Source organism: Pseudophryne corroboree, chromosome 1, assembly GCF_028390025.1.
Source record: "Pseudophryne corroboree isolate aPseCor3 chromosome 1, aPseCor3.hap2, whole genome shotgun sequence".
Lineage (NCBI taxonomy): Eukaryota > Metazoa > Chordata > Amphibia > Anura > Myobatrachidae > Pseudophryne > Pseudophryne corroboree.
The window spans coordinates 153182534-153326712 of NC_086444.1; the positions used below are offsets into that span (position 1 = coordinate 153182534).

A 144179-nucleotide genomic window follows, 5' to 3' on the forward strand; every position below is an offset into this window, starting at 1 on the left:
TATTGTCTGACTGCTCAGCTCACACAGCTTATAATTGTGGGGGAGACTGGGGAGCACTGCAGTGCCAGTTATAGGTTATAGCAGGAGCCAGGAGTACATAATATTATATTAAAATTAAACAGTGCACACTTTTGCTGCAGGAGTGCCACTGCCAGTGTGACTGACCAGTGACCTGACCACACTGACCACCAGTATAGTTAGTAGTATACTTATATTGTGATTGCCTGAAAAAGTTAAACACTCGTCGTGTGACTTCACTTGTGTGTTGTTTTTTTTTTTATTCTATAAAAATAAAACTCATTCTGCTGACAGACAGTGTCCAGCAGGTCCGTCATTATATAATATATAATATATACCTGTCCGGCTGCAGTAGTGATATATATATATTTTTTATATCATTTATCATCCAGTCGCAGCAGACACAGTACGGTAGTTCACGGCTGTGGCTACCTCTGTGTCTGCACTCGGCAGGCAGTCCGTCCATAATTGTATACCACCTAACCGTGGTTTTTTTTTCTTCTTTATACATACATACTACTACGACATCTCTTTATCAACCAGTCTATATTAGCAGCAGACACAGTACAGTACGGTAGTTCACGGCTGTGGCTACCTCTGTGTCTGCACTCGGCAGGCAGTCCGTCCATAATTGTATACCACCTAACCTTTTTCTTTGCATCATGTGCTGATTGGGGAGGGTTTTTTGGAAGGGACATCCTGCGTGACACTGCAGTGCCACTCCTAAATGGGCCCGGTGTTTGTGTCGGCCACTAGGGTCGCTAATCTTACTCACACAGTCAGCTACCTCATTGCGCCTCTTTTTTTCTTTGCGTCATGTGCTGTTTGGGGAGGGTTTTTTGGAAGGGACATCCTGCGTGACACTGCAGTGGCACTCCTAGATGGGCCCGGTGTTTGTGTCGGCCACTAGGGTCGCTAATCTTACTCACACAGCTACCTCATTGCGCCTCTTTTTTTCTTTGCGTCATGTGCTGTTTGGGGAGGGTTTTTTGGAAGGGACATCCTGCGTGACACTGCAGTGCCACTCCTAGATGGGCCCGGTGTTTGTGTCGGCCACTAGGGTCGCTAATCTTACTCACACAGCTACCTCATTGCGCCTCTTTTTTTCTTTGCGTCATGTGCTGTTTGGGGAGGGTTTTTTGGAAGGGCCATCCTGCGTGACACTGCAGTGCCACTCCTAGATGGGCCCGGTGTTTGTGTCGGCCACTAGGGTCGCTAATCTTACTCACACAGCTACCTCATTGCGCCTCTTTTTTTCTTTGCGTCATGTGCTGTTTGGGGAGGGTTTTTTGGAAGGGACATCCTGCGTGACACTGCAGTGCCACTCCTAGATGGGCCCGGTGTTTGTGTCGGCCACTAGGGTCGCTTATCTTACTCACACAGCGACCTCGGTGCAAATTTTAGGACTAAAAATAATATTGTGAGGTGTGAGGTATTCAGAATAGACTGAAAATGAGTGTAAATTATGGTTTTTGAAGTTAATAATACTTTGGGATCAAAATGACCCCCAAATTCTATGATTTAAGCTGTTTTTTAGTGTTTTTTGAAAAAAACACCCGAATCCAAAACACACCCGAATCCGACAAAAAAAATTCGGTGAGGTTTTGCCAAAACACGTTCGAACCCAAAACACGGCCGCGGAACCGAACCCAAAACCAAAACACAAAACCCGAAAAATTTCAGGCGCTCATCTCTAAAGACACCCACATACACACAAATACATACACATAAAACACATATGCACATATAGCAAAATATACAAACATACATATAAACGAATAGAACATATACACAAATACATATACACACAAACACACACACATATAGAACACAAACTGTGTGCACACTTACACTCACTGAAGCCTGCCCTGAGGAAAGGGGTGAGGATGCTGCAGGACATATTGCTGGGGAGGGAGCCAGGGGCACAGTTCACCATTCTGACGTGAATTGCGGCACACGGCCACGAGGGGGCGGGGCTCCGAATGCCGGCCGTAGGACCATGGCCATTGAAAAAAAAAACGTTGGACCACCCCCGACCCGATTCCCCCGCACGCACGCACACACACAAAGCAGCGGGGAGGAGAAAAGAGTCCCGGCTGCCGGGGAAGGCGGATTCCGCACTGCCAGCGGGCGTGCAGTGTCTCGCTCGCGACTGTGAGTGCGGCTCCCTCCTCACGGGCAGCACGGGTCAGGGACTGATACAGGCAACAATCTCTAGCCTCCGCTGCTGCCAGGAGAGCTGCTGCTGGCGGTGGAGGCTGGAGATTGCTGCCTGTATCAGAGCGGGACGGAGCAGCTTTGGTAGGGGGGCCCCTTATGACGGGGGGCCCGGGGCCCCTTAATCCGGCTCTGAACTCCGCCCAGTGTTGTGACTCCGCCCAGCGTTAGCAAATGAGTCACAAAGTCACAGATCTGGGCTATTATATAGGAGATGAGGGATATATGTACACAGGGACATTTTAAGATGCGGGCCCCCTCCTCTCTGGCAGCGCAGTAGACTCTGGCTTTGTGCCAGAGTCTACTGCGCATGCGCAGGTCTCCGGCAACATGATGCCTGCACCTCTTGCACAGAGACATCAAGGTGCAGGTGGGGGCGTGATGCAGCAATGGAGGCGTGGCGAGGATGGCGGATGATCTATAGGGGTGGGATTGGGGGTGTGGCTACACGTTCGCGTCATCTTGTCCCCACCCCTGCTATGCGGGCATTGCTAGGCAGGGAATAGAGCCAGGATGACGCGAATCACGTCATCTGACCCCCGGGCCGCCCACTTTGGACAGTGGTGTGGGGGGTTGCCAGGGGATGCAGAAAGGTAGTGGGCGGCTGGCGCTTGGCCGGGAAACTTGCTCACTCTTCCGGGGGGCTGGGAGCGCCACCCGATTTTCGGGAGCTTCCCGGTCATTCCGGGAGAGAAGTCAAGTATGGCTAAGTATAACTTTATGGGTGAAGGATGAGCGGTGTGAGCCCCCCCAGGGGCCTGTGTGCATCACGCATCCTGCACCCATTATAGATCTGACAATGTATATACAATCTATCTATCTATCTATCTATCTATCTATCTATCTATCTATCTATCTATCTATCTATCTATCTATCTATCTAAACCCCTACAACAAATTCTGCTTTTGACCCTAGACCATACATTGCCTACTCTCCAGGTACAGCCTGGAGGCTCACGAAAATTGTGTGGCATTCCCGGGCAACCGGTAATGTGGGCATTGTGTAGCGGGGGCGGGGCCGCGATGAAGCGATCGCATCTCCATGCCCTCGCCCTCCCTCCCTACATGCCAGAACCACCCCCCTGCAAGGGGGGGCAGAAAGTTGCATGTAGTCACTGGACTCTGCTATCTTCTCCACAGGTCCCATCTTCCTGAACATCGGCTAATGCTCCTGTGATATCGGTCTGGTCACTCAGCCGATATCTGGTGATTACCCTGCTAATTGCATAGGTGTATACCAAGCTTTTGTGAACATGCAATATACAGTGCAGATATTGGGGGTAATTCCAAGTTGATCGCAGCAGGATCTTTGTTAGCAATTGGGCAAAACCATGTGCACTGCAGGGGAGGCAGATATAACATGTGCAGAGAGAGTTAGATTTGGGTGGGTTATTTTGTTTCTGTGCAGGGTAAATACTGGCTGCTTTATTTTTACACTGCAATTTAGATTGCAGATTGAACACACCACACCCAAATCTAACTCTCTCTGCACGTTATATCTGCCTCCCCTGCAGTGCACATGGTTTTGCCCAACTGCTAAAAAAATTCCTGCTGCGATCAACTTGGAATTACCCCCATTGTACCATTAGTTGAATTACAAGCTGCAGATGGGCTTAAACCTTTTTGTTGTCAGTAAAAATCTATAGTTTTTTTGACTAAAAATGTGTAACGTTAAAATAAGAATTTACTTACCGATAATTCTATTTCTCGTAGTCCGTAGTGGATGCTGGGGACTCCGTCAGGACCATGGGGTTTAGCGGCTCCGCAGGAGACAGGGCACCATAATAAAAGCTTTAGGATCAGGTGGTGTGCACTGGCTCCTCCCCCTATGACCCTCCTCCAAGCCTCAGTTAGGATACTGTGCCCGGACGAGCGTGCATAATAAGGAAGGATATTGAATCCCGGGTAAGACTCATACCAGCCACACCAATCACACCGTACAACCTGTGATCTGAACCCAGTTAACAGTATGATAACAACGAAGGAGCCTCTGAAAAGATGGCTCACAACAAGAATAACCCGATTTTTGTAACAATAACTATGTACAAGTATTGCAGACAATCCGCACTTGGGATGGGCGCCCAGCATCCACTACGGACTACGAGAAATAGAATTATCGGTAAGTAAATTCTTATTTTCTCTAACGTCCTAAGTGGATGCTGGGGACTCTGTCAGGACCATGGGGATTATACCAAAGCTCCCAAACGGGCGGGAGAGTGCGGATGACTCTGCAGCACCGAATGAGAGAACTCCAGGTCCTCCTCAGTCAGGGTGTGCCCCTGACCAAGTAGCAGCTCGGCAAAGTTGTAAAGCCGAGACCCCTCGGGCAGCCGCCTAAGATGAGCCCACTTCCTTGTGGAATGGGCTTTTACTGATTTTGGCTGTGGCAAGCCTGCCACAGAATGTGCAAGCTGAATTGTACTACAAATCCAGCGAGCAATCGTCTGCTTAGAAGCAGGAACACCCATCTTGTTGGGTGCATACAGGCTAAACAGCGAGTCAGATTTTCTGACTCCAGTCGTCCTGGAAACATATATTTTCAGGGCCCTGACAACGTCAAGTAACTTGGAGTCCTCCAAGTCCCTAGTAGCCGCAGGTACCACAATAGGTTGGTTCATGTGAAAAACAGAAAACACCTTAAGGAGAAAATGAGGACGAGTCCTCAATTCTGCCCTGTCAGAATGAAAAATTAAGTAAGGGCTTTTATATGATAAAGCCGCCCATTCTGACACACGCCTGGCTGAAGCCAGGGCTAATAGAATCTTCACCTTCCATGTGAAATATTTTAATTCCACAGTGGTGAGTGGATCAAACCAATGTGACTTTAGGAAACTCAAAACAACATTGAGATCCCAAGGTGCCACTGGGGGCACAAAAGGAGGCTGTATATGCAGTACCCCTTTTACAAACGTCTGAACTTCAGGCACTGAAGCCAGTTCTTTCTGGAAGAAATTTGACAGGGTCGAAATTTGAACCTTAATGGACCCTAATTTTAGGCCCATAGACAGTCCTGTTTTCAGGAAATGTAGGAAACGACCCAGTTGGAATTCCTCTGTAGGGACCTTCTTGGCCTCACACCACGCAACATATTTTCGCCAAATGCGGTGAAAATGTTTTGCGGTTACATCCTTCCTGGCTTCGACCAGTGTAGGGATGACTTCATCTGGAATGCCCTTTCAGGATCCGGCGTTCAACTGCCATGACGTCAAACGCAGCCGCGGTAAGTCTTGGAACAGACAAGGCCCCTGCTGGAGCAGGTCCTTTCTTAAAGGTAGAGGCCACGGTTCTTCCGTGAGCATCTCTTGAAGTTCCGGGTACCAAGTCCTTCTTGACCCATCCGGAACCACGAGTATCGTTCTTACTCGTCTCCTTCTTATGATTCTTAGTACTTTTGGTATGAGATGCATAGGAGGGAACACATACCCTGACTGGTACACCCACAGTGTTACCAGAGCGTCCACCGCTATTGCCTGAGGGTCCCTTGACCTGGCGCAATATTTGTCTAGTTTTTTGTTCAGGCGGGACGCCATCATGTCCACCTTTGGTTTTTCCCAACGGTTTACAATCATGTGGAAGACTTCCCGCTGAAGTCCCCACTCTCCCGGGTGGAGGTTATGCCTGCTGAGGAAGTTTGCTTCCCAGTTTTCCACTCCCGGAATTAACACTGCTGAGAGTGTTATCACATGATTTTTCGCCCAGCGAAGAATCCTTGCAGTTTCTGCCATTTCCCTCCTGCTTCATGTGCCGCCCTGTCTGTTTACGTGGGCGACTGCCGTGATGTTGTCCCACTGGATCAATACCGGCTGACCTTGAAGCAGAGGTCTTGCTAAGCTTAGAGCCTTGTAAATTGCCCTTAGCTCCAGTATATTTATGTGGAGAGAAGTCTCCAGACTTGATCACACTCCCTGGAAATTTTTTCCTTGTGTGACTGCTCCCCAGCCACTCAGGCTTGCATCCGTGGTCACCAGGACCCAGTCCTGAATGTCGAATCTGCGGCCCTTTCATAGATGAGCACTCTGCAGCCACCGCAGAAGAAAACAGCCTTGTCCTTGGAGACAGGGTTGTCCGCTGATGCATCTGAAGATGCGATCCGGACCATTTTCCCAGCAGATTCCACTGAAAGGTTCTTGCGTGAAATCTACCGAATGGGATCGCTTTGTAAGAAACCACCATTTTTCACAGGACCCTTGTGCAATGATGCACTGATACTTTTCCTGGTTTTAGGAGGTTCCTGACTAGCTCGGATAACTCCCTGGTCTTCTTCTCCGGGAGAAAACATCCTTTTCTGGACTGTGTCCAGAATCATTCCTAGGAACATTAGACGTGTCGTCGGAAAAAGCTGCGATTTTGGAATATTTAGAATCCACTCGTGCTGTCGTAGAACTACTTGAGATAGTGCTACTCCGACCGCCAACTGTTCTCTGGACCTTGCCCTTATCAGGAAAGCGTCCATATTTCTTTTAGGAAGAATCATCATTTCGGCCATTACCATGGTAAAGACCCGGGGTGCCGTGGACAATCCAAACGGCAGCGTCTGAACTGATAGTGACAGTTCTGTACCATGAACCTGAGATACCCTTGGTGAGAAGGGCAAAATTTGGACATGTAGGTAAGCGTCCCTGATATCCAGTGACACCATATCGTCCTGGTTCGCTATCACTGCTCTAAGTGACTCCATCTTGATTTGAACCCTTGTATGTAATTGTTCAAATCTTTTAGATCTCACCGAGCCGTTTGGCTTCAGTACCACAATATAGTGTGGAAAAATACCCCTTCCCTTGTTGTAGGAGGGGTACTTTGATTATCACCTGCTGGGAATACAGCCTGTGAATTTTTTTCCAATACTGCCTCCCTGTCGGAGGGAGACGTTGGTAAAGCAGACTTCAGGAACTTGTGAGGGGAAGACGTCTCGAATTTCCAATGTACACCTGGGATACTACGTGTAGGATCCAGGAGTCCACTTGCGAGTGAGCCCACTGCGTGCTGAAACTCTTGAGATGACCCCCACCGCACCTGAGTCCGCTTGTATGGCCCCAGCGTCATGCTGCGGACTTGGCAGAAGCTGTGGAGGACTTCTGTTCCTGGGAATGGGCTGCCTGCTGCAGTCTTCTTCCCTTTCCTCTAACCCTGGGCAGATATGACTGGCCTTTTGCCCGCCTGCCTTTATGGGTACGAAAGGACTGAGACTGAAAAGACTGTGTCCTTTTCTGCTGAGATGTGACTTGGGGTAACAAAAGTGGATTTTCCAGCTGTTGCCATGGCCACCAGGTCCGATGGACCGCCCCTTTATACGGCAATACTTCCATGTGCCGTCTGGAATCTGCATCACCTGACCACTGTCGTGTCTATAAACATCGTCTGGCAGATATGGACATCACATCTACTCTTGATGCCAGAATGCAAATATCCCTCTGCGCATCTCGCATATATAGAAATGCATCCTTAAAATGCTCTATAGTCAATAAAATATTGTTCCTGTCAAGGGTATCAATATTTTCAGTCAGGAAATCCGACCAAGCCCCCCCAGCGCTGCACATCCAGGCTGAGGCGATTGCTGGTCGTAGTATAACACCAGTATGTGTGTATATACTTTTTAGGATATTTTTCAGCTTGCTATCAGCTGGCTCTTTGAGGGCGGCCGTATCTGGAGACGGTACGCCACTTGTTTTTATAAGCGTGTGAGCGCCTTATCCACCCTAAGGTGTGTTTCCCAACTCGCCCTCACTTCTGGCGGGAAAAGGTATACCTCCAATAATTTTCTATCGGAGGAAACCCACGTATCATCACACACTTTAATTTATCTGATTCAGGAAAAACTACAAGTAGATTATTCCCACCCTACATAATACCCTTATTTGTGGTACTTGTAGTATCAGAAATATGTAACACCTCCTTCATTGCCCTTAACATGTAACGTGTGGCCCTAAAGGAAAATACGTTTGTTTCTTCACCGTCGACACTGAAGTCAGTGTCCGTGTCTGTGTCGACCAACTGAGGTAAATGGGCGTTTTTACAAGCCCCTGACGGTGTCTGAGACGCCTGGACAGGTACTAATTTGTTTGCCGGCCGTCTCATGTCGTCAACCGACCTTGCATCGTGTTGACATTATCACGTAATTCCTAAATAAGCCATCCATTCCGGTGTCGACTCCCTAGAGAGTGACATCACCAATACAGGCAATTTGCTCCGCCTCCTCACCAACATCGTCCTCCTACATGTCGACACACACGTACCGACACACAGCACACACACAGGGAATGCTCTGATAGAGGACAGGACCCCACTAGCCCTTTGGGGAGACAGAGGGAGAGTTTGCCAGCACACACCAAAAACGCTATAATTATACATGGACAACCCCTTATACAAGTGTTTTCCCTTATAGCATTTTCACATATGTAATCATATCGCCAAATAAGTGCCCCCCCTCTCTGTTTTAACCCTGTTTCTGTAGTGCAGTGCAGGGGAGAGCCTGGGAGCCTTCCTCACAGCAGAGCTGAGCAGGAAAATGGCGCCGTGTGCTGAGGAGAATAGGCCCCGCCCCCTAAAACGGCGGGCTCTTCTCCCGGAGTTTGTGAGATCTGGCAGGGGTTAAATACATCCATATAGCCTCAAGGGCTATATGTGATGTATTTTAGCCATAAAAAAGGTATAATACATTGCTGCCCAGGGCGCCCCCCCCAGCGCCCTGCACCCTCAGTGACCGCTGGTATGAAGTGTGCTGACAACAATGGCGCACAGCTGCAGTGCTGTGCGCTACCTTATGAAGACTGAAAGTCTTCTGCCGCCTGTTTCTGGACCTCTGGACCTCTTCAACTTCGGCATCTGCAAGGGGGGTCGGCGGCACGGCTCCGGGACGAACCCCAGGGTGAGACCTGTGTTCCGACTCCCTCTGGAGCTAATGGTGTCCAGTAGCCTAAGAAGCAAATCCATCCTGCACGCAGGTGAGTTTACTTCTCTCCCCTAAGTCCCTCGTAGCAGTGAGCTTGTTGCCAGCAGGACTCACTGAAAATAAAAAACCTAACTTAAACTTTTATTCTAAGCAGCTCAGGAGAGCCACCTAGATTGCACCCTTCTCGGCCGGGCACAAAGATCTAACTGAGGCTTGGAGGAGGGTCATAGGGGGAGGAGCCAGTGCACACCACCTGATCCTAAAGCTTTTATTATTGTGCCCTGTCTCCTGCGGAGCCGCTAAACCCCATGGTCCTGACGGAGTCCCCAGCATCCACTTAGGACGTTAGAGAAAACTCAATTCCCCCTTGGAACATTGGTTTCCACAATTTCTGTACTTTTCAGTAAAGAAAAAACACCTAAAAAAACCCACAAAAACCTAGCACATGCCATCCATCATGTCCTTTTGAATAATACAAAATGCGTTGTTTGTCAAGAGCTATTTTGGCTGCAGCGGCTCCCCGTACTCGGTTGCTAGGTGACGGGCACTGGAGAATCGGGCCTGTGTGCTATCACTAGGCCTGTGTGGCAGTGTTATTTATTTATGGATTCATCATTCTAGTATATGACCGGACTTCTGTACTGCTGAGCCGGGGAATATCACACAGGCAGCCACCCGTCATGTTCCGATGGCTTCTGGGCAGCAGAGAGCCTCAGGGCGGCGGGGAGGTAATGGCTGCGGCGTGCAGAGTCATCTGTATAGTAAATAAACCTTGTTTTGTGACCGGAATCATTACGGGGACGTCTAGTGACATCCAGATAGAGCAGTGAGGCTGGCCGTGTATTGTGTGTACACTGCTTGCATCCCCCTTGTCTTATGGTACCGCAGATGTTAGTTGTATCAATTCATGTAATCAGTGCATTGCAATTGCAGTGGGCATACTGTATTATGCCTAGATGTATTGGGAAACGGAATGTGCTTGTCTTATTTATTTTCGTTTAGATGCTAAATGTATCATTGGATCTCATAGAGGGGGGTGAAGGTCATTTTTTTGCAGTTAAGTGATCCTGGCTCTCCCAGGGGATACCTACTGTACCTTATGTTGTCAACATACCATATATCGACTACATAATGTCAACATTTAAGCATAACGTTAATGTTGACATTTCCACATTTTGTCCATGTCGAATATTTTCCAGATGCTGACATGTTAGATGTCACCATTTTAACCATACATATGACATACTGTACAAGTGATTGTTGACTTTTTGGCTGCATTCCCCTTGCAGGGTACTGGTCACTCCTGCTCATTCTCTGAGGGTATATTTTAGATTCTTACAATGCAATTTGTCCCATAAATCATCATCATCCATTTCTGTACGGCACCACAAATGCTGCGCTAATCCTACACATAACAGATTCTACTGTAAGCTTGCGAGCAGGGCCCTCCTACCTCTATGACTATTTGTTGTTACCCAGTTTTGTCTTATCATTGTGGTCGATTAAATTCTCTGACAGTTGAATAGCGCCTCGAATTAGCTCCCGGTGCTATTCAATACAGTGCCAAGTGAAACGCAATTGTCGGGAATTCTACTCTCACCCCTGGGGGATGCGAGAGGAAATCCGACAAGTGCTGCCGCGCAGCCAGTGCAAGGCTGATTCTGTCTTTTATCAGCATCGCGGCGGGGAGCTAAGTTGGAGAATGCCTGTTCTCCCGACAAATCAACCTGTTAAGTCCGGGAGAACGGGCATGCGCCGACTTAACTTGAGCTGAATTGAATGGGAGCTAGTTCCCGGCGCTATTCAACTGTCGGAGAATTGAATCGACCCCATTGTGTCCAGTTGTAAAGCGCAATGGAATTTGCTGTGCTAAGAAACTGTTAATAAATAAATAAAAGGCATCTAGAAAGTTAAGTGTGCCCTGCTTGTGAGAGCTAAACTTTACATACTGCCTTTTAAATATTCAAAGGCCTTATTATGACTCATTTGCATATGGGATCTCAAACTCCTGCATCTTTTCTACCTATTCAGAGGGCGCCACATATGCAAATCTCAAGCTGCGACCCCCTCCCCTTGTCTGCGACCCCCTCCCCTTGTCTGCGACCTCCTCCTCTTGTCTGCGTCTCCCTCCTCTTGTTGTTCCTGGGAGAGATGAGCCTGTATTGCGACTGAAGTGGTTGGTTTAGCGAGTATTTTCGCAGCGCACAAAGGAAACCGATTATAGTTAATAACGGGATAGAGCAGATATTAAGGGGGGATTTCAAATGTTTTTGGGTGCTATAGCTCCCATCTAAAGTGACGAGACTTCGCGATTCATTTCTTTTTGGGCGCAAATTGCAGATTTCTTCTTGCAACCTACTCAGGTGCAAGCAGAAATCTGTCTTTGAGCGCCTTAACAGCAGCGCGCCCAGTAGTATGCACGAGTTTAGTTGCCTTACTTCGCTAATCCTGATGCAGTTGGGGAAGAGAATGCAGCACCCATGCCCGATGGCACACACAGCTGAACAGCTCTCGTCACTTTAGATGTGAGCTACGGGCGCAATAAAACAACATAAATGGGAGCGTTTCCAGCATTTGTACACAGTCCTTATCAACTAGGGCAGGGGTGGCCAACCAGTCAGAGAAAAAAAGAGCCAAAAAAATCTTGTTAGGTACGTCAAAGCCGAAGGCGCGTGTATAGAAATGGGGTGTGCCTTGTGCCTGCTAGGCCACACCCCTGGTATAAAATACAATGAAAATGCCAGATCCACATAAAATACATTGAAAAAGACACTTCCACATAAAATAATTAAAAAATCCAGATCCACATAAAATATATTGAAAAAGCCATATTCACATAATACACTTCAGCTCCTCCATGTGTCACTCCAGCCAGCCTATGTGTCACTGTGTCACTCCAGCCAGCACTCTCCTGTGTCACTCCAGCCAGCACTCTCCTGTGTCACTCCAGCCAGCACTCTCCTGTGTCACTCCAGCCAGCACTCTCCTGTGTCACTCCAGCCAACACTCTCCTGTGTCACTCCAGCCAGCACTCTCCTGTGTCACTCCAGCCAGCACTCTCCTGTGTCACTCCAGCCAGCACTCTCCTGTGTCACTCCAGCCAGCACTCTCCTGTGTCACTCCAGCCAGCACTCTCCTGTGTCACTCCAGCCAACACTCTCCTGTGTCACTCCAGCCAACACTCTCCTGTGTCACTCCAGCCAACACTCTCCTGTGTCACTCCAGCCAGCACTCTCCTGTGTCACTCCAGCCAGCACTCTCCTGTGTCACTCCAGCCAGCACTCTCCTGTGTCACTCCAGCCAACACTCTCCTGTGTCACTCCAGCCAGCACTCTCCTGTGTCACTCCAGCCAGCACTCTCCTGTGTCACTCCAGCCAGCACTCTCCTGTGTCACTCCAGCCAGCACTCTCCTGTGTCACTCCAGCCAACACTCTCCTGTGTCACTCCAGCCAACACTCTCCTGTGTCACTCCAGCCAGCACTCTCCTGTGTCACTCCAGCCAGCACTCTCCTGTGTCACTCCAGCCAACACTCTCCTGTGTCACTCCAGCCAGCACTCTCCTGTGTCACTCCAGCCAGCACTCTCCTGTGTCACTCCAGCCAACACTCTCCTGTGTCACTCCAGCCAGCACTCTCCTGTGTCACTCCAGCCAGCACTCTCCTGTGTCACTCCAGCCAGCACTCTCCTGTGTCACTCCAGCCAACACTCTCCTGTGTCACTCCAGCCAACACTCTCCTGTGTCACTCCAGCCAGCACTCTCCTGTGTCACTCCAGCCAGCACTCTCCTGTGTCACTCCAGCCAGCACTCTCCTGTGTCACTCCAGTCAGCTCCCCCATCATGTCTTTCCTGCCAGGATCCTTCTGTGTCACTCCAGCCCACCCTCATATTTCACTACAGCCCAGTATCTGGCTCCCTCAGTTTTCAGTTGCCGTAGTGCTTCTGTGTGTCTGGCTGGAGTGCACCAGTTTCCAGGATCTGTTGTGGTCACGTGACTTTGAGTATCGGGAGCTACATTTGAATAAAGAAAGAGCCGCATGCGGCTCAAGACCCATGTGTTGGCCACGGCTGAACTAGTGTCAGCGCACACGCATCTCCACTGTGGGAGGCAGCCATTTTAGTCACTCTGCAAATACATTGCCACGCCCTTACTGTCCTTTTGGTGTGATTGCACGCCCACTGCCAGAGTAGATGCTAGAATCAAGTGGGCTAAGGGACCTTTTCCGTCAAGGGGAGGAGCTACGACACAAGGGGGAGGAGCTAGGCCAGCTGGATAGTTCCTCTACTATCCACGCCACCAACTATTACCTTTAGTAATCAGGTGGCGAGCCACCGAGCCCAAAGCGAGCCCGCGAGGGTACTTTTCGGGTACCCTGTTCGCCCGTAGCTCCTCCCCCTGGTGACGTGTCTCCTCCCCTAACTACGTCAGAAGGTCCTTTCTCCCACTCCGATATAGAATCAACCCCACTGCCAGTGATTGCACCTCCACTTCCTGTGACTCATTGCCTTTTCCAAGACTCGGTCTCAGCCTCTTATTTACTGACAATCTCAAGTAACATTTAAGACTGAAAAAAATAAAAATACTGATTGTGAAGATTTGTGCATGCACAATGCGAAAAATTGCAATTTGAGAAACAATTGGGCAGATGTATTAAGCCTGGAGAAGTGATAAAGCAGTGATAAGGGGAAGGTAATAATGCAGCAGCCAATCAGCTCCTAACTGTCAGTTTACATATTGGAGCTGATTGGCTGGTGCGTTATCACCTTGCATTTATCACTGCTTTATCACTTCTCCAGGCTTAATACATCTGCCCCAATATTTGCAAATAGCATTTCAGACTGACCCTAAAATTACTTCTATAGAATACTGTCAGCATAAACCACAGGAGTTTACAGCTGGATGCATGACCATATCCTCTAACCCCCTCCATTTTTCATTGCTATTTTTCATTAAAAGTAGAGGGGAAAAAACTGATATAATACTGCAGCTGCCAGCACGTCATCCCAGTTTGGTGGGCATTTAATAATAGGGAAATATGCATCACATTTTTGACATCAGAGACCAATTTTTCCTCCATTGTGCTTGTTATTCTGAAACACCGTCTGATTTCTCTTTCCAGTGTATGCATTTCCGCTGCAGATCAAATATGCACAGTGCATCTGCTTGTATGGACAGCAAAATGTGGAATAGGGATGCCTCTGTCCATGAGTACTTCTAAAATATGTGCCCTGTACATACTTTAAAGCATTCTATTACACGCAAGGTACTGTCTGCATCGGGTGTAGTACGACTGACCGGCTGTCGGGATCCCGGCGCCCAGCATACCGTTGCTGGGATCCCGACCGCCGGAATGTCGACAGCGGGGCGAGCGCAAAAGAGCCCCTTGCGGGCTCGCCACTCTCCCTCCAGGGGTGTCATGGACACCCCAAGAGGGAAAATAGTTGTCAGTATCCCGGCGCTGGGACCCCGACAGTCGGTATATCGAGTACCTCCCGTCTGCATCACACAGATGTGAACTCTCTCCTCTGACACTCTGCTGCCTGTCTATTTAGACCTATCCCTTCACATAACATTTGATGGCTGTTTGTTGTGCTCTTTTTATTACATATCTGCATTCTCTCTCTATCCAGCGGTACCTTTCTATTCATTCTCAAGAATGCAGTTGTAGGAAACAAATACCTCTCAGATGCTCTATGATCATTATTCCATCTCTTATTGCCAATGCCCCTACAATCTTCCTTATAGGCTTAAATGATAAAATAAGGGTACTGATGTTCTATCCTAATGATTACTTTATTAATCATATATAATTAATTATATATTAAAAAAATTATATAAAATAGCCACCCACCTATTCTGTCTAAGAGAAGCAAATCACCGGTCCACTCATAGGGTGAAATGTAATGGAGTCCAAGTTCGCAGGACATATGGGATGCTGGCCAAACTCGGACTCTTTTTTTAAAAGTGCAGTCATTTACAAATGACATAACCATGCATTGTACATGATTGCCCCTTTAAAAAAGAAATCTGAGTTCAGCCGGCATCCCACTCGTCGGGCGAACTCGGACTCTATTGCATCCTGCCCATAGTATCAAGTCTAGAAAGCCATGTAACAGATTCCTAAACGCAGTTATCAAGGCACCCCAACAGTCCAGGTTTTAGTGATATCCATGCTTGGCCACAGGTGACTTAATTAGTACCTAAAGCAATTTGATTTAACCATCTGTGCTGAGCCATGGATATACTTAACACCTGGGCCTTTGGAGTGCCTTGAGGATTGCGTTTGGGAACCTCTGCCATATAGCCTAGTTTCTGTGGCCAAAATATCTACTCCTTATTCCATAATGTCACCTGTCAGGATGAGTGAAGCATTTATTACAATTCCACGAGCCACAATGTTAGACTGTTCTTATAATCATGCTATCCAGTAATGTAAGAACATCGAAGAACACTTAATCTTGTGTAGCTGCTCCAGAGAAGTTACCCCAGAATAACCGTTGCAAAAATGGCAGTATTTCAATAATAGAAAAACAAATCAGACTGTCATAAAGATGTCAATGAAGCGGGTTACTATATAAAAAAAAAAAACTTACTATAGCTCTCAACTGCTGGTAAATCCTTTTTTTACAGACAGACATTGAAGTCCAAAGATGGAAACTGCCATAAGAAGCAAGTATGGTATTGATAGTCCAAACCTATGTTCACTGCTAGCAGCATAGCCAGAAAACATCCATCAGAAACAAATGACGCTCTTTCCCACCTTGTTATCTTGGTGGTTTCATTAGCGGAATCACCTGTACGCTTGCTATAACAATATAAATGTAATAGCCAGTCTCACTTTCATTATGTCGGCTGATTACATAATTAAGACTCACCTGGCCAGTGCATGGTTATACATTCCAAATCTTGTTTTGATATCCACTATCTTTCATTGTGTAGTCAACTTGATGCTACACAATCACTTTCCAATGGCATCTGCTCAGACAGATCAGATGTTAAATCAGCATAGGCATATAATATCACTGAGGCATTCATTTCATTTACATTTTCTCTTATTTAACCCTAAGATACACAACACATGGCTACTGGGGTAATGTATTATATCCAAATATAATACCATGGGGTATGTGGGCGTGGCTCTGCTCCCGCAACATTTTACTGTATTTCCCAGCTTTGTGTCGCTGGCGCTATGGCCTTGGTGACTCAATTCTTAGTGAATCACATCATCACGCTGCAGATATCGTGTTGTGGGTGATTAGCCCACTTTCCAGGGACCCAGAAAGCTCTCCCAAAAAAATTTGTGAGTCTTCCAGTGGTTCCGGGAGAGTCGGCAAGTATGCCCTATCCTGATACTCCTACTTATTAATCTGCTCCTTCAATGTTCATTGCTCTGGAAGCATCTCTATCAGCTGCAGTACCTGCAAGTCTCTGCTCTTCTCTATTTATTCCTATTCTTTAAGAAAACGTAATACAGGTTGAGTATCCCATATCCAAATATTCCGAAATACAACATTTTTGAGTGAGACTGAGATAGTGAAACATTTGCTTTCTGATCGCTCAGTGTACACAAACTTTGTTTAATACACCAAGTTATTAAAAATATTGTATTAAATGACCTTCAGGCTGTGTGTATATGAAACATAAATGAATTGTGTGAATGTACACACACTTTGTTTAATACACAAAGTTATTAAAAGTATTGGCTAAAATTACCTTCAGGCTGTGTGTATAGGGTCTATATGAAACATAAATGCATTCTGTGCTTAGACTTAGGTCCCATCGCCATGATAGCTCATTATGCTTTGCAGTTATTCAAAAATACGGAAAAATCCGATCTCCAAAATATTTCTGGTCCCAAGCATTTTGGATAAGGGATACTCAACCTGTAGCTCCTTCGGTTCTAATGGGCCCTACTCACTGGCCGAGGTGCCCGACGGCCGATACGGCCGACGAGCGACCCGGCGGCGGGGGGGGCAGTGACGGGGGGAGTGAAGCTTCTTCACTCCCCCCGTCACCCGGCTCCATAGACGTGCAGGCAAATATGGACGAGATCGTCCATATTGGCCTGCATGCACAGCCGACAGGAGACCAGCGATGAACGAGCGCGGGGACGCGCATCGTTCATCGCTTAAGTCTCCACACTGAAAGATATGAACGAGATCTCGTTCATTTATGAACGAGATCGTTCATATCTTTCAAAATATAGGCCAGTGTGTAGGGCCCATAAGTACCACTCCTATGCAGATAACCTCCAAATGTATTTTCACTTTCATGATTTCCTGGCAGAAAATACAATAGTGGGATGCTTTCATTATATATTTATATTCACTAGAGTCTGTAATTCCATCTTTCTCTGACGTCCTAGTGGATGCTGGGGACTCCGTCAGGACCATGGGGAATAGCGGCTCCGCAGGAGACAGGGCACAAAAGTAAAAGCTTTAGGATCAGGTGGTGTGCACTGGCTCCTCCCCCTATGACCCTCCTCCAAGCCCCAGTTAGATTTTTGTGCCCGGCCGAGAAGGGTGCAATCTAGGTGGCTCTCCTAAAGAGCTGCTTAGAGTAAAAGTTTTGTTAGGTTTTTTATTTTCAGTGAGTCCTGCTGGCAACAGGCTCACTGCATCGAGGGACTTAGGGGAGAGAAGTGAACTCACCTGCGTGCAGGATGGATTGGCTTCTTAGGCTACTGGACACCATTAGCTCCAGAGGGAGTCGGAACACAGGTCTCACCCTGGGGTTCGTCCCGGAGCCGCGCCGCCGACCCCCTTGCAGATGCCGAAAAGTGAAGAGGTCCAGAAACCGGCGGCAGAAGACTTTTCAGTCTTCATAAGGTAGCGCACAGCACTGCAGCTGTGCGCCATTGTTGTCAGCACACTTCATAGCAGCGGTCACTGAGGGTGCAGGGCGCTGGGGGGGGCGCCCTGGGCAGCAATGATAGTACCTTATTCTGGCTAAAAATACATCACATATAGCCCCTGGGGGCTATATGGATGTATTTAACCCCTGCCAGGTCTCAGAAAAACGGGAGAAGAAGCCCGCCGAAAAGGGGGCGGGGCCTATTCTCCTCAGCACACAGCGCCATTTTCCCTCACAGAAATGCTGGTGGGAAGGCTCCCAGGCTCTCCCCTGCACTGCACTACAGAAACAGGGTTAAAACAGAGAGGGGGGGCACTTATTTGGCGATATGACTATATATATTAAAATGCTATAAGGGAAAAACACTTATATAAAGGTTGTCCCTGTATAATTATAGCGTTTTTGGTGTGTGCTGGCAAACTCTCCCTCTGTCTCCCCAAAGGGCTAGTGGGGTCCTGTCCTCTATCAGAGCATTCCCTGTGTGTGTGCTGTGTGTCGGTACGTGTGTGTCGACATGTATGAGGACGATGTTGGTGAGGAGGCGGAGCAATTGCCTGTAATGGTGATGTCACTCTCTAGGGAGTCGACACCGGAATGGATGGCTTATTTAAGGAATTACGTGATAATGTCAACACGCTGCAAGGTCGGTTGACGACATGAGACGGCCGGCAAACCAATTAGTACCTGTCCAGGCGTCTCAAACACCGTCAGGGGCGTTAAAACGTCCTTTTACCTCAGTCGGTCGACACAGACACGGACACTGACTCCAGTGTCGACGGTGAAGAAACAAACGTATTTTCCTTTAGGGCCACACGTTACTTGTTAAGGGCAATGAAGGAGGTGTTACATATTTCTGATACTACAAGTACCACAAAAAAGGGTATTATGTGGAGTGTGAAAAAACTACCTGTAGTTTTTCCTGAATCAGATAAATTAAATGAAGTGTGTGATGATGCGTGGGTTTCCCCCGATAGAAAATTATTGGCGGTATACCCTTTCCCGCCAGAAGTTAGGGCGCGTTGGGAAACACCCCTTAGGGTGGATAAGGCGCTCACACGCTTATCAAAACAAGTGGCGGTACCGTCTCCAGATAGGGCCGCCCTCAAGGAGCCAGCTGATAGGAGGCTGGAAAATATCCTAAAAAGTATATACACACATACTGGTGTTATACTGCGACCAGCGATCGCCTCAGCCTGGATGTGCAGCGCTGGGGTGGCTTGGTCGGATTCCCTGACTGAAAATATTGATACCCTTGACAGGGACAGTATTTTATTGACTATAGAGCATTAAAAGGATGCATTTCTATATATGCGAGATGCACAGAGGGATATTTGCACTCTGGCATCAAGAGTAAGTGCGATGTACATATCTGCCAGAAGTTGTTTATGGACACGACAGTGGTCAGGTGATGCAGATTCCAAACGGCACATGGAAGTATTGCCGTATAAAGGAGAAAAAGACAACGTCTTTTCAGCCTCAGTCCTTTCGTCCCCATAAGGGCAAGCGGGCAAAAGGCCAGTCATATCTGCCATGGGATAGAGGAAAGGGAAGAAGACTGCAGCAGGCAGCCCATTCCCAGAAACAGAAGCCCTCCACCGCTTCTGCCAAGTCCTCAGCATGACGCTGGGGCCGTACAAGCGGACTCGGGTGCGGTGGGGGGGGGTCGTCTCAAGAGTTTCAGCACGCAGTGGGCTCACTCGCAAGTGGACCCCTGGATCCTACAAGTAGTATCCCAGGGGTACAGATTGGAAATTCGAGACGTCTCCCCCTCGCAGGTTCTTGAAGTCTGCTTTACCAACGTCTCCCTCCGACAGGGAGGCAGTAGTGGAAACAATTCACAAGCTGTATTCCCAGCAGGTGATAATCAAAGTACCCCTCCTACAACAAGGAAAGGGGTATTATTCCACACTATATTGTGGTACTGAAGCCAGACGGCTCGGTGAGACCTATTCTAATACTGAAATAGTTGAACACTTACATACAAAGGTTCAAATCAAGATGGAGTCACTCAGAGCAGTGATAGCGAACCAGGAAGAAGGGGACTATATGGTGTCCCGGGACATCAGGGATGCTTACCTCCATGTCCCAATTTGCCCTTCTCACCAGGGGTACCTCAGGTTCGTGGTACAGAACTGTCACTATCAGTTTCAGACGCTGCCGGTTGGATTGTCCACGGCACCCCGGGTCCTTACCAAGGTAATGGCCGAAATGATGATTCTTCTTCAAAGAAAATGGACGATCTCCTGATAGGGGCAAGGTCCAGAGAACAGTTGGAGGTCGGAGTAGCACTATCTCAAGTAGTTCTACGACAGCACGGGTGGATTCTAAATATTCCAAAACCGCAGCTGTTTCCGACGACACGTCTGCTGTTCCTAGGGATGATTCTGGACACAGTCCAGAAAAAGGTGTTTCTCCCGGAGAAGAAAGCCAGGGAGTTATCCGAGCTAGTCAGGAACCTCCTAAAACCAGGAAAAGTGTCAGTGCATCATTGCACAAGGGTCCTGGGAAAAATGGTGGCTTCTTACGAAGCGATTCCATTCGGTAGATTTCACGCAAGAACTTTTCAGTGGGATCTGCTGGAAAAATGGTCCGGATCGCATCTTCAGATGCATCAGCGGATAACCCTGTCTCCGAGGACAAGGGTGTTTCTTCTGCGGTGGCTGCAGAGTGCTCATCTACTAAAGGGCCGCAGATTCGGCATTCAGGACTGGGTCCTGGTGACCACGGATGCCAGCCTGAGAGGCTGGGGAGCAGTCGCACAGGAAAAAAAAAAAATTTCCAGGGAGTGTGATCAAGTCTGGAGACTTCTCTCCACATAAATATACTGGAGCTAAGGGCAATTTACAATGTTCTAAGCTTAGCAAGACCTCTGCTTCAAGGTCAGCCGGTATTGATCCAGTGGGACAACATCACGGCAGTCGCCCACGTAAACAGACAGGGCGGCACAAGAAGCAGGAGGGCAATGGCAGAAACTGCAAGGATTCTTCGCTGGGCGAAAAATCATGTGATAGCACTGTCAGCAGTGTTCATTCCGGGAGTGGACAACTGGGAAGCAGACTTCCTCAGCAGGCACGACCTCCACCCGGGAGAGTGGGGACTTCATCGGGAAGTATTCCACATGATTGTGAACCGTTGGGAAAGACCAAAGATGGACATGATGGCGTCCCGCCTGAACAAAAAACTGGACAGGTATTGCGCCAGGTCAAGAGACCCTCAAGCAATATCTGTGGACGTTCTGGTAACACCGTGGGTGTACCAGTCGGTGTATGTGTTCCCTCCTCTGCTTCTCATAACCAAGGTACTGAGAATTATAAGACGTAGAGGAGTAAGAACTATACTCGTGGCTCCGGATTGGCCAAGAAGGACGTGGCACCCGGAACTTCAAGAAATGCTCACAGAGGACTCATGGCCTCTGCCGCTAAGAAGGGACTTGCTTCAGCAAGTACCAGGTCTGTTCCAAGACTTACCGCGGCTGCGTTTGACGGCATGGCGGTGGAACGCCAGATCCTAAGGGAAAAAGGCATTCCGGAAGAGGTCATTCCTACCCTGGTCAAAGCCAGGAAGGAGGTGACCGCAAAACATTATCACCACATGTGGCGAAAATATGTTGCGTGGTGTGAGGCCAGGAAGGCCCCACGAAGAAATTTCAACTCGGTCGATTCCTGCATTTCCTGCAAACAGGAGTGTCTATGGGCCTCAAATTGGGGTCCATTAAGGTTCAAATTTCGGCCCTGTCAATTTTCTTCCAGAAAGAATTGGCTTCAGTTCCTGAAGTCCAGAAGTTTGTCAAGGGAGTATTGCATATACAACCCCCTTTTTGTGCCTCCAGTGGCACTGTGGGATCTCAACGTAGTTCTGGGATTCCTCAAATCACATTTTAAACCGCTCAAATCTGTGGATTTGAAATATCTCACATGAAAAGTGACCATGCTGTTGGCCCTGGCCTCGGCCAGGCGAGTGTCAGAATTGGCGGCTTTGTCTCACAAAAGCCATATCTGATTGCCCATTCGGACAGGGCAGAGCTGCGGACTCGTCCCCAGTTTCTTCCTAAGGTGGTGTCAGCGTTTCACCTGAACCAGCTTATTGTGGTACCTGCGGCTACTAGGGACTTGGAGGACTCCAAGTTGCTAGATGTTGTCAGGGCCCTGAAAATATAGGTTTCCAGGACGGCTGGAGTCAGGAAAACTGACTCGCTGTTATCCTGTATGCACCCAACAAACTGGGTGCTCTTGCTTCTAAGCAGACGATTGCTCGTTGGATTTGTAGCACATTTCAACTTGCACATTCTGTGGCAGGCCTGCCACAGCCTAAATCTGTCAAGGCCCATTCCACAAGGAAGGTGGGCTCATCCTGGGCGGCTGCCCGAGGGGTCTCGGCATTACAACTCTGCCGAGCAGCTACGTGGTCGGGGGAGAACACGTTTGTAAAATTCTACAAATTTGATACCCTGGCTAAAGAGGACCTGGAGTTCTCTCATTCGGTGCTGCAGAGTCATCCGCACTCTCCCGCCCGTTTGGGAGCTTTGGTATAATCCCCATGGTCCTGACGGAGTCCCCAGCATCCACTAGGACGACAGAGAAAATAAGATTTTACTTACCGATAAATCTATTTCTCGTAGTCCGTAGTGGATGCTGGGCGCCCATCCCAAGTGCGGATTGTCTGCAATACTTGTACATAGTTATTGTTACAAAAATCGGGTTATTATTGTTGTGAGCCATCTTTTCAGAGGCTCCGCTGTTATCATGCTGTTAACTGGGTTCAGATCACAGGTTGTACAGTGTGATTGGTGTGGCTGGTATGAGTCTTACCCGGGATTCAAAATCCTTCCTTATTGTGTACGCTCGTCCGGGCACTGTATCCTAACTGAGGCTTGGAGGAGGGTCATAGGGGGAGGAGCCAGTGCACACCACCTGATCCTAAAGCTTTTACTTTTGTGCCCTGTCTCCTGCGGAGCCGCTATTCCCCATGGTCCTGACGGAGTCCCCAGCATCCACTACGGACTACTAGAAATAGATTTATCGGTAAGTAAAATCTTATTTTTAGGGGTTTATTAATTATTTTGTCAGAATTCAGAAACAAAAACAGAACTCAGATCCTTCTCTGATTTTTTTTTTTTTTGATTTGTGTTCTCCTAAATGTCTATGGACCTCTAAACTTATTATTATTATTATTATTATCATCCTTTATTTATATGGCGCCACAAGGGTTCCGCAGCGCCCAATTACAGAGTACATATGCACATAATCAAAACAGGAAAACAGTGACTTACAGTTGAAGACAATATAGGACAAGTACAGGGCAACTAAGCATAACTACACCAGTAAACATAGAGATAAGTTCCAGGTGGCCAAAAAACTGCGGGATCTGGGCAGTTGAGGATTATTAAAGTAAGAAAAGTATAAGCACATGAGGGAAGAGGGCCCTACTCGTGAGAGCTTACATTCTAAGGGGAGGGGTAGACAGACAGGGGTGACACAGATGGGGTACATAGAGAGTATGGAATAGAGGGTTAGGTTGAGATTTGGCTAGGTTTGGTAAAGAAATGGGTCTTAAGAGCCCATTTGAAGTTTTGTAGAGAGGTGGAGAGTCTGAGGGGGAGAGGTAAAGAATTCCAGAGAAAGGGAGCAGCACGTGAAAAATCTTGGAGATAGGAGTGGGAGGAAGTAATCAGAAGACAGGAGAGTCGGCGTGCATTAGCAGAGCGAAGAGGACGGGTGGGAGAGTAAAGGAAGATAAGGTCAGAGATGTAGAAGGGAGAGGAGTGGGTGAGAGCTTTGTAAGTGAGTGTGAGAAGTTTGACTTGGATTCTGAAAGGGAAGGGAAGCCAGTGGAGGGCCTGTAGGAGAGGGGAGGTAGACGTAGTGCGTTTGGTGAGGAAGATGAGCCGGGCAGCAGCATTGAGGATAGATTGGAGTGGAGAGAGGTAATTGTCAGGGAGGCCAGTTAGGAGGAGATTACAGTAGTCCAGTCTGGAAATAATCAGTGAGTGAATAATGATCTTAGTGGCATCCTGGGTGAGAAAAGGTCTGATTCTAGAAATGTTTTTGAGATGAAAATGACAGGTTTGTGAGAGGTGCTGAATGTGTGGTTTGAAGGAGAGGGAGGAGTCTTAACCTGTTCTATCTAAAATAGCAATCACCCCACCTTTATCCACTTGTTTGATCACAATATTATTTTCATTTAGTTTTCCGTTGGATCAATGAAAGCGATTAAAGATGAACCATGTGTTTCGCATCTAGCTTGTAGCTTCCTCAGTCTGACTGGAGATTGTCTGAGGTCTGCCTTGCCTGTACTCTCTAGCTGCTGTTCCAATTTGCCCAGGCTCTCAGACCAGAAGGTTTCAAACCTAAATTAATGACGACATAGGTTTCATGACTTTTTATCCTCAAACATATTTATGGAAAATGTTACCTTAATGTAGGTTTCATATTTATTTAATTTAATCTTTTTTTCTTCTTGTAGAAGTCCGCAATATTAAACATCGGAGAAGAACAGACACAGAACCCTTATACAGAGCTGACAGCTCTAAAAGCCCACCTTGATATTGTGCGATTCCTTGTTCAAGTAGATGACAACAGGTGAGTATCTAGAATGTAAGGCATGGATATTTACTAGCGTGCCATACCTCAGGCCTAGGTAATGAATAAAGAATAGTCCTTTTAAATATCAATAGCTATCTTGTACTATTTACCTTAGTTGCGATCTACAGACAGTTGTGTGTTTTAGGCCCAGCACTGCATATTCTTCCTGACTCCTTTTATTTAATCTTCTCCTCTTCAGTGCAAAGAATCTAAAATGCAGATCCACAACACTTTCACTAAGTAAAGACTATTTACTAAGTCATCACCGGTAATTAGTGAGATAGAACGTGACATTGTAATTATATCTCTGCACATGTTATATCTGCCCCCCCCCCCTGCAGTGCACATGGTTTTGCCCAACTGCTAACAAATTTGCTGCTGCCCTACTTACCTCAACTTATATAGTTGCTTTATTTCATTAATTTTCTTGCAATCTCAATAAAAATAGATTTTAGTAGATTTTATTTACATGCCAGCAGGATTAAGAACAATAATGGTATTTTCTGCAATTTTAAATTTAATTTAAAAAAACAAACAAAAAACCCAAGGTATAATTACTGATATTGGTGTTGAATTGTAAAGGTGGGTATACACTAGGCGACGTGCTCTATGAGCAACGTCGCCTAGTGTTTCCCCCTCCCGGGCCGGGCGGTCGGCGGCAGGGCGTACACAATGAGCGATGTGACGACCATATTGCTGAGTGACGTCACGCAGCGGCCGGGCCGTGCAGGTCGCTCTTGGACGTCAGTCCAAATTGAGCTGCGTGCACGACCGACAGTGAGGATTATTAACGACTCGCCGAGAAAGTGAATGACGTCGGTCAGGAAGGGTGAAAATGAGCAACGTTGCTCAATTTCTTGGCAAGTGTGTATGCACCTTTACTCCCAAATATACCCTCCCCCTCCCCCCCCCCCAAAAAAAAAACAACAACAAATATTAAAAGCTTTATTGTTATTGCAGAACTGAGCATTGTATTTATTAGCGAATGTTAGTTGTAAGTAGATCTGGGTATATAAAGCTGCCTGCATTTTAGGATTAGTGCTCTATTCATTTATGTACAGAGTGCTGTGCTATGTCCTTCTCCTGTGATGGAGTTGAGCCTGTTCAATATGTACACTACTCGTCAGCTTCTGTAAATGGTTTCATGCTTCAAGTGCTTTCATAATCTCTTATTGCGAGCTTTGAAAGGGATTTTCATGTTCTCATTGTAGATGGTTGGGAAACAAAAATCAGTGATTGGAACATTTACTTTGATTGGTTTTCAAGACACTAAACGAATCCTGTACAAAACTTTTTAAATTACATATTTTGTGTTATTTTCTTAACATTGGTCTATGCGAAGGTCACAATGTTTCTAAGCGAAGGGTTATGTGATTATATTGCAGAGATAGCCAATAGTATCCAATGCAATGAGTGGACATTGCAAAAATAGATACAAATGGTTCCAAAGCTACTTCCTTTTTCCTGATACTTGATAATTTGTATTATTTTAGTAGCTCTTTGGTTTCTAATATGCATTTACGTATGTCAATTTACTTTTGTACCTACCTGGATTCCTTTACCAAGGATTAATATCACTATTGAGTTTATTTGTCAAGCAAACTCTGTTGATCACCAGATATTTCCATCCATAAAGACAATTAAACTGACAGAAAAGAAACCGAAGTATAGCTATATTAGATAGATTAAATGAATTGCTCTTATCATTTCCTCCCACCACCATTGATTTTTTTTATTTATTTATTTATTTAGTTTTCATTACCTGCCTAGGCTTAAAGGTCTAGTGCACAGGGGCGTATAGAGAGAGGAGTCGGCCTGTGTGCAGTCTCCGCCCTGGTCTCCTCCTCTGTAGCCGACAGAGCAGTAATGAGTGCTAGTAGACTCTGGCACTGTATCAGAGTCTACTGGACATGCGCCTGTTTCTGATAAAATGGCGCGGCTGCCATTTTCCCTGTGATTTTCCTACTGCACAAATGCAATATTGACGCTGCTGATGTGGTAGTCTGGAGAGGTAAGTATTGGACAAATGCAATACACACCCTGCACCCATGATAGGTACGCCACTGCTAGTGCTGCTTATGAATTTGGGGGGAACCTCATTTCCTTTTTTTCTCATACGTCCTAGAGGATGCTGGGGTCACTTCAAGAACCATGGGGGTATAGATGGGATCCGCAGGAGACATGGGCACTTTAAGACTTTCTCAGGGTGTGACCTGGCTCCTCCCTTAATGCCCCTCCTCCAGACTCCAGTTTAGAATCTGTGCCCAGGCAGACTGGATGCACTCTGAGGAGCTCTACTGAGTTTCTCTAAAAAAGACTTATGTTAGGTTTTTTATTTTCAGGGAGAACTGCTGGCAACAGTCTCCCTGCTACGTGGGACTTAGGGGAGAGAAGTTAGACCTACTTCTAGTGAGTTTAAAGGCTCTGCTTCTTGGCTACAGGACACCATTAGCTCCTGAGGGTCTGATCGCTAGGTACGCCTAGATGCTCGTTCCCAGAGCCGGCCGTCACCCCCCTTGCAGAGCCAGAAGACAGGTGAGTAGAAGAAGCAAAGAAGACTTCAGTGAGGGCTTCTGAGGTACCGCATGGCGATCACACGCTGCGCGCCATGCTCCCACACACAGCGGCACTACAGGGTGCAGGGCGCGTGGGGGAAGGGGGGAGCGGGCGGGCGCCCTGGGCAGCATATAAATCCTCATTCTGACACTGGCATGAGGGGACATTTGTGCCAAGACACTGTCCTAACCCCCGCCAGTATAAATATTTGTTGAAAATTGCGGGAAGGAAGCGCGCCATTACGGGGCGGAGCTTCCTCACAGCTCACAAACACACTGCCGACAACTGTAGGGTGTAGGGCGCAGGGGGGGGGGGCGCCCTGGGCAGCATAAAACTTAGTTTATGGCAAAAGACACATTGTCCTACCCCCGCCAGTATAATTAACTATTTATTTATGAGCGAGTGAAGCGCGCCAGTACGGGGGCGGGGCTTCTTCCTCACTAAGCCTGCACACTAATCAGCGCCATTTTCTCCTCACAAGAGAAACGCTGGTCCTCCCTTCACTACTGACATGTATCGGGGTGCAAAAATGGAGGGGGGGTGGGGGAGATGTATAAGCTGCTTGTATTATAATAATAAAAGTGCTGCAGGTCTGTTTTCCAATGATGTTTCACAGATTGTGTGTGCTTGGCGCTGGGGTGTGAGCTGGTTTTTTCCTCTCTGTGTCCATCTGACACAGAGAGGTGTGTGTGGTACACGTGTGTGACATGTCTGGGGCAGGGAGTTCCTCCCAGGAGGAAGCCATTGTAGGGACACAGAGTTATAAGGTGGTGGCGATACCGGCACACCAAGAGCCTGCATGGGTGCATGAAATACGTGGTGGTATGCATCATATCAATAGGAGATTAGATAAGGCTGTATCTAATACTGCTGGCTGGATATGTGGAAGATGTGTTTTTTTTCAGGATTCTGTTCTTCCATCTGCAGGCGACCCTCCTTGGGTCACATAAAGTCCATTTACAAATGTTATGACTGTTGATACCGACACGGACTCTAAGTCCTGTGTCGACGATAGGGACTCCAGGGAAATAGATCTAATAAGAGTCCCTCCCACAAGCTTAATATATTCTTTCCCGGCAGTCACCCCCTGTGTTAGATAGTGCACTGTCCAAGGTGACAAAGAAAGTAATTCTCCCTGCACCGGGCACGGCGTTACTAAAAGAGCCGGCAGACCGAAAGGTGAAAACTACATTAAAATCCATTTATGTTGCAAATGGTACGCTGCTCAGACCCACTATTGTTTGCGCGTGGGTGATTCGCGCTATTGAAAAATGGTCAGAAAGCGTGTCATCAGAAATTGACACGTTTGATTAAGATGAGATACTTCTTAATTTAGGGAATATCAAAGACGCTACTGCATACATGCTAGAGGCGATAAACTGTTCAGCCAAGGTTGGATTCTGTCTGGCCTGGGTGTTGCAGATAGTGTCCCAGGGATACAAGCTGGAGTTTCAAGACGTTACCCCATGCCGATTTTTCAAATCGACCTTGCCAACTTCTTTTCCAGAAAGAGAAGCAGTAACAGCGGCAATCCAAAAATTATGTCAGGATCAGGTCATAGTCCTGGTACCTTTGTCTCAACAAGGGAAGGGGTTTTATTCAAGCCTTTTTGTAATTCCGAAGCCGGACGGCTCGGTCAGACCGAGCCTAAACCTAAAGAATCTGAATCTCTACTTGAAACGATTCAAGTTCAAAATGGAATCGCTGAGGGCAGTGATTTCCAGTCTGGAGGAGGGGGACTACATGATGTCTGTAGACATAAAGGATGCTTACCTGCATGTTCCCATTTATCCTGCTCACCAGGCTTGTCTGAGATTCGCGGTTCAGGATTGCCGTTACCAATTCCAGACGTTACCTTTCGGTCTCTCCACGGCGCCGAGGGTTTTCACCAAGGTGATGGCGGAGATGATGGTCCTCCTGCGTCAAGAAGGAGTCAATATAATTCCTTATCTAGACGATCTCCTGATAAAGGCGAGATCCAGGGAGCGGTTGGTACAAAACATCGCGCTCTCTCTGTCCATACTCCAACACCACGGTTGGATCATAAATTTTCCAGGAAAGATTATCTTTTCTTTCTGCTGCGGGGTACACTGGGCTCCACAAGGATAGACATTGGGGTGTAGAGTAGGATCTTGATCCGAAGCACCAACAGGCTCAAAAGCTTTGACCTTCTTCCCAAGATGCATAGCGCCGCCTCCTATAGCACCCCGCCTCTGTGCACAGGAGCTCAGTTTGTAGTTGGTGCTTGCAGTGCAAGCATGTAACAGGAATAGCTGCTCAAAGCAGCTCTATAAAAGCTTTTTCTGAGGAAAAAAGAAGACTACAAGGGCTGCAGCAGAGGCACAGATTGTGTCAGATGTCAGTAGACATTGCCTGCTGCAGCTCCATCTCTCCCCCAGCGGTGCTGTACACTCCCGAGCCCTGGTTGCCGGGTACCTACAGCGGAGGCTCAGTTTTTCTTCACGTTAGACACACACGGCTGGGGCTCTCCAGGATCGCGTGGCCGCGCTTCGGGAGGTGGTAAGTGGGTCCCGCTTGCGGGACCCGGTCTTTATCGCGATCCGGCGCGGTCAGTGGGAGGCGGGTCACACACGCTGGCGGTGGACACTGTGGCAGTACAGGCGATCCCACTAGATCACCAGGGCATGGGCGCAGGTCAGGTTTTCTCTCTAAACCGATTTTTATATCGCCCACAGTACCCGGTGGTTTTGCCAGCAGAGGGGATAAGGCTTAGACCTGAAGCCCCTCCTCCAGCCCCAGGGCGCCATTTCCAGCAAGTGTTCACGCCCTGGAGCTGCATTTCTGTCTTTTCCTCACTCCCTGTCAGTGTCTGCGGCGCCATTATTCCTCAGTTCACTGTTCCTGGGACTGCTTGGGCAAATCCTCCTATGTAAAGCCGCCTGGTTGTCAGCGCTGTGCCTTTACATCACACTTAAGTATTCTACCTGCCTTTTTAGACAGTGATAGTTAAGAAAGAGTGCGTTTAGTCAGGGTTTTATAGTACAATTACCCTGTGATATACATCCAGTTCTTACTGTGTGCTGTTATATCTATTGTTATATAGCTGTGTAAGCTAGTCCAGTGCAGTATTATTGTCAGTAATAACCTCTGCATTGTACAAACTGTGACTTTCTGTGTGTGCATTTGATAGCCGAGTGGTGTCCATTTCGTGTCTTTCACTCAACCTGCTATCCCTATATTCTATAACCTGAGGGGGTTTGGTGCGTCAGGTGTTATCTAATATAGGATTTTCACAAAGATATACTGTATTACGTATTTTTCTCTGTGATTTAGTCACCATATCTCTCCTTTATCTCTGCTAGTGCTGACTACACTACGCAGGGGTTTAGGTTTAGGGATATAGTGCTACTGATAATTGTACTGTGTTACCTCATACTGCAAGTTATATCATGTCTGCTTCTGAGGGTAACGGTTCTGGGGCGGAACACACTGCTGGTGTTGCTGAAGCCACAGGCACATATGAGGAGAATATAGCAGCTGTGGGTTCTGGTTCTGGGGGCTCCTTACCCCCCAGTGGGACTGTGGCAATGGAGGCACATACTGACCCACCGTGGACCGCTTTTTCCACGCTTCTGCATACGCTAGTTCATAAACTAACACCCCCTATGGGACCCCCAATGCCGGTACAACCGTATGTGGTCCCTGCAGCTAACCCGCCGTTGAACCAGTCCTTGACTACTAAAAAGTCTGACCAATGCTCGCTTAAATCCAAGAGATCCTCTAAGCGAGCGCTTGTTTCCTCACAATCCACTGCTGTCACTGACACCTCGTCTGATGAAGACGGCACTTACACTGACCCCACAGGTTCTGACTCAGATACGGCTGATGGGGAGGGTAGTTCACATGTGGATGTTCCTGATCTTTTGGAGGCTATTAAATTAATTCTGCAGATTACGGATGATCCCGAGCCATCCATCCCTCCTAAGAAACCAGATAGGTTCAAGCGTCAGAAGGTGGTTAAAAAAGTTTTACCTCACTCTGATCACCTAGTGGATATACGTCAGGAACCCTGGGAAAACCCGGGTACGATGTTTGTGCCTCAAAAGAAGATGCTGGCTCGCTATCCCCTTGCGCCAAGCTGTCTAAGAATTGGGAAACGCCTCCTCCAGTGGACTCACATGTGGCTAGGATCGTGGTTTCCTCAGCTCTACCTGTCACTACCGTCACGTCTCTAAAAGAGCCTACGGATAAACATGTGGAGGGTTGTCTGAAAGCGATTTACACCCTCATGGGTGCTGCACAAAGGCCCACTATTGCAGCTACATGGGCTGCAGAGGCTATTGAAGCATGGGCCTTGGAGTTAGAAGCTGAAATCTCTTCTGACCATGCTAGACAATGCTTGTCATATATTGTCACAGCTTCTCAATATATTAAAGAGGCGGCTTCTGATGCCGGTATCCTAGCAGCCAAGGCCTCTACTACGTCAGTCCTGGCTCGCCGGATATTGGGGCTGAGATCCTGGTCTGTGGATCTGGACTCTAGAAAAACCTTGGAGGTACTCCCTTTCAAGGGAGATATTCTGTTTGGGGAGGACTTAAATAAGATAGTGGCTGACTTTGCTACTGCCAAAACTGCCTGTCTGCCTAATACCGTTCCTTCTATGTCGAAGGCTAAAGGTACGTCCTTTCGCCCCTTTCGTCCTCCAGGTAAAGCAAAAGGTCAGGCGTACCATAAGCAGGCCCGCACTTTCAAACCTGGTAAGCCGAAGCCCAAAAGAGCCTGGGCTGCCCGTCAGCCAGCTGCCAAGACCGATAAGCCTGCCGCATGATGGGGCGGGCCTCCCCCTGGGGGATCCCAGGGTGGGGGGCCGGCTTCTAGGGTAAACCCAGGAATGGTTGAAGACCACTTCAGATGCCTGGGTACGGGAAGTAGTCACTCGAGGTTACGCCATAGCCTTCAAAAACCGACCCCCTCATCGATTTTGCCAGACAGACGTCCCTTTGGACCAGACAAAGGCAAAACTCTACACTCGATGGTACAGACCCTCCTGGATACAGGAGTCGTTAGTACGGGTGCCCCTTGCTCAGAGGGGCCGGGGGTACTATTCTCCGCTGTTTCTAGTCCCGAAACAGAATGGGTCCTCCCGGCCCATTCTCAACCTCAAGGCATTGAACAGGTTTGTGAAGATTTCCAAGTTTCAGAAGGAAACCCTTCGTTCTATAGTTCTGGCCTTGGAACCTGGGGACTACATGGTCTTCCTGGACATACAGGATGCTTACCTGCATATTCCTATAGCAGAGTCACATCAACAATACCTGAGGTTTACTATTGGCAACATCCATTACCAGTTTCGGGCATTACCTTTTGGTTTAACAACGGCTCCGCGAGTCTTCACCAAAGTTATGGCGGTGTTGATGGTGGTACTCCGCCGTCAAGGGGTCAGGATACTGCCGTATCTGGACGACTTATTAATCCTGGCAAATTCCCCAGATCTTCTCCTACGTCATCTGGATATGACGGTCCGGTTTCTACAGGCCCACGGGTGGCTCATCAACTGGAAGAAATCCTCCCTGGTCCCTGCTCAGAGCATGGTGCACCTGGGAGCGCTGTTGAACACTCACAACCAGAGGTTGTTCTTGTCTCAGGAGAAAGTCCTGAACCTTCAGGACAGGATTCGTTGCTTCCTTTCTCGTCCGCAATTGTCGATACATTCGGTAATGCAGGTGCTGCGCCTCATGGTATCAGCATTCGACATGGTGGAGTATGCTCAATTCCATTCTCGCCCCCTCCAGAGGCTAATTCTAGCCAAGTGGGATGGCCTGCCTCACCGAATCGGGTATCACATGATCTCATTGACTCCGGAGGTTCGTCTGTCGCTGCTCTGGTGGCTCCAGGACCAACAATTGTGTAGGGGCCGTCCCTTCTGAATATCCAACTGGGTCCTGTTGACGACAGATGCCAGTCTAAGAGGTTGGGGCGCGGTTCTGGAGCAGCACTCCCTTCAGGGTTGGTGGACTAAGGAGGAATCTCTCCTCTCGATCAACATTCTGGAATTGCGGGCGGTCTTCAATGCGTTGAACCTGGCCCAGCATTTAATTCAGAATCGTCCTGTTCAAGTACAGTCGGACAACGCCACCATAGTGGCTTACATAAATCATCAAGGCGGCACTCAAAGCCGTTTGGCAATGAAGGAAGTCTCACGGATTCTACGTTGGGCGGAACGCCATCTACCGGCAATATTCATTCTGGGAGTCCTGAATTGGGAAGCAGACTTTCTCAGTCGTCAGGACGTGCATGCCGGCGAGTGGGGCCTCCATCCAGAAGTGTTTCCACTCCTCGTGGAAAAGTGGGGTCTTGCAGATGTGGATCTGATGGCGTCTCGACACAAGCACAAGTTTCCGGTCTTCGGAGCAAGGACAAGGGATCCTCAAGCAGCATTCGTGGATGCGCTAGCGGTGCCGTGGAGGTTTCGGCTGCCGTACGTGTTCCCTCCGGTGTCACTCCTGCCCAGGGTAATTCAGAAGTTCAAGCAAGAAAAAGAAAATCTGCTTCTCATAGCTCCGGCGTGGCCCAGACGGCATTGGTTCTCAGACCTGCAGGGCCTATCGTCAGAGCGTCCAATTCTACTTCCACAATGCCCAGACCTCCTCGTACAGGGCCCCTGTGTCTACCAGGACCTAGCCTGGCTGTCTTTGACGGCGTGGCTCTTGAAGCTTCCGTCTTAAGGGCTAAGGGTTTTTCTGAAGAGGTCATTAAAACTATGTTGCGGGCCCGGAAACTGGCTTCTGCTCGGATTTACCATAGGGTCTGGCATTCCTACTTTGTTTGGTGCGCATCTAACAATTATGACGCTTCCAAGTTTAGTACAGCCAAGCTTTTGGCTTTTCTGCAGCAAGGTCTAGAGTTAGGCCTGCGTCTGGCCTCCCTCAAGGTTCATATTTCTGCCTTGTCGGTGTGGTTTCAGAGAAAAATTGCGACTTTACCTGATGTTCATACTTTGACTCAGGGTGTGTTGCATATCCAACCTCCCTATGTCCCGCCTGTGGCTCCTTGGGACTTGTCGGTGGTTTTGGAGGTGTTGCAAGAGCCTCCATTTGAACCCCTTGGTTCAGCTGACCTTAAGTGGCTTTCCTTTAAGGTGGTGTTCTTGCTGGCTATTGCCTCTGCTAGAAGAGTGTCGGATCTGGGTTCCTTGTCTTGTAGTTCCCCATATCTGATTTCTCACCGTGACCAGGCGGTTCTTAGGACTTGTCCCGGATATTTACCTAAGGTGGTTTCTTCATTCCACCTTAATCAGGAGATTGTGGTTCCTGCCTTTGTCTCTCCTGATTTGTCTCCCAAAGAGCGGTCTTTGGATGTGGTATGGGCTCTCTGTATCTATGTGAAGAGAACTGCTTCTGTTAGGAAATCTGATTCTCTCTTTATTCTGTTTGAATTTCACAAACTGGGCTGGCCTGCTCACAAGCAGACTTTGGCCAGATGGATTAGAATGGTGATTGCACATGCTTATGTGAGGGCTGGTCTGTCAGCTCCTGCTCACATTACGGCCCATTCTACTCGGTCTGTTGGACCTTCTTGGGCGGCCCGCCGTGGTGCGACCCTTGAACAACTGTGCATGGCGGCTACGTGGTCCTCATTAGGTTCTATGCCTTCAATACCGCCGCTTCCCAGGATGCTTTCTTTGGACACCGGGTTCTTGTGCCCGCTACAGTGCGTCCCCTCCTATAAGGAACTGCTTTAGGACATCCCCAATGTCTATCCTTGTGGAGACCAGTGTACCCCGCAGCAGAAAACGAGTTTTATGGTAAGAACTTACCTTTGTTAAAACTCTTTCTGCGAGGTACACTGGGCTCCACAAGGCGTCCACCCTGACGCACTTAGCTTCTTTGGGTTGGTATGGCATGAGCCACTGACACTTCTCCTGTCGGGAGAGTGTGGTGTTTGTGGCAACTGGCAGTTGTCGTCTCTTTTACTTGCTACTGCATTGGGCTGGTTAACAAAACTGAGCTCCTGTGCACGGAGGCGGGGTGATATAGGAGGCGGCGCTATGCATCGTGGAAAGAAGGTCAAAGCTTTTGAGCCTGTTGGTGCTTCGGATCAAGATCCTACTCTACACCCCAATGTCTATCCTTGTGGAGCCCAGTGTACCTCGCAGAAAGAGTTTTAACAAAGGTAAGTTCTTACCATAAAACTCGTTTTTCGGGATGATTCTGGACAGGGAAGTTCACAGAGTTTTTCTTCTGGTGGGAAAGGCTCTGGAAATCCAGAAAATGGTAAAACTAGTTTTGAAACCATCAAGAGTGTCGATCCATCAGTGCAAATATGGTGGCGGCCTGCGAGGTTATATAGTTTGGCAGGTTCCATGCCAGGGTATTCCAGTGGGACCTGTTGGAAGAGTGGATCCCACCTGCACATGCACCGGACGATAGTCCTGTCGTTGAAAGCCAGGATTTCACTCCTGCGGTGGCTCCACAGCTCGCACCTACTAGAGGGACGCAGGTTCGGGATTCAGGACTGGGTCCTGGTAACCACGGATGCAAGTCTCCGAGGATGGGGAGCTGTCACTCAAGGGAAAAGCTTCCAAGAAAAATGGTAGTCAGGAAGCCTGCCTTCACATGAACATGCTGGAATTGAGAGCCATTTACAATGGCCTTCAGCATACGGTACATCTTCTTCAAGATCACCCCGTGCAGGTCCAGTTGGACAATGTAACAGCAAGGCGGAACGAAAAGCAGAGCGGAAATGGCAGAGGTGACGAAGATCCTCCTCTGGGCAGAAAAACATGTAAGGGCTCTGTCGGCAATTTTCATTCCGGGAGTGGACTACTGGGAAACAGACTTCCTCAGCAGACACTATCTCCATCCGGGACAGTGGGACCTCCACCAAGAAGTCTTTGCAGAGGTGACAAGTCTTTGGGGAGTTCCTCAAGTAGACATGATGACTTCTCGTCTCAGCGAGAAGCTTCATAAATATTGTTCCAGACCCTCAGACAATAGCAGTCGATGCTCTGGTGACCCAGTGGCTATTCCGGTCAGTGTATGTATTCCTACCACTTCCACTGATCCCAAAAGTTCTCGGGATCATAAGAAGAACAAGGGTTCGGGCAATTTTCATTGCCCCAGACTGGCCAAGGAGGGCTTGGTGCCCAGATCTTCAGGAGTTGCTCATTAAAAGATACTGGGCCTCTTCCTCTTCGCGAGGACCTACTACGGTAGGTGCCGTGCGTGTACCTAGACTTACCGCGGCTACGTTTGACGGCATAACTGTTGAGCGCCGGATCCTAGCCCGAAAGGGTATTCCCAAGGAAGTCATCCCCACTCTTATTCAGGCCAGGAAAGGAGTAACGTCTAAACATTACCACCGTTTTTGGAGAAAATATGTGTCTTGGTGTGAATCCAAGAAAGTTTCAACGTAAGAGTTTCAGTTAGGGCGTTTTCTCCATTGCCTTCAGGCTGGAGGGAATGCAGACTGAAGTTGGACTCCATTAAGGTCCAGATTTCAGCATTGGCAATTTTCTTTCTGAAACTATTAGCTTCCTTTCCGGAAGTTCAGTCTTGCGTGAAAGGCGTGTTGCGCACCCAACCTTCATTTGTTCCTCCAGTGGCACCATGGGATCGTAATCTGGTGTTGCAGTTCCTTCAATCACGTGGGTTTGAACCTTTAAGAAGGTGAAGTTGCTCTTTTCACTTGAAAAGTGGCCATCCTGTTGGGTGGGTGTCTGAGTTAGGGGCCTTGTATCACAAGAGCTCTTATTTGATCTTCCATGAAGATAGAGCTGAATTGAGGACACGTCAGCGTTTTCTACCGAAGGTGGTTTCCTCTTTCTACAGGAACCGACCTATTGTGGCGCCTGTGGCTACTGACACCTTCGCTGAGTCAAAGTCTCTGGATGTGGTTGGAGCTTTGAAGATTATGTCGCCTGAATGGCTCTGTTTGTCCTGTATGCTCCCAACAAGGTTGGGTGTCCTGCTTCCAAGCATACCATTGCGCGCTGGATCTGTGTTGAGATTCTGCATGCTCATTCCACGGCTGGACAGCCGTTACCGAAATCGTTGAATGCCCGTTCCACTAGAGAGGTGGGCTCGTCCTGGGCGGCTGCCCGGGGAATCTCGGCATTACAACTTTGCTGAGCAGATGTTTGGTCGGGTTCAAACACTTTTGCAATGTTTTACAAGTTTGATACCCTGGCCGATGAGGACCTCATGTTTGGTCAATCGGTGCTGCAGAGTCATCCGCACTCTCCCGCCCGTTCTAGAGCTTTGGTATAGAACCATGGTTCTTGAAGTGACCCCAGCATCCTCTAGGACGTATGAGAAAATAGGATTTTAATACCTACCGGTAAATCCTTTTCTCTTAGTCTGTAGAAGATGCTGGGCGCCCGTCCCAGTGCGTACTGTATCTGCAGTTATTGGTTGTGGTTACACACAGGTAGTGTTACGGTTTTTGTCAGCATATTGCTGCAAATTTCTTCATGCCGTTGGCTTGTGTTCTGTTGAATGCCATGTTCTGCGGCATGCTTGCTGTGTGAGCTGGTAAGATGCCCACCGTGGTTTAACAATAAATCCTTTCCTCAAAATGTCCGTCTCCCTGGGCACAGTTCCTTAAACTGGAGTCTGGAGGAGGGGCATAGAGGGAGGAGCCAGGTCACACCCTTTGAAAGTCTTAAAGTGCCCATTTCTCCTGCGGATCCCATCTATACCCCCATGGTTCTTGAAGTGACCCCAGCATCCTCTACGTACTAAGAGAAAAGGATTTACCGGTAGGTATTAAAATCCTATTTGTCTTCATGCTAGGCTGTTTAAAGGGCAAAATGCGATCTGCCCCTTTAACAGTGCCCTGCCAAAACAGCCTGCCTGCTGCCGCATGAATAGATTCCGTGCGCACGAACACTCCATCTATTCACATAAAAGGGAGAGCTTGGGAGAAGCCCAGCACCTCTGTAGGTGCTGGACACCCCTCCTTCCGTGACAGCACAGCTGGAGCACGCCCACATTAGTGATGCCGAGGGGGCCGACCACCTCCAATAGTGATGCCGGCAGAACTGCAACCTCTTCCTGGCTGTCTGTGTCCTCTTTTTGTGCGCACTACCTACCATGGGAACTTGGCGCCCTGTTCTAATCCTGGGGGGGAACAATAGGCCCTCAAGGAAGGGTGAAGAAGTAGTGCTACACTACAAATTTATGTGATCCGCTGCTGGACACTATGGGGTATATGCAATTGCGGTCGAATTCCCGAAATTGTCGAATTTCGGGTCATTTTCGCCCAAAAAAAAATTTGCCTATGCAATTCAGTGCTTTCCGACCAAAAAACGGACTTTCAAAATTCGACTTTTTGAAATTCGAATTTTTGCAAATTCGACTTTTCTGCAATGATACAAGTGCTGCAATTCGACCAAAGCATATTCAATTCAAGTTTGAAAATTCGACAGCAGTGCTTTTAGACAGCAAATTCGTAATTTTCAATCCGCCACACTTTGGAGGGTGAAAACAATAAAAAAAATTTTAAACATGTTTTTTTTGGTGTTTTTTTTTTTTAGGAATAGCATATCTATTTATATTAGAAGGGATTAGGTACTTTTTTTTTTTTTTTTTTGGAGGCACAAATATTATTTATATATTTTTTAAAATATTATTTTTTTTAATTTTATTTTTTATTGCTGGAACGGTAAAATCCTAAAAAAAAATGGCGTGGGGTCCCCCCTCCAAAGCATAACCAGCCTCGGGCTCTTCGAGCTGGTCCTGGTTCTAAAAATGCGGGGAAAAAATTGACAGGGGATCCCCCGTATTTTTAAAACCAGCACCGGGCTCTGCGCCTGGTGCTGGTGCCAAAAATACGGGGGACAAAACGAGCAGGGGTCCCCCGTATTTTTAACACCAGCATCGGGCTCCACTAGCTGGACAGATAATGCCACAGCCGGGGGTCACTTTTATGCCGTGCCCTGCGGCCGTGGCATTAAATATCCAACTAGTCACCCCTGGCCGGGGTACCCTGGGGGAGTGGGGACCCCTTCAATCAAGGGGTCCCCCCCCCAGCCACCCAAGGGCCAGGGGTGAAGCCCGAGGCTGTCCCCCCCCCCCCCCCCCATCCAATGGGCTGCGGATGGGGGGGCTGATAGCCTTTTGTGATAATGAAAAGAATATTGTTTTTTCCAGCAGTACTACAAGTCCCAGCAAGCCTCCCCCGCAAGCTGGTACTTGGAGAACCACAAGTACCAGCATGCGGGAGAAAAGCGGGCCCGCTGGTACCTGTAGTACTACTGAAAAAAAAATACCCAAATAAAAACAGGACACACACACCGTCGACAGTAAAACTTTATTACACACTGCCGACACACACATACTTACCTATGTTCACACGCCGACATCGGTCCTCTTCTCCATGTAGAATCCAGGGGTACCTGAAAATAAAAGATCAATATACTCACCTCAGCCATGGTCCAGAGATAAATCCACGTACTTGTAGAAAAAAACAAACCGCAAATACCCGACCAAACGGACTGAAAGGGGTCCCATGCTGACACATGAGACCCCTTTCCACGAATGAGACCTGTCAGTGACAGCTGTCACAGAAAGGTCTCTAAAGCCAATCAGGAAGCGCAACTTCGTTGCGCTCATCTGATTGGCTCTGCGCGTCTGAGCAGACAGCGCATCGCACAGCCCCGTCCATTATATTCAATGGTGGGAACTTAGCGGCTAGCGGTGAGGTCACCCGCCGGTCAGCGGTTGACCGCGGGTTAACCCCACCGCTACCCGCAAAGTTCCCACCATTGAAAGTAATGGAGCGGCTTTGCGATGCGCTGTCTGACAGCTCAGACAGTGCACAGCCAATCAGGTGAGCGCCACGGAAGTAGCGCTTCCTGATTGGCTGAAGGGGCTTCAGTGACAGGAGTCACGTGATGTCCTGGCATTCGGGAGAAAGGGGTCTGATGTGAAAGCATGGGACCCCTTTCAGTCCGGTATGGAGCGGGTATTTGCGGTTTGTTTTTTTGCCAAGTACGTGGATTATCTCAGGACCTGGATTTACCTCTGGACGCTGGAAGGTGAGTAAAAATTTTTCACAGGTACCCTCGGATCGTCGGAGACCGTGGCAGTCGGCGTGTCAACATAGGTAAGTATGTGTGTGTCGGTAGTGTGTAATAAAGTTTTACTATCAAGGTGTCTGTGTACTGTTTTTATTTGGGTATTTTTTTTCCAGTAGTACTACAGGTACCAGCGGGCCCGTTTTTCTCCCGCATCCTGGTACTTGTGGTTCTCCAAGTACCAGCTTGCGGGGGAGGCTTGCTGGGACTTGTAGTACTGCTGGAAAAAACAATATTCTTTTCATTATCACAAAAGGCTATCAGCCCCCCCATCCGCAGCCCATTGGATGGGGGGGGGACAGCCTCGGGCTTCACCCCTGGCCCTTGGGTGGCTGGGGGGGGGGGACCCCTTGATTGAAGGGGTCCCCACTCCCCCAGGGTACCCCGGCCAGGGGTGACTAGTTGGATATTTAATGCCACGGCCGCAGGGCACGGCATAAAAGTGACCCCCGGCTGTGGCATTATCTGTCCAGCTAGTGGAGCCCGATGCTGGTGTTAAAAATACGGGGGACCCCTACTCTTTTTGTCCCCCGTATTTTTGGCACCAGCACCAGGCGCAGAGCCCGGTGCTGGTTTTAAAAATACGGGGGATCCCTGGCCAATTTTTCCCCGGATTTTTAGAACCAGGACCAGCTCGATGAGCCCGAGGCTGGTTATGCTTTGGAGGGTGGACCCCACGCCATTTTTTTTTCGGGTTTTTCCCGTTTTTCCCCGTTTTTTAAAATCGCGGCAAAATCCGCCAAATCGGCCGATTTTCGCCCGCGGTTCTGGCGAATCCGTTTTTCATTGAATATGGTGAATTCCGGCAGCCACCTTCCGGAATTCACCTGTCGAATTAAGTCGAATTAAAAAACGGCGAAAAATTGCCGCGATTCGCCGTGAATTGCATATACCCCTATATGTTGGACTTATTTTCTCAAATTAGTTTGTGCAAAAAGGATTTTCTACTGTATGATGAATTAAAAAAATCTATTGTATAATTAAAAAATATATATATAGGGCCTACCCTGTCATACGCCTGAGATTTTATATAAAACCTACTAGAATAATACAAAGAAGATATTTCTAACATAAACATCTACTTTGTTTATTGTAATCCTTTTTATAGTTAACACTCGCCAGCTTTGTGAAGATCAATGCAGCTCGCAGGGAGACGAGAGATGAGGCAGCAACAGCTCTGCCTCAGTTCTACAGTCAGACACTACTTTGCAGAGCTGGGGCGGGGCCTCACCATGCGCAATTAAGCTGCACAGGAAGGGAGCTTATAGAGGCATGTATGGGGGCGGGCCTTGTACACTTATGGATACTTGGATGTGTCATGTGACCAGGAAGTGCACTGCAGTCAGAGTTCAGTCAGCAGCAGCAGCAAGAGAAGACACTGGATGTAGGTAGCAGTATGGTGGTGGTGGGAGAAGTTATAGTGATTAGGGGCTGAGAAGGGCTCCCAGCATTCATACCCTCCCAAGTATGCCTACCCAGCCATTCACTTCACCACACTGTATATATAAATAATGCATAGCGCAAGTAGTATGCTTCTATATTGGGTACTGCTGACTCTCCGGTTCAGCAGAATCTGGTGCCTCATTAACAGTGAGGATGAGATGGCTTACAGATGCACAAATGTGCTGAAAGATTAATAAGTCTGAATCAACAGTGGGCTGATTGTCAAAAACACTGTATTTACTAAAGGCTGTCGCTGTCCAGCTGTTTCATGATTCTTGCCGCAAGAACAATGCAGTGCAGAAGTACTGTGCAAATCCCTAGGATATGTGCACCCCTCTCTATATTACTCTGTTAAAGACAAAACTAAATTGGAAAAAAGAGCCATCACACTAGGGACTGACAAAGTCCCAAGTGTGACGAAACGCATTTGAGGAAGATCTACAGGCGTAGGCTGAAGTGACACAGACGGCACCGATATCGAGGCTTGGACTCCATCTTCCAGATTGAGCTTGCGGGCTCAAAGATAGTGGCGCAAGTCATGCTAAGAGCCTGTTATATATGCAGACAAGTTTTTATTAATTTTAGTCTTTTAGTACCGTAAAATTTGACTTTGATTACTCTCACCATTGTGCACCTCGTATGTTCTTATTCTATCTATCTATCTATCTATCTATCTATCTATCTATCTATCTATCTATCTATCTATCTATCTATCTATCTATCTATCTATCTATCTATCTATCTATCGCCCTGACTAGCACCAGAGCCAGATTTACATGCAATATATGAGCCAAAACGTACATCTGGGCAGTATAAACTCCTGGAAATTTGGTGAGTTTTGATCAGAGATGTGCGGAAAAGTTAGCCAGGTGAGGCACTGCCTCACCTGCCATAGACTTTTTACTCCAGAGTTTTGGCTTTACAAATTATTACAATAATGCAAAGAAGATATTTCAAACATATTTTTGTATTTTACTTTAAGTTTACACAGTCAAAACTCTGGCACAAACGTTAGTATGACAGGAAAGGCTATGCCTCACCCCACCGCACGTCACTGATAGATATATATATATATATATATACATACATACATACATACATACATACATACAGTGCATCCGTAAAGTATTCACAGTGCTTCACTTTTTCCACATTTTGTTATGTTACAGCCTTATTCCAAAATGGAATAAATTTATTTTTTCCATCAAAACCCCATAATGACAACGTGAAAAAAGTTTTTGTTGAGATTTTTTCTAATTTATTAAACATAAAAAATCACATGTACATAAGTATTCACAGCCTTTGCCATGAAGCTCAAAATTGAGCCCAGGTGCATTCTGTTCCCACTGGTCATCCTTAAGATGTTGCTACAGCTTAATTAGAGTCCACCTGTGGTAAATTCAGTTGATTGGACATGATTTGGAAAAAATCAGAGATGTATACATTCAAATGGGATCCTCAGTGCCATTTCCCTGCATTGGTTATAAGACACAATGGGGCAGATGTATTAACCTGGAGAAGGCATAAGGAAGTGATAAACCAGTGATATGTGCAAGGTGATAAAGGCACCAGCCAATCAGCTCCAATATGTAAATTAACAGTTAGGATCTGATTGGCTGCTGCCTTTATCACCTTGCACATATCACTGGTTTATCACTTCCTTATGCCTTCTCCAGGTTAATACATCTGCCCCAATGATCCCTATGGCTACGTGCATTTTAAATAAAGTTTCTCGTGGCCACTTACAGTATATGGAACCTCTTGTAAAGCACAATACAACTAGTAGATCTAACTAACTTTGGGGCTCATTTACATGTGGATGTAATGGTGTGTACACATGATGAGATTTTTTCTTACGATTTTGACTATATAGTCAAAATCGTAAGAAAAGTTAGTGCAGATCGCAAGGTGAAAGTCACCTTGCGATCCCGATTCGATGCCGATGCGCAGTCCCGCGCGGTCGGCATCGCAGGAATAGGTAGACTGTGTAGGCAAGTCAATTTTGACTATCTATAGAAGAGTGTCAAAATTGACACTTAGCCAAAGTCGCACATGGGGGGCAATTCTGAGTTGATCGCAGCAGCAAGTTTGTTACCAATTGGGCAAAACCATGTGCACTGCAAGGGGGGCAGATATAACATTTGCAGAGAGAGTTAGAGTTGGGTGGGTTATTTTGTTTCTGTGCAGAGTAAATACTGGCTGCTTTATTTTTACACTGCAATTTAGATTTCAGTTTGAACACGCCCCACCCAGATCTAACTCTCTCTGCACATGTTATATCTGCCCCTCCTGCAGTGCACATGGTTTTGCCCAACTGCTAACAAATTTGATGCTGCGATCAACTCAGAATTAGGCCCATAGTCGGTATCGCAAGCACATAATGAGTGTACTTGCGATACTGACTATGTGCCGACCTAGCCCCTGTCGCATAGTGAGAATCGGGCATAGTCATTTTTATGACACACCTCTCAGATGTAGGAGTACACGTCCGCACTGATAGGTGTTACTTTCACATCTCCCTGACATGTTTTTTCAAAAGTAGGTAAGTATGGTTAGAGTTCTCTGCAGTGTATAGTTTTCTGAGTTTATAAGCCACATAAACAGTTACTATGAATGCATTATCAGTGCTCCCTATTTCAGGTCAATTTTACCTGACTGGTATTGGGTATGCTGGTTAAGGATACCTATGGCATTTCAATTGTCTTTTCATTCGAGCCCTAGCAGCCCTCAGGGAATGGGATTGCTTTTATTATATTCCCTTTCAGCACATATTAAAAGCAGAAAGGGTGCTGATGATATACATTGGTTGCTGTAACTACAGCTTCTAATGCCTTCTCTCTCGGTTATTGATTTCCTCGTTTGCTCCCAGACTGACAGGTGAGAGCCGAAAGAACACAAGTCTCAATATTTTGCACTGCCTTTTGGACAATGGCATCATTTCTATTGATCTTTTAAACCACGGTAATTGCTTTTTCTTTCAAAAATCAGCAATTCTCAACACTAAATCTGCAGTTTACACAGAACGAAAACAAAAAAAAAGGTAATTTTTGTTTGTCAAGTCCACATTTGTAGAGGTTACTGCAGTAACCCAGTGTAGAGAATTGACTCTTATTGGATTTGCTGCTTAGAAAGATGGATATGTTTCCTAAAATCCATTGCTAAGTATATGCTGTGGTCTAAAAATAAGTTACTGTGGTAGAACCCCGTGCATTCTCCCCTGACTATAGTATTGACCAGTTTCATGGAAAATACACTGAACACTGGAAAGACAAAGTTGTATTCATGACCCAGAGTGAGCGTCAAGGATGTAATGTATCCCACATAAATTTGTAGGTTGCAATCATACGTTGGAGCCAGAAGGATCTTTCTCAACCAGCTCCATTGCCTGACCCCCTACCCCTGCCTAATATGTTAGCTGTCATGAGCATCCCCATCTACTGTCCTCACCTCCTTATTTCATGTAATCACCATCTTCTTAGGTCTGATCTTGTATTGGGTTTTTACTGATACAATTATTTGTTTTCTTGTATGTACAAAATACTGGCGTACAATAGCTAAAGAACTTCAGCAAAAGATTCATTCACAGATCAAAAAACATGTACAATGTGTATTTGTAAAAGTGCTCAAAAGCACGTTTTACAAATAGTGCCTTACTGCACGCTCACTATAGTAGTTGCCAGCTCCCGGCTTGTGCAGTGCCTCCAATTCCCATTCTCAAGGGGGTGTAGTAGTGTATGCCGGCGGCCGGGATCCCGGCGGCCAGCATACCGACAGCTGGGCAAGCGCAAATGAGCGCCTTGCGGGCACGGCTATTTATTCTCCCTCCAGGGGGGTCGTGGACCCCCAAGAGGGAGAAAGTGTCGGTATGCCGGCTGTCGGGATTCCGGCGCCGGTATACTGTGCGCCGGGATCCCGACAGCTGGCAAACTGACGACCACCCTTCTCAAGGGACTCCAGTAGCTGAACTCTATCCAAGCCTAGTTTTGTGATTGGGGTACTGCACATGTGCCATTGGTCCTAGGCTGGGTACACACTAGGACGATGGGCAGGCAATCTACCTTCACCCCGCAACATCCCTGATTGCCTGAACACACAGGCCGATTAGAATGACGGAACGTACTCTTATTCCGTTCTTCATTAAACTGCACCATGTCACACGGGATATCTTCCGGATGGCTGTGTAGTACGACCATCCATAAAATGTCACCCATACAGTGAATTGATGCTAACAGAGGGAGACACACACTTAATTGGACTGAATTGAGTTTTACCTGGTCCTGTTTGCTCGGCATTGGGTCTCACCGATTTTTTTGCACATTGGGAGTATTTGATACATCCTCGTATTTAAATTGGTATTAAGGAATCCAGTTACATGAATCGGTTGAGAGACATCTGCCTAATTGTTCCAGTAAAAGTTAAAAGTACCACCTGACTTTTGAAAGCCATTTTAGGAGGCCTTCCTGATTAAGGGACAAAAAATAAACCTATATTATTGAGGGTGTATTCAGACCCAATCGCCACAATATAATGCATTATTAGAACCACCTGGCTTCTAAGAGCCATTTTTGGAACTTCTCCCTATTAAGGGACGGATAATAATCATATACATTATCACTGAGTGTTCGTTTTGACCAGTTCCACATCAGAGAGTGTTTACTCAGACCTGTTTAATTTTTTGTATTTACCCCTGATGAAGTCTTTTATGTGGACGAAACGCGAGAGTCATCTTTTTGAAAACCTGCACCTACCACATGAGAGGTCCACCTAAGAGCTCACTAACGTAAGGGTGTACATGGCAGATAACATCTACCCCTCTGTACTGGTGCAGGTTTACAAAAAAGTTGTTTTATTCTGTCAATGTATTGATTTGTATTGTAAATTGTTTTCTCTATCGTCCTTGTGGATGCTGGGGTTCCTGAAAGGACCATGGGGAATAGCGGCTCCGCAGGAGACAGGGCACAAAAAGTAAAGCTTTCCGATCAGGTGGTGTGCACTGGCTCCTCCCCCTATGACCCTCCTCCAGACTCCAGTTAGATTTTTGTGCCCGGCCGAGAAGGGTGCAATCTAGGTGGCTCTCCTAAAGAGCTGCTTAGAGAAAGTTTAGCTTAGGTTTTTTATTTTACAGTGAGTCCTGCTGGCAACAGGATCACTGCAACGAGGGACTTAGGGGAGAAGGAGTGAACTCACCTGCGTGCAGGATGGATTGGCTTCTTGGCTACTGGACATCAGCTCCAGAGGGACGATCACAGGTACAGCCTGGATGGTCACCGGAGCCGCGCCGCCGGCCCCCTTGCAGATGCTGAAGTAAGAAGAGGTCCAGAATCGGCGGCTGAAGACTCCTGCAGTCTTCTAAAGGTAGCGCACAGCACTGCAGCTGTGCGCCATTTTCCTCTCAGCACACTTCACACGGCAGTCACTGAGGGTGCAGGGCGCTGGGAGGGGGGCGCCCTGGGAGGCAAATGAAAACCTTTTTTGGCGAAAAATACCTCACATATAGCCCCCAGAGGCTATATGGAGATATTTAACCCCTGCCAAGATTCACTAAATAGCGGGAGACGAGCCCGCCGAAAAAGGGGCGGGGCCTATCTCCTCAGCACACAGCGCCATTTTCTCTCACAGAAAGCCTGGAGAGAAGGCTCCCAGGCTCTCCCCTGCACTGCACTACAGAAACAGGGTTAAAACAGAGAGGGGGGGCACTGATTTTGGCGATATTGAGATATATATAAAGATGCTATAAGGGAAAACACTTATATAAGGTTGTCCCTATATAATTATAGCGTTTTGGTGTGTGCTGGCAAACTCTCCCTCTGTCTCCCCAAAGGGCTAGTGTGGGTCCTGTCCTCTGTCAGAGCATTCCCGGTGTGTGTGCTGTGTGTCGGTACGTGTGTGTCGACATGTATGAGGACGATGTTGGTGAGGAGGCGGAGAAATTGCCTGTAATGGTGATGTCACTCTCTAGGGAGTCGACACCGGAATGGATGGCTTATTTAGGGAATTACGTGAGAATGTCAACACGCTGCAAGGTCGGTTGACGACGTGAGACGGCCGACAAACTATTAGTACCGGTCCAGGCGTCTCAGAAACACCGTCAGGGGCGTTAAAAACGCCCATTTACCTCAGTCGGTCGACACAGACACAGACACGGACACTGAATCCAGTGTCGACGGTGAATAAACAAACGTATTTCTCATTAGGGCCACACGTTAAGGGCAATGAAGGAGGTGTTGCATATTTCTGATACTACAAGTACCACAAAAAAGGGTATTATGTGGGAGTGAAAAAACTACCTGTAGTTTTTCCTGAATCAGATAAAATAAAATGAAGTGTGTGATGATGCGTGGGGTTACCCCGATAGCAAATATTGGCGTTATACCCTTTCCCGCCAGAAATTAGGGCGCGCTGGGAAACACCCCTTAGGGTGATAAGGCGCTCACACGCTTATCAAGTGGCGTTACCGTCTCCAGATACGGCCGCCCTCAAGGAGCCAGCTGATAGGAAGCTGGAAAGATATCCTAAAAAGTATATACACACATACGGTGGTTATACTGCGACCAGCGATCGCCATCAGCCTGGAGATGCAGTGCTGGGTTGGCTTGGTCGGATTCCCTGACTGAAAATATTTTATTCATATAGAGCATTTAATAGGATGCATTCTATATATATGTACGTGAGATGCACAGAGGGATATTTGCTCTCTGGCATCAAGATAAGTACGTTGTCCATATCACCCAGAAGATGTCATGGACACGACAGTGGTCAGGTGATACAGATCCCATACGGCACATGGAAGTATTGCCGTATAAAGGGAAGGAGTTAGTTGGGGTCGGTCCATCGGACCTGGGGACCACGGCAACAGCTGGGAAATCCAACCTTTTTACCCCAAGTTACATCTCAGCTGAAAAAGACACCGTCTTTTCAGCCTCAATCCTTCCTTTCCCATGAGGGCATGCAGGCAAAAGGCCAGTCATATCTGCCCAGACATAGAGGTAAGGGAAGTAGACTGCAGCAGGCAGCCCCTTCCCAGGAAAAGAAGCCCTCCACCGCGTCTGCCAAGTCCTCAGCATGACGCTGGGGCCATGCAAGCGGACTCAAGGTGGGGGGGTAGTCTCAAGAGTCTCAGCGCGCAGTGGGATCACTCGCAGGTTGACCCCTAGATAGTACAAGTATTATCCCAGGGGTACAGATTGGAGAGTCGAGACATCTTCTCCTCGCAGGTTTCTGAAGTCTGCTTTACCAACGGCTCCCTCCGACAGGGAGGCAGCATTGGAAACAATTCACAAGCTGTATATCCAGCAGGTGATAAATCAAAGTACCCCTCCTACAACAAGGAAAAGGGTATTATTTTTCCACACTATATTGTGGTACTGACGCCAGACGGCTTGGTGAGACATAGTCTAAACTGAAATCTTTGAACACTTACATAAAAGGTTCAAATCGAGATGGAGTCACTCAGAGCAGTGATAGCGAACCGGAAAAAAGGGGACTATATGGTGTCCCTGGACATTAAGGATTACTTCCATGTCCAAATTTGCCCTTCTCAACAAGGGTACCTCTGGTTCGTGGTACAGAACTGTCAATATCAGTTTCAGACGATGCCGTTTGAATTATCCACGGCACCCCGGGCCTTTTACCAAGGTAATGGCCGAAAAGATGTTTCTTCAAAGAAAAAAGGCATCTAAATTATCCCTTACTTGGACGATATCCTGAAAAGGGCAAGTTCCAGAGAACAGTTGGAGGTCGGAAGAGCACTATCTAAAGTAGTTCTACGACAGCACGACTGGATTCTAAATATTCCAAGAATCGCAGCTGTTTTCCGACGATACGTCTGCTGTTCCTAGGAATGATTCTGGGCATAGTCCAGAAAAAGGTGTTCCTCCGGGAGGAAAAAGCCAAGGAGTTATTCGACCTAGTCAGAAACCTCCTAAAACCAGGCCAAGTATCAGTGCATCAATGCACAGGAGTCCTGGGAAAAATGGTGGCTTCTTACGAAGCGATTCCATTCGGCAGATCTCAGGGGATTTGCTGGACGAATGGTCCGGATCGCATTTTCAGATGCATCAGCGGATAATCCTGTCTCCAAGGACAAGGGTGTCTCTTCTGTGGGGGCTGCAGAGTGCTCATCTTTTAGAGGGCAGCACACTCAGCATTCAGGACTGTGTTCTGGGGACCACGGATACCAGCCTGAGAGGCTGGGGAGTAGTCACACAGGGAAAAAATTTCCAAGGAAGTGTGGTCAAGTCTGGAGACTTCTCTCCACATGAATATACTGGAGCTAAGGGCAATTTACAATGCTCTGAGCCTAGGAAGACTCCTGCTTCAAAGTCAACCGGTGCTGATCCAGTAGGACATCATCATGGCGGTCGCCCACGTTATCAGACGGGGCGACACAAGAAGCAGGAGGGCAATGACAGCAAGGATTCTTCGCTGGGCGGAAAATCATGTGATAACACTGTCAGCAGTGTTCATTCCGGGAGTGGGCAACTGGGAAGATTTCCTCAGCATAAATGAATTCCACCCGGAAAAGTGGAAACTTAATCTGGAAGTTTCCACATGATTGTAAACCGTTGGGAAAGACCAAAGGTGGTTATGATGGCGTCCCACCTGAAGCGCCAGGTCAAGAGACACTCAGGCAATAGCTGGGACGCTCTGGTAACACCGTCGGTGTACCAGTCGGTGTATGTGTTCCATCCTCTGCTTTTCATACCCAATGTATTGAAAATGATAGGAAGGAGAGGAGTAAGAACTATACTCGTGGCTCCGGTTTGGCCAAGAAGGACTTGGTTCCCGGAACTTCAAGAGATACTAAGAAGGGTCTTGATTCGGCAAGAACCGTGTCTGTTCCGGGACTTACCGCAGCTGCGTTGACGCCAAGGCGGGTGAACGCCGGATCCTAAGGGAAAGAGGCATTCCGGAAGAGGTCATCCCTACCCTGGTCAGAGCCAGGAAGGAGGTGACCGCACAACATTATCACCACTTAGGTGAAAATATGTGCCAGGGTGTGAGTCCAGGAAGGCTCCACGGAAGAATTTCAACTAGGTTAATTTCTACATTTCCTGCAAACAGGAGTGTCTATGGGTCTCAAATTGGGTCCATTAAGGTTCAAATTTCGGCCTGTTGATTTTCTTCCAGAAAGAAATTGGCTTCAGTTCCTGAAGTCCAGAAGTTGTTAAGGGAGTACTGCATATACAGCCCCTTTGATGTCTCCAGTGGCACTGGGCGATCTCAACGTAGTTTTGGGATTCCTAAAAAATCACATTGGTTTAAACAACTCAAATCTGTGGATTTGATATATCTCACATGGAAAATGACCATGCTGTTGGTCCTGGCCTCGGCCAGGCGAGTGTCAGAATTGGCGGCTTTATCTCACAAAGCCATATCTGATTGTCCATTCGGACAGAGCAAAGCTGCGGACTCGTCCCCAGTTTCTCCTTAAGGTGGTGTCAGCGTTTCACCTGAACCAGCTTATTGTGGTACCTGCGGCTACTAGGGACTTGGAGGACTCCAAGTTGCTGGATGTTATCAGGGCCCTGAAAATATAGTTTCCAGGTTGGCTGGAGTCAGGAAATCTGACTTGCTGTTTATCCTGTATGCACCCAACAATGCTGGGTGCTTCTGCTTCTAAGCAGTCGATTGCTCGTGGGATTGGTAGCACAATTCAACTTGCACATTCTGTGGCAGGCCTGCCACAGTCTAAATCGGTTAAGGCCCATTCCACAAGGAAGGTGGGCTCATCTTGGGCGGCTGCCCGAGGGGTCTCGGCATTACAACTTTGCCGAGCAGCTACGTGGTCGGGGGAGAACACGTTTGTAAAATTCTACAAATTTGATACCCTGGCAAAAGAGGACCTGGAGTTCTCTCATTCGGTGCTGCAGAGTCATCCGCACTCTCCCGCCCGTTTGGGAGCTTTGGTATAATCCCCATGGTCCTTTCAGGAACCCCAGCATCCACAAGGACGATAGAGAAAATAAGAATTTACTTGCCGATAATTCTATTTCTCGGAGTCCGTGGTGGATGCTGGGCGCCCATCCCAAGTGCGGATTATCTGCAATACTTGTACATAGTTATTGCTAACTAAATCGGGTTATTGTTGTTGTGAGCCATCTTTTCAGAGGCTCCGCTGTTATCATACTGTTAACTGGGTTCAGATCACAGGTTGTACAGTGTGATTGGTGTGGCTGGTATGAGTCTTACCCGGGATTCAAAATTCCTCCCTTATTGTGTACGCTCGTCCGGGCACAGTACCTAACTGGAGTCTGGAGGAGGGTCATAGGGGGAGGAGCCAGTGCACACCACCTGATCGGAAAGCTTTACTTTTTGTGCCCTGTCTCCTGCGGAGCCGCTATTCCCCATGGTCCTTTCAGGAACCCCAGCATCCACCACGGACTCCGAGAAATAGAATTATCGGCAAGTAAATTCTTATTTTATGTATTTGTACCTCTGTTGATATACCAAGAAATAAATGTGTGTGTGTGTGTGTGTGTGTGTGTGTGTGTGTGTGTGTGTGTGTGTGTGTGTGTATGTGTATGTGTGTATGTATGTGTATCAACTTTTTGGACATAACTGTAACCCTGACTGAGGGCCGCATTATTACTAGCCTATATAGAAAACCTACAGACAGAAACACTCTGCTACTCTCCAGTAGCCAACACACACCGGCTTTAAAGAACAATCTCCCTGTGTCACAATTTCTCAGGGTGATGCGAAATAACTCAGAAATGGACACCATGGAGAATCAGCTATCCGAGATGACCACCCGATTTATACACAGAGGCTACAAGAAAGAGACAGTATCCAAGTGTCTAGTAAAAGCCAGGAAGAAGTTTTCCGAACCGACTATCAACACACAGAGCACACCAACTGTAGATCGGATGGTATTCACAACCACATATAGCAATCAATCGAACAAGATCGCAAGGTCCATTCGCAGACATTGGCCAATCCTCACAACTGATGACCAACTTAAATTAAAAAGAAGCAACCCTCCTATGATGGCTTACCGTAGAGCACCGAACCTGAAACAACCACTGATGAGACCCCTGATTGAACACAGTCCATCTACGACACACACTTGGCTGCATGAACAGCGCCCAGGCTGCTTCAAATGCACAGGCTGCACTACATGCAGAGGTATGCTCACAGGATCATCTTTTCCGCATCCCCATTCTGGACGACCAATAGCAATTAAATACAGACTACATTGTCTGATGGACCACCTTATTTACTTCCTAACCTGCCCGTGTGGACTCTACTATGTTGGGATGACCTCTAGGAGATTTAGAGACAGAATGACAAATCACAGAACTTCCATCGATCAAGCAATCACAACCGGCACAGCGACATTACCAGTAGCCCGTCATTTTTTGACATCACGACATCAGGTATCGGATCTCAGATCGAAACTTATAGACTGGATACCCCCACCGCCCAGAGGGGGGGACCGCATTTTGCTCCTTAAGAAGAAGGAAAGTTCATGGATCCACAGACTGGACACTATCGCCCCTAGGGGCATGAATGAAAATAACCCATTGTCTATTTTTTTGAAATAACTCTTAAATCCTTTGTTCATTCAATACTTTTGTACCGTATGCACAATTTGCTTGTTATGTTTCAATACTAACATTATCGTTCTAATATGTTTATTTTCCGATCTCACCAATACACGTCATGCTTTACTTGGAGTGACCTCATAGGCCTCCTATATACCCCATTGAGAGACCCCATATCCTGATTGATCATTCACCATTTATGTGTGTATATATATATATATGTATATGTGTGTATATATATATATATGTGTGTGTGTGTGTGTGTGTGTATGTGTGTATATGTATATATATATATACATATATCTCTTTTTACTGTTGCACCTATGTGACTTATGATAATTACCTTTGTATTTTATCTATTTATATGGAACGCTCAATCACCTCACTGGCATTTTTACTCACTTCCAGGTTAATACCGGAAGTGACGCATGCGTCTCGGCGTGCGTTCCACAGAATGCATTAATAGGCTCCGATGTGAGGGTTATTTCACTATTAGTCCCCCCATGTGGCCCCTTTTGCTACAACAGCCCTATATCAAAACGAGTATTTAGATACTAGTCAGTCGGGCCACAAGCGTGACTCACTTCCGGTTAACACCGGAAGTGACGTTTGCGTGTCAGGACCCGGCGCAAGTGTGCTCCTTATATTAGCTCCCTCCTGTGATGCTATACTAAGACTGAGCATCAACTAAACTACATTAGCCCCATCACATTAAAATCTCTACAAGCTTTATCCGGACACGCGACCCACTTCCGGCGGAACCGGAAGTGACGTTTGCGTGTCATGACCCGGCGCGAATGTGCACCTTATGGTTACTCCCTTCTGCGATGCTATACTATGATTGAGCACTCCACTTCACTACAACTACATTAGCCCCATTACATTAGGAATTCCACCAGCATTGTATTCTGGCCACGCGACCTACTTCCAGCGGAACCGGAAGTGAGGTCTTTTGCGTTCCACCATGCGTTCCAACACGCCCCCAGTCATCTGGAAGGCGGGAATAGCACCATTCCTGGGTATATAACAGGGGCCTGTGAGGCATATCCGGTGCTCCAGTTTCCCTACTCACTTTGATTTATGCTGCATTGCTGTCTGGTTGTATCTGATGCTGTATACCTTGAAAAAGGTCCTGGTGTGGACCGAAACGTTGGACATTTCCTGGAAAACTGTGAGACAAACTTTACAATAAATATTCACTTTTTGATTTTTTGAAAATCCATTTGGAGAGTGCTGTCTTTTCCACATAGTGGAAATACTGATATATATATATATATATATATATATATATATATATAGCCAGAAGAATAGGCGGCACTCCAGAGACTTTATTTCCAATGCTTTTATTGAAGGTTCATCCTACAATTGTTTCGGGCCGTTGCCCGTCATCAGGGATGTACAACACAATGCAAAAACCAAATATATACCCTCACCGAGACCTCCCCCCACCTGTAAAAAGTTTTAACTTACCACACCTGTGCAGGCTGTCTCCGTTCCGTTCACCCCGCTGACCGCCGCCAACACACACTGTGCGGCTGCTTCCGTACAGCGGGTGACGTCATCGAGAGGCGTCCACAGGGAGGAAAGTATCGTGCACACTTAGTTACCTAGGCAACTGACACAACGTAGCCATAAAACACACTTTAAGTATGCCGCATAGCAAACAGTTTCTCTTTTATATTGATACTAATCCATGCGGGCAAATATATACAAATCGTGACAGAAGACAATACATTAAGAACAGAATAAAAATGAGAAAAGTTAAAATATGGGACACTATTAGAACATTTGTTTATAGCTCCCTTTAGTGTAAAGGGAGAAACATATCAATAGATCATATTGGTGTGCTCTTTGGAAAAAGAAAGAGATATCATGCTGCACAAATAGATAAACAGTGATACTAATATATGCAGAACATGCTATATAATATATCAACCGCATATAGACACAAAGTTACAAAAAGCTATGTAAGCCGTGTTGTTCGTTCAATCCCCTAGGGGCCAATGTGTCCAACTTGAAAATCCATCGACTCTCAAGTTGGAGTAGTTTTTTGCCTCTGTCACCCCCTCGTATGGATGCTGGGACCTGATCAATTAATTTGCTTCTAATGCTCGCTATACTATGTGAAAGCTGGACACAGTGGCGAGCCATCGGCTGATCACTGGTGCCCGATTTCAGTGCTGCTCGTATAGACGATCTGTGATTGGCCATTCTTTCTTTGAACTGACATTCTGTCTTGCCCACGTAATATAAGCCACATGGGCAAGACAGAACGTAAATAACAAAACGTGAAGTGCACGTAAGTGGAAAGTTAATGGTATATTTTTTGCCAGATCTGGAATGGCAAATAGAATCGCCAATCAACATAGAGCGACATGTGGTACATCCAATGCACCTAAAGCAACCAGGTTTTCGTGATCGAAAATGTGCCTGGGATTTTGGTTTCATTAAATCTGTTATATCTAATTTTACCAACATGTCTTTAAGATTTTTCCCCCTAGCATATGCAGGCATGATTCGGGTATTGTGTAAACCAGGTAGGTCTTTATCTGTACTAATAATAGGCCAGATCTTTTTAATTTCTTTGCACGTGCTTCCACTTTTATTAGTATATCTGTTTACCCAAGGGATCTTATATTGGTCATTAGCTGTCGATATTTTTCCTTTTAACGCCTCCTCCCTTGAAATCTGGCTTACCCTAGATTTTGTGTCCATCAGTAATTTTGTGTTATATCCCCTCTGTTGAAACCTGGTCACCACACCCTCCAGAGCAGAATCAACCTTAGAGGGATCACTTGTAATGCGTCGTGCTCTGAGCATTTGGGAGTATGGTAACCCGTGTTTCAGGGAAGGGGGATGAAAACTGTCTCCCCTCAACATTGTATTGCGATCTGTATCTTTGACATAAATGCGTTAGCGTACGATGGGGCCACATTATGTGTTGGGTGGAGAAGCCCCTCCTATTGAACAGCCCGTACGGTCATCATGTCATCTTGTATGTTAGATACATAGATGACTTGTTGATTGTGTGGGGAGGTTCTAGGGAGGAGTTACAGCAACTATTGGACAATCACAACTCTTCTACTAGTGTTGTAAAGCTGACTTACAATCTAAGTACCATCAGTGTTAACTTTCTAGATGTAAGTATTACACATACTAATGGTCATTTGACTACATCATTGTATGTCAAAGATACAGATCGCAATACAATGTTGAGGGGAGACAGTTTTCATCCCCCTTCCCTGAAACACGGGTTACCATACTCCCAAATGCTCAGAGCACGACGCATTACCAGTGATCCCTCTAAGGTTGATTCTGCTCTGGAGGGTGTGGTGACCAGGTTTCAACAGAGGGGATATAACACAAAATTACTGATGGACACAAAATCTAGGGTAAGCCAGATTTCAAGGGAGGAGGCGTTAAAAGGAAAAATATCGACAGCTAATGACCAATATAAGATCCCTTGGGTAAACAGACATACTAATAAAAGTGGAAGCACGTGCAAAGAAATTAAAAAGATCTGGCCTATTATTAGTACAGATAAAGACCTACCTGGTTTACACAATACCCGAATCATGCCTGCATATGCTAGGGGGAAAAATCTTAAAGACATGTTGGTAAAATTAGATATAACAGATTTAATGAAACCAAAATCCCAGGCACATTTTCGATCACGAAAACCTGGTTGCTTTAGGTGCATTGGATGTACCACATGTCGCTCTATGTTGATTGGCGATTCTATTTGCCATTCCAGATCTGGCAAAAAATATACCATTAACTTTCCACTTACGTGCACTTCACGTTTTGTTATTTACGTTCTGTCTTGCCCATGTGGCTTATATTACGTGGGCAAGACAGAATGTCAGTTCAAAGAAAGAATGGCCAATCACAGATCGTCTATACGAGCAGCACTGAAATCGGGCACCAGTGATCAGCCGATGGCTCGCCACTGTGTCCAGCTTTCACATAGTATAGCGAGCATTAGAAGCAAATTAATTGATCAGGTCCCAGCATCCATACGAGGGGGTGACAGAGGCAAAAAACTACTCCAACTTGAGAGTCGATGGATTTTCAAGTTGGACACATTGGCCCCTAGGGGATTGAACGAACAACACGGCTTACATAGCTTTTTGTAACTTTGTGTCTATATGCGGTTGATATATTATATAGCATGTTCTGCATATATTAGTATCACTGTTTATCTATTTGTGCAGCATGATATCTCTTTCTTTTTCCAAAGAGCACACCAATATGATCTATTGATATGTTTCTCCCTTTACACTAAAGGGAGCTATAAACAAATGTTCTAATAGTGTCCCATATTTTAACTTTTCTCATTTTTATTCTGTTCTTAATGTATTGTCTTCTGTCACGATTTGTATATATTTGCCCGCATGGATTAGTATCAATATAAAAGAGAAACTGTTTGCTATGCGGCATACTTAAAGTGTGTTTTATGGCTACGTTGTGTCAGTTGCCTAGGTAACTAAGTGTGCACGATACTTTCCTCCCTGTGGACGCCTCTCGATGACGTCACCCGCTGTACGGAAGCAGCCGCACAGTGTGTGTTGGCGGCGGTCAGCGGGGTGAACGGAACGGAGACAGCCTGCACAGGTGTGGTAAGTTAAAACTTTTTACAGGTGGGGGGAGGTCTCGGTGAGGGTATATATTTGGTTTTTGCATTGTGTTGTACATCCCTGATGACGGGCAACGGCCCGAAACAATTGTAGGATGAACCTTCAATAAAAGCATTGGAAATAAAGTCTCTGGAGTGCCGCCTATTCTTCTGGCTGTTGATGGATTCCATATCCTAAGGAGGGCACCGGAGCAATTATCAAGGTAGCAAGGGGAGTGCCGGCTACATTGCTGCTTTATATATATATATATATATATATATATATATATATATATATATATATATAAATAATACAAAAATCCACAATCTGGCACACCTTTTGTAAGCCACAACAGATTGCCTGCCAGGGTGCCCTCCTAGGGGCCAGCAAACCCCATCCAATAGGCAAATCAACAGAGGCGGCACTCCTGGACTCGTTTTAAGATGAAGAATAAAGGGCTTTACTTCAATGTTTTGGGGCACTTCCTCCAATCCCCCCCCCCCCCCCCCCCCCCCAATCCCCAGGCCCTATATGTCTTTTGACATGAATATCCTGACTTGAAAATCCTCAGTAAACCTATTGTTTACGTTCTGCATTTCATGTGGTGGCTGCTTTGTTTTAGCTATTCTGGCTGACTATAATTTTAGATATCTAGGGGCCCATTTATCAACAAGTTCTTATTTGAATGATATTTAGCCTTATTGCTCTGTGCATTTTTCTTCCTAACTGGAATTCATCACTGACCTGCTCACCAGCGAGCGGTAGTGTATAGAAGCAAGCGGCATTGGTTTTCTTTGCCTGTCAGCTCTGACAAATTTATCTGGCAAGTTTTCTTCACAAAATCCGGCTCATGCGCCGGATATCAGACCTAATACAACTTCAGACAAGTTACAGCCTGTCTTCAGCCTGTTGCCAGGTTATGCAGCTGCTGAAATGCATTCTGGGTCTGGACCCAGATGCCTAGAGCTTGCCCGCCGGGGATGTACCGCTTCTGAGCACAATATAAGACCTCCAGCACCCAGGAGAATTCCAAACAAGACAACGAGAGGTAAGTAGAAAATACCGCTCCTTCATAAATTCACAAGCCAGTTATTTTATATGGGAACGTGAAAATAGAAAAACAGCTGTAACGTTAATGATAGATACCTGAAATTAACATACACAACAAGTGTTAAACCCCTAAAACGTGTTGATAAATAGGCCCCCAGTATTTATACATAAATTGCCAGAAGACATTTACAAGTTCCTCCATACACAGTCATCGTAAATTCATTCTGCAAATCCTCATTGCTGTTTTTCCCTCTTCCATTTGCACCAGGTTTGCATCCGCTTGTGACGATGGCTCAGTCTTGGTTTGGGATGTTCAGGTATGGTGTCTATAAAAGGATTATTAATTTACAATTTTAGAAGTACAGTCTGTTTTAGTTGTGGCTGTGATATATGGTAATGTCTTCTCTTAAAGGGCGATATCTCACAGCTGGTCTGAGCAGACAGGAGGACCTGACCTAGTTTGAATCTGTCTGCTATCCTGTTTGCTTATAACTCACATGGATTCGAAATCTGCAGTGTTTTGGAACACAACTTGAAATTGTATGAGTCTGTGCAGTCCATCAGCCCTAGTGTGACCGGAGCTTGATGGGGTATCCAGTCAGGATCCCTGCAGTCAGAATACCGACACCAGAATCCCAACACTATCCGGCATCCTAAATAGGTTCACCATCCTGGAGCTGAAATACCAACAGTAGCTGCAGAGCGAGGAGACACCAGGGGCGGGTGTTTAGGTTTAGACTGTGGGGGGAGAGTTAGGCAGCGCCCTGGGGTGGCTCGAGTTAGGCTGCAGGGACGGTGGGTTAGGTACCCCCCACGAAGGGTTAGGTTTAGGCTGCAGGGACGGGGGTAAGGTTTAAGTACCACCGAGGCGGTTAGGGGTAAACAAGGGCCCCCCCCTTGTTGTTGAGTATACTTACCGTTCCCATTCCCTGCCGAACATCGGGATGCCGCGGTTGGTATTCTGACTGCCATCATCCCGGCCGCCGGCAAAACAAACCCAAGCCCTTGATGGGTTCCATAGGATGGAAGCACCTCATGTGCCGCTAGCCTAATTCATGGAATCCTTCATCATTCTCCCTTGTAATCACATAATGTGTATTATTAAAAGGTGACATTTTGGAACCGTTTGTAAATGATCACACATCTTTTATGTTTTATATATTTGTTATTTTTCTAAAAATATATTTTTTATTGAAGTGCAAGAAAAAATATTGCAAGGAAAAATCAATATCTGATATACAGAGTAAAGGGTGAAGTGTGTAGAAAAATGTTGCTTTGTAGTTTGTATACCAAAGAAAGAAAACAATATCAAGGCGCTAATAGAAGCCGGAAGCAGAATTAAATATATTATCAAACCTGTAGCCGCTGTTTAAATAAATCTTCTTTGTGTGGTTTATAATAGAAAAGGGCTAATTGTATAGAAACAGTAACCAGAACATAAAGGTAAGATGATAACTAAAGCATTTATTACAAATAAGGAAATAACAAATGTTACAACAATGTCACAAAAAAAATGCCTGGTAACAGTCAGTACACGGTAAACAATGGAAACATTGTAATAAACATGATGGCATGCAATTGGTCCATAGTCCAGTGATTTGATATATGTGTAAATAAATGTATAATATTAAAGCAAAAAGTTGCTCTTTTGTGACCAAACAAAAATGCACCTTTAATAATACACTGGGGAACCGTAATATAATGAAAAGCAGGAGCCTGAAGAGAGAGATGAAATCCTTTGGTCTCACAATATACTGTACCTTCTGTGAGAGAGTCACCAGGTGTTTTTTTTTTTTTTATCATCTTACCTTTTAAACATTTAAGTATTTTCTCTATACTCATTTCTATTATAAACATGGATGGCTGTTTTAAACCAAATGGTTTAAAGAACAAAAAGAAACCCACTGTTTTTAAAAGAAAATGATGCTATGACTACAGGCAGGACACCGTGACATCTTAAAAAAAAAAAACCTATTATCCAAAAATCTAGTGTTTTTATTCAAAATGTTTAATGCTAGTGGCATGTCCAGTGCTAATGCCTAACCTTGTGTGTGTGTGTGTGTGTGTGTGTGTGTGTGTGTGTGTGTGTGTGTGTGTGTTTCTCTGAAAAGCGCTTTTGCACTTTCCTTTTTGTGTTACTAATTCAGGTTTATTTAATTATAAGTAATAAGTAAGACTGGGATATATTCAATTGCAGTCGAAAACTGCCGTCTGTCGAAAAGACGGCAGTTTTCGACTTTTTAAGGTCGAATCCTGATTCGACCTATTCAGAGCTTTTCGACAAGTCGAGGCATTCGACTTGTCGAGAAAAGCACGTGGGTCGGCGGAATAGCTGCTAATCCACGTGTTGATGTCGAAAACGGGGCCAAATCCAACCGGTTTTGGCCCTCTTTTCGACTATCTCAATCCGACATCAAAATGATGTCAGAATGAGATGGACCCGGAGGAGGCGAGGGGGGGGGAGCCGCAGGGACAGCCGGCGGGCATACAGGGAGATCATCGCTATAGTAGCGCTGCAGCTGGATGTCACTCACCCGCCCGACCTCACGGCAGTTTCCACCCGGCTCCAGCACGCTGTTGGAGCCGGGTGGAAGCTGCCGTGAGGTCGGCGGCTGAGTGACATCCTGCTGCAGCGCTACGGTAGCGCTGATCGTAGCACTGATGTCTCCTGTATGCCCGCCGGCTGTCCCCTCGCGGCTCGCCCCCCCTTCGCCTCCTCTGCGTCCCATCTTAATTCGACTTGAAAAAGTCAAATTAAGATGGGGATTGAATAGGGGTTGTCGGATCCATTCCGACAAATACATGTCGGAATGGATCCAACTTTAATTGAATATACCCCTAAGTGGGATATTCTATTAGCCCTGGTAAAACATTGGGTGTGAAAAATGTATATTTTTCCCAATGTTTCACCGATTATTTTTTTTTACAGGCTATCCAGATTGATCGCCTGTTAAAAAAATGCCCTTTCTCCCGAAAACACACAGGTTCAGTGAAACCTGTGTGTTTTTCGGTAGAAAAAGAATCCCCGATGACCGGTAAAACCTGCAGCGTCCCCGTCCTCCTGCTGATGAAGGGGATGCTGTGTGGCCGCTGACTGGGGGAAGCTGCCAGGTGACTGCTGCCGCTGGGGATCTGTGTGCGGCTGCGGTGTCCCGATGACGCGGGTCCTGTGTGGCCGCTGGCTGGGGGAAGCCGCCGGGTGACTGCTGCTGGGGGTCTGTGTTCGGCGCCGTGCCTGTGTGTCTCACAGGCAGTCGGCGGTGGCGTGCTGCAACGGGAGCTGTCAGGAGCCGGCATCCGGTGCAGTGTCAGGTAACCCGATAAGCCACTGCTTGTGCTGGCTTATCGGGGGTAATAGGGTAGCCCCTGGCGGGACAATTAGCCCCGGTAAATTACCGGGGCTAATTGGATATCCCCCTAATGCTTAACATTAACTTGTTATTCTTATTTTCAATTTCATCTATATCTGTGTGGACTTTGTATGTTTTTAATATGTTTAATCTATCTACAAAAATGCAGATATATAGTCAAACAACAAAGAGAAAGCAGGTGTTGGGGCATATTCAGACTGTAATAGGAATGATAAGTAGTTTTTTGAAAGCTGTAAATAAATCATATCAAAGCCTAATAACTTTAGATTGTTATTGTTAGAAAGCATTAAACATGGTTGATCAAGGTTTCTAATACAGAGCATTCTTTCACAGCATTAATATAATAAGTAGGATTCAATTATTTTTCATTAAAACGTTCATGCAAAAAAAAATTGTTTCAACAAAAAAAAACTGTTCAGACAAAAAAAAAATCCACAAACGTTTTGGTTTTTTTTGGTTTTTTTTTTCAATGTTATTTTTCCAACCTTGATTATAAACCACACAGCGATTTATTTAAACAGCGGCTATAGGTTTGATAATACAATTAATTATCCTGCCAGGTTCTATTAGCGCTTTGGATTTTTTCTTTTTTTGGTATACAAACTAAGAAGCAACATTTCTGTGACCGATAACTTCATTGGGATCCTTAGTAAATATTGTTTTTCTTGTGTTTTGAACGCATTATTTTTAATAGTGCAGTTGTCAGGTTTTTTCTTTTTGTTTTTGTCAATTTATAATTGTATTTCAGAATTTATGACAATGCTGTAGCTCCAACTTATCTTATGTATCCCTCCCAGACTGGAGAAGTGCTTTTTGAGCTCCTCGGGCACACTCAGAAGATCACCGCTATTGTTGTATTCCCAGGAAATGAACCAGATGGCGAAAGAGTTGACCTTATCCTGACTGCATCTTCTGATAAGACAGTCATTGTATCCTTAAGTTATGTCTTCATACACAATTGCCTATCATACATAGGTGCAGACAGGGCAGCTGCTATGGGGCCCAGAGCTGAGAGGGGCCCACCTTCCCAAGTTACAGTTACATGTGTTCTATACATTTACCCCATTGTGTGATACATAGGGGCCCATACAAACATTTTCCTTGGGGCCTCTCTATATCTAGTAACGCCTCTGGAGCTGCTCATTGTAATGTGGTATAAAATGAACTGGAAGGCATTATTATGTTATAGAATATGAACTGGGGCACTGTAATGTGGCACAATATGAAGTGGAGGCACTATAGTGTGCATAATATGAACTGGGGACACTGTTGTAATGTGAATTGTGGGTACAGTGTTTCATAATGTGTACTGGCAGCCCTACAATGTGACCTAATATGACAATGGCACTACTATGATTCCCAAAATAGACTAGGTCTCTACTATGTAGCCTAAAATGAACTGCTGCAGAGAGGTGTCTCTCGACGCAATTGGGACAGGGGCCCCTCCAAAAAGTTGCTATGGGGCTCTCAAAGTTCTCTCTACGCCACTGCTAATATCTAGTAATTACTTAACTCCCTTGTTTATTATAATAATTGTATGAATCTTTTTGGCTTGCTATCACTTAATACAGCGGTTTCCAGCCGGTGGTACGCGTACCCCCGGGGTACGCGCCAGACTTCACAGGGGTACTCTAACTCAAAACCGGTAATGGCGGCTGTCGTGGTCCTGCTTGGATGACACCGGACCCCGGGACACACCACCGTGGCTGGATGTAGGAGCCCCCGGCTCTCGTGCTCTGAGGATGCCGGGGACGCTCTGAGGGTGCCAGGGACGTGAGGGGACATATCAACCCTGCATACAGTACACAGCCAGTTTACTCCTCTGCTGTAAGTGCAGTACTGTGTATATTTTAACCGGACCCGGCAACGGGGTGTCAAATGGGACACCTGTACCAGGCCCCAAGGGTCAGAGGGGGCCGAGGATCTGGGGCATGAAAACATGAGGCTGCAGTGCGTAAGAATTCTTTTTAAACTGTGCGCTCTGGGCCGCCCCCAAAAATGTATTAAAAAAGCAATTAATATGCGCAACTTGTACTTGTAATGCTGTTTTTGTTTTAGAGTTAGGCTGCAAAAAAAATTTGTAAAATCAAAACTAAAAGCCTAAAAATGCCACTAAAGAGTTGTTTGATTACTTAGTTAACCAAAGAACATTACTGCCTAACAAAAACAAACTCTTCTGGCGAGGACAGATGGGTGGGGGGAATTATGAGACAAGGGGGTACTCAAAAATCAAAAACTTATCAAAGGGTAGGAGAGAGAAAAAAGGTTGGAACCGCTGACTTAATAAATAGTTTGATTCTCCCCTTTGTTTTGTTTTTTTGTGTATTTTTTTACCGCAGTCAACTTGCCTACAATACAATTTTAAATGCATTCCAATATTGATTTTTTATTTTTTTTTAATTTACATTCCTATATTGAAACAAAAACACCATGAGTAAAGTAGCAAGTCATATCTGTATGAGTCAAACATTTTGACCAGCATTCACAATGGAAAATAATATACAATAAACAATCTATAGCGTGTTTCCAAAGGCATACATTGTATAAACAAGATAAAAATAAAGATATAACTATAAAAGAAAAACAGAAAGTCAGAAAACAGTCGGATTTGAAGCAGTTTTATACTCTTTGTATTATGTGAAAAACTGATGAATAATTATTCCACCAGACCTAAGAATCCACATAAAGACTTCTTAACTTCTAAAATCAGGGCTGGGATTGTGAAAGTGGCCAGCAGTTGCAGAAGGCCTCAGACTTCCATTCTACAGTAAAGGTGATTACAGAATGGTGTGATGGTTCGGAACTACAGTACATATATATAAATGTCAAATGCTGCATGGTGGACACACAAATCTGTAAGCAGAATACAGAATGAATGTCGGTATAATGCCACCAGCAACAGAGGCATGGTACCGTGGAGCTATAGTGCCAGATATGAAGGCAGGCCAGCAATAAGCGGCATCCACAAAATACAAACCATAAAAAAGACCCATGAAGTAGGTTCAGGGTAAAAGCCGCTTGACCTCAGCAGCTGTTAAGAGGCTGCAATCCCCAGTAGTAACTACAGTAACACAAAGAACACACAACACAGTGCAAAAATATAACCTCATTTGCACAAATCTCACTTTGATAAAAATATACTTTTAATATTGTAAGACTGTGTACAGTATGTGAATCATCTTTCATTGAAATGATGAGTTTATTGTGTAATAACTATAGTATAAAAGATTATATATATCATACCTTTTATTTCAAATAAATTGAAAGGATCAAATACTGGAATAACATATATATTCCCCATCTGGGGAAAATCTGGAAGTAAAGTATGTTAAAAATTAATTTACCATGACTGGTACCAAGTTTCATAGGTCCTAACAAATCAAATGAGAAACATCTGTCCCAGTGTGCATAGCGCAGGTACAGTACACATCCTGTACAATAAATCTGGAGTTTACACTTAGCTACCAAGGCTTGTAGGGAAGGTGGTTCCTGTCCCATGCTTGATAATGCACATGGTAATTCCAATTAACTATACACTACTAAAATATTGAATGTATCCTTTATTTTATTTGTACAATACTATTTAAAACAGACTCTAATGGGACTTCAGAGCCTGGATGTGTGGCTGTCTGGTGGGAGTGAACTTCGTGTGTGGAATCGGGATTTTAAGCTCCTGGCTGAGTCTGACTTCTTTGCTGATGGAGGTCAGTCAAGCAATGTTGCTACTCTTTTTGATTGCCCTGTAGCAAAAATGTATAAAGTTTATACAGATGTATCCTCATACATATAGCCTCAATACTCAGCACTTTTATTTCTTCTTCCTCCACTAGGAGCCACAGAGATGAACTCTGGGTATAGCCTTGAAAGGAGAGTCTGGACGGGATCTGGTCTCTAGGTCGACACTATCTAGTTCGACCACTATTGGTCGACAGTAACTAGGTCGACAGGGTTTCTAGGTCGACAGGGTTTCTAGGTCGACATGTTCTAGGTCGACAGGTCAAAAGGTCGACATGAGTTTGTCACAAATTTTTTCTTTTTTTGAACCTTTTCATACCTAGCGATCCACGTGGACTACGATTGGAACTGTAATCTGTGCCGAGCGAAGCGAGCCATGCAAGGGGACGCGGTGCACTAATTGGGGTTCCTGGTCACTCTACGAAGAAAGCGACACCAAAAAAATATAAAAAACTCATGTCAACCTTTTGACCTGTCGACCTAGACCCTATCGACCTAGTTACTGTCGACCAATAGTGGTCGACCTAGACACTGTCGACCTAGTTACTATCTACCTTCCATACCACACCCGTCTGGACACCAAAAAGTTACTTATTTTTTCCCTAGCAGCTCACTACTCTCTCTCCAATACACCCCAGTCACCGGTTTGGTGTTGGCAGGGGCAGGCACTGTTTGTGGGGGAGGGGAGGGGGGGTTAAATGGTCCCACGGTACTTTTAATGTGTTTATTTCATTTTATTTTGCTTTTCAATAGAGCGGCCAGTGAAAGGCATCCTATAGGCCTTACTGCCGCTCCAGTGATCCCAGTTTACGGTGGTGGCATCACCAGCGACTGGGTCGGTGACTTCCGCTGCGGACTCCAGGAGCGACAAGCACAAATCTCCCGGACCCCTGAGACAGGACACAGACCAGGACAGGTAAGTGCGGCTCCCTGCACTAGGGGCTGCTAGGTAGCTGCACTAGAGGACGACTTCAGTTCTGTTACTCACAGGGGGGAGTTATTGTATCTAGTGGGGCACATTTAAGAGGCGTACTCCTACCTAAAATGGTGGGCATGCCATTGACACAAGTGTCTTAACCTCTTAGGTGCTGACCTCTGCCGTGGCTGCATTCCTAGCGCGCTGACATGAACTCTGAGAAAGTTTAGAGATTCTTCCTTATTGAAGGGAGGTCCTCATTTGTCCAGAGTTGGAACTAAGCGCATTGGTTCATTTCATCTGCTACCAGCTGCGGATCAGACCAGAGTGGGAGTCCCATCCTCCGGATGCCTAATTGCTGCTCTTAATGGTCACATTATAGTGAACTCCAGTTTGCTATTGTATGATTAATGCAAATAACTCCCATCAGTAAGGAACCTGCCTCTAAAGTAAAAGGTGATGAGGCCGTTCTGTGTCTTTAGTCACAGAGCAATTGCTTAGCAACAGTGTGACCAGAGTTTCACTCTCTCTAGCCCCACTTATTTCTCTATTTGTGGCACTTAACCATTCATAGCTACTTTTCTGTGGGAGATGCTCTTGGATTACTTTAAAATGTCTTCCAAGAGTAAGGCACCACGGGAGGTGGGTGCTCCTGTGTTACTTAGCTTTTGAACCTGTACTGACATACTTTCTCCTCAGGGACATTCGCACTGGTCTGCATAGAGCCACCGTGGATGCAGTCCATCACTTAGTACAGGCTTGGGCTCCGTTGTCTACATCTTTCAGCAGAGGTTTTGATAGAGATTGCACAGCTAAAACCGGACTTTCCAGCTCTACTCCCTGTCTGGTTATGCTTTGGAATAGAAAGCTAGTGTCTCAGTTCCCTCAGTATACAGAGGCTCTGAAAAGGATTAAATCTGCACTTTTAAGCAAGCATTCTGAGCAAATCCCCAGGTGTCCCTTCCTGCTTCTCCTCGGTAGTTCTTATAATAAGAATTTACTTACCGATAATTCTATTTCTCATAGTCCGTAGTGGATGCTGGGGACTCCGTCAGGACCATGGGGAATAGCGGGCTCCGCAGGAGACAGGGCACATCTAAAAAAGCTTTTAGGTCACATGGTGCGTACTGGCTCCTCCCCCTATGACCCTCCTCCAAGCCTCAGTTAGGTACTGTGCCCGGACGAGCGTACACAATAAGGAAGGATCTTGAATCCCGGGTAAGACTCATACCAGCCACACCAATCACACCATACAACTTGTGATCTGAACCCAGTTAACAGTATGATAACAAAACGAAGTAGCCTCTAAAAAGATGGCTCACAACAATAATAACCCGATTTTTGTAACAATAACTATGTACAAGTATTGCAGACAATCCGCACTTGGGATGGGCGCCCAGCATCCACTACGGACTATGAGAAATAGAATTATCGGTAAGTAAATTCTTATTTTCTCTAACGTCCTAGTGGATGCTGGGGACTCCGTCAGGACCATGGGGATTATACCAAAGCTCCCAAACGGGCGGGAGAGTGCGGATGACTCTGCAGCACCGAATGAGAAAACTCCAGGTCCTCTGTAGCCAGAGTATCAAATTTGTAAAATTTTACAAACGTGTTTTCCCCTGACCACGTAGCTGCTCGGCAAAGTTGTAATGCCGAGACTCCTCGGGCAGCCGCCCAAGATGAGCCCACCTTCCTTGTGGAGTGGGCCTTTACAGATTTAGGCTGTGGCACGCCTGCCACAGAATGTGCAAGTTGGATTGTGCTACAGATCCAACGTGCAATCGTCTGTTTAGACGCAGGAGCACCCATCTTGTTGGGTGCATACAATGTAAACAACGAGTCAGTTTTTCTGACTCCAGCTGTCCTTGAAATATATATTTTTAATGCTCTGACAACGTCCAGTAACTTGGAGTCCTCCAAGTCGCTAGTAGCCGCAGGCACCACAATAGGCTGGTTTAAGTGAAATGCCGAAACCACCTTAGGGAGAAATTGAGGACGCGTCCTCAATTCTGCCCTGTCCGAATGGAATATCAGATATGGGCTCTTGTATGACAAAGCTGCCAACTCTGAAACTCTCCTGGCAGAAGCCAGGGCCAACAGCATGGTTACCTTCCATGTAAGGTATTTTAATTCTACCGATTTTAACGGCTCAAACCAATGAGATTTGAGAAAATTTAGAACCACGTTCAAATCCCACGGTGCCACTGGAGGCACTATTGGGGGTTGTATATGTAGTACACCTTTGACAAAAGTTTGTACTTCAGGCACTGACGCCAATTCCTTCTGGAAGAAAATTGATAAGGCCGAAATTTGAACTTTAATAGACCCCAATTTTAGGCCCATAGACAATCCTGCTTGCAGGAAATGTAAGAATCGACCCAATTGAAATTCTTCCGTTGGAGCCTTCTTGGCCTCACACCACGCAACATATTTTCGCCAAATGCGGTGATAATGTTGTACAGTCACTTCCTTCCTAGCCTTAATCAAGGTAGGAATAACTTCCTCTGGAATACCCTTTTCTTTTAGAATCCGGCGTTCAACCGCCATGCCGTCAAACGCAGACGCGGTAAGTCTTGGAACATACAAGGTCCCTGCTGAAGCAGATCCCTTCTCAGAGGTAGAGGCCACGGATCCTCCGTGAGCATCTCTTGAAGTTCCGGATACCAAGTTCTCCTTGGCCAGTCCGGAGCCACCAGTATCGTTCTTACTCCTCTTTTCCGTATAATTCTCAGCACCTTTGGTATGAGAGGCAGAGGAGGGAACACATACACTGATTGGTACACCCACGGTGTTACCAGAGCGTCCACAGCTATTGCCTGAGGGTCTCTTGACCTGGCGCAATACCTGTCCAATTTTTTGTTGAGGCGAGACGCCATCATGTCTACCTTTGGTTTTTCCCAACGGTTCACAATCATGTGGAAAACTTCTGGATGAAGTCCCCACTCTCCCGGGTGAAGGTCGTGTCTGCTGAGGAAATCTGCTTCCCAGTTGTCCACTCCCGGGATGAACACTGCTGACAGTGCTATGACATGATTCTCCGCCCAGCGCAGAATCCTTGCCGCTTCTGCCATTGCACTCCTGCTTCTCGTGCCGCCTTGTCGGTTTACGTGGGCGACTGCCGTGATGTTGTCGGACTGGATCAACACCGGCTGACCCTGAAGCAGCGGTTTTGCCAGACTTAGAGCATTGTAGATCGCTCTTAGCTCCAGTATATTTATGTGAAGAGACGTCTCCAGGCTTGACCACACGCCCTGGAAATTTCTTCCCTTTGTGACTGCTCCCCAACCTCGTAGGCTGGCATCCGTAGTCACCAGGACCCAGTCCTGTATGCCGAATCTGCGGCCCACTAACAGATGGGCAGTCTGCAGCCACCACAGGAGAGACAACCTTGTTCTTGGTGACAGTGCTATCCGCTGATGCATGTGCAGATGCGATCCGGACCATTTGTCCAGCAGATCCCACTGAAATGTCCGTGCATGGAATCTGCCGAATGGAATCGCTTCGTACGAAGCCACCATCTTTCCCAGGACTCTTGTGCATTGATGTACTGACACCGTTCCTGGTTTTAGGAGGTTCCTGACAAGTTCGGATAACTCCCTTGCTTTTTCCTCCGGGAGAAACACCTTTTTCTGAACCGTGTCCAGAATCATTCCCAGGAACAGCAGACGAGTTGTCGGGGTCAATTGAGATTTTGGAAGATTCAGAATCCACCCGTGTTGCTGGAGCACTACCTGGGTTAGTGCTACACCGACTTCCAGCTGTTCTCTGGACTTTGCCCTTATCAGGAGATCGTCCAAGTAAGGGATAATTAATACGCCTTTTCTTCGTAGAAGAACCATCATTTCGGTCATTACCTTGGTAAAGACCCGAGGGGCCGTAGACAAACCAAACGGCATCGTTTGAAACTGATAATGACAGTCTTGTATCACGAACCTGAGATACCCTTGGTGTGAGGGGTAAATTGGGACATGCAGATAAGCATCCTTTATGTCCAGGGACACCATGAAGTCCCCGTCTTCCAGATTCGCTATCACTGCTCTGAGTGACTCCATTTTGAACTTGAATTTCTGTATGTACAGGTTCAAGGATTTCAGATTTAGAATAGGTCTTACCGAACCGTCCGGCTTCGGTACCACAAATAGTGTGGAATAATACCCCTTTCCCTGTTGTAGGAGGGGTACCTTGACTATCACCTGCTGAGAATACAGCTTGTGAATGGCTTCCAAAACCGACGTCCTTTCTGAGGGAGACGTTGGTAAAGCAGACTTTAGGAACCGGCGAGGGGGAAACCTTTCGAACTCCAGCATGTAACCCTGAGATATTATCTGCAGGACCCACGGGTCCACTTGTGAGTGAGCCCATTGATTGCTGAAAATCTTGAGTCGACCCCCCACCGTTCCTGGGTCCGCTTGTAAAGCCCCAGCGTCATGCTGATGGCTTTGTAGAAGCCGGGGCGGGCTTCTGTTCCTGGGCAGGGGCTGCGTGCTGCCCTTTCTTACCCTTTCCTCTGCCTCTCGGCAGATAAGACTGTCCTTTTGGTCGCTTTTTATAGGAGCGAAAGGACTGCGGCTGAAAAGACGGTGTCTTTTTCTGTTGTGAAGGGGTCTGAGGTAAAAAGGTGGATTTGCCGGCAGTTGCCGTGGTCACCTGGTCCGAAAGACCGACCCCAAACAATTCCTCTCCTTTATATGGCAATACTTCCATATGCCTCTTGGAATCCGCATCACCTGACCACTGTCGCGTCCATAAACTTCTTCTAGCAGATATGGACATCGCGCTTACTCTTGATGCTAGAGTACAAACATCCCTCTGAGCATCTCGCATATAAAGAAAAGCATCCTTTAATTGCTCTAGAGTCAATAAAATACTGTCCCTATCCAGGGTCTCAATATTTTCAGTCAGAGAATCCAACCACACTACCCCAGCACTGCACATCCAGGCTGAGGCTATTGCCGGTCGCAGTATAACACCCGTATGTGTGTATATACTCTTCAGTGTAGTTTTCAGCCTCCTATCTGCTGGATCCTTGAGGGCGGCCGTATCAGGAGACGGCAACGCCACTTGCTTTGATAAACGTGTGAGCGCCTTATCCACCTTAGGGGGTGATTCCCAGCGCGCCCTAACCTCTGGTGGGAAAGGGTATAATGCCAACAACTTCTTTGAAATTAGCATTTTTCTATCGGTGGTAACCCACGCTTCATCACACACATCATTCAATTCCTCTGATTCTGGGAAAAATACAGGTAGTTTTTTCACCCCCCACATAATACCCCTTTTTGAGGTACCAGTAGTATCAGAGAGCTGCAAAGCCTCCTTCATTGCCGTGATCATATAACGTGTGGCCCTATTGGAAAATACGTTTACTTCCTCACCGTCGACACTAGATTCATCTGTGTCGGTACCCGTGTCGACTGACTGAGGTAAGGGACGTTTTACAGCCCCTGACGGTGTCTGAGATGCCTGAACCGGTACTAACTGGTTTGCCGGGCGTCTCATTTCGTCAACTGACTTTTGTAATGTGCTGACATTATCACGTAATTCCATAACCAAAGCCATCCATTCCGGTGTCGACTCCCTAGGGGGTGACATTACCATCATCGGCAATTGCTCTGCCTCCACACCAACTTCGTCCTCATACATGTCGACACACACGTACCGACACACACAGCAGCCACACAGTGAATGCTCTATTGAAGACAGGACCCTCCTAGCCCTTTGGGGAGACAGAGGGAGAGTTTGCCAGCACACACCAAAAGCGCTATACAGTATATAACAACCCTAGAAGGTGTTGTTTTTATATATACGCTCTCAATATATAGTTATATCGCCAATTTATGCCCCCCCTCTCTTTGTTACCCTGTTTCTGTAGTGCAGTGCAGGGGAGAGTCGTGGGAGCCTTCCTCACCAGCGGAGCCGTGCAGGAAAATGGCGCCGAGTGCTGAGGAGAATAAGCTCCGCCCCTTTCCGGCGGGCTTTTCTCCCGGTTTTTCTAATAAACTGGCCTGGGTTAAATACATACATATAGCCTTAATGGCTATATGTGATGTATTTATTTGCCTCTAAGGTACTCTATATTGCTGCCCAGGGCGCCCCCAGCAGCGCCCTGCAACCTCCGTGACCGAGATCCGTGAGCCGTGTAGCAACAATGGCGCACAGCTGCAGTGCTGTGCGCTACCTCTATGAAGACTGAAGTCTTCTGCCGCCTGTTTCCGGACCTCCGTTCTGCCGTTCTTCAGCGTCTGTAAGGGGGATCGGCGGCGCGGCTCCGGGACGAACCCCAGGCTGACCTGTGTTCCGACTCCCTCTGGAGCTCAGTGTCCAGTAGCCTAAGACTTCAATCCTCCTGCAGGCAGGTGAGTTGCAAGTCTCTCCCCTAAGTCCCTCGTTGCAGTGCTCCTGTCGCCAGCAGGAGACACTGATTAGAAACCTAAAAAAAAACTTTTCTAACTAGCTCTTTAAGAGAGCCACCTAGATTGCACCCTCTCGGACGGGCACAAAAACCTAACTGAGGCTTGGAGGAGGGTCATAGGGGGAGGAGCCAGTACGCACCATGTGACCTAAAAGCTTTTTTAGATGTGCCCTGTCTCCTGCGGAGCCCGCTATTCCCCATGGTCCTGACGGAGTCCCCAGCATCCACTAGGACGTTAGAGAAATATTATTTAATTATTGTTTCTCTGACGTCCTAGTGGATGCTGGGGACTCCGTCAGGACCATGGGGAATAGCGGCTCCGCAGGAGACAGGGCACAAAATTTAAAAGTTTGACCACTAGGTGGTGTGTACTGGCTCCTCCCCCTATGACCCTCCTCCAAGCCTCAGTTAGGTTTTTGTGCCCGTCCGAGCAGGGTGCAATCTAGGTGGCTCTCATAAAGAGCTGCTTAGAGTAAAAGTTTTGATAGTTTTATTATTTTCAGTGAGTCCTGCTGGCAACAGGCTCACTGCAACGAGGGACCTAGGGGAGAAGAAGTGAACTCACCTGCGTGCAGGATGGATTTGCTTCTTAGGCTACTGGACACTAGCTCCAGAGGGACGATCACAGGTACAGCCTGGATGGGTCACCGGAGCCGCGCCGCCGACCCCCTTGCAGATGCCGAAGTAAGAAGAGGTCCAGAAACCGGCGGCTGAAGGCTTTTCAGTCTTCATGAGGTAGCGCACAGCACTGCAGCTGTGCGCCATTGCGCTCAGGCACACTTCACACCGGCGGTCACTGAGGGTGCAGGGCGCTGGGGGGGGCGCCCTGGGCAGCAATGTTAATACCTTTCTGGCTAAAAAGAATACATCACATATAGTCCATGAGGCTATATGGATGTATTTCACCCCTGCCAGGTCTCAGAAAAACCGGGAGAAGAGCCCGCCGGAATAGGGGGCGGGGCCTATCTCCTCAGCACACAGCGCCATTTTCCTACACAGCTCCGCTGCTAGGAAGGCTCCCAGGCTCTCCCCTGCACTGCACTACAGAAACAGGGTAAAAAACAGAGAGGGGGGGGCATTTTTTGGCGATATTATATATATTTAAGCAGCTATAAGAAACAACACTTATATAAGGTTGTTCCTATATAATTATAGCGCTTTGGTGTGTGCTGGCAAACTCTCCCTCTGTCTCCCCAAAGGGCTAGTGGGGTCCTGTCTTCTATCAGAGCATTCCCTGTGTGTCTGCTGTGTGTCGGTACGTGTGTGTCGACATGTATGAGGACGATGTTGGTGTGGAGGCGGAGCAATTGCCGGTAATGGTGATGTCACCCCCTAGGGAGTCGACACCGGAATGGATGGCTTTGTTTATGGAATTACGTGATAATGTCAGCACGCTGCAAAAGTCGGTTGACGACATGAGACGACCGGCAAACCAGTTAGTACCTGTACAGGCGTCTCAAACACCGTCAGGGGCTGTAAAACGCCCTTTGCCTCAGTCGGTCGACACAGACCCAGACACGGACACCGAATCTAGTGTCGACGGTGAAGAAACGAACGTATTTTCCAGTAGGGCCACACGTTATATGATCACGGCAATGAAGGAGACTTTGCATATCTCTGATACTGCAAGTACCACAAAAAGGGGTATTATGTGGGGTCTGAAAAAACTACCTGTAGTTTTTCCTGAATCAGAGGAATTGAATGACGTGTGTGATGAAGCGTGGGTTACCCCTGATAAAAAACTGCTAATTTCAAAGAAGTTATTGGCGTTATACCCTTTCCCGCCAGAGGTTAGGGCGCGCTGGGAAACACCCCCTAGGGTGGACAAGGCGCTCACACGTTTATCCAAACAAGTGGCGTTACCGTCTCCTGATACGGCCGCCCTCAAGGATCCAGCTGATAGGAGGCTGGAAAATACTCTAAAAAGTATATACACACATACTGGTGTTATACTGCGACCAGCAATCGCCTCAGCCTGGATGTGCAGTGCTGGGGTGGCTTGGTCGGATTCCCTGACTGAAAATATTGATACCCTGGATAGGGACAGTATTTTATTGACTATAGAGCAATTAAAGGATGCATTCCTTTATATGCGAGATGCACAGAGGGATATCTGCACTCTGGCATCAAGAGTAAGTGCGATGTCCATATCTGCCAGAAGAAGTCTATGGACACGACAGTGGTCAGGCGATGCGGATTCCAAACGGCATATGGAAGTATTGCCGTATAAAGGGGAGGAATTATTTGGGGTCGGTCTATCGGATTTGGTAGCCACAGCAACAGCCGGGAAGTCCACCTTTTTACCTCAAGTCCCCTCTCAGCAGAAAAAGACGCAGTCTTTTCAGCCGCAGTCCTTTCGTTCCTATAAGAACAAGCGAGCAAAAGGACATTCATATTTGCCCCGAGGCAAAGGAAAGGGTAAGAGACTGCAGCAAGCAGCCCCTTCCCAGGAGCAGAAGTCCTCCCCGGCTTCTGCAAAGGCCTCAGCATGACGCTGGGACCTTACAAGCGGACTCAGGGGCGGTGGGGGGTCGCCTCAAGAATTTCAGCGCACAGTGGGCTCACTCGCAGGTGGACCCCTGGATCCTGCAGGTAGTATCTCAGGGTTACAGGTTGGAATTCGAGAAGTCTCCCCCTCGCCGGTTCCTAAAATCTGCTTTGCCAACGTCTCCCTCAGACAGGGCGACGGTATTGGAAGCCATTCACAAGCTGTATTCTCAGCAGGTGATAATCAAGGTACCCCTTCTACAACAGGGAAAGGGGTATTACTCCACGCTATTTGTGGTACCGAAGCCGGACGGCTCGGTAAGACCTATTCTAGATCTGAAATCTCTGAACCTGTACATACAAAAATTCAAGTTCAAGATGGAGTCACTCAGAGCAGTGATAGCGAATCTGGAAGAAGGGGATTTTATGGTGTCCTTGGACATCAAGGATGCTTACCTTCATGTCCCAATTTGCCCTTCACACCAAGGGTACCTCAGGTTCGTGGTACAAAACTGTCATTATCAGTTTCAGACGCTGCCGTTTGGATTGTCCACGGCACCCAGGGTCTTTACCAAGGTAATGGCCGAAATGATGATCCTTCTTCGAAGAGAAGGCGTATTAATTATCCCTTACTTGGACGATCTCCTGATAAGGGCAAGATCCAGAGAACAGCTGGAGGTCGGAGTAGCACTAACTCAAGTAGTGCTCCAACAGCACGGGTGGATTCTGAATTTTCCAAAATCCCAACTGATCCCGACGACACGTCTGCTGTTCCTAGGGATGATTCTGGACACTGTTCAGAAAAAGGTATTTCTTCCGGAGGAGAAAGCCAGGGAGTTATCCGAACTCGTCAGGAACCTCCTAAAACCAGGGACAGTGTCTGTGCATCAATGCACAAGAGTCCTGGGAAAAATGGTGGCTTCTTACGATTCCATTCGGCAGATTCCATGCACGAATTTTTCAGTGGGATCTGCTAGACAAATGGTCCGGATCGCATCTGCAGATGCATCAGCGGATAAAATTGTCGACAAGGACAAGGGTCTCTCTGCTATGGTGGTTGCAGAGTGCTCATCTGTTAGAGGGCCGCAGATTCGGCATACAGAACTGGGTCCTAGTGACCACGGATGCCAGCCTGAGAGGCTGGGGAGCGGTCACACAAGGAAGAAACTTCCAGGGCGTGTGGTCAAGCCTGGAAACGTCTCTTCACATAAATATACTGGAACTAAGAGCAATCTACAATGCTCTAAGCCTGGCAAAACCTCTGCTTCAGGGTCAGCCGGTGTTGATCCAGTCGGACAACATCACGGCAGTCGCCCACGTAAACAGACAGGGCGGCACAAGAAGCAGGAGGGCAATGGCAGAAGCTGCAAGGATTCTTCGCTGGGCGGAAAATCATGTGTTAGCACTGTCAGCAGTGTTCATCCCGGGAGTGGACAACTGGGAAGCAGACTTCCTCAGCAGACACGATCTTCACCCGGGAGAGTGGGGACTTCATCCAGAAGTCTTCCACATGATTGTAGTCCATTGGGAAAGACCAATGGTGGACATGATGGCGTCCCGCCTCAACAAAAAACTGGACAGGTATTGCGCCAGGTCAAGAGACCCTCAGGCAATAGCTGTGGACGCTCTGGTAACACCATGGGTGTACCAGTCAGTGTATGTGTTCCCTCCTCTGCCTCTCATACCCAAGGTACTGAGAATTATACGGCAAAGGGGAGTAAGAACGATACTAGTGGCTCCGGACTGGCCAAGAAGGACTTGGTACCCGGAACTTCAGGAGATGCTCACGGACGATCCGTGGCCTCTACCTCTAAGAAGGGATCTGCTTCAGCAGGGACCGTGTCTATTCCAAGACTTACCGCGGCTGCGTTTGACGGCATGGCGGTTGAACGCCGGATCCTAAGGGAAAAAGGCATTCCGGAAGAGGTCATCCCTACCCTGGTCAAAGCCAGGAAGGAGGTGACTGCACAACATTATCACCGCATTTGGAGAAAATATGTTGCATGGTGTGAGGCCAGGAAGGCCCCGACAGAGGAATTTCAACTGGGTCGATTCCTACATTTCCTGCAAACAGGATTATCTATGGGCCTCAAATTAGGGTCCATTAAGGTTCAAACAAATCCCATTGGTTTGAGCCACTCAAATCGGTAGATTTGAAATATCTTACATGGAAAGTAACCATGCTACTGGCCCTGGCTTCAGCCAGGAGAGTGTCGGAATTGGCGGCTTTATCGTATAAAAGCCCATATCTGATTTTCCATTCGGACAGGGCAGAATTGAGGACGCGTCCTCATTTTCTGCCTAAGGTGGTATCAGCGTTTCACCTGAACCAGCCTATTGTGGTGCCTGCGGCTACTAGCGATTTGGAGGATTCCAAGTTGCTGGACGTTGTCAGAGCATTGAAAATATATATTTCAAGGACGGCTGGAGTCAGAAAATCTGACTCGCTGTTTATACTGTATGCACCCAACAAGCTGGGTGCTCCTGCTTCTAAGCAGACGATTGCTCGTTGGATTTGTAGCACAATTCAACTGGCACATTCTGTGGCAGGCCTGTCACAGCCTAAATCTGTCAATGCCCACTCCACAAGGAAGGTGGGCTCATCTTGGGCGGCTGCCCGAGGGGTCTCGGCATTACAACTCTGCCGAGCAGCTACGTGGTCAGGGGAGAACACGTTTGTAAAATTCTACAAATTTGATACCCTGGCTAAGGAGGACCTGGAGTTCTCTCATTCGGTGCTGCAGAGTCATCCGCACTCTCCCGCCCGTTTGGGAGCTTTGGTATAATCCCCATGGTCCTGACGGAGTCCCCAGCATCCACTAGGACGTCAGAGAAAATAAGAATTTACTCACCGGTAATTCTATTTCTCGTAGTCCGTAGTGGATGCTGGGCGCCCATCCCAAGTGCGGATTGTCTGCAATACTTGTACATAGTTATTGTTACAAAAAAATCGGGTTGTTTATTGTTGTGAGCCATCTTTTCAGAGGCTCCTACGTTATCATACTGTTAACTGGGTTCAGATCACAAGTTGTACGGTGTGATTGGTGTGGCTGGTATGAGTCTTACCCGGGATTCAAAATCCTTCCTTATTTTGTACGCTCGTCCGGGCACAGTATCCTAACTGAGGCTTGGAGGAGGGTCATAGGGGGAGGAGCCAGTACACACCACCTAGTGGTCAAACTTTTAAATTTTGTGCCCTGTCTCCTGCGGAGCCGCTATTCCCCATGGTCCTGACGGAGTCCCCAGCATCCACTACGGACTACGAGAAATAGAATTACCGGTGAGTAAATTCTTATTTTCTCTTACGTCCTAGAGGATGCTGGGGACTCCAAAAGGACCATGGGGTATAGACGGGATCCGCAGGAGCTTAGGCACACTAAAAAGACTTAAAACTGGGTGTGAACTGGCTCCTCCCTCTATGCCCCTCCTCCAGACCTCAGTTAGACTTTGTGCCCAGGAGTGACTGGATACACACTAGGGGAGCTCTACTGAGTTTTTCTAGAAAAAGACTTTTGTTAGGTTTTTTATTTTCAGGGAGCCCTGCTGGCTACAGGCTCCCTGCAGCGTGGGAGTGAGGGGAGAGAAGCAGGTCCTGAAGGCTCTGCTTCTCGGCTACTGGACACCATTAGCTCCAGAGGGTTCGATCACTTGGTGCGCCTAGCTGCTTGTTCCCGGAGCCACGCCGTCACCCCTTCACAGAAGGCAGAAGTCGGGTGAGTATGAGAAGATCAGAAGACTTCAGGACAGCAGAAGACTTCAGTGACGGAAGGTAAAGCACAGCGGTAACGCTGTGCTCCATGCTCCCACACACACATCACCAACGGTTGTCACTGGGTGCAGGGCGCTGGGGGGGGGGGGGGGTCCCTGGGAGGCATGTTACTGAAGTTTTATAAGGGCGGCATATGATTGTGGGTGCCGAGGCACCTTTTACAGACCCCCGCCGGCATTTTACATGAGTTTGAATTTGGCGAAGCCGCCGGGAAGGGGGCGGAGCTTCGGTCCGCGGCTCACACGCTTCATTTTCTCCCTGCACCAGACGGAGGGAGAGACGCTGCCGGGACCTCCACGCTGATTTCAAGTAAAGGGGGCATCTCGAGAGGGGAGCCGCAGTGGGGTACCAGTCTTTTTGATAATAAGGCATCCCTGGGTACATATATTCGTGTACCAATATACAGGCGCTGGGGTGTGAGCTGGCATACTCCCTCTGTCTCCTCTTCTGGGCTGCATTGTGGGCCTGTCACCTTGCTGGGACGGTTCTGTGTGGGTTGTGTGTCGGTACTACGTGTCGACATGTCGGAGCCTGAATGTTATTCACCAGAGGAGGTTATGGGAGGTGGGGATGCGGGGCTAGATGTTGCACTGTCGACGCAGCCGACTCCTGATTTACTAGCACTCCTTAATACAATAAATTCCAATGTAGCTTCTTTATCTAAGAGGTTAGATAAGTCTGAGTCACAGACGCAGGTGTGGAAAAAGTCCATGGAGGAGGCTTTATCTCAGGTACAGACCCCATCCGGGTCCCATAAGAGGCCTTTTACTCAGGTGGGGGATACGGATACCGACACGGACTCTGATTCCGAGGTCGATTTCACTGAGGCTGCGTTACATCCACGATTAGTTAAGAGTATTCAGTACATGATTGTGGCTATAAAGGATGTTTTGCAAATTTCTGATGAACCTGCGGTACAGGAAACAAGGATTTGCTTGTTCAAGGGAAAGAAACCTGAGGTGAAGTTTCCCCCCTCTCATGAAATGAATACTCTTTGTGAAAAGGCTTGGGAGTCGCCGGATAAGAAATGGCAGATTCCCAAGAGGATTTATATGGCGTATCCTTTCCCCTCTGATGACAGGGAAAAATGGGAGACGCCTCCAACTGTTGATAAAGCTCTATCCCGTTTGTCTAAGAAGGTGGCGCTTCCGTCTCCTGACACGGCAGCTCTCAAGGATCCGGCGGATCGCAAGTTGGAGACGTGTCTGAAGTCCATTTTCGCTAATACGGGTGCATTGCTCAGACCTGCAGTGGCGTCGGTATGGGTGAGTAGTGCTATTGCTAAATGGGCTGAGAATTTAGCTAGTGACATGGATACTCTTGATAAAGATAATGTCCTTCTAACTCTCGGTTATATTAAGGCCGCTGCGGATTACCTAAAGGACGCGGCAAGGGACGTCTGTCTGTTGGGATCAAGGACCAATGCCATGTCGATATCTGCCAGGAGGGACTTGTGGATCCATCAATGGAATGCTGATGCCGACTCCAAGAGGTCTATGGAAGCTCTACCCTTTAAAGGTACTGTCTTGTTTGGGGACGGCCTGGCGGACCTAGTCTCGACCGCGACTGCGGGTAAGTCCTCTTTTCTTCCTTATGTTCCCACACAACAGAAAAAGGCACCACATCAACAAATGCAGTCCTTTCGTCACAACAAATACAGGCGTAGGAAAGGTTCATCTTTCCTCGCCTCAAAGGGTAGAGGACAGGGAAGAAAACTTCCTGCAGCCTCAGGCGCACAGGGCCAGAAGTCCTCCCCGGCTGCTACCAAGTCCACCGCATGACGCTGGGGCTTCCCTGGGGGGGTCCGGACCGGTGGGGGGCCGTCTTCAGGTATTCAGCCAGGTCTGGATTCAATCAGACCTGGATCCTTGGGTGTTAGAAATCGTGTCTCAAGGATACAAACTGGAGTTTCAGGAGATGCCCCCTTACCGGTTCTTCATTTCGGCATTACCAGTGGTTCTTCCGGACAGGGAGGTGGTCCGGGCGGCGATTCAAAAATTGTGTCTACAGAAGGTCATTGTTCCCGTCCCTCCGTCCCAGCGGGGGGAGGGGTTCTACTCGAGCCTCTTTGTGGTACCGAAACCGGACGGTTCGGTCAGACCAATTCTAAATCTAAAATCCCTCAATCCATACTTGAAAGTCTTCAAGTTCAAGATGGAATCCCTTCGAGCGGTGATTGCCAGCCTGGAGGGGGGGGATTTTATGGCGTCAGTCGACATAAAGGATGCCTACTTACATGTGCCGATATATCCTCCACATCAGGCTTTCCTCAGGTTTGCGATACAGGATTCTCATTACCAATTTCAGACGTTGCCGTTTGGGCTTTCCACGGCTCCGAGGATTTTCACCAAGGTCATGGCAGAAATGATGGTTCTTCTTCGCAAACTAGGGGTTTCAATTATCCCGTACTTGGACGATCTCCTGATAAAGGCGAGGTCCAAGGAACGGTTGCTGAGAAGTGTAGAGTTGTCACTATCGGTTCTGCGACAGCACGGTTGGGTGCTCAATTTGCCGAAATCCCAGTTGATTCCGACCACTCTGCTTCCTTTTCTGGGCATGATTCTGGACACTGAGTTACAGAAGGTATTCCTTCCAGAAGAAAAGGCTCGGGAACTGCAGACGATGGTCAGAGAACTTCTGAAGCCGACGAGCGTGTCGATCCATTATTGTATTCGGGTTCTGGGGAAGATGGTTGCGGCGTACAAAGCCATTCCATTTGGCAGATTTCACGCCCGCGTGTTTCAGTGGGACTTGCTGAGCAAATGGTCCGGATCTCATCTACACATTCACCGGAAGATAAGTCTATCTCCCAGAGCCAGAATTTCTCTCCTGTGGTGGCTACAAGCTCATCATCTCCTGGGGGGACGCCGATTCGGTATCCAGGATTGGGTACTTCTGACGACAGATGCAAGTCTCTGGGGCTGGGGCGCAGTCACCCAAGGAAGAAATTTCCAGGGAAAATGGTTGCTCCAGGAAGCCTGTCTCCACATAAATATTCTCGAGTTAAGAGCCATTTACAACGGCCTGCTCCAAGCAAGAAGTCTTCTTCACGATCGACCGGTCCTGGTACAGTCAGACAACATCACAGCGGTGGCCCATATAAACCGGCAAGGTGGACAACTGGGAAGCGGATTTCCTCAGCAGACACGACCTCCATCCGGGAGAGTGGGCTCTGCACCAAGAGGTATTTGCAGAAGTGACAAGACGCTGGGGAATTCCGTTGATAGACATGATGGCGTCTCGGCTCAACAAGAAGCTCCCGAGGTATTGTTCCAGGTCAAGGGACCCACAAGCCCTGCAGTGGACGCCCTGGTGTCTCCGTGGGTCTTCCAGTCGGTGTATGTGTTCCCTTACACTTCCTCTCATTCCAAAGGTCCTGGGGATCATTCGTCGAGCAAGGGTTCAGGCGATTCTCGTCGTTCCAGACTGGCCAAGAAGGGCCTGGTACCCGGATCTTCAGGCCTTGCTGGTGGAAGATACTTGGCCGCTTCCTCTAAGAGAGGATCTGTTGTTGCAGGGTCCATGCGTGTTTCCAGACTTACCGCGGCTGCGTTTGACGGCATGGAGGTTGAGCGCCAGATCTTAGCTCGTAAGGGTATTCCCAGGGAAGTCATTCCAACTCTTATTAAGGCTAGGAAAGAGGTTACGGCGAAACACTATCACCGTATCTGGAGGAAGTATGTTTCCTGGTGTGAGCTTAAAAAGGCTCCTGCGGAGGACTTTCACTTGGGTCGTTTTCTCCACTTTTTACAGGCGGGCGTAGATGCAGGCCTGAAATTGGGTTCCATCAAAGTGCAAATTGCGGCTTTGTCTATTTTCTTTCAAAAAGAGTTAGCTGCCCTCCCAGAGGTTCAGACCTTTGTGAAGGGTGTGATGCATATCAATCCGTCGTTTGTACCTCCTGTTGCTCCATGGGACCTCGATGTCGTCTTACGGTTTCTCATGTCTTCCTGGTTTGAACCTTTGCATAAGGTTGAGTTGAAATTTCTCACTTGGAAGGTCGTTATGCTTTCGGCACTGGCATCTGCCAGGCGAGTGTCGGAATTGGCAGCTTTATCGCATAAGAGCCCGTACTTGATTTTTCATTCGGATAGGGCGGAATTGAGGACTCGTCAACAATTTCTACCGAAGGTGGTTTCTTCATTTCACATTAACCAACCTATTGTGGTTCCGGTAGCTACGGAAGAGGTGGTGATTCCAAAATCTCTGGATGTTGTAAGAGCGTTAAAAGTATATGTTTCTAGGACAGCTGTTACTAGGAAAACTGAAGCGTTGTTTGTTTTGTATGCGGCCAACAAGATTGGTCATCCCGCTTCAAAACAGACTATTGCACGCTGGATTTGTAGTACGATCCAGCAGGCTCATTTTTCGGTAGGACTGCCGGTGCCGAAATTGGTTAAAGCCCATTCTACCAGGAAAGTGGGCTCATTTTGGGTGGCTGCCCGAGGTGTCTCGGCGCTACAGCTTTGCCGAGCAGCTACTTGGTCGGGTTCGAACACTTTTGCTAAGTTCTATAAGTTTGATACCCTGGCCGACGAGGACCTGGCGTTTGCTCAGTCGGTGCTGCAGAGTCGTCCGCACTCTCCCGCCCGTTCTGGAGCTTTGGTATAATCCCCATGGTCCTTTTGGAGTCCCCAGCATCCTCTAGGACGTAAGAGAAAACAGGATTTTGGTACTCGCCGTTAAATCCTTTTCTCCTAGTCCGTAGAGGATGCAGGGCGCCCGTCCCAGTGCGGACTATTACTTGCAGTGTGTTTTCTTACTGGTTAAGTGAGTTTGTACACGAGTTGTGTATTGGTTTGTTGCAGCTGGTTGCTGGAGTTTTATGCATACTGTTATCTGGTTTGGCGTTATTCCGGTTGTACGGTATGTTTATGGTGTGGGCTGGTAGTTTGGTAGCCCTTAGTTAAAACAAAAATCTTTCCTTGTACTGTCCGTCTCTCCTGGGCACAGTTCCTATAACTGAGGTCTGGAGGAGGGGCATAGAGGGAGGAGCCAGTTCACACCCAGTTTTAAGTCTTTTTAGTGTGCCCAAGCTCCTGCGGATCCCGTCTATACCCCATGGTCCTTTTGGAGTCCCCAGCATCCTCTACGAACTAGGAGAAAAGGATTTAACGGTGAGGACCAAAATCCTGTTTTCTTATATAGCACAGCAAATTCCGTTGTGCTTTACAATTGGAAATAGTGATAACCTAAAACAAAACATTTGGAATAACAGTGAAAAAAACAAGACTGGGTAATAACAGACAGCCATAGAGGTAGGACAACCCTGCTCGCCAGCTGACACTCTATAGGGAGGTAGGAATTGATACACAAGGATAGGTGTTCTCTATTGCATAAAGGGCCACCAGATTGCAAAGGTTCTTGGTGGGCTGTATGATATGGTCACACAGCAATGTTGTCCTGGAGTCAAGAGGATGGGAAAGTGAAGAATGGAAAAATATGTGAATATAGGAGTGGACTCCACATTAAGGAAGTAAAGGTTATGTGGGCAGTTCCGGAATGTGATAAGCTAGCCTGAAGAGGTGAGTTTTCAGGGAACACTTGAAGGTTTGGAGACTAGAGGAGAGTCTTATTGTGCGTGGGAGGGCATTCCATAGAGTGGGTGCAGCCCAAAGAAAGTCTTGCAGTTGTGAATGACATCGAATAATGAGTGTGGATAAGAGACGTAGATCTTGTGAAGCGCAAAGAGGTTGGGTTGGGAGATATTTTGAGATAAGCAAAGAGATGTACATTGGTGTAGTATGGTTAATGGCCTTGTGTGTGAGAAAGTATGTTATATTGAATACGATAGAATACAGGATTCTTATGACACCGGTTCTCTGCACACCTTTCCTCTGTGTATGTGTTTCTGAGTGTGTGCTGGTCTTCCTTCTCCCTCTCATTCTCCTCGCTCCTTGCCGTGGGCTTGCTAACTTAACTGGCTGGGGGGCAGGTTATAGTGCAGACGGAGGCCTGGAATGCTGGGAAAAAAAGAAGTCACTATTTGGTGCCCATACTCTTCTCTCCAGGCCATACCCAGAGATCATTCCTGTGCCCCTATGAAGTCGAAGAATAGGAATTAACCAGGTAAGAACATGAATCCTCTTATCTTTGTACAGCTAAGATGCATTTTCAGGTAAAAAGATGTGAAAAGTAGCGGAGTCTCACGGGACGTGGGGCGCCAAGAGGGGCTGTTTGGCACGACTGCAGCAACAGGTTAAATATCATTAGATCAGAATGTATAACATTTCTAGAATCAAAATATGACTTATTGCTGAGTATGTGTATATAGTTACATGTGTGTTTTGCTTAAAAAAAACTGAAAACTGGAAGTTGTGTATATTTTTCCATTCTCATTAGGTATTGTCACAATGATTGAACTTGCCAAGAACTGTATCGCTACAGCAATTGGAAGAGATCTGAGTGAGTTTTAATATTTTTATACTTAAGTTTTAAGGCAAAACACCTACATATGTGTCCTCATAAACCTAGCCTCAATACGCCATTCAGCGCAAGAGAGTCCGTGTCTAACGATGTGTCAGCTTTTTCTCGTGAGTGTGCGTCTCTGTCGCAAACAAACTTAACTGATTAATTTGATATGTGATACTTGTACTGTATATCTGTGATGCAAGATGCAAATTAGAGTGAAAAAGATGCTTGGCACAATGGATGTTTGGTGCGACTGCAGCAATAAAGTATGAGGACTGACAGCGGTCTTTGTGGACTCAACTAACCTCTTCCTAAAACTGCATTACCACCTAGAGAAGGAACCTCCGTCTGTCTCTCACCATAGCCCATGGCTTCCATGATTAGTCCCTGAGCCCTGCTGAAAACTGGGGCTTAGTGGCATTTTGCAGGAGGGAGTGGGAGACCACAGTCACTGACATTTCTGCTTCTCTTTGGATCTACTGCTCACACCCCTGTTCTGTAGCCATTTTCTAACAGTGAACCAAAATATTGGTATCAGGGGCGTAGCCAGAACTTTGTGGGCCCCATAGCAACATTTTGAAGGGGCCCCCGTCCCAATGCTTCTAGAGAGACACTTCTCTGCAGCAGTTGTTAATTTTATGCCCTATAATAGTGCCCTAGTTCATTTTCAGAAATATAGTAGAGCCTTATTCAATGTTATGCCCCGTAGTAGTGCCCTAGTTTCTTTTATGAATTGCAGTAGTGCTTAAGTTCACCCTATGTCACATTTCAGAGCTTCCAGTACACATTATGCCGCACAGTATCCCCAATTCACATTATGATATATAGTGCTCCCCATTCATATTGTGCCTCATTACAGTGCCCCGGTTCATATTATATAACCTTAAAATGCCGTCCAGTTCATTTTATACCACACTACAATGAGCAAGTCCAGGGGCATACCTAGATATATTTCAGGCCCCAATGAAAAAAACTGAAAGGATCCCTACGCAAAAAAATGTATATAACACATGTAACTGTGACAGGGAAGGTGGGCCCCTCGCAGCTCTGGGCCGCATAGCAGCTGCACTGCCTGCACCTATGGTAGCTACGCCCTTGATTGGTATTTAACCCTCAAGTAATATAAAAAAATCCACTATAATAGTTAACTGAAAACAAGTTACAGTAAATGAAAGCTCACAGGACACTGTTTGTTAGGCAAGTGCTTAAACATAGAGTTGCAGTTGCTGCTATGAAAATGCGCTTAAGATACAACAGATAATTGTGCTGCATAATCTGGTCAAGGAACTAGGCAATGGGCTAGATGCATCATCGCATGGAGAGTGATAAAAAGGAGAGGGATAAAGTACCAGCCAACCAGCTCCTATCATTTTTCAAACAGGGCCTGTCACATGGCAGTTAGGAGCTGATTGGCTGGTACCTTTTCTCTCCGTTTTATCACTCTCCAAGCGATGATGCATCTAGTCCAATGTCTTTATCTTGGGTACCACTTCTCAGTAGGTAGTGTAGAAACTACTTTTATTTTACATTGTCCTAGATTGTTTTTCATTTTATTTTTATGTTCTTTACCAAGCACCTGGATTGTAGAATTGCAAGTTTAACTTTTATAAATTTTTTATTGACAGATGGTTACAGAATATAGTAACAGATAACAGATCACAAATGTATCCAGTGCAAAACAGCTTGACAATACATATAAATTATGGTGTTTCGCCATATTTTAACATCCTTAGATATGTATTTAGAACAATCAATTATGCAAAGATGAACGTGATATTATAAAGTCATATCATATTCTATGGAAGTTATGTGAAGACAGGTATATAGATGAAGATCAGAGTCAGAAAGGAGCAGTAGAGTTAAGCGTCTCTAGTAGGTACCATCTGGTATCTTGAAAACATTGTCGTAAAGCGGCCCTTACCAGTGGAGATAAGGTTATAACATACGGTAGCCAAGTTTGGAAGTATTTTTCTGTTAGTTTGTCTTTCTGTAGTGAGGTGTTGGTCCAATCCAGGTGGAAGAGATGGGAGATTCTGGGATGTAACAATGTGATGGGGATTGGATCAGTGGCGATCCATTGAGAGAGGATTGTTTTCTTTGTTGCAGCGGCCAGTTTGATTAATAGGATGCGATTACCTTTGGTTAGCGTGTTGTGTGAAGAAGGTGGGTAAATGCCCCAAAACGCCCAGGTCTTATTTATGGTAAATTGTATTTTCAGCTCTGTGGTTATATATGATTGGAGTGCCTGCCATAAGACCTGTACTTTAGGGCATGACCAGAGGCAATGGACTATACCCGCTTCTAAAGCGGTGCATTTGTAACAGCGTGATGTAGGGGCAGCTCCTATAAGAAACCTCAACCTGGGGGTGACATATGCTATGTGTAATATTTTCTGGTGCATCTCTGTGTATGTGACTGAGCCCAGTGTCTTATCTAGGTAGCTGTTGGCGTCTAAAATATTTCTTAGTGTCAGGTCCGGGAAGTCCCTTGTCCATTTCAGTAAGCCCACTGTGCCAGAATCTAAATTTAGTAATGGGCGAGAGTGTGTGTGTATGAATGCTATTGAGAAATGATCTTTTGGATTAAGTCGAGCCGATCTATCTAAGGCGTTGGAAATGTCTTGGGAGGATAGACTGGATAATAATTTTCTTACAAAGCTGCTTGCTTGAAGGAAGGGGAACAATGGTATGGATAGGTTCGGGAAACGTTCTATGATCTGCGAGTGTGTGAGTAGTGTTAAATTTTGGGTGTCTAAGAAGTGATGTGCATATTTTAGTCCCCCTTCGTGCCAATTACGGAATATCGGAGAGGTGACATGTGGTTTAAAATCAGGATTGCCCCAGAGGGGTGTGAAGAGTGACGTCTGGTTTGAGAGTTTTAATTGAGAGCGGATCTTTTGCCATGCAGCACAAGTAGAAGAGATGAGCACATTGTCTTTTATGTGGTTGGGCATGTTATTCGGGGAGGTGTGTAGTAGGGATGTCAAGTTCCAGGTGGGACTGAAGGATTGTTCTAGTTGTGCATTGGTGTATTTGTTTTGTCCACCAATCCAGTCCAGGGCAATCCTGTAATTTGCTGCCAATGCGTATGCTCGAAGGCATGGTAGGTTTAAACCCCCGAGTGACCTTGGTTGTCGCAATTTGAATAGGGAGAAACGTGGGCGTTTACCCGCCCAGATAAATTTAGTCAGTGCTTTGTCTAGTTGTGTAAATGTGCCTTTATTTGGGATCATCGGAAGCATTTGTAACACGTATAAGAGGCGTGGGAAGCTGATCATCTTATACAAGTGACCTCTGCCTGTGTATGTCAGCGGAAGGTGAGCCCATCTGATGAAATCTGCGTGAGTTCTGGCGAGGAGTGGGAGAATATTGAGGGAGTATAATTTGGAAGGATGATCTGGGATTATGATGCCCAGATAGGTGAGACGGTTATTCTTTGCCCATTGGAATGGAAAGGTGTCACCCCACCCCAATTTAGCTGCAGGAAAGAAGGCTAATGCTTCTGTCTTTGAGTAATTAATTTTGAATCCTGATACTGTTTCAAAGGAATTAAGTATATTAAGCAAATGTGGCATGGCCTCATGAGGATTGCTAACGTAAAGTAGTATGTCATCTGCAAATGCTGAAAATTTAAGTTCCTGATTGGCTAGTTTAATACCTCTCCATTTTTTTTCCTTTAAGAAGTGTCTGAGGAGGGGGTCCATAGCTAGGTTAAATAAGAGAGGGGATAAAGGACAACCTTGTCTGGTCCCACGTTGTAGTATAAAACGTTTAGAGTTATGGGCGTTGATTGTTAAGAATGCTTGGGGGTTTTGGTATAGTGTTTGAAAAACATGTGTAAAGGCTGGATCAAAGTTCTGGTGTTTAAATATCCTATTAATATGGGCCCAAGATACCCTGTCGAAGGCCTTGTCTGCGTCGCAGCTGAGGATTATATTTCCCATCTCCCGTGATTCGTGGGATTTGATCATGGCCGCTAGTAAAGATCGAACATTGATCACAGAGTGCTTATTACGTAGAAATCCTGTCTGTGCAGGGTGTAGAAGTGTGGGCAGTATCAATTGGAGGCGGGAGGCAAGGATTTTTGTAAAAATTTTGAAGTCTTGGTTCAGTAGCGAGATGGGTCTATAGGATGAGACCAAAGTATGATCTTTGTTTGGTTTAGGTAAAACAATAATTCTGGCTGTGTTGAAGTCGAGCGGAGCCGGACCTCCAGTCAGAATTGAGTTATAGAGGGCCCTTAAGTGTTTTTTGATGTGTGGAAGGAGTGTTTTATAGTAGGCTGCTGACAGACCGTCTGGGCCTGGAGATTTCCCATTGGGAAGGGATTTTATGGTTAGTTCTAGTTCTTCTTCTGTGACGGGGGCGGTGAGACTCATTTTATCAGTGTCACTAAGAGTAGGAAGGTCAGCTTGTAGTAAGAAGTTCTCTCCCATCTCAGGTTGGTCATGGGGTGCTGTGTATAAATTTTCAAAGAATTTCAGGAAAGTGTTACTAACTGCTTCTTGAGTCAGTGAAGGTTTAGTGTGACTGTCTCGAATCAAGGAGATATGCTTGGGAGTGTCTCGGGTTCTTACCATGTTAGCTAATAATTTTCCTGGCCTATTGCTCCAGCGAAAGTATTTGTTAGTTTGAAAAGAGAGGAATAGCTTGGCCTGTTCTGTGCATAAAGTGTCGTGAACTAATTTAGCGTCCTTGTATTGTAGTCTATTATTTTCAGTGGGGTCGGCCAATAACCTTGAATATGTGGTGGTCACCTGTTGAGAGGCTGTGGACATCCTTTCCTTAAGGTGTTTTTTCTTTGTGGCTACATAAGATATTATTTGGCCTCTGAGAACAGGCTTGGAAGCTTGCCAAAAAAGGTTCATATCGTTTGTGTGTGTTGCATTGTCTTGTGTATAGTTTAAGAAGGACTGAGACAGATAGAGCTTAAAGTCTTCTGAGGTGGCTAAATATTCTGGGAAGCGCCAATTATAAGAGATTGTGCGAGGTGTGGTCAACGTGATTGTTAATGAGATAGGAGCGTGATCAGATAGTAGGATACTGGCTATGGTGGAATCTTCTACTCTGTGAATTAAAGAGGCCGACACCAGCCAATAGTCCAGTCTAGAGAATGTTTTGTGCGGGTGGGAGAAGAAGGAGTATTCCCTGTCATCTGGGTGTATGAATCTCCAGGGATCGAGAAGTTGTAGGGAGTCTAGCATCAAGGAGAGTGTGGGTGGTATTGACCTATTGGAGCCTGATTGTTTAGGACTTCCTGATACATCTAACTGAGGGTCTAGGACTACATTAAGATCACCTCCCAAAATCAATGAGCCCTCGATCCAACCCTGTAGGTTAACAAATATGCTTGAGAAGAAAGGTGCGTTTGATCCTGTGGGTGCATAGATGCATGCTAAGGTAAATCATTCACCCTCAATATCCATCTTCAATAATAAGAATCGTCCTTCTGGGTCTATCCACTCTTCCCTTATTTTATAGTGCAATGATTTACGAAAGAGTATTAAGACCCCTCGTGTCTTTGTGCTATATGAGGCGCTTCTAAAATCACCCACCCAAGCATCTCTCAATGTATTTGGGTCTGAAATACGCCAGTGTGTTTCCTGTAGAAACACCACATCTGGATGAAATTTTTTAAGGTGGTTTAGAATTTTCTTCCTCTTAATCGGTGTGTTCAAGCCCTCCACGTTCCATGAGACTAATTTGAGCGATGACTTTGTGCCATCTATAGATGTTTCAGCTGCTCGTGGGTCTATCATTATCCAATACCCAGTCTGATGGAACTTGGAGAGAGAAGCCACAAGCAAAGGCCCAACCCCCCGTCCCAGCGAGCGGGGGTAGACCCAAAGGAGTGTGATATGGCAGCGCGCAGGGTAGTATTTAGGTAACCATGATGCACTGTCATACATATAAACTGTGACAACAAAAACAGTATAAGCCATCGGTCAAAACATTTTTTAAATATCTGAACCCAAGAGGATGGTTCTAGGAACCATTTGTGTTTAACTGAAACTGTGAAAAGATTAGACAAAGGGAAAAAGGTAGGCATAGACAGAGAGGATGGGCAACCACATTCCCCCCTCCCCTGTCCCAACATCATATGTGAAAACAACAGAGTTATCTGTAACCAGGCTAATCGACTGTCTAAAGTTAGTAGTGAATTAGCCATTAGAAAAATATTGAAGATTATTTATAACAAAAGGATACTTGCTATTCTAGGGCACTCAGTCCGCATCATCCATACAGGAGTTTGATCCATGGGTGTCAAGTGATTTGAGAAAGTTTCGTGCTGTTTCAGGGGAATCAAAATAATTTGGTTTTCCTGCGTGGAAGATTCTTAATTTTGCGGGGTATAAGAGTGCGAATCTAATGTTCCGAGTGAATAGTTCCTTGCATACTGGGGAGAATTCCCTTCGTTGTGAGGAGACTTGGAAGGAGAAATCCTGGAAGAGGAGGATCTTGGAGCCCTCATAACAGAGACCGGAACTCTTGCGGTACAGTTCCATAATTTTCACCTTGTCCAGGTAGTTTAGCAGTTTGAAAATTACCGGTCTGGGGCGTGAATGAGCAGATTGGGAGGGTTGTCTTTCGGGGCCGATGCGGTGAACTCGTTCTACTAGGTATGAGGTCGGCGAGGAAGATAGGTCTAAAGTTGAGGGTAACCAGCGGGTGACTAAGTCCATCAAATCTTTTTGTCTGATCGTCTCCGGAAGCCCAACGAGTCGTAGATTGTTTCGACGATTGCGATTTTCCAAATCTTCGATTTTATCGTTCATGGCTGCTAGTGTGCTGTCGTGAGCTTTTAATTGAGATTGGGTCGCATGTTGGTCATCTTCCAATGTGGAGATGCGATCCTCAGCCTCTGTTAATCGTTGAGTGTGCTGTGATATTTGGGCCGCAGCTGAGTTGATGGCCTCTAATAGGGGTGCCAGTTTCGCGTCAAACAAGGGTGAAATGATTTCCGTTATCTCCCTGGCCCTCTGTACTGCGGACGGGCTGGCCCTGAGGTCAGTCGATGATGAGTCGTCTGCATCTCTTTCGCCCGGTGAGGAGGGTGACCGCTGTTGAAGTGGGCTTTGTTCTTTGGGTGCCGGCTTGTTTTTATTTTGAGAATTTTTATTTGCCCGGAGTGTTTTAGCCACGTATTTTTCCATGATGATAAGTTTGTCTTCAGGTTAGGTGTAGTGTGGTTTAAAGGTTGTGATGCTGTGTGAACGCGACTTAAACTTTGCTGCTGGTATAGGACGGTCAGGGAAATCTCAGGATACCTGGAAGGGGTCAGCAAGGCCCTATTTGTAGGTTGATTTTGTCAGACTTGTTTGGGCTCAAAACACAAGGCTCGCCTGTCGTTGTCGTGGGTTACAGGCAGCGACCAGCGCGGTACCTGTGGGACCCACAGCGTGTGATGGCGGTTCACTGCCTTGTAGTATCGGGTTGGGGGGAAGTGTGACCGCACCGCTCACCTGTCGTTTGCCAGGAGTTGCCGGGGGTGTGGTATAGTAGGTCTCAGGTAACCAAGGTGCTGCGGGCTCGCATGAATATGGAGGAAAATGCCGTCTGTTAGACCCTCCTGTGACTGCAGTGCTGGTCGGCTGTGAAGTCTCCTTCAGCTATTCCAGGAATGATGCTGGTGGGTTGTGGGGCTGGTCTGGAGTATTCCCAGGAGGGGGATCGCGGGCCTCGTCCGAGGTCCGCGGCGCAGTGTGGGAGACCGGAGCTCGAGCGGCAATTACCGCGAGGGGTGGTGATTGGGGACGTCCCCCGTCCGTCTCCCCGAGTCACTTGCCGGCTGTGTTGGGTGTCGGGCAGGTCGGACTCGGTTGTTCGCGAGTTCTAAGATGGCCGCCGCTGTGCCCAGGAGGGAGATCTCAGGCCTCCGCCGGGGTCCGCGGTGCGTTGCGGGAGACCGGAGTTCGAGCGGTGATTGCCACGATAGGTGGTGAGTGGGGGCGTCCCTCGTCCGTCTCTCTGGGGCACTTGCTGGCTGTGCTGTGTGTCAGGCAGGCCGGACTCGGATGGTCGCGAGTCCCAAGATGGCCGCCGCTGTGCCGGGCACTTCACGTGTGCCTCTTTCGGTGGGCTCAAAGGAGGAGGGGGAGCGAGCCGGGGAGAGCACCTCTTTGCTCCCTATTATCTCCGCGCCCCGTGGTCGTGTAATTGGGGCCCCCGGGCCAGATATAGCCGATGATAAGGGCTATACTGGCGAGGTGCACGGAGAGCTCTCTAAAAGCAGCCGATCCGTTCGGCCCGCCCACCGGAAGTCTTAGAATTGCAAGTTTATTAAATATTTGTCAAGACCGAATCGACCCTAATACACAGTGTAGAACAAAGAAAAAAGAGTGATGTTTTTTTGTTTCCTAATTAAAGAGCATAACCATTACATATTTACATTATTAGACTAAACTATAAACAGTGTTTATTTTAGTTGTGATGCATTGATTTATTTTAAGGTTTTACAGCCATGATAAAAAATAAATATAGGTCTGTTTTTAAGTAAATCTATATGTATTTTTATTTGATATAATTGCCAATATTCTTTGGAAATAATCCTAATCTGTGGTGTTGTTCTTATAGTAATCTTCAAACTAGGTGCTGCAGCCACAGGATCTGATAAATGGGATATTTCTCAAGTTAAATGCATTTCCGTACACCAAGATATTATTCGAACATTGATAAATGTTAACGGTAAGCACGTTACCTTTTAGACCTTTGCATAATTCATGTTACTATGTTGTTGTTATTCAGTATATTAATACCATTTTGGCTGTGGTCAATGCTGCCACCAGTCTTGCAGTTTGTTGTTTTAGACTTTACGCACAGTTAAAGCACCATCCTCTGACAATCTTGGTGTATAATTTTTTTTTTCTCTGACGTCCTAGTGGATGCTGGGAACTCCGTAAGGACCATGGGGAATAGACGGGCTCCGCAGGAGACTGGGCACTCGAAAGAAAAGATTAGGTACTATCTGGTGTGCACTGGCTCCTTCCTCTATGCCCCTCCTCCAGACCTCAGTTAGAATCTGTGCCCGGCCAGAGCTGGGTGCTCCTAGTGGGCTCTCCTGAGCTTACTAGTAAAGAAAGTATTTATTAGGTTTTTTATTTTCAGTGAGCTTCTGCTGGCAACAGACTCACTGCTACGTGGGACTAAGGGGAGAGAAGCAAACCTACCTGCTTGCAGCTAGCTTGTGCTTCTTAGGCTACTGGACACCATTAGCTCCAGAGGGTTCGAACACCGGCACCTGTCCTCGATCGTCCGTTCCCGGAGCCGCGCCGCCGTCCCCCTCGCAGAGCCAGAAGAACAGAAGCTTGAAGACGACGAAATCGGTGGTAGAAGACTCCTGTCTTCATTTAAGGTAGCGCACAGCACCGCAGCTGTGCGCCATTGCTCCCAGCACACTTACACACTCCGGTCACTGTAGGGTGCAGGGCGCTGGCGGGGGGCGCCCTGGGCAGCAATTGAAGTACCTTTTGGCAATAAAAATACATATATACAGTCTGGCACTGTATATATGTAAAAAAAAAACGCCATTTTTTTTACACAGAAAGCGGGACAGAAGCCCGCCACTGAGGGGGCGGGGCCTTCTTCCTCAGCACACCAGCGCCATTTTCTCTTCACAGCTCCGCTGGAAGCAGCTCCCCAGGCTCTCCCCTGCAGTATCCAGGTACAAGAAGGGTAAAAAAGAGAGGGGGGGCACATCAATTTAGGCGCAAATAAAACATATAAAGCAGCTATTGGGTAATCACTTATTATAAGTGAAAATCCCTGTGTTATATAGCGCTGTGGTGTGTGCTGGCATACTCTCTCTCTGTCTCCCCAAAGGACTTTGTGGGGTCCTGTCCTCAGTCTGAGCATTCCCTGTGTGTGTGCGGTGTGTCGGTACGGTTGTGTCGACATGTTTGATGGGGAGGGTTACGTGGAGGCGGAGCAAGGGCAGATAAGTGTGGGGTCGCCCCCGTCAGGGCCGACACCTGATTGGATGGATATGTGGAAGGTCTTAAACGACAATGTAAGCTCCTTACATAAAAGGTTTGATGACGCTGCAGCCTTGGGACAGCCGGGGTCTCAGCCCGCGCCTGCCCAGGCGACTCAGAAACCGTCAGGGGCTCATAAACGCCCTCTATCTCAGATGGTTGACACAGATGTCGACACGGAGTCCGACTCCAGTGTCGACGATGATGAGGCACATTTACAGTCTAAAATGACCAAGGCCATCCGATACATGATTATTGCAATGAAAGATGTATTACACATTTCTGAGATTAACCCTGTTAATACCAAGAGGGTTTATATGTTTGGGGAGAAAAAGCAGCCAGTGACTTTTCCCCCATCTGATGAATTAAATGAATTATGTGAAGAAGCGTGGAGTTCCCCTGATAAGAAACTAGTGATTTCTAAGAGGTTACTGATGGCGTACCCTTTCCCGCCAACGGACAGGTTACGTTGGGAAACATTCCCTAGTGGACAAGGCGCTGACACGCTTATCTAAAAAGGTGGCCCTGCCGTCTCAGGATACGGCCGCCCTAAAGGAGCCTGCGGATAGAAAGCAGGAAGCTATCCTGAAGTCAGTGTATACACACTCTGGTACTCTACTGAGACCTACCATTGCTTCAGCCTGGATGTGTAGTGCTGTAGCAGCATGGACAGATACTCTGTCAGACGACATAGATTCCCTCGACAGGGATACTGTTTTGCTAACCCTGGGCCATATAAAAGACGTCGTCTTATATATGCGGGATGCTCAGAGGGACATTTGCCTGCTGGGCTCTAGAATTAATGCTATGTCCATTTCTGCCAGGAGGGTCTTATGGACTCGGCAATGGACAGGAGATGCTGATTCTAAAAAACACATGGAGGTTTTGCCTTATAAGGGTGAGGAATTGTTTGGGATCGGACCTCGTGTCCACAGCGACAGCTGGAAAGTCGACTTTCTTGCCTCAGGTTTCCTCACAGCCTAAGAAAGCACCGTATTATCAAATGCAGTCCTTTCGTTCTCAGAAAGGCAAGAGGGTCAGGGGCGCATCCTTTCTTGCCAGAGGCAGGGGTAGAGGTAAGAAGCTGCACCATGCAGCCAGTTCCCAGGAACAAAAGTCCTCCCCTGCTTCCACTAAGTCCACCGCATGACGTTGGGGCTCCACAGGCGGAGCCAGGTGCGGTGGGGGCGCGTCTCCGAAACTTCAGCAACTAGTGGGTTCGCTCACAGGTGGATCTCTGGGCTGTACAAATTGTATCTCAGGGATACAAGTTGGAATTCGAAGCGACTCCCCCCCGCCGTTACCTCAAATCAGCCTTGCCAGCTTCCCCCATGGAAAGGGAGGTAGTACTGGCGGCAATTCACAAGCTGTACTTCCAGCAAGTGATTATCAGGGTCCCCCTCCTTCAACAGGGAAGGGGTTACTATTCCACAATGTTTGTGGTACCGAAACCGGACGGTTCGGTGAGACCCATTCTGAATTTAAAATCCTTGAACACTTATATAAAGAAATTCAAGTTCAAAATGGAATCGCTCAGAGCGGTTATTGCAAGCCTGGAAGAGGGGGATTTTATGGTGTCGCTGGACATCAAGGATGCTTACTTGCATTTCCCCATTTACCCACTTCACCAGGAGTACCTCAGGTTTGTGGTACAGGACTGTCATTACCAGTTCCAGACGTTGCCGTTTGGCCTGTCCACGGCACTGAGGATATTTACCAAGGTAATGGCCGAAATGATGATACTCCTTCGGAAGAAGGGAGTTATAGTTATCCCGTACTTGGACGATCTCCTCATAAAGGCGAGGTCCAGAGAGCAGTTGTTGATCAGCGTAGCACTCTCTCATGAAGTGTTGCAACAGCACGGCTGGATTCTGAATGTTCCAAAGTCGCAGCTGATTCCTACGACGCGTCTGCTTTTCCTGGGCATGATTCTGGACACAGAACAGAAGAAGGTGTTTCTCCCGGTGGAGAAGGCCCAGGAATTAGCATCTCTGGTCAGGGAACTCCTGAAACCAAAACAGGTATCGGTGCATCACTGCACGCGAGTCCTGGGAAAGATGGTGGCTTCATACGAAGCCATTCCCTTCGGCAGGTTCCATGCAAGGATCTTTCAGTGGGATCTGTTGGACAAGTGGTCCGGATCGCATCTTCAGATGCATCGGCTGATCACCCTGTCCCCAAGGGCCAGGGTGTCTCTTCTGTGGTGGCTGCAGAGTGCTCACCTTCTCGAGGGCCACAGGTTCGGCATACAGGACTGGGTCCTGGTGACCACGGATGCAAGCCTCCGAGGATGGGGGGCAGTCACTCAGGGAAGAAACTTCCAAGGGCTGTGGTCAAGTCTGGAGACTTCTCTACACATAAATATACTGGAACTAAGGGCCATTTACAACGCCCTGAGTCAAGCAGAGCCCCTGCTTCGAAACCGGCCAGTGCTGATTCAGTCAGACAACATCACGGCGGTCGCCCCTGTAAACCGCCAGGGCGGCACAAGAAGCAGGATGGCAATGGCGGAAGCCACAAAGATTCTTCGGTGGGCGGAGAATCACGTGCAAGCACTGTCAGCAGTGTTCATTCCGGGAGTGGACAACTGGGAAGCAGACTTCCTCATCAGACACGACCTCCACCCGGGAGAGTGGGGACTTCATCAAGAAGTCTTCACACAGATTGCAAAGCGATGGGAACTGCCACAGGTGGACATGATGGCGTCCCGCCTCAACAAAAAGCTAAAAAGATATTGCGCCAGGTCAAGGGACCCTCAGGCGATAGCTGTGGACGCCCTAGTGACACCGTGGGTGTACCAGTCGGTTTATGTGTTTCCTCCTCTTCCTCTCATACCCAAGGTACTGAGAATAGTAAGAAAGAGAGGAATAAGAACAATACTCATTGTTCCGGATTGGCCAAGAAGGACTTGGTACCCGGAACTGCAAGAAATGCGCACAGAGGACCCATGGCCTCTGCCTCTCAGACAGGACCTGCTGCAACAAGGGCCCTGTCTGTTCCAAGACTTACCGCGGCTGCGTTTGACGGCATGGCGGTTGAACGCCGGATCCTAGCGGAAAAAGGCATTCCGGATGAAGTTATTCCTACGCTGATAAAGGCTAGGAAGGACGTGACAGCAAAGCATTATCACCGTATATGGCGAAAATATGTTGCTTGGTGTGAGGCCAGGACGGCCCCTACAGAGGAATTCCAGCTGGGTTGATTCCTGCACTTCTACAGTCAGGGGTGACTATGGGCCTAAAATTGGGGTCCATAAAGGTCCAGATTTCGGCCCTATCCATTTTCTTTCAAAAAGAACTGGCTTCACTGCCTGAGGTTCAGACGTTTGTTAAGGGAGTGCTGCATATTCAGCCCCCTTTTGTGCCACCAGTGGCACCCTGGGATCTTAACGTTGTGTTGGATTTCCTGAAATCCCACTGGTTTGAGCCACTAAAGACCGTGGAACTAAAGTATCTCACGTGGAAAGTGGTCATGCTGTTGGCCTTAGCATCGGCTAGGCGTGTGTCGGAATTGGCGGCTTTGTCATGTAAAAGCCCATATCTGATCTTCCATATGGACAGGGCAGAATTGAGGACTCGTCCCCAATTTCTCCCAAAGGTGGTATCATCGTTTCATTTGAACCAACCTATTGTGGTGCCTGCGGCTACTCGGACTTGGAGGACTCCAAGTTGCTGGACGTAGTCAGGGCTTTGAAAATATATGTTTCCAGAACGGCTGGAGTCAGGAAGACTGACTCGCTGTTTATCCTGCATGCACCCAACAAGCTGGGTGCTCCTGCTTCAAAGCAAACTATTGCTCGCTGGATCTGTAGCACGATTCAGCTGGCTCATTCTGCGGCTGGATTGCCGCATCCAAAATCAGTAAAAGCCCATTCCACAAGGAAGGTGGGCTCTTCTTGGGCGGCTGCCCGAGGGGTCTCGGCTTTACAGCTTTGCCGAGCGGCTACTTGGTCGGGTTCAAACACCTTTGCAAAGTTCTACAAGTTTGATACCCTGGCTGAGGAGGACCTTGTGTTTGCTCATTCGGTGCTGCAGAGTCATCTGCACTCTCCCGCCCGTTTGGGAGCTTTGGTATAATCCCCATGGTCCTTACGGAGTTCCCAGCATCCACTAGGACGTCAGAGAAAATAAGAATTTACTCACCGGTAATTCTATTTCTCGTAGTCCGTAGTGGATGCTGGGCGCCCGTCCCAAGTGCGGACTTTCTGCAATACGTGTATATAGTTATTGCTTAAATAAGGGTTATTGTTATGAGCCATCCGTTGAGTGAGGCTCAGTTGTTGTTCATACTGTTAACTGGGTAAGGTTATCACAAGTTGTACGGTGTGCTTGGTGTGGCTGGTATGAGTCTTACCCTGGATTCCAAAAATCCTTTCCTTGTAATGTCAGCTCTTCCAGGCACAGTTTCCCTAACTGAGGTCTGGAGGAGGGGCATAGAGGGAGGAGCCAGTGCACACCAGATAGTACCTAATCTTTTCTTTAGAGTGCCCAGTCTCCTGCGGAGCCCGTCTATTCCCCATGGTCCTTACGGAGTTCCCAGCATCCACTACGGACTACGAGAAATAGAATTACCGGTGAGTAAATTCTTATTTTCGCAGATTTGTGTGTTTACACTGGGGTGTGAGTTGGCTAATCCTTTTTGTGTCCCTCTGACAGAGGTCTGTCCCCTATCAGTCCCAGTGTGTCTGTAGGTGTGTGTGATACACGTGGGTGACATATCTGAGGCATGGAGTTCCTTCATGGAGGAAACCGCTTGGGGACACAGAGTTGTAAGGTGGTGACGCTACCGGCACACCAAGACAAGAGCCTGCATGGGTGCATGAAATACATGGTGGTATGCATCATATCAATAAGAGATTAGATAAAGCTGTATCTAATGCTGAATATGTAGAAGATATGTTGGTCAGCATTCCGTTCTTCCATCTGCAGGCGACCCTCTCTGGGTCACATGAAGTCCATTTAAATGTTATGGCTACTGCTACCGACACAGACTCTGAGTCCTGTGTCGACGATGGGGACTCCAGGGAAATAGATCAACTCCCTCCCACGTGCGTAATATATTCTTTCCCGGCAGTCACCCCCTGTGTTAGACAGTGCACGGTCCAGGTTGACAAAGAAGGTAATTCTCCCTGCACCTGGCACGGCTTCACTAAAAGAGCCGGCAGACCGTAAGATAAAAACTACATTAAAATCCATTTATGTTGCTAATGGTACACTGCTCAGACCCACTATTGCCTGCGCGTGGGTGACTTGCGCTATTGAAAAATGGTCAGAATGTGTGTCCTCAGAATTTGACACGATTGATAAAGATGAGATGCTCCTTAAGTTAGGGAATATCAAAGACGCTGCCGCCTATATGCTAGAAACAATGAAAGATATTGGACTCTTGAGTTCACAAGCCGCTACCATAGCAGTATCGGCTCTGTGGCCGTTGGGGATTCGCCAGTGGAACGCGGATGCAGATTCCAAAGAGAAATATCGAGGCTCTCCCATATAAGGGGACGCCTTATTTGGCGATGGACTGGATGCATTAGTCTCGGCGGCTACCGAAGGTATGTCGACATTTTTGCCCTCTGCACCTGCACCGGCAAAAAAGATCACCCTCACATGCAATCCTTTTTAGGCCCAGTAAGTACAGAGAGACGTTTCCCCTTATTCGCAGGACGGGGAAGAGACGAAAAGAGGTCTACAATGGCTTCAGATTCCAAGAACAGAAGTCTACCCCTGCTTCTGCCAAGTCTACAGCATGACGCTGGGGATCCCTCGTGGGAGGTAGCTTGGGTCGGGGCACGTCTAAAAACTGCTCAGTCAGGATTGGAGTCAATCTGACCTGGATCCCTGGGTGTTACAAATAGTGTCCCAGGAATACAAACTGGGGTTTCAAGACGTTTCCCCATGCTGATTTTTAAAATCGACCTTGCCAACGTCTCTTTCAGAGAGAGAAGCACTTATAACGGTAATTCATATTTTATGTCAGGACCAGGACATAGTCCTGGTGCCTGGGTCACAACAAAGGGAGGGGTTTATTCAAGCCTCTTTGTAGTTCCGATACCGGACGGCTCGGTCTGACCGATCCTGAACCTAAAATCTGAATCTCTACTTGAAACGTTTCAAGTAAATCCAGAAAATGGTAACACTAGTTTTGAAACCATCAACAGTGTCGATCCATCAGTGCAAATATGGTGACGGCCTACGAGGCCATACAGGTTGGCAGGTTCCATGTCAGGGTATTCCAGGGGGACCTGTTGGTAAAGTGGATCCCACCTACACATGCAAAGATAGTCCTGTTGTCGAAAGCCAGGAGTTCACTCCTGTGGTGGCTACACAGCTCGCACCTATTAGAGGGACGCAAGTTTGGAATTCAGGACTGGGTCCTGGTAACCACGGATACAAGTCTCCGGGGCTGAGGAGCTGTCACTCAAGGAAACTTCCATGGAAAATGCTAAAGTCAGGAAGCCTGCCTTCAGATGAACATGCTGGTATTGAGAGCCATTTACAAAGGTCTTCAACAAACGGTACAATTTCTTCAAGATCATCCCGTGCAGATCCAGTTGGATAATGTAACAGCAGGGTGGAATGGAAAGCAGAGGTGACGAAGGTTCTCCTCGGGGCAGGAAAACATGTAAGGACTCTGTCTGTAATTTTCATTCCAGGAGTCGATCTCCAGCCGGGTGAGTGGAACTTCCACCAAGAAGGCTTCGCAGAGGTGACAAGTCTTTGCGGAGTTTCTCAAATAGACATGTTGTCATCTCGTCTCAACGAGAAGCTTCAGAAATATTGTTCCTGGTCAAAAGACCCTCGGACATTAGCGTTAGATGCACTGGTGACCCAGTGGCTATTCCGGTCAGTGTATGTATTCCCTCCACTTCCACTGTTCCCAAAAGTTCTCGGGATCATAGGAAGACCGAGGTTTCGGGCAAAATTTCATGGCCCAGACTGGCCAAGGAGGGCTTGGTGCCCTGATTATTTATAAAAAAAAAAAAAAAAAGAGGATCCTGGACCTCTTCCTCTTCGCGAGGACCTACTACAGTAGGTGCCGTGCGTGTACCTGGATATACCGTGGCTACGTTTGACGGCATGACTGTTGAGCGCCGGATTCTAGCCCGAAAGGGTATTCCCAAGGGAGTCATCCCCACTCTTATTCAGGCCAGGAAAGGAGTAACGTCTAGACGTTACCACCGACTTTGGTGAAAATATGTGTCTTGGCGTAAAATCAAGAAAGCTTCAACGGCAGAGTTTTCAGTTAGGGTGTTTCTCCATTTCCTACGGGCTGGAGGGAATGCAGCATGTAATTGGACTCCATTAAGGTCCAGTTTTCTGCATTGGCAATTTTCTTTTCGAAAAACTATTGGCTTCCCTTCCGGAAGTTCAGTCTTTCGTGAAAGGTGTATTGCGCATCTACCTTCCATTTGTGCCTCCAATGGCACCTTGGGTTCTTTATGTGGTGTTGCAGTTCCTTCAATCACGTGGGTTTGAACCTTTACAGAAGGTGAAGTTGCTGTTTCTCACTTGAAAAGTGGTCATCCTGTTGGCCTTGGCATCTGCTAGGCGGGTGTCTGAGTTGGGGGCCTTATCTCACAAGAGCCCTTATTTGATCTTCCATGAAGATAGAACTGAATTGAGGACACGTCAGCGTTTTCTGCCGAAGGGGTTGTCCTCTTTCTACAGGAACCGACCTATTGAGGTGCCTGTGGCTACTGACGTCTTCGCTGAGTCAAAGTCTCTGGATGTGGTTAGAGCTTTAAAAATTATGTCGCCTGGACGGCTCGGATTAGGGAAACAGAGGCTCTGTTTGTCCTGTATGTCCCAACAACATTGGGTGTCCTGCTTCCAAGCAGACCATTGTGCGCTGGGGATCTGTAGTGCGATTCAGCATGCTCATTCCATGGCTGGATTGCCGTTACCGAAATCGGTGAGGGCCCATTCTACTAGAAAGGTGGGCTTGTCCTGGGATGTGTTATGATTCCAGCACTCTGGTCTGAGGAGATCTTATTGCAAGGACCGGAGCACTGGAACGTAATGCTGAGGAAGGGTGCGGGAATGGAAAATAGCCCCTGGCGCCCTAACTCCGTTGTCTCGCCCGTGCTGTCAGAAATCCCCTGCGAGACTATGGTTGCTTGAGCCCATGGCAGCCGCGTTTGAAGGGCGGATTATGTCTGCCCAACTCCGATGCCCCCTCAGGTCTTAATGGGAGACAAAGGGAAATCCGAGACAGGGTGATAACAAGGGGCCCTCTGACTAAACAACCAGGCCAGGGGCTACAAGCTAACTGGAAACTAGAATATGTGCGGACAAACCGCCAGGGAAAAGGACAACCAAAATATCCACTTGTCCACTCTCCTACCCGGCACCGCCGAGTTCCGGAGAGGACTTGTGGAAGCGGAACCCTCCGCAAATGCTCCGAAACAGAATATAAAGATAAAGCGGCTGAGCCGTAACACACGGCAGAGCCGCAACTCACGAACACCACTCGATATTCTCTGGTGATCGATGAGGACTACAGGGGACCAAACGACTTCTTGAGATGAGATGACAACTCCAAGATACAGGACTTCTGAGGACAGGAATGACCGGACACAGCAGGACTGGAACAGACGTTCAGCAAACCAAAACAGCATGCAGGAAGCTATTACCGGCGTCTGTGTGAAGCACTGAGAAGCATTTAACAAAGAGTCCTCCAATCAGATGCCCCCAGTCTAATTGCCCCAAATGCTGTGCAGCTGCCCTGCTGCACGCCCACAAGACCAGTGTGTATGTTGAAATCTGACCCTGCAACGGGGAACGCGGTCCGTCCATGGCGTCCCCGTTGCCAGGGTCCAGGCGGCTTAGCCGCTCGGCGTCCCTGTGTTGCTAGGGAGCTGGCGGCTACGTATGCACAGCGTCCCTAGTTGCTAGGCGCCGGGCCGCGAGGACATCGCGGACCCCGGCGCCTAACAGGCTGCTGCCCAGGGGTTCTCGGCATTACAACTTGGCCGAGCAGCGGTTTGGTCGGGTTCAAGCACTTTTGAAATGTTTTGCAAGTTTGATACCCTGGCCGCTGAGGACCTCATGTTTGCTCAATAGGTGCTGCAGAGTCATCCGCACTCTCCCGCCCGTTCTAGAGCTTTTGTATAAACCCTATGGTTCTTGAAGTGTCCTCAGCATCCTCTAGGACATATGAGAAAATAGGATTTTAATACCTACCGGTAAATCCTTTTCTCTTGGTCCGTAGAGGATGCTGGGCGCCCGTCCAAGTGCATACTGTATCTGCAGTTATTGGTTGTGGTTACACACAGGTTGTGTTATGATTTTTGTCAGCATATTGCTACGAATTCTTCATGCCGTTGGCTTGTATTCTGTTGAATGCCACGTTCTGCGGTATGCTTGAGGTGTGAGCTGGTAAGATGCTCACTGTGGTTTAACAATAAATTCTTTCCTCGAAATGTCCGTCTCCCTGGGCACAGTTCCTTAAACTGGAGTCTGGAGGAGGGGCATAGAGGGAGGAGCCAGGCCACACCATTTGAAAGTCTTAAAGTGCCCATGTCTCCTGCAGATCCCGTCTATACCCCATGGTTCTTGAAGTGTCCCCAACATCCTCTGCGGACTAAGAGAAAAGGATTTACCGGTAGGTATTAAAATCCTATTATTTATCATATCTCAAATTAATCATGAATTCACCTCCATCTTAAACGGGGTTGCCACACTCTTGGTGGCACAACCATATTTTAATTAGACTAATGCAGTAATTATTGCAGTTTGGGTCTCCCATAGCCAAAATGCTTGGGACAGAAGTATTCTGGATACCTGTTTTTTCTATATTTTGGAATATTTGCATACTATAATGAGAGATCTTGTTGATGGGACCCAAGTCTAAACAGAATGTATTTATATTTTATATACATAAGGTAATTTTATACAATCTGCTTTAATATTTTTTTTACATTAAATAAAGTTTACATACATTACACCATGTGAAAGCAAAGGTGTCACTATCTCAATTGTACCTACTTACTTGCCAGCCAGCCAGGAAGTCATGTGGTTACAGATTGTTCCCCCACCATTGTACCTACTTAATTTCCAGCCAGGAAGTCAAGTGGTTACTGATTGCTCCCTTACCATTGTTGGTTACAGATTGTTCCCCCACCATTGTACCTACTTACCTTTCATTCCAAAAAAATGAGCAACTTCAGTTTCTTTAGTAGCTGGTAGAATGCTGATGTAACCTATATTTGTGTTTCTCACTCTACAGAGCTATCATTTGTAAGCGGCTCCCATGCAGGGGAATTAATAGTGTGGGATGCATTAGACTGGTCAGTCCAAGCTTTTGAAAGAAACCTCTCTCGCATCCCTTCATCCCAAGATGTACCACAAGAGAATAAAATGCTACCAGTGCAGGAGGAGGTATCCATCCAACACATTGCATCTGACGGAGAGGTTTGCACTGGCTGCAACAGCTAATTCTGCTTCTGGGATTGAACTTGTTCTAGAACACAAAGAATGCTTCATTTTATGCTTGCTTTCTGAAGCATCAAGCTTACAGTCATAGCTTAGTGCCATGGCCGGGGTGGGTGGCAGTTGGCAAATATAAGTCATTTACTGTATATGGCTTTAAAAAAAAGAAAAAAAACACACTGCACATTTCATTGTGATCCCCATTGGACCTCATACATATTGGGGTTTTTAGCACTCACTGTGGGCTCCTCCATATGTCTAAGTGCAGTAGAAGAAATGCCACCACAATACAATTAAACACTGCAATGTTTATGGCATATTTCACGTACATTTAACAGTTCTTTTCTGCACTGGGTAAAAGCATCAGGTTATACTTAGATGATCATAAAAAGTCGCCAATCATGTTTAGTTGAAAGAGCATGTATCTGCGTAGGGGATACTGCGTTTTTCCACACTCTAGTTGACCGTCTACATTAGCACCATCTGCAACACAAACACCTATACTGTTTTACTTCATCCTTTTAAAGCTGAATTTGCATCTTCTTCTGTTCCAGTGCATCTATGTGGCCGTGGGAAGAAGTATCTACGTGTACAACAGTCACACTAAGCGAGTGATTGCTTATCAAAAGAATGCTCATGACTCCGATATACAGCACATGGCAAATATTCCTAACAGGTGACAACGTGTTGCATCATTCACCATGAGAGCTTGTATATTGGGTACATAGGGGTAAATATATGAAGCAGTGATAAGAGTGGAGTAGTGAGTCAGTGGAGAAGTTGCCCATGGCAACCAATCAGCTGCTCTGTATAATGCAAATTATAAATGTTAATTCAATGCTGATTGGTTGCCATGGGCAACTTCTCCACTGGCTCACTTCTCCGCTCTTATCACTGCTTCATACATTTACCCCACAATGAGAAGAGAGGCCTGTGTGTCCAAGAAGCATGTTACCTTTATAGAATTAGTTAGATATTAAACTGTACAATCTATAAAGAACTTGAGCTGGGTTTTTTTTGGTCTTGTATGTTTATAGTGGAGTACAAGGGAAATATAAACAAAACAAATATATGTATATAAAATCATAGGATGGAATTGTTATAATGCTTCCAATCTTCTTTCAGGCAGTTAGTTTCTTGCTCAGAAGATGGCAGTGTTCGCATCTGGGAGCTAAAATCAAAGCAACAGCTTCAGGCTGAGTCTGTCCCAGCAGGTACAGTATGCACAACGTACAGATGCTGTATTCTGCTCACTGTGGCTAAGCACATGCTAAATGTGTTTATTAAAGGGTATGTATTCCAGAAAAAAAAATATTGCAGGTAAAAAATAGCCTACGTTTCCAGATCTTGTTTAACCGCTAGCCCATGTTATCTGGGAAAGCAGTACCTGTGGTCCTTATACATCACTGAAATCTTGTTCTTTTGATCATTGTGAGGTTTGACGGTATGGCAGTCTTTCACTAAAAGTTCATAAAGTTATCTGTGTAAAAGGAAGTTGATTGAACATCTGTAGTTAAGAACGTGGTTTACTTTTAGAGATTAGTCCTTGTTTGTTAGATGTAATATAATATCTATTTTGGGTTCTTTACGGAAATATTTGTTCCACTGTGTCAATGATTCTAACTTTACTGGTGTTGTACATCTCTGTGACACTGTAAAATACTTGGGATCGGTTCAGTTAGCTGCGGTAATTTACTGTGCACGGAAAAGGGTGGTAGCAGCTATTCAATTACAGCTCCTATTTCATTTGCGGTAAATTTGCCGCTAATGCATGTTAACCCATAGGTTCCGAGATAAGTATCCTGAGCTATGGGTTAACGCATCCACAGTACACATGATAAGGGCAATTGCCACAGATTTTGGTTCGAGAATCCCTCAGGCTCATACAGAAATCTTTGTCAAGTGCAGCTTGCAAGCTTATAGCGGGCTCTAATTGAATAGCCCCGGCAGACCACTTAGCACATTGAATCCGGCCCATTGAAGTAAATAAAATTAGAATAAATAAAAGTATAAAACAGTACATTTATGAACCAAAGAAATGGGAAGCAGTTACCTTCCCAACGGATGGGATCCCGGCGGTCAATATACCGACGCCGGGTCCCTGAAGGTGGACACAATGCCGGCGTCTATATACAGATGCCGCATGGGATGCTGGCGTCACATTACCAACAGCCAGCATCCCGATCGTCTTCGCTGGCGTCCTGCCGTGGGGGGTGTTTAGGTTTAGGCAGGAGAAGGGGGGTTAGCGTTTTAGGCACTTAGAGGGGGAGGTTAGGCACCCCTAAGGGAGGGTTAGGGTTAGGCAGCGGGGAAGAGAGGGTTAGGGTTAGGCACCAAGCAGGGAGGGTTAGACACCCCCAAGGGAGGGTTAGAGTTAGGCACCCCTAAGGGAGGGTTAGGGTAGGGAAAAGGTGAGGGATAGGGGCCTTAATGGGGTCTGTCGGGATTCTGATGGACAGAATACCACTGTCTGTATACTGACAGCTGGCGTCCCGTCCATCAGCAAATTATACTGATCCCAAAGAAATATTAGCTAAATATTTTCAGCTACAGTTTAAATGTATTGTAACAGCTCTTTACCTGATAAGAAAACCATTTCCATACCACCTGTCTGTGGCACCTCCAGTCTTGTACTGTTTGGCGACACATACATATATCCAAGTACACTGTACAGTAACATTACAAAAAGGGCTTGGAGGGCTACAGCGGGTAAAACCAGTATTAAACACCAACATTTTTCTCAGTAAATATATTTGTAATGGGGCTATTGTAATGACATTTTCTCCAAATGACGGCAACAACCCATGCAATCCACACATGCAAAGGAATCAAACCATAGATGTCCATAAATTGACATATTGTAATACATTAATACATTTAGATGTACATCTAAATAGACTTTTGTGTTAAATCTGTGATAGTCAGAAGACTTTTTTTGTAAATTAATCCATCAATTAACATTGCAGTGAACCTGTTAGAGTCTTATAATGGCTGATAAGATAATATTAATGGCTGCATATCACGTGTAAATTCAACATCAGGCATCAGAAGTTCAGTCCAAGGGATACATTTACTATGTAGCATTTTACAAAGCTATCACATCTTCTTTCAACGCTGGATTTATAGGTGTAATTATATTTAATACAAAACTAGGAGTGTTTTGTATTCCGTTTGATTGACCCTTTAAATCCAGTAGCCAAACCGGCTGAAGATGTGGTGGCTTTGAAAAGTGCCATATAGTAAATCTAGTCTTGAGTGTGTTTGTGAATGCTGCAGGCGGCTGCACGTTCAGATGCATATTAGCTGATGTCTGGGAATGTTTCCAGCGGCTAGCATATACAATTAACGGTTGTTACTTTATTTTACAGTTGAGAGATAACGACAAATATGTTTATTATTAGGTTTTTTCAGTATATGGGGTTTTGGAAAATCTGGCAGACACTCTAATCATGCAGTAAAGAAGACCCCGGATAGCGGCATTGTAGCCTCGCTGGAGCTGATCGGGGATTTGATTGGACATTCTTCTTCTGTACAGGTGAAGCTGAATTGAATTACTAGTTTAGGAAAAAAAATTCTGTCTGTACGTAGTGTATAATGGGTGATGGGAGATAACGTCATGAAACTACTGAATTCTGTCCATACGCTAGGCAATGTTTTAGGTAAGCTGTTGCTGTAATCGATTTGTAAGGTGCCATGTTGCACTGCCGTGTCGGTGGGAAAGCAGGTCTTACATGTAAACCTGACATACGACGTAGTCAATATAAATGTAGATGTGAAAACAAAGGGTAGGAAGGGCCCTGCTTATAATAAAATGTACATTATAATTGGAAGAGGCCATAGTGAAATAGGAGGCGAGGCTCATATTAAAGATTGGAACAGATGTGAGGGTGTACCAGTGTAGGTAATATAGGAGGGAATAGGGTTAGGCTCGAATATTTTCGAAGACCATTTCAAAATTTGAAGGCTGTAGGAGAGTCTGGTTTAGCATGGTAGGGAATTCAGTAACTGGCTAGCAGCACGGGAGAAGTCTTGTAAATGAGAGTGAGAGCTGGTTATCAGGGGTGAGGTGCAGGTCAGAGGCAGATCTATGTTGGTGAGTAATTTAAGGTTAAATTCTGAGGTGCACAAAGGGGTGGTGTCGTTGGGGTCTTTGTAAGTGAGGGTGTCATTTACAAATGGATTCCGGAGGAACCGGACACCAGTATAAAGGTTGACAGAGTGGTTCCACAGATCTTACACACTCTCTCTCTCACCAATAAGCAATTAAGACCAATGACCCCCACAATGTTGTATACTGACCCACTGGCACATCCTTATGTAAGAGGCAAAGTTCTGAATTAGATGGTGGAACAGATGTCTAATCTGTGCTCTAGATTCAAGAGTGCTGCAGAGATGAACATTTCCTAATATGCGGGGCAGGAAATTTCCTTACATTGGGGTTAGAATGCAGTGTTTCTGTACGTGGTTGCTCTTCCTTCTGCATATTCAATGTGGATTTAGTGCTGTATATGGGCACATAGTAATCCAATCCCCCTCTGAATTCATGTGACAGTAGTGCTGATTGTGTCCAGCAGTGTTCACACTAAGGCACAGATTTATCAAGCTTTGGAGAGTGATAAATATCACAGAGAAAGTACCAATCAGCTCCTAACTGCCATGTTACAGGCTGTGCTTGAAAAATGACAGTTAGGAGCTGATTGGTTGGTACTTTATCACCGTGCAATTTATCACTCTCCAAGGCTTCATAAATCTGGGCCTATATTATGAACACCATTATTAACATTGAACCTTCAGACCAACCATACCACTATATACGGTTTTCCAACATAGTAAACGTGAAACATTTACATGTTCTCTGATTTATTTTACAGATGTTTCTGTATTTTCATGCTCACGGTCTAGTAACGTGTTCCGCTGACCACCTCATTATCATATGGAAAGAAGGGAAACAGGTATCCAGATTGCGCAGCCTGTTGCTTTTTCAAAAACTGGAACAAAATGGTGATTTACAGCCACGATTCTCTCTGCACTAAGCCAAACGGTCTGCCTGGTTAAATGGTCCTATTACCAGAGATAATACAGTACAAAACTAATGCATTGCAAAGCTTGTTTTTATGTTCAAGGTTAATTTTTTTAATTTTTTTAAAGAAATCCTAATGAACAACCGAAAACCACAAAACTGCCGATGATTACTTAATCATTTTTTTATGCTTACAGATGTTTTTTTTTTCTTCTTTTTCTTAAATTCCGCTATCTGGTTATTTGCTGTTGTGGCAGCTATAGTTATCCAATGTGGGTGAATGGGAAAGCTCTCTCAGATGAATGAGAAGTCACACCTGCCTTTTAGATAGTTCTCATATTTTCATATACTCTCTGCTGTGAATACGCTAAAAAGAACCACTAAACCTGTCTAGTGTGTCACTGTGCCAAAAGTATTACAAATGAGAACATTTTGCATGACGCAAAAAAAAAAGTGTAAATGGATTATATCTATACTGAATGCAGTTCTATTCATATACCAGGTCTGTAGAAAACAGCTTTCATATTGTGTAATGCAGTGTTTCCCAACCTCCGTCCTCAAGAAGGCACACTAACAGTCAAGGTTTTAGTGATATTCATGCTTGACCACAGATGGTTAAATCAAAATAACTGAGGTACTAATTAAGGCATCTGTGCTAAAGTATGAATATCGTTAAAACCTGGACCGTTAGTGTGCCTTGAGGACCAGGGTTAGGAATCTGTAACGTAATGAGAAGCACAAGCAATGAGAAGCTATACTCATTAATTTTACAGACTGTCCATCTGTTTGTTTTCCGGTGACATGCTGTGCAATATGGTGAATTATTATTACCGGTTTTCGTATGTGGAAACGTTTGAGTTGCTAGGCCACACATGTATAGCAGTGTTTCTTGTTCAGAGACTCATTTGCACTAGATCTTATTATGGTTTGTTTGCTTTTTGTTATGTTCAGCGCTGCAATCCTGCTCAATTGAATACTTACTGAGCAGGTAACTATTTTTTTATTTTACATGCTTGTGAAAAAATGTTTATGTTATTTTTAAAACCTGTTATGATCAGTTGTTATACCTTGCTAAGGAAATATATCATTTGCATGTATATATACTGGAATGGAATGTGATCATTTACAGACCGTAGCTATAGTCTCATGAATTTCCCATCTATCCAGTGATGTATTTGCACCATCTTGTGGCCAGTTGGGAATATTACACTAGTGACCATCCTAAAACAACAGTTCATTTCTCACAAGTACCGAGTGGATGCACCATAGAATCTCCACCCTCTTCATTCTAATTGCATGTGCTTCTTGGACTATTATTTTTCGACAATATCACTTAATTGCAAGGTTCATCTACAAGAAATATATACATATATATGGCCAGATACCATCACTTGCTGTAATATTATTCTTGGTATAAAAATTTTATTTTAAATTTCCACAAGGCAAAATGTTTATCATGGGAATTGTACAAATTTATTTAAAATGTTCCTGGACATATAGTATTGATTCTATAATGGGAGAGAAGTATATGTACCGTTTTTAATTTATTTATTTTTAAATTCAAGTTTACATGTGTAAACCTGAAAAAACATCACTGTATGTGCCATTAAATTCTGTCTGTGGTTCTAAAGTGAAACAGATAAGATTCACACAAAACATGTAGGCATACACAATATCTGTTTGTAGTATTCCATTGTTGAATGGTGTCAAAAAGCATTTGTTGTTTTTCACAATTTAATGTTTTCCATTGAAAATTTAATTTTGTTTATTGCTTGAATTAAACATTTTTTACTTTAAAATTTGAAAATGTGTAAGTATTTCAATGCTTTTTGATTCAAATATATATAATTCACTAATCTGCTTATTTGTTGGGGAAAAAAGCTGTGACCGATGTGTGCATTTTAAACGTACATCACATTAGCAGCAGCTAGGCTTATCTGCCTCTATGTCACCGCAATTTGAAAGCCAAACTCAACAGAAAATCACTGCAACCTAGAAGTCCCAACATGTCTGCACTCTGTTACATTCTTGGTCAGATGTGCTGCCAGTCCCCTACTATTTTCATAACATTGCTATTTGTGTATGGGGGAATAAAAGGCCTAATTCTGAGTTGATCGCAGCAGGAAATTTGTAAGCAGTTGGTCAAAACCATATGCACTGCAGGGAGGGCAGATATAACATGTGCAGAGAGAGATAGATTTGGGTGGGGTGTATTTACCCTGCACAGAAACAATATAACCCACCCAACTCTAACTCACTCTGCAAATGTTATATCTGCCACGCCTGCAGTGCTCATGAGGGGTCATTCCGACTGCTGTTTGTCGCAGCGGTACGAACGGGTCAGTTCTGTGCATGCGCAGCGGCCGCATTGCGCAGGCGCGTTGTTGCCGTCGCCGGGCAGCGACGCCGCTAATGGCAATAACGGTCGCAGTGGCGACCGCAAGAAGATTGACAGGAGGAAGGCGTTCCGAGGCGTCAACTGACCGTTTTCCGGGAGTGGTTCGGCGAACGCAGGCGTGTCTAGGTGTTTGGAGGGCGGGTGTCTGACATCGGTTCCGGGACCTGCATCGTTGGAACGATTGCACAGGGTAAGTAACTCTTACCCTGGTCTTCTTTTACAGGAAACTTTTTTTGCATAGCAGGGCTGCACAAGTGTTCGCAGCCCTGCTATGCAGATATACACTCCCCTATAGGCGGTGTCGAAGTCGGAAAATATTACAGTACACACATCACGTACAAACATCACATAGATGGCCTCCGTGCGCGTACTTATTCGGCTGTGCGTGCACATATTCGCAAATTGCGTATGATCGCTCACGCGGTCGTGCGTGTTAGCGCGTGGTATGAGTAATTACAGAGGCATTTGTACTCGCATGGAAAAGCCACAAAGACATATCGTAATCGATATATTGCATAAATCACCCACTGTCTGCTCACTCTTCTAATAGCATGAAGATGGTTCGCACATAAATTATCCTCCCAGAAACTCAAATACAATGTACCAGATGGCCTTATTTACGCAAAGCTTTGAAATCCTATGAAGAAGGCAAATAACTTTGGTTACCCCCATTGTTCTAGAGTTGCCCAGTATCTGTCGAAGACAATAAATACTGGATTGTCATTGTCTTATCTGAAGACAGGACAAACAGACAATATCCAGGAACCTAGGGTGACTGAAGAGAAACTCAATTAGCAATAGCTAACAAATTACAAACCAGACATTTAGAAATCTGAGGTAATAACATTCATAGTCTAAACTCTTGGAGATAGATATATATATATATATATATACACACACACACACACTCCTGCTATTACAATTTGTTAGGAAATTATATATATATATATATATATATATATATATATATATTTCCTAACAAATTGTAATAGCAGGAGTGTTGTGTGTGTGTATATATATATATATATATATATAGAAATATATATATATATATATATATATATATATACACACTGCTCAAAAAAATAAAGGGAGCACTAAAATAACACATCCTAGATCTGAATGAATGAAATATTCTTAATAAATACTTTGTTCTTTACATAGTTGAATGTGCTGACAACAAAATCACACAAAAATTATCAATGGAAATCAAATTTATTAACCCATGGAGGTCTGGATTTGGAGTCACCCTCAAAATGAAAGTGGAAAAACACACTACAGGCTGATCCAACTTTGATGTAATGTCCTTAAAACAAGTCAAAATGAGGCTCAGTAGTGTGTGTGGCCTCCACGTGCCTGTATGACCTCCCTAGAACCCACACAAGTGGCTCAGATAGTGCAGCTCATCCAGGATGGCACATCAATGCGAGCTGTGGCAAGAAGGTTTGCTGTGTCTGTCAGCGTAGTGTCCAGAGCATGGAGGCGCTACCAGGAGACAGGCCAGTACATCAGGAGACGTGGAGGAGGCCGTAGGAGGGCAACAACCCAGCAGCAGGACCGCTACCTCCGCCTTTGTGCAAGGAGGAACAGGAGGAGCACTGCCAGAGCCCTGCAAAATGACCTCCAGCAAGCCACAAATGTGCATGTGTCTACTCAAACGATCAGAAACAGACTCCATGAGGGTGGTATGAGGGCCCGACGTCCACAGGTGGGGGTTGTGCTTACAGCCCAATACTGTGCAGGACGTTTGGCATTTGCCAGAGAACACCAAGATTGGCAAATTTGCCACTGGCGCCCTGTGCTCTTCACAGATGAAAGCAGGTTCTCACTGAGCACATGTGACAGACATGACAGAGACTGGAGACACCAAGGAGAACGTTCTGCTGCCTGCAACATCCTCTAGCATGACCGGTTTGACAGTGGGTCAGTAATGGTGTGGGGTGGCATTTCTTTGGGGGGCCGCACAGCCCTCCATGTGCTCGCCAGAGGTAGCCTGACTGCCATTAGGTACCGAGATGAGATCCTCAGACCCCTTGTGAGACCATATGCTGGTGCGGTTGGCCCTGGGTTCCTCCTAATGCAAGACAATGCTAGACCTCATGTGGCTGGAGTGTGTCAGCAGTTCCTGCAAGAGGAAGGCATTGATGCTATGGACTGGCCTGCCCGTTCCCCAGACCTGAATCCAATTGAGCACATCTGGGACATCATGTCTCGCTCCATCCACCAACACTACGTTGCACCACAGACTGTCCAGGAGTTGGTGGATGCTTTAGTCCAGGTCTGGGAGGAGATCCCTCAGGAGACCATCCGCCACCTCATCAGGAGCATGCCCAGGCGTTGTAGGGAGGTCATACAGGCACGTAGAGGCCACACACACTACTGAGCCTCAGTTTGACTTGTTTTAAGGACATTACATCAAAGTTGGATCAGCCTGTAGTGTGTTTATCCACTTTCATTTTGAGGGTGACTCCAAACCCAGACCTCCATGGGTTAATAAATCTGATTTCCATTGATCATTTTTGTGTGATTTTGTTGTCAGCACATTCAACTATGTAAAGAACAAAGTATTTAATAAGAATATTTCATTCATTCAGATCTAGGATGTGTTATTTTAGTGTTCCCTTTATTTTTTTGAGCAGTGTGTGTATATATACCTATATATATATATATATATATATATATATATATATATATATATAGAATAGCAGAGACCTAGGCGCTTCAGTACAGATGTGCAGTGTTAGTTGTTGTAAGTGACACTCCTTAGCTCTTTTAAGAGTAGCTGCTCATAATACAGAATAAGTGTAAGGTGTACAGTTAGAAACAAAGATAAGTAGTGGAGAGAATAAGCGCTTGGGAGTGCAATAACAAAATTTTAAAAGGGGGAACAAAATCAGATGGGTATAGTTGAAACCAAGAACACTTATCTGGTTTTACAAGAATTTCCAACGATTGTTGATCAATTGAGATTCACATGTAAAGAAAAAACATAACGAAGCATAGTGTGTACCGTTTTCACAAAGAAGTGTCATTAAGCAATAAAGGGCAATAAATTAGGGAACGTGCTTATTCCCAATTGTATATATTTGACAGCCCAGACATTTTGAAGATAAACAAATTAGCAATTTAATACAAAAGACATACAAATGGCTACACTAAAAACGTACAAGATAAAAAGGTATATTGAGGCTTATCTGTCCATCTAAAAAGGACTCAGCAGCAGACTGTCCCGATACATATAAAATAGCCAAAATACATGCGTACAGGAATTTAAAAGTTCAATCGCTTATCTGTCCATTAGAGGAATTTCAGCAGCAGAATGGGCCCAACGCGTTTCGTCCGTTCAAAAGCCTGGACTTCTTCAAGGGGATACAGATTAAGGCGATGGCTGAAAGATTCTATGAACGCGGCTATACGTATGTGTGTATCGCGATAAGTGTTTATTCCTTACCCAGGACTGTTATGGAGTCCATACTCATGCTCAATGCATCCATTATTTGTTTGGTGTGTTTCATCTGATTCACACACTCTATATGATATAACTAAGGTTTTTATCGTTTTGTTTCCTCTTGTTGTCATGCCAGCCCAGTCAGGTCATGTGATCGCGTCATGTAGTTCTATTACGTGTATCACGGTGACCAGTATTGCCAGTGAGGTTGCTTAGCGACGGCCGGCAGCCGTCTTACGCAGCCTGTGTTTCCGGTCACATGGGTGCGTTCCATGGACAGTGGAACGCACACCACTTCCGGTACCATGACTCACTTCCGCAATTAACAATTCTGACGAGCGCGTTCCATGGGCAATGGAACGCACATCACTTCCGGCATCGCGGCTATTAGCCGCAATTAGCCGCTTTGATGGACCAACAACACATTTTAATGTGTCCATATGCTATGTATATATTTGGCGCTATGACACAGTGGATGGGCTATATCTATATTTCAGATTAGGCACTGTAGTACTAGTGTTTTAGCCACTTCCTGTTGGTTGATTGATGGGCGGGGTTTGTGATATGCCTCTGCTATAAAAGTGCTCCAGGGTTTGGTGTGTGTTATGGGCTGCTGGGTGTGAACCTGATGTGATTTTATCTGTCTTGAAAAAGGCTCAGATGGAGCCGAAACGTCGACATCTTTTGCTGACATGCTGTTGACTGTCTCTATGTGAGATACACCTGTGAGTTGTAATAAATTTTTCATCATCAAGGAAGTGGTGAGTGCCTGTACTCTTTTTGGATATGTTTTGTACCTCTTGAGAGCCCTTTACGGAGCACCGCCCATGTTGTGAACTGCAGCAGTGAGTGTGGACTTACCGGATATATTGGGGAATGGTTTGTGTTGCAAATTGTTTCTTTAGTCCGACACCCGCCTTAATTTCCATATAAGATATTTTTGTGGAGTTTTTCTGTTCCCAACTAGCCCTTATGCCATCCTTTTCACTAACATATGGTGATTTTTTAACTGTTTTATAATTTTTTGGATAATCATTTGTTAACTCTAGTGTCGGTCCCTGGTCCAAATTTTGTGTTTAAATTTTGTGTTTGTTATTAGATTTTTTAAGTGTTGTCTAATTGTGTTGTGGTCAGTATGTCAAATGACCCTAATCAAGTGATTGATGAGGCTACCTTTCAGTTAGCACACAGCACTTTTCTATCTTTGACTGATGACGACGCTGAAAAAGTGCTTTTTGACCATATTGAATTTGCCAAGTTACCGGACGAGACACCGCTAGACTTGTTCCATAAAGTATTGAGATTAAGGAAGCGGGAGGTCGATCTCACTCTACACGGCCAATTCCTCTCGGACTACTATAGGAATAAGAAAATCCCAAGAGGATTTCGTGTAAACAATGTACCCACCATTGGTCTCAATAGTCCAACGTTTTGCACCAAATGGTGTGGTGTTCTAAACAAATGTTCATTGGACCTCAACCTCCTCGTTATTGAGGAGGTTGGGGTAGAATTGAAACAAGTGCGAGAGGAATTGGTCGTGTTTAATTCTACACATTTGTCCACTTTGGTGGTTGATACTGCTGACAAGTGGCTTGATCGCTTGACTGAACAAGTCAACACTTATCAGCAAGAACTCATCACGTTTAAGCGGAAGAAATTGGTTACTGTAAATACCGATTACACCAATAATCAAGTTTACAGCTGGTTGAGGGGTGAATCTAAGGGCTACGCTGGTCGGATACCGCGTTTACAGACTAAAAGTAGATATCAAGGTCCCTTGGATAACTCCTCATCTCAATCCAATTCTGAGAGTGAGGTGATTGACAACAGACCTCCCTCTGGCGCTTTTTTAGGGAGGAGCGCACAGACCGATACCAACCCCAACAGAAACGCAGAACGAGGTTCCCCTCGAGGAGGGGTGGTTATAAGGCGAAGGGGGCGCCCAAGGAAATATCAGTAGATGCTGTTTTCAATGTGTCAGAATATACGCTTTCACCTGTGGAAATAGAAATACTAGCACTAGGCCTTTCATTTGTTCCCACTGTTCCACACAATAGATTTGGGTGGGTTGTAGACCATTACAAATTTGGGAGAAAGCTCAGGTTACAGGAGTTTTTCTCCAATAAAACAAACGAAATGACTCAAGTCACAGGTTTAACCAGACCGAGTGTGTTTGACCCCCAGTCGACAAATCCGAGTATACGCACATTTCTCCGGCTAACTGATAGTGAGATGCATACTGGGGTTGCACCACCACGGTATAACAACCTCTCTCCGGCACAAAGGGTTGCATTGAAGAGTTTGATCAACAATGAACAGATTGTGATTCGACAAGCCGATAAAGGCGGTGCCGTGGTGGTGCAGGACTGGTGTAAATACAATGCTGAAATACGTAGGCAATTGGCAGATTCCAAGGTATATGTGAAGTGCAGAGGTAGTCCAATGTTACAAATAAAAAAACTGGTTGATACCACTATCAACCAGGCTTTGGTGTGTGGATGGTTGGACCAAAAAATAGCTGGCTATCTGACAGTGGACAGTCCAGTGTGTCCAATCATCTACACATTACCGAAAATACACAAATCCATGACTGACCCTCCCAGTCGCCCGATTATTTCGGCGATGGGTTCTGTTTCACAGCCACTGGCAATTTTTATTCATTCATTTCTTCAACCACTTGTAACGATGATGCCTAGTTACATTAGGGACACTGCAGATCTGCTTGACAAGATAGACTCTCTTGGCGTTATACCTGAGGATGTCTGGTTAATAACTATGGACATTCAGTCCTTGTACACAGTTATTCCACACACAGAGGGCCTAGAGGCTATGCGTGATGCTTTGATTGCGGGTCCTCATGAGGGTCCACCATCTGAACTTTTGCTTGAACTCGCGGGTTTAGTATTGAAAAAGAACCATTTTGCCTATGGCAAGGACTTCTATATTCAGTGTAGTGGCACTGCGATGGGGTCAAATTTGGCCCCATCGTATGCCAACTTATACATGCACAAATACGAATCTAATAATATCATACCAAGATTTGGGTTTAAGTGTTTATTTTTTGTTCGTTATATTGACGACGTTTTCATTATTTGGCTAGGGACTGACACGGAGTTCTATGAGATGATTGATTATCTTCATATTCTAGATAGCCCTATCCGCTTCACATATCACATTGACCGTGATAAAGTGAATTTTTTAGACGTCTCTTTTTCGACACAATGGAAGACTTGCCTCGACCCTCCATAGAAAAGAGACTATTAGGAACACACTCCTTCATGCCTCCAGTCATCACCCCGTTCATCTTAAAGAGAGTTTACCTATTTCACAGTTCATGCGTGTGCTACGAAATAATACCACGGATGAGGACACTGAGATACAGATTAAGGCGATGGCTGAAAGATTCTATGAACGTGGCTATACAAGGAAAACCGTCGAAAGATGTTTAAACAAAGCAAGGTACAGGCACTCCCACTCTAACAACAGTTGTCGTGCCAAGCGAGCCGCTAACAGAATGATTTTCACGTCTACATATGACGTTGCCTCACCACATTCCGAAAAAGTGCTACGCAAGCATTGGCCGATTGTAGCCACTGACCCAGTCTTTAAAGGATTAAGTCAGCAGCCACCGCTCTGTGCCTACAGACGTGGAAAAAACCTACGACAAATGCTAATGCGTCCGACTTTACAACCATCAGTCACCAGCAATACCTGGTTTCCAGACACCAAGAAAGGTTGCTATCGGTGCCCCAATTGTACCACATGCCGATCATTGATGACTGGTGTGAGTTTTGCACACCCACATAGTGGGTACTATTATGTTGGCATGATAACAAGAAACTTTCGTGACAGGATGGCCAACCATCGCACATCAATTCGAGCTGCACTGGTTTCCAAGGTGTCTGACAAACCAGTAGCGCAACACTTCGCAACTAGAGGGCATTCAATATCTAGCTTGAAGTGTATGTTGATTGATCACGTACCAAGGCCTCCACGTGGGGGTGACTGGGAAAGGCTGTTACGGCAACGAGAGGCTAAATGGATCTATGAGCTGGACACTTTAGCACCACGAGGATTAAATGAGGCAAATCCATTTAACATTTTTCTCGGATAGGGCTATGACTAGACATCTCTTTTTAATTATACATGTTTTTCACATGTATGATTACATATATATGTGTGTTGTTTTGTTTTTTACATTGTCTTCTATGTTGGTGATTACCCTGGATTACCCAATGGCAGAGGCTATATCACACACCCTATATGGATTCCATTATGTCCTGGGATATGTATATCCATATTCTTTAGACTTAGCACTTTTGCATTACACATCCTCTAGCTAATTTTGATAGTTTTTATGAACTGTTCTGTCTATATATAGGGGAGTGTTAGTGGGCTACCTGGATACTATCTGGTGGCTACCAGTATTTACCATAGGAATATGGTTATCTTAGGTTGTGTTAATATCGAAATTGAACAAAGATGTGTTTATTGTGATATAAATGTTTATTGCTTATCGAGATTGAACAAGTATGTGTGTATCGCGATAAGTGTTTATTCCTTACCCAGGACTGTTATGGAGTCCATACTCATGCTCAATGCATCCATTATTTGTTTGGTGTGTTTCATCTAATTCACACACTCTATATGATATAACTAAGGTTTTTATCGTTTTGTTTCCTCTTGTTGTCATGCCAGCCCAGTCAGGTCATGTGATCGCGTCATGTAGTTCTATTACGTGTATCACGGTGACCAGTATTGCCAGTGAGGTTGCTTAGCGACGGCCGGCAGCCGTCTTACGCAGCCTGTGTTTCCGGTCACATGGGTGCGTTCCATGGACAGTGGAACGCACACCACTTCCGGTACCATGACTCACTTCCGCAATTAACAATTCTGACGAGCGCGTTCCATGGGCAATGGAACGCACATCACTTCCGGCATCGCGGCTATTAGCCGCTTTGATGGACCAACAACACATTTAAAGGTGTCCATATGCTATGTATATATTTGGCGCTATGACACAGTGGATGGGCTATATCTATATTTCAGATTAGGCACTGTAGTACTAGTGTTTTAGCCACTTCCTGTCGGTTGATTGATGGGCGGGGTTTATGATATGCATCTGCTATAAAAGTGCTCCAGGGTTTGGTGTGTGTTATGGGCTGCTGGGTGTGAACCTGATGTGATTTTATCTGTCTTGAAAAAGGCTCAGATGGAGCCGAAACGTCGACATCTTTTGCTGACATGCTGTTGACTGTCTCTATGTGAGATACACCTGTGAGTTGTAATAAATTTTTCATCATCAAGGAAGTGGTGAGTGCCTGTACTCTTTTTGGATATGTTTTGTACCTCTTGAGAGCCCTTTACGGAGCACCGCCCATGTTGTGAACTGCAGCAGTGAGTGTGGACTTACCGGATAGATATACATATATCCATATCTATCTATATATATATCTATCTTGAGGATAGAAATAGATAATCATATCGTGTGGGATCATATTGTTCAGAGTCACATAAGCATTAATCTGGTGGGTATAAGAATATTGTCACATATTGCAACATTAAGTTATTAATAATACCAGATTTATGTATGATTAATGTGATGGGTTTAACTGGTCATGGGGCGGGAACTCAGATGCAAACAGAAATCACATCTCTAGTCTTAGCCATCGCCCACCTCTTGAGCTGACCAATGATCCCCGGAGCACAGGATATGTCCCACCCCCGAACCAATGGAAGAAGAGCACACAGTGTCTATTGTATTATGTTTTGATCTATTGTATAAAAAGCCAGCTGCATGCCTGGTCCCACACAGACTCTGAAGGTCATTTACCTTGATGACTGAGGACTGGACACGAAGCGCAGGCGAAACCAAAACGTATGTACCATTGACTGTAGCCATTTTCCTATTGTATTGTATTGTTGTATATTGTAACCCTCTTTCAACAATTATATGTTGGTGTGTCGGAACCCAGCATCTTAAATACAATCTGGTGTCGTGTCTCTTTTCCCTGCTAACGTTAAGTGTATTTCAGTCACACGTGTAGCTGCAAAGTGCTCACGGCGTGTCTTTGGGTGTGTCTTTGGGTGTGTACGCAAAGTGCGTACATGGTACGGGGCTTTGTACTCTAACGGTGTAAAAAGTACGTAGGCTAAGGTTTGATTACAGCGGCCGCAGCGGCTCCATTTAAAGTGTATTGAAGGTTTTTCTTTTTTTTTTTAAGTGTTGCTTTTAGTCCTGTATGTAAATCGACGTTTACAATTGGGGGCTCCTCCGGTTTTTCACATGCTCACAGGCTAGCAGGTCATAGCAGACGTAATCTATCAGCAAAGGGTGGAAAGTTATCTACGTAACCTTTTCCTGGTTGGTGGATGTTCAAAAAACCCTGTTTGTGTGCTGTTAGATTGCGTCTGCTCTGTCTGGTCTGCAGAGGTGCTGATAGAACCCGTAGGTAAACAGGAAAAAAGCTATTTAAAAATCTGTAATTTTCTTTGGCGCCAAAAGCGTACACAAAGGGCAACGATACTTTGTATACCCTCTCACATTGTTGCCGCAAGGTTTAGATTGCTAGATTTGTTTAGATCTGTGTGAAATCAGATACAATTGTTGCTATATAGTTAAATTTGAAATAAATGTATTTAAGGGAGTAATTATAGGCACCACACGCAGGTCTGGCCCAGTGATAAAGGGTTACACAGAACAAGCATGGGTTGTGCTTGTGAGTGATTATAGTTAGTATTGCTCACATTTATAGAGGTTGTGGGATTTGTTTTATTGCGGACGCACGTTTTGTACACGTGGCTCGGACAAAGTACAGGACCGCGCACGCAGCGTAAAAGACACAAGCACGGTCGCGTGTTTACGCAACGTGCGTAAGAGTGCGGACGCTAAGTACAAATTACATGATAGTTTCGTTCAATTAAAAGGTGGGATAGTAGCAATACTACAATAGCACATAACTATCCGTTTCAAAAGCAGATTAGTAGAAAACTTTTGTTTAAACTGTATTGCCTCTGGGGGAAAAGCTGCCGATCAGAACGAGTGGAAATTTTCTGTACAGAAAAACAAAGTGTATTTGAGTGAGTGAAAGTAGGAGTGAACATATTGAACCCCGTGAATTCGGGATCCCGTCCCGGTACACCAAGTGAGTGGAGGCTTTGGCGGCGTGAGGCTGCTGACTCACGTTAGTATAGGTTTTGGAATACGTAAGACGAGAGGAGACTTACACACGAGCGTGGTAGGGAATTGTGACCCATATAGTTTTTTTGATATGCTCCGGCTGAGGTTTCGCAGCTTGTGATTCGATTCCAGTGGTCGTAGAGCGTATAGGTAACAAGTACCTATACGCTGTGCGATTGGACTGCATGTTTGTGGGTGCGATACATAGTGCAACTTGATACCCCTTTACGAGCTTTTGTGTAAAATCGCGGTATCATTATCGCTGTATAGAGCATACGCAAGCGTGATTTGTGTACAAGTGCATAAAGGGAGTTTTCGCTGGTCTCTCTCAGGAAAATCTCCAACGGCAGATATTTACTGGAAAAGGTAAGTCACTCCTAAAAAAACTTCCAGTAAATATAGGTCAATTAGGGGCCCTAAGTTGGGTACATTGCCTTCCGCTATCAACAGTGTATCGCAGTACCGGCCAACGTGGGCGGGAGTGGGTGAAAGCGCTCTAAGAACTTTCATTGTCTGCTTATATTGAGTATTTTGGTGTTTGTGGGATAAGGCCCACAATTATGGGAGCCAGTTGCTCAACTAAGAGACGTATGGTAGCCAGGGTTCAGGCAGGAGAGTCGCGGCCAAAGGGGTCCGCGAGGTTTATAATGTGTGGAAAATATGGTCCACACGCTGAAGTTTATTGTGACGAATGGGTACGTATGACTGACAAAGATAGGGTATCATTCCCTAGGGTGGGCAGCTTTGAACCAGAGGTACTGCAGAATGTAGGTAGTAAAATATGTCTGATTAAATCCAGAAAACAAAGGATTAGACATAACGATTGTTTAAACCTGTGGCAACAAGAGGGAGAGGTGCAAAGGGAACAAACTCGCAAAGCAAGTTCCAAACCTAGCAGGAATGAGGGCACTGACACTCCATTATCGACACAGGTCGAAAGGGAAGAGATGGCTACAGTCAATGGTATATCTGTAAATGATAGTAGAATACAAGAGCAATGTATTAACCCTAACTATTGCAAGTTGTATCCTGTTTTGAAGTCTCTCCAAGGTTATAGGTCACAGGAAGATGAAGGACCCAGCCAAATCGCAGCTCTCATTCAGGCAGTCACCTTGCAGGAAACTCAGGTGGGGCCTGTCCATCCAGTTAGAGCAGTAACAATATTCCCCACTGAAAGAACTGGTGAGGTCACAGCTACCGGTAAGTGTGAGACGGGTCATTGCACAGAGACATTAACACCTCGCAGTGAGCAGGTTAGGAATAGAATGGTAGGATTATATCCTGTCTTGGAAATAGTAACTCCCAAAAGGCGGACCGATAGTCAGGGAGTAATCCTCACCAGGAATAATGCAATGTATTGCCCGTGGTCCAGATCAGAACTTCGGTCAATCATTTCAGAATTCTCCGATCCCCAGAAGCATTTAGCCAGATGTCAGAAGTATGTAAAAGGTCTGTGTAATGCATATGAACCGGCAAACAAAGATTGGCGGATACTTTTAAAAGGGTGCTTACCCCCTAATATTGACACCCAAAAATTCATCACTGATTGTAGATTAGAGTCGGATGGTCCTGTGACTGACGAACACAATCAGAACGTGGAGCGAATTAACATGCAACTAGAGTTGTATTTCCCCACTACTGTTAAGTGGAGAAGAATTTTCTCCATAAAACAGAGAAAATGAAATGGCATCTGAATATTTCCATCGGGCTCTGCAAATAATGGATAGATACATTGGGGTATCGGATACAGGGAACAATGCAAATTACAGGGAGGTGGCTGTCTCTGTGCTAATGGACGGGCTCAATAAGACAGTAAGGGACAGGGTACAAACATCTTTGCCTAATTGGAGAGGGGCCACAGTAGCTTGTCTTAGAGAGTGCGCTATTGAACAACACAAGAATATTGCTAGGCGCAGAGAACAACAGGAGGAGAAGCTGATGACAGTTGCCTCATAGACAGGTGGGAAGGACCATACCAAGTCTTGTTAACCAGCACGACATAATTGAAGGTCGCCGAAAGAGAGACTTGGGTCCACTCGTCCCACTGCAAGAAGGTGGCTGACCCGGAGAGAACTCGTGACAAAGAGCAGGGTGTAGAGAACCTCTTATCACTAGAGTTCTTGTTCCGGGAAAGTTGAGAGACAGGACTGTTGAAAGGCACCTGAGCACGGAGAGCAACAAGATCTAGGACGGTTGTCGCACCATTTTCTTTTTTCACCCCCCGTGCATTTTCCTTTCTTTTTCTCCTCCTTATTTTCCTTCTTTCCCCTAACGAAATGGATCTTTCACAAGAGACTGCGTTTCGGGTTCTGCTAGTAATTCTGTTTTTGATCAGGACAATTTGTTTTGGAATGGGTTCTGATGGCGAGTACGAATTTGTAGGATCTCAGGAGCAGCACATCACTCGAGTAAAGGCTGGTATCAGTAAGCGATCTGGTAGTCATGGAGCTTGGAGGCACTGTGAAGGGTTATTGTCTGACAAATATTGTATTTGTAGATACTGCGAGAATATAGTCGAGGATGGGTGCATCCAGAGATGTCAGTCCAACCTTAATATCGACATGGACCGCCATCCGTTGAGTGATTATCACTCACTTGTGGGTAAGGTCTTAAACCAGACAGAATGCTGGGTGTGCTCACAGGTACCTCAAGGTCAGAGTAAGTCAGGATTAGTACCATACCCTTTAGCAATAGATGAGGTACTCTAATTACGGGGTGGGAGACCGGTGGACAAGAAATTCAATATCTCCAGGCCCTCTAGCTTGAAGCTCCACCAGTATCATGTAGACAGGTCCTTATTGTGTTTTAATATTTCCAATTACCGAAAACCAGGAAATTGGGAAGTGACGTGGAATAACCAGACAATGACCTTCTCACACAGAGCTGATAAGATACCTATCGACTCTAAACTTTTACGCCAGATAGCCAACAGTGGGAGGTATTTTCGGTATAGGTATACACGTGGAAGCAAGACCATGTGGGTTGGAAAAGTATCGTCAGGGTATTGTGCCCATATCATCCAGCCCGATACTTGTACTGAGCAAATGAGAGAACTAGGGATGGAAAGTTTGCAATATGGTGATGTTACATTTTGTCCCCTATGTTCTCCCAGATGATGCCTATTTCATATGTGGGAGGAAAGCGTACAAGTGGCTTGCTCTGAGGGATTGTGTTATATTGGGAGAGTACTACCAGAGGTCATGACCATAACCCACGATAAAATGAAAGACGTTCACCGCAGTGCTCAGACTCCTTATACTCATACTCACTATGAACACATCATCAAGAGACACCTCATATAATAATAATAATAATTTTATTTATATAGCGCTCTTTCTCCAATAGGACTCAAGGCGCTTAACAGATACATAGCATAATATAGTACAGAAAATAATGAAGTACATTTTCATAAAATACAGAAGCATGAAGATACTAAAAGGGACATTATGGAAATGCTTGAGTAAACAGAAAAGTCTTGAGTCTACGTTTGAAGTTTTCTATAGTTGGGGCCTCTCGCACTGTGCGGGGAAGTGAGTTCCATAGAGTCGGAGCCGCATGACTAAAAGCTCGACCCCCAGATGAATTACGGTAGATTCTAGGTACTGCTAAAAGTCCTTCATCTACAGATCGCAGTAATCGAGTGGGGCAGTATGGGGTCAGAAGCTGTTTCAGGTACCTTGGGCCTTGGTCATGTAATGCTTTGAAACTCAGTAAGCCAATCTTGAAGATGATTCGCCATCGTACAGGCAGCCAGTGAAGGGAGTAGAGGATGGGTGTTATGTGGCTAGAATGGGGCTGGTTGGTTAATAGCCTGGCAGCTGTGTTTTGCACCAGCTGTAAGCGCTGCAATTCTTTTTCTGGTAGACCAAGGTAGAGGGCATTACAGTAGTCTAAACGAGATGATACAAATGCATGTATGACTTTTGGCATATCATCTGAGGGAATTAAGTGCTTGATTCTGGCTATGTTCCTCAGGTGAAAGAATGACGATTTGATTGTGGCTGATATCTGATGTTTAAGTGTCAAGCCACCATCTAGGACAACGCCAAGATTCCGCACATGATCACTGGTCTGTAATTCTGAATCCCTGAGTGTAAGTCCAGTTGGTTGGCTATGCTGCAGTCTTGTCCTTTGATGTTGCGGTCGTATCATAAGGACCTCTGTTTTATCCGGGTTCAGTCGCAGCCAACTGGCGCTCATCCACTCCTGTAGTTCACCTAGACAGCCATTTAGGGTTGCTATTGGGTTATCAGTGCTCGGAGCAAAGGACAAGTACAGTTGTGTATCATCTGCATAGCAGTGGTAGACCAGGCCATGGCGCCTGATTATTTTGCCCAATGGGAGCATGTATACTGCAAAAAGCATGGGGGATAGTATAGAACCTTGTGGGACACCACATGGCAATGGCACTGGTGGTGATGAGTATAATCCAGATGATACTCTCTGTGACCTGCCTGTGAGAAATGATTTGAACCAGCTTAGGACTGTGCCATCCAGACCACAGAAATGTATCAGTCGCTCAATATACAGTATAGCAGAGAGATCCAGATTTGCTGGAAGAGCCTGGGGAGTCATACCCCTCCTTGGACGATACCTGGTCAACTCCACGGGCAGAGATCTTATTTGAGGGGTGCAACTGAGAACCAGAGGGAGTAGTGGTCTGACCAGATGACTGGGTTTATTTTTAGGTCAGTGACTTCTAATCCAATCTGAAAGACAAGGTCGAGAGTGTGACCAGTTTTATGTGTGGCAGAGGGAATGACCTGTGTGAAGCCAAGACCATTCATTGTGCACAGGAGGTCTTGGCCAAAGCGTGAGAGCTCATCATTCACCCATGCATTGAAATCCCCGAGGATGAGCCATCTTTGATGTTCCAGAAACAGGCCAGCAACAGTGTCTGCAATTTCTTGTAGAAATATATTTCCATCTCCAGGGGGCCGGTAAATGAGAAGTACTCTGAAACCTAATCCTGTCGAACTCCGGGCAACAATGCACTCAAATGAGCGAGTAGTTTCAATAGGGTGGACCCTAAGTTTTTAAGTTCTTTTTTGAAGCAGATAGCCACCCCGCCACCCCTGCGGTCCAGTCTTGGGTTGTGGATGACAGAGTAGTTTGTTGGTACTGCAGCCTCCAATATAGGTGCTGCATTTTCATCTAGCCAGGTCTCTGTAATACAGGCTAGATGTGCAGATTCAATAAGGTCAGCAATTGTTGCAGTCTTGTTTCTTATAGATCTGGCATTACAAAGGACTGACCTGATTGGGCATACCAGAGGGCCTTCAGTTTTCTTTATGTTAAGTGCAGGAGCTCTGGGTATGGGGGTCACAAAGTGAGAGTTGACAGTTCTGTCCTTCCAAACACAGGGCCGTCTTTTGGGTATCACTTCTATTTGATTGTTCTTTGAGTATGGGGGTGAGCAGGTGGGCAAAGGACTTAGATGGTTACCGGGGGAAATACATTTCCAGCCTGCTCGCTTCCCACGAATGCGCCTGTGTTTTCTTTTTAAAATGCCAAGGGATTGGAGAATAGAAGCCTGTGATGGTGTGATAGGAACTGCAGAACGTGGTGGGCGGAGTGAAAGAATGAAGCTGGAGCAATACGTATACATTTGGTCATCAATGACCGATTACTATAAATTTGAGCTGCATATGATGATGAGAGAGGGAGAGAAAGCAGTGGGTTTTTTTTTGTTCTTGTTTTTTTTTCTTTTTTCCTTTTTGTGTTTTGTTTACCCCCAATTCGGTATGTGATCCAAAATTATAATGGGATTATGAACAAAGTTATTGCTATAACCTATTGTGTATATTTGAAGCAAGTAATAAATAAAATAACTGCTGATTTAGTCAATTATCCTAGGATAGGCAGCCTTTTGGAAAGGTGTTAGAGGCCAATTCCTACTGTGTAGGTGTGAAAAGTCTCAGTGTGAGAGGCCTTTGAAGTAGATTTTTTTGTGGGGGTAGTGATAACGTGTCCTGGAAATGGATCCTGATTTTAAACAGTGAGCCTTCAGCAATTCAGAGCCTGAATATACTGATATTAGTAGATTAATGCAATAAGTCCGTTATTTGTTGCTTAGAGAACAGAGGTGGATGATGTCTAAGTGAGGGGCTGGATGTAGCCAAAGATAGGTTGTAATCCACAGTACCTTATCTGGGTAATGTCCAATGCAGAGTACAGCAGCTGCTAAACTGAAGGATTTCTCAGTGGAGATATGCAGAGGATTCAGTCCAGGATTCAATCCAGTGTGTATCTCAGCGCAGGAATGCAATCCGTTGGTTTTGATGAAATGTCCGCGTAGAGTAGTACAAGTTCAAGGTAAGTCCTTAGATATTTATGATGATTCATAGGTCAGTTGTGGTGAATTTAAGCTTTTTTATGGAGATGATCAGGAGCATACAAAAGGTGAGGAAGCCATCTTGGGCGCCATACTCATTTTTTCGTAGATAGGGCAGAGCACGCAGCCACTGATTTGATCCACGAATCCACCGGGATTCAGTTCCTTCTCGCATTAGACATCACCCGTACTGCCAGAGGAACTATAAATTATAGGTATATCCATGCGCTAGCTAACTTGATAGATAATATCACTGAGATGTATGATGACACCTTCAGGTATACGGGAAGGGAGTTACAAGCCTACAAGAAGGAACTGATCCAGCACAGGATGGTCCTTAATTATGTTACAGCCGTGACAGGTGGGTACTGTGTTACTCTGGCAACTCAATATGTTGTGAAGTGCTGTACATATATTACGAACAGCACTGACGACCCGACGGCGATCATCGATCAGAAGATGGACGAGATCTTGCAGTTAAAGTGGGAGTTTAGGAGGAAGCAAACCTTACCTTAGCGACTGTGGGTAATGAACTGACCGGCTGGGTCTCATGGTTGAACCCACGCAAATGGTTCTCAGGATTAGGAGAGTGGGCACAAAATGTCATTATGAGTGTGCGGAAGTTTCTCCTTTGTATCCTGGGAGTCATCATAATTATTGGTTTGATATTTAGGTGTGTTCTAATTCTAATGCGGCGCAAGCGCAGCACAAATTTGATGAGTCTAAGGAGTGAGGGTGCTGTTACAGCAGCAGAATTAATTTATGATCCATCCATAGAGACAGCGTTATGATAAGGATTGCAAATGAATATCATGGCCTGTTTCTTTCACCCGTTTTTCTTTTGTCTCCCCCTCTGCCCAAATACATCCAACTGGAAAAGACGTCAGCTCTACCCAAAGTGTTTATGTGAATGTATTTTTATATATGTGTCTTATCTTCATCTCTGCAACCTCCAGTTAATAGCACACATAGTCGACAGGTGATATCCACATATACTAGCACTCACATATGTTCTCCCTCCATGTATCATCAACTAAATGTGCACCCCATTTGTTGGAACAAGAAGCCGAAAAGAGCTTGGTAGTGTTTGTTGGCCCATTTACAGACCCTTAATACGGGATGAGAAGGATTTAATGTATACTTCGCAATACCTCGAAGCTTATTTAGAACATATACGGCACGATGATACATGCCCCTCAGACATTGATTCATACATACATGCTTTTTTTTTTTTTTTAAAGTTAGAATTTTTATTGAGAGTGATCAGTAACCAAAACAGTATCAAAGGTGTACATGTTAAGATATTGAACATGCAGATAAAAGTTTTTACATACCACAGCAGAATGAAATATACAGTTCTATGACAATATAGGCTTTCAAGTAACAGCAGTGTGTACCCTGCTTAAGTCCAAACGTGTGCATGATCAGTCTCATTTTATTTTTCGTTTATAGTATAGAATCTATACTCAAACAAAGAAAAATCTTGTTAAAAGTTAAAGCGAGAAAGAAGAGAAGAGAGAGAGTATTAAAAAAAAAAAAAAGGAGCAAGAAAAAGTATACGAATAGAAGGGGAGCGGTGAAGAAATTACATGAAGGGAAGCGAGAGGTTGGCTACAGTCCTATGCATTAACAACAGAGGAGGAAATACCAGAGGTATTAGAGGTATTAACAGTATTAGTAGTGTTAGCAGAGTCCGGGTATTACTAAAGAGCACGCGAGGTACCATGGAGACCAAATGTTGTGGAATTGGGCCACAGTGTTATTCCTCAGGCTTGTAATGTACTCCATAGTGGCTATATAATTAATCTTGGTCATCAGTAAAGCCTTGGAGGGTGGTTTATGGTCTTTCCAGCATTTAGCGATCAGAGATTTAGCCGCTATGCAGAATTGCATAGCAAGCTTGTCTTGGGTTTTGGGTAGTGACGGTATGGGGGCATGAAGTAAAGCAATTTCAGGGGAGAGATCTAGGTTATGCCCGCAAGTTTGAGCAATAAGTGCTCCAACTGTGTTCCAGAAGGGGCGAATAGAGGGGCAAGTCCACCATACGTGGAAAAATGTGCCCTCCTCTCCACAGAGTCTCCAGCACAAATTCGAGGTCGCGGGGAAAATGGAATGAAGTCTGGAGGGGACCAGATACCACCTGGTGTAGACTTTATAACATGTTTCCCTAAGTGCCACACTATTAGAAGTTTTAGCAATGCGCAGTCTAATTTCTTCCCATTGATCGTCATCCAGCGGATGGGAGAGATCTGTTTCCCAAGCCAGTTCATGGGGTTCACGGGTAGGAGGATCTGGAGTTAAAATGGAGTTATATATTGTAGAGATATTCCCCTTTTTGCCAATCGAAAGTAGACACATATGTTCAAAGGAGGTGGGTGGTCTCAAAGGAGTAATTTTAAGTTGCGATTTAAGAAAGCTAAGAATTTGAATATAATGGTAATGACGCGAGGATGGAATACCGAGGCGTTCTTGAAAATCTCCAAAAGAGGTCGGTGCTGAGTGGCCTTTAACATGGATAAATCTCGTAACACCCTGAGATTGCCATGGGGTCGCTATTTTTCGTTCGCAGCCTGAGGGGAAGGCAGGGTGGCCCCAGATAGGTGATAAAGGTGAGGGGTATGAAGAGAGATTATGGGTGTTGCGGAGTTTGTCCCACAGTCCAAGGGTGAATTTAATCGTGGGGACTGAATAGGCCGAGGCTGGTCTGCAGGACCCGGGGAGCCACAGAAGAGAGTCGAGGGGGATACCCTGATATATTGAGTTCTCAATGTCGACCCATTTTCTGATCCCTTGGGGGGAATGCCAGGACACTATGTGGTTAAGGTGACAGGCGTTAAAATAAGCCTGAAGATTCGGATATCCCAAGCCGCCTGAGGTAGCACTCTTAGTCAATAGAGTCCGTCTTAGTCGAGATTTACGGTAAGCCCAAATAAATTTGTTGCACAGTGTTTGCAGGGATGCCAAAGTCACTCGAGGCACCATTATCGGAATGGTCTGAAACAGGTAAAGAATACGGGGAAGGAAATTCATTTTTAGGGCGTTAATCCGTCCAATCCACGAAATGAATAATCGATCCCAATTACCTAGGTCTTGAGTGAGAGTTTTAATCATAGGAACATAGTTAGCCTGATATAAGCTGGTGTAGGATTTAGTGATAAATATACCAAGGTATTTGATAGCCGAGGGCCTCCAGAGAAAGGGGAAAGAGGAGGTTAAAATCAAATAAGTATGGGTTGGAACATTAAATGTGAGGGCCTCAGATTTGGTATGATTTATTTTGTAACCAGAGAGGGAACCATACAGGAGTAATTCTTTCTGTAGATTAGGAAGAGAAATCAGAGGGTTAGAAAGAGTCAAGAGCACGTCATCCGCAAACAATGATATTTTATACGAGCTCTGTCCCACAGTAACACCCCCAATGTCAGTGTTGAGTCTAATACGGGCTGCAAGAGGTTCAATGCATAAAGCAAAAAGTAAGGATGAGAGAGGGCATCCCTGTCGAGTACCGTTCTTCAAACTAAATCGAGGCGAGCTTAATCCATTGGTCAGGACTGTAGATGAGGGGTTAGAGTAGAGGGCCGCTATTGCAGTGATGAAATGACCATGGAGGCCAAACTTAGATAAAGTAGAAAACAAAAAGGGCCAAGAGATGAAAAAGGGCCAAGAGATGCGATCAAATGCCTTTTCGGCGTCTAGCGCTAAAAGCAATCGCTGGTGTTTTTGTCGAATTTATTTGATGAATTAAATTAACAATACGTCTGGTGTTGTCCGAGGCCTGGCGGCCGGGAATAAATCCCACTTGATCAGGGTCTATTAATGACGGCAACACAGTATTCAGGCGAGATGCCAGTATTTTGGCAAAAAGCTTGAGATCGGTATTTATCAAAGATATGGGTCTATAATTTGAGCAATACGAGGGATCCTTTCCGGGTTTCGGAATTACTATAATGCGGGAGGTCGTGGAGTCAGTGTGAAAAGGGGTGCCCTGCAATATTTTGTTAAACAAAAAGACCATATGAGGAATGAGTTGAGGGGCGAAGGTTTTGTAGTACACCATCGGGTAGCCATCCGGGCCAGGTGCTTTAGAGGGTTTCTGGGTTTTTAGTGCCATCTCAATCTCTTCAGCAGAAATATCAGCATTGAGAGCAGAGTTAGTTTCCTCGTTTAAACGAGGAAGAGCGCACGAGTCTAGATACTGTTGTGCCTGGTCGGCTTGTGCCAAGGGGTCGGACGGGGGATCAAGGTTATAGAGCGCTTTATAATAGTAAAAAAAAATACCATTAATTTTCTTGGGGTCGTAGGTAATGTTGCCTGAGGGTTTTCTAATAGTATGGATGCATTGGTTAGCCTTCTTGGCACGTAAGCGATTAGCCAACAAAGTATGTGCCTTGTTGCTTTTGTCGTAAAACGATTGATTAGCCCACCGAAGTGAGCGCTCAATGTTCTCCGCCAAAAGAGATTGTAGGTCATCACGTCCTTTAGAAAGTTTGGCTAGTGTTTTCTTGGAGCGTGTGCGTTTGTGTTCCTGATCTAATGTTGCAATGTTGTCTGTTAATAGAGCAATTTGATTTTCCCGGTTTCTCTTACGGCGGGATGCAAATTAAATAATGGATCCTCTGATAACTACCTTGTGGGCTTCCCAAATGGTGGCTATACTGCAGTCGTCTTCTACATTAACCGCAAAATATTCCTGAAGCTTAGTTTTAATTAAGTCCTGAAACTTAGGGATCTTCAATAGCGTTTCGTTAAGTCTCCATGTCGGTCTACCGTCAGGGATATCAAATATGTCAAATGTCACAGCTAAGGCCGCGTGGTCAGTCCAAGTAAGTGGGACTATCGAGGAGGAGCGAGCTGTCCGGGAGAGAGGTGCACAGCTCAAAAACATATCAATGCGAGAGTACACATCATGCGGATTGGAATAGAAAGTATAGTCCCTGGTGGTCAGATTAAGGAAACGCCATACATCGAACAAACCAGCCTCGGCCATACTCCTGTGTAGTACTGAGGAGTTAGGGGTTTGACTACTACGTAAGGTGCCGGACCTGTCCATGCACGTGAGAGCCATATTGAAATCACCACCGACAAGTGCCTTACCTCGTCTATATGAGTAAAGGTCGTGAAAAAACTTGCGGAAGAATTTGGATTGGGCAGTGTTTGGAGCGTACAGATTAGGCAAGGTAACCTCCTCATGTCCAATTTTTTCCCTCACCATCACATAACGACCTTCATTGTCGCATTTACAGTCTAGGAATTGGAAAGGAACAGACCCTCTGACTAGGATAGCCACCCCGTGCCTTTTTGCTGTATTATTGGAGTACCAGGCCATGGGAAATTGTTTAGATGTCAGGGAGGGATGGGAGGCTGATTTCAAGTGTGTCTCCTGTAAAAAAATCACGTCACCTCTTAAAGTTTTAAGAGACCTGTGGAGATAAGAGCGCTTCTGGGGGGTGTTCAGCCCCTTGATATTAATGGATAGGCATGTTAGCGGCATGGTTGAAGATGAAAGAGGGAGTAAGTCGCTGGAAATCTTTAGGGTCCCGGACTCTGCTAGGATGGACGAGAGAAAAAGAAAGAAAGAAGAATAAGAGAAAAATAGAAATGTATAATTTTATATACGAACAATACTAGATAAATGGATCTATCTGTCTGTGAATACAGAAATGTCAACTTGCACATGTACTGTAACCGGGGTCTAAAAAAGGAGGAGAGAAAGAGAGAAAGAAAAAAAAAAATCAAGAAGAAGAAAAAAGAGAAAAAAGCAGACGTAGTATCCAGTAGGCAGGATACTCGACTACCAAGATTGAGCTCTAAAAAAAAAGAAAGAGCTCGCTGGTGGGATACAAATGCAATATAACAGATGAGGGTATTGACCCACTACGTTTGGAAATATCTTTAATCCCTAGATTTTGGGGGGAGGAAGTGTCAGGTCAAGGCACTGACGCCCCCCACCCAGAGCCAATAGTAAACAGAGGATGGACCGTTGTGTAGTAAATTAAGACCCACCACAGGGGCGGGACAGTCCTAAATACAGAATACTAAAGAAAAAGTGATTATATAGCAAACAAAATCAATATAGTAATAACAATAGAGCAAATGGCAAAGTCGCAGAACAGGTCAGTAGCCAGACACGCGCCCCAGGGCATCGGAGAAGGATCTAATTCAGTACCCTATCTATAAGGCTGTGTCTCCGAGCCATCGACCAGGACAGCGAGATAAAAACATAGCAATACAGGAAGTATACAGGTCCGCCAATAACAAAATTTGAGAAGGAAGTAAGTGGACATTCGTGTTTGAAACGGTACCTAAAACGGGGTTTACATAACAGTTGAGCAAGGTTGAGAACAAAATTAAGTAAACTAAACGTTACGAAAACACAGATTTTAAACGTAAGGAGCTTCATATCTGAGAAGTAGCAGCTGGAGACAGCTGCAGCTTTCGGAGTAACTTGTCCCCGTCGTCAGGAGAGCGGATGGTATGAACTTTGCCATCGATCTCCACAATGAGGTGAAAAGGAAAGCCCCATCGATATTTGTAACCATTGTTGCGCAGTGTAGAGGTAACAGAGCGTAGATCGCGTCGCTTAGCAATGGTCACCGGTGACAAGTCTTGGTAGATCTGAATCCGAGAGTCTTCGAATAAAATTGAAGTTGAATTTCTGCACGCCAATGTAATACTATTTTTAATCTTGAAAGACAAAAACCGAAGGATAACGTCGCGGGGAGGATCCGATTCCTTCGGTTTAGGCCTCAGGGCGCGGTGAGCTCTCTCTATCGAAATGGCAGAATCTGAGAGCGACGGGACCAGGTATATAAACAGGCGTTGAAGGTATGGTTCCAGATCGGAGGCCGAAACAGATTCAGGGACATTGCGAATGCGTAGATTATTCCGCCTCTCGAGATTTTCGCTATCCTCAACTCTGTCTTTAAGGAGTTCCAACTCGCCGGATAGATAGCTCATGTCCTCACCAACTTGTTTGTGGAAATCTTGTTGGTGTTCCACTCGTGATTCCAGCGCGGTGGTGCGGGAATCCAGAGCCGCCATATCAGATTTAATTCACCAATCGCTGACTGGAGAGCTGTCGTGAAGGAACTCTTAAGGTCTAATATCATGTTCTGAAGGGATTGAATATCCGCCTTGGTTGAGGGTGTATCCGTTTGGTCCATGATGGGGGTGGACAGCTGTGAGGATGGAGATAAAACTTCAGCTGGTTTTTCCCGGCGCGAAAAGTGTTGCGAAATATCTTGTGAAGCTCCTGATTTTTTTGCTCGGGTGTTCGCTCTGCTCATAATATCTGGCGAGATAAAAATGCCCATTTAGGGAGTGGTAATAAGAAAGGTCCACCGGGATGGTACGTGTTCAGCAGTTGGTCCGGGTGAGGGGGAAGTCAGGCATTTGTGAGATCACATCATTTAAAGGACCTAGGTCCCATTAATCTTTTAAAACAGTGAAAGGGGTCCACAGGAGAGCGTCCTGATTCACAACCCACCGTTCCGTGGGTAGGTGAAATGTAGTATAAGAGATAAGTAAATAACAGCAGCTGCAGGGTTGGGGTTCTGGGTTGATTCCCTGCTGAGATAGGGAACTCGTTTCCTCACGAGTCCAGCAGGGGCAGCATAGTGCAGAGAAGAGGAGCTTGTCCTGCCACCTCCAAGATGGCCGCCATCAGCAGAGTTTAAGGTGCTCCTCCAAGGGCCTTCTCAGCTATGTTATCAGGGGTCTAGAGCTCCACCTATCCCCCCAGCACTTTCAGCCTGCCCCCCTCAGCGAGATACCGTTGTTAGTGGGCTGCTCTGAGCGGTGCAGCGCCTATGCTCCGCCTGGCGCCTCATCCATGATGGCCGCCGCCACCGGACCTCCGCTACTCAGCTCAGCTCCGGTCCCGCAGCTCCAGGGGCACTTGCAGTCGTCTCGGCTCCCCGTCCGGGTCTCCCCAAGTAAGGAGTATGTAGCGGGGCAGGCCGTGCAGCAGCGCGCGGCGTCCCGGAATTCGTCCGATCTCGGGCGGGGGTGACGTCAAATTTAGGCCCCGGCTTCACTACTGGGGGAAGGCCGCAACCTGCAAGCATAGGACAGGCCTGTGCTCCGGCTCCGCAGCTCACTCCCCAGATGCACAAGTTAGCAAGGGCTGCTGTGGGAAGGTATAGGGGAGAGACAGGCAGGGTTAGGGCTGTGGAAAGGGGTTATAAGGATTTATTCCAGCAGGAGCTCTCCAGGGACACGTCCTCCCAGTCAGGCCACAAGCCATGCCCCCACATACATGCTTTTTACTATCCCACTAGGCTATACATTTCCCACTTACAACTCTTCCCCGATCATCCAAGCTCCTGTATATAATGTATAGATATTTTTCTGTTTATTGATTAGTTAGTGGCAGTTATTGGTGACTGCCAAAGGGTGGACTGTCGAAGTCGAAAAATATTACAGTACACACACGTACAAACACCACATAGATGGCCTCCGTGCGCTTATTCGGCCGTGCATGCACATATTCGCAAATTGCGTATGATCGCTCACGCGGGCGTGCGTGTTAGCGCGTGGTATGAGTAATTACGGAGGCATTTGTACTCGCATGGAAAAGCCACAAAGACCTATCATATATTTAATCGATATATTGCATAAATCACCCAATGCTCATCCTTCTAATAGCATGAAGATGGTTCGCACATAAATTATCCTCCCAGAACTCAAACACAATGTACCAGATGGCCTTATTTACGCAAAGCTTTGAAATCCTATGAAGAAGGCAAATACCTTTGGTTACCCCCATTGTTCTAGAGTTGTCCAGTATCTGTCGAAGACGATAAATACTGGATTGTCATTGTCTTATCTGAAGACAGGACAAACAGAAAGACAATATCCAGGAACTTAGGTTGACTGAAGAGAAACTCAATTAGCAATAGCTAACAAATTACAAACCAGACATTTAGAAATCTGAGGTAATAATATTCATAATCTAAAAATTCATATATATATATATATATATATATATATAATATCCTAACAAATTGTAATAGTAGGAGTGTGTGTGTATGTGTACATATATATATATAGATATATATGTATATCTTGAGGATGGAAATCGATAATCATATCATGTGTGGGATCATATTGTTCAGAGTCACATAAGCATTAATCTGGTGCGTATAAGAATATTGTCACATATTGCAACATTAAGTTATTAATAATACCAGATTTATGTATGATTAATGTGATGGGTTTAACTGGTCATGGTGCGGGAACTTAGATGCAAACAACAGAAATCACATTTCTAGTCTTAGCCATCGCCCACCTCTTGAGCTGACCAATGATCCCCGGTGCACAGGATATGTCCCAACCCCGAGCCAATGGAAGAAGAAGAGCACACAGTGTCTATTGTATTATGTTTTGATCTATTGTATAAAAAGCCAGCTGCATGCCTGGTCCCACACAGACTCTGAAGGTCATCTACCTTGATGACTGAGGACCGGACACGAAGCGCAGGCGAAACCAAAACGTATGTACCATTGACTGTAGCCATTTTCCTATTGTATTGTATTGTTGTATATTATAACCCCATTTCAACAATTATATGTTGGTGTGTCGGAACCCAGCATCTTAAATATAATCTGGTGTCGTATCTCTTTTCCCTGCTAAGGTTATAAGTGTATTTCAGTCACACGTGTAGCTGCAAAGTGCTCACGGCGTGTCTTTGGTTGTGTACGCACTGCGTGTACTTTGTACGGCCAGCACGGCGTTTGTACGCAAAGTGCGTATATGGTACAGGGCTTTGTACGCTAACGGTGTAAAAAGTACGTAGGCTAAGGTTTGATTACAGTGGCCGAAGCGGCTCCATTTCTCTTACGTCCTAGAGGATGCTGGGGACTCTAAGGACCATGGGGTATAGACGGGCTCCGCAGGAGACGTGCACTATTAAAGAACTTTAGTATGGGTGTGCACTGGCTCCTCCCTCTATGCCCCTCCTCCAGACCTCAGATATTGTGCCCAGAGGAGACTGGGTGCATTACAGGGAGCTCTCCTGAGTTTCTCTGAAAAAATAATTTGTTAGGTTTTTTATTTTCAGGGAGCACTGCTGGCAACAGGCTCCCTGCATCGTGGGACTGAGGAGAGAGAAGCAGACCTACTTAAGTGATAGGCTCTGCTTCTTAGGCTACTGGACACCATTAGCTCCAGAGGGAGTCGGAACGCAGGTCCCCCCTAGCAGTTCGTCCCAGAGCCGCGCCGCCGTCCTCACAGAGTCGGAAGATAGAAACCGGGTGAGTATTAGAAGAAAAGACATCAAAGGCGGCAGAAGACTTCAATTCTTCCATGAGGTAACGCTGCGCACCATTGCTCCCACACACAACACACAAGGCAGGCACTGATGGGTGCAGGGCGCAGGGGGGGCGCCCTTGGCAGCAATAAAAACCTCTAGGGCTGGCAAAAGCAGATATATGGGCTACAGAGGCAATATATATCAAAAACCCACGCCAGTCTTGTCCAATTGAGCGGGACCGAAGCCCACCGGTGAGGGGGCGGAGCTTGATCCCTCAGCACAGAAGCGCCATTTTCTCACAGCACACTGCAAGGAGCTGGCTCCCTGGACTCTCCCCTGCTGAACACAGGTTACACAGGGCAAAAACGAGGGGGGGGGGGCACTTATAAGCCGCAGTGAGTATAGATATATCATATATACATAAGCGCTGTTTATCTGGGAATTCTGTTTCCAGTATCAGTTGGCGCTGGGTGTGTGCTGGCATACTCTCTGTCTCTCCAAGGAGCCTTATTGGGGCTCTGTCTCCATAAAAAATATCCCGGTGTGTGTGGAGTTGTGTCAGTACGTGTGTGTCGGCATGTCTGAAGCGGAAGGTTCATCTGAGGAGGAGGTGGAGCAGATGATTGTGGTGTCTCCGTCGGCAACGCCGACACCTGATTGGCTGGACATGTGGAATGTTCTAAATGCAAATGTAACCTTATTACATAAAAGATTGGACAAAGCAGAGTCCAGGGTTAATACAGGGAGTCAGGCTATGGCTTTAATTGTGTCACAGGGCCAGTCAGGGTCTCAAAAACGTCCCCTGTCCCAAATAGCAGACAATGATACCGACACGGATTCTGACTCCAGTGTCGACTACGATGATGCAAGGCTGCACCCAAGGGTGGCAAAAAGTATTCATTATATGATCATTGCAATAAAAGATGTTTTGCATATCACAGATGAACCCTCTGTCCCTGACACGAGGGTACACATGTTTAAGGAAAAGAAACCTGAGGTGACATTTCCCCCATCTTATGAGCTAAACGCATTATTTGAAAAAGCTTGGGAAACTCCAGACAAAAAACTGCAGATTCCCAAAAGAATTATTATGGCGTATCCTTTTCCCTCAAAGGACAGGTTAAGGTGGGAATCTTCACCCACGGTAGACATGGCCTTAACGCGCTTGTCCAAATAGGTGGCCCTACCGTCCCTGGACACGGCGACGCTAAAAGATCCTGCGGATCGCAGACAGGACACCACCTTAAAATCAATTTATACGCATACAGGTGCATTGCTCAGACCGGCCATAGCATCGGCTTGGGTTTGTAGCGCGGTAGCAGCTTGGACAGATACCTTGTCAGCTGATATTGATACCCTGGATAGGGATACCATATTATTGACATTGGGTCACATCAAAGACGCAGTCTTATATATGAGAGACGCTCAGAGAGACGTTGGATTGCTAGGTTCGAGGGCCAACGCAATGGCGATTTCTGCTAGGCGAGCACTGTGGACCCGCCAATGGACGGGTGATGCCGACTCAAAGAGGCATATGGAAGTTTTGCCTTACAAGGGTGAGCTTTTATTTGGGGAAGGTCTCGCGGACCTGGTTTCCACAGCTACCGCGGGTAAATCTACTTTTTTGCCTTCTGTTCCCCCACAGCAAAAGAAAACGCCACAGTATCAGATGCAGTCCTTTCGGTCGCATAAATCCAGAAGATGTCGGGGTTCTTCCTTCCTCGCCAGAGGTAAGGGTAGAGGGAAAAGAATGCCTGCTAAGGCCAGTTCCCAGGAACAGAAGTCCTCCCCGGCTTCTACTATATCCACCGCATTACGCTGGGGCTCCACTGAGGGAGTCCGCTCCGGTGGGGGCGCGTCTTCGACTCTTCAGCCATGTCTGGGTTCAGTCAGAGGTGGATCCTTGGGCGATGGAAATTGTGTCCCAAGATTACAGGCTGGAATTCGAAGACGTACCTCCCCGCCGATTCTTCAAGTCGGCTTTACCAACGTCTCCCCCAGAGAGGGAGATAGTGTTGGCTGCAATTCAAAAGCTGTGTATACAGCAAGTGATTATCAAGGTTCCCTTAATGCAACAGGGAAAAGGGTACTATTCAACCCTGTTTGTGGTCCCGAAACCGGATGGCTCGGTCAGACCCATTCTAAACTTAAAATCCCTGAACCTGTACTTAAAAAGGTTCAAGTTCAAGATGGAATCGCTCAGGGCAGTGATCTCCAGCCTGGAAGGGGGGGATATTATGGTGTCACTAGACACAAAGGATGCATACCTTCATGTCCCCATTTATCCTGCTCATCAGGCGTACCTGAGATTCACTGTACAGGACTGTCATTACCAATTTCAGACGTTACCGTTTGGGCTTTCCACGGCCCCGAGAGTTTTCACCAAGGTAATGGCAGAAATTATGGTACTCCTGCGCAGGCAAGGAGTCACAATTATCCCATACTTGGACGATCTCCTGATAAAAGCGAGATCACAGGAACAGTTGCAGAACAGCGTGTCACTCTCCCTGAGAGTGCTGCAGCAACATGGATGGGTTCTAAATCTACCAAAGTCACAGTTGATTCTAACAACTCGGCTGTCCTTCTTAGGCATGATTCTAGACACAGAACAAAAGAGGGTGTTTCTCCCGATGGAAAAAGCCCAGGAACTCCAGATCATGGTCAGAGACCTGTTAAAACCAAAAAGAGTGGAAGTCCATCAATGCACTCGGGTTCTGGGGAAAATGGTGGCATCCTACGAGGCCATCCCCTTTGGCAGGTTTCATGCGAGGACGTTTCAGTGGGACCTTCTGGACAAGTGGTCCGGGTCTCACCTTCAAATACATCAGAAGATAACCCTATCCCCAAGGGTCAGGGTATCTCTCCTGTGGTGGCTGCAGAGTGCTCATCTTCTAGAAGGTCGCAGGTTCGGCATTCAGGACTGGGTCCTGGTAACCACGGACGCGAGCCTCCGAGGATGGGGAGCAGTCACACAAGGAAGATATTTTCAGGGACTGTGGTCAAACCAGGAGGCTTGTCTACACATCGACATACTGGAATTAAGGGCCATATACAACGGCCTAAGGCAAGCGGAGAATCTTCTCCGCGGTCTACCGGTTCTGATTCAATCAGACAACGTCACAGCAGTGGCTCATGTAAACCATCAAGGCGGTACAAGGAGCAGAATGGCAATGGCGGAAGCCACCAGGATTCTGCAACGGGCAGAAAATCACGTAAGCGCTCTGTCAGCGATATTCAA

The 144179-nt window shown here is 46.2% G+C and overlaps 1 protein-coding gene across 2 annotated transcripts; it reads left to right on the top strand.

Moving 5' to 3' along the window:
* The first annotated feature begins 9633 nt into the window (after positions 1 to 9633).
* Positions 9634 to 113136, top strand: WDR41 (WD repeat domain 41). 2 transcript variants are annotated; one of them, XM_063963654.1, is made up of 13 exons: positions 9634 to 9852; positions 24440 to 24555; positions 59077 to 59125; positions 62977 to 63108; positions 64890 to 64952; positions 65772 to 65883; positions 85841 to 85903; positions 94483 to 94593; positions 106107 to 106291; positions 106864 to 106985; positions 107435 to 107523; positions 109711 to 109844; positions 111181 to 113136. In XM_063963654.1, exons 1-13 carry the CDS (start codon positions 9805 to 9807, stop codon positions 111340 to 111342), a joined length of 1386 nt encoding a protein of 461 aa, XP_063819724.1. In that variant the 5' UTR covers positions 9634 to 9804; the 3' UTR covers positions 111343 to 113136. The 2 variants fall into 2 exon arrangements, with proteins under 2 accessions (XP_063819724.1, XP_063819728.1); XM_063963658.1 differs by having other exon boundaries at positions 106107 to 106258.
* The last annotated feature ends 31043 nt before the right edge of the window (positions 113137 to 144179 follow it).

Excerpts from the sequence above, each read along its gene's own strand:
- WDR41 (XM_063963654.1), top strand. The coding sequence starts at position 9,805 with ATGTTCCGATGGCTTCTGGGCAGCAGAGAGCCTCAGGGCGGCGGGGAG. Across the intron at positions 85,904-94,482 it reads AGCAATTGGAAGAGATCTGA|TAATCTTCAAACTAGGTGCT; the intron begins GTGAGTTTTAAT and ends TTGTTCTTATAG. Across the intron at positions 106,986-107,434 it reads ATGGCAAATATTCCTAACAG|GCAGTTAGTTTCTTGCTCAG; the intron begins GTGACAACGTGT and ends ATCTTCTTTCAG.